Source organism: Botryllus schlosseri, chromosome 5 (genome assembly GCF_051294905.1).
Source record: "Botryllus schlosseri isolate E-star chromosome 5, Bs_hap1, whole genome shotgun sequence".
In the NCBI taxonomy this organism is placed as follows: domain Eukaryota; kingdom Metazoa; phylum Chordata; class Ascidiacea; order Stolidobranchia; family Styelidae; genus Botryllus; species Botryllus schlosseri.
Window position 1 is genome coordinate 10,778,364 of NC_137240.1, and position 111,954 is coordinate 10,890,317.

Sequence of the window (111,954 nt, forward strand, 5' to 3'; positions counted from 1 at the left end):
ATTGTGAGTTGACGACTCCTCATTTGGCATGATATAGCAGAGATTCATGACTTAAATGATCAATGTATTGAAAGAAAAAGTGCCTTATTTGATGCGGCATGTGAGCCAAACATATCGAGCAGTGGATGAAAACATATCTAAGCTATGACCCGATAAATGTCAATAACAAGCTAACAGTTTCAACTACTCCGCGGCAGAGTATGTGGTGTCGCATCAGGTCATTATACAAGTCGACTAATATCCCAAAATAGAACTGAGAATGGGGCGACTGAAATATTTAAATCACGAAACCAAAGTCATCCGGGTGCGGTGTGAACAGTCGTAGATAGATATACTAATACTATACAGTAGGCTACTGTACCTTTTACGATGCACATCCCATTCATCAGTCCTGGGAATCTCCAACGAAAGTCTCTACTTTCTTCAATCACAAGTCACAAGCTTCGCACCGTCAGCCTTTGCATGCCCAAAGCTCAATATTAATGGCCGACCAGTCAGCCACTCGGCTCGACACGCAAACGACTTTGAAATAAGTGATATTCATCCGCTCACATATGCCACCAATATTATTTACTGTCCACGTTATAATGGTCAATCCAGGTTGGTTTTTCATACAGAAACATCTATCAACACCTATAGTCCCTTTCTTATGCGTCTAATTTCGTTTATATTGATATTTATTGCTCCACGTGTGGTTCCCTACTTACTTACCTAACCGGACGCTATTTGTGATGTCACAGTTGATTGTTGGTTGTTTACTACGAATCTCAGAAAAACCCGCAACGCGCAATCTAAGGTAACCTAGTATAGGTCGCCGTGTCCGCCATTAAGAAATGGTCAACTAAGCCTGCTGTGCTGATATTTCTAGTTTCAGGAATAAGATTATATATCCTTAACTGATTTTTGTAACTCATTAGCCTTATCTGTTACAAAAAATCTAACCGCCGAGACCGACCGTGTAGCCATAGCCTTATAATATAATGTCTATGGTGTAACTACACTGTCAGCTGCTTCTTGCACCCAACTATATGCACTATACCGAAATTGGTGCTAGGGTCAACCAGTTCCGTGTGACCTAATCCTGTCTCGCGAACGAAGTTCAATCAGGTCAAGTCGCAACGAGAATGATATCACAGTGACATGCACTTCCACGTATCCACTGGTTGCTGGGGCTTGGAAGCTAATCAATTTTGCCAATAGCTTGGTAAAATGCCGTAGCGAGTAAGTGTCAGTAACCTTGCGAAGAAATTCTGGTAACTTGACTTGACAGCTAAATTAATGTAATATTACATATCAAAATGTAAAATGACAAGCTACTCGCTGCTATTGGCTGCGACCGGTAATTCGTTGTAAAATTTACAGAAATTTATTTGTAAATCTACCAGATTTTTTTGTGTGTAGAGTATAAGCGAGTAGCGAATCAAGTAGCGACAGATGATTTTTTTGGGTGTTGTAATCACACGCTCCTTGCTAGTACGAGTTGATTTATCGACGATAATTATAGTTTCGATACTATTTTTCACTGTGGAAGATTGTAAACCTCGATTGTTCGTATCACAGCACACGAAATATTAAGAACAATGCCACGCACGTTTGGAAATGACACAGATATGCGAAGTCCTAATCAACCCAGCATGCAGCATTGTCACAAAGTGCAATGAAATAGGTATGGTCAAAAATTGCAAATAATCTTTAATATGATGTAGGACTGGCATTATATTGTTTGCGGGCGCATGAAGGGTATTTCAATTTCCTGCAGTATCCAGGTTGTAACGTCATAGTGAATGATACTCGAACACTCGATCATATTCACATGCTATCATCTCTACTTAATAAGTAGGAAAGTGGAAAATGAGTCACTTTTTCTTATTACCATCACTCTTATGTATTTACAGATGCAATGTATTTGTATTGACAATGTTATAGTCATAGAATGCGAAGTCCATGTTCTAGCTGGTAGTACAATCGGTAGTATATAATAGGGATGGTGTGAACGTGAGGTTAACGTTCGCGTTCTGTGTGTGAACCTCGGAAATTTAGAGGTTCACGTTCACAAACGAACCTTGGTAGGTTCTGCGCTGTGAACCTTTTTCATATGTTACAATTTTCACGTCATTATAACATCTTCGGTTGAAATTTATTGCATCTCAACTGCGAGCCACTCTATATGCATGGCGCTGGCAGCATGAAAAAATCAACACTATACGAGCATGCCCCTTGACAATCTCAAAAATGTTACTGGCTTTGTTACAAAAGTTTGCTCGAATTATCCAGATTTCCGTTTGTAAATATTTAGTGTCTCTCTGCTGTGAGCTTGACCCGCAATCACTCAACATGAAGAGCGAAATACACGCTACATGTAGCTGTAGTTAGTCAGCGAATGATGCTTATTCAACCAATCAATGAAATTGATATCGTTGTCTCACGTAAAAAAATCTAGCCAGCATACGGTGTCCATCTCGATTTCGTATTTTTATTGTATCATAAAAACCAAATCCGTGCGATTGGGGTGTTGGCTAATGCTGTAAAACTTGTTAATGGAATAATATCGGTACTCGATAGCAAGTATATAGAAACCCGTTTTACACTCTGCTCAATATCAACGTAGCAACACTCCGACGCCGAATATATCGTCCTTTCTGGCCTAGACCGATTGAGCGATTATTATATCATTTGATTGCCCCAGTTGATACATTTGGCGATCGACGTTTAAAAAGTGAGCATGTAAAGCAACATTTGTGGCATTATGTGGCCCGAGTCGTCGCTAGGCATCGTGTACATTGATTTATCACTTCACTGAAATGTAGGGTTGAAATTAGCAATATGATGTCACATGACGTCATTAGGTTCGCATTCGGGTTCACAGAGAACCTTTCAAAAAGGTTCGCGTTCACACGAACCTGAACCTTTCAGAGGTTCACACCATCCCTAGACTATATAATATATCCCGATCGGAAAAGTATCTAATACAGACTCGACATAGCCGACGACAAACCTTGATGACTTTTATTCGATGTACCACGTTTGTTAACCGTGTCAGGTGGGGCATTAATCGCTTTCTTAATGTTGTCAAAACTTAGGTGTAATGTGTATGATACCGCGCCCGCTGGCCGTCCTGTACTGTTTCCAAAATACATACGTTGCTGACCCTTTCATCGCTGACCTGGGTTCGGAAATAACTTTTCACAGACATATCCAGTATGGACGAGGGTTATAACAAGGCGTATTCGGTGTTCAGAATCACCGTATCGGCTTTCTAATGGGTGTTTAATTTCTCGTATCCGGTTTCAAATCACAATTGACATGCGTCGATTAGCGGATCGAGCTAGGATGTCAAAACGGAATTATTATCTCTTTGACCTGCGACAGGAATTCGCCTTTCGAGTGTTCTTTCAATTGTCGAGGAAGTAGGATGTCGAGAATTTTTTGTAACATTTCTTCAATGCAGTATTAGCCCTCTGCTGATGATATATGAGTTAATTTAGCATGGTCAGCGCTAGTTGCTGTTGTTTTTCTTTGTACTGGAGCATAGCGAATAAAACCTAAATTACAGCAAGGTACAACAATAGGAAGCTAGGAATATCGCAGTATTCATTAATTTGCGCGTTTTTTTCATATACGCGTCACATAATATTCATAATCGTATAGCCAATAAATGAATTATTTCATACAATATAAATACCGAGGATAGCGACACGAATTTCTGTTTAGAATGAAAATCCTGATCAAACATCAGAGATTGGATACGTACAGATCATTTAATATAATTTTTAGATTGGATTTACGATCTCATTTTAACAAATGATGCAAATATATTGATAGGAATCATGCTAATTATCTCAACAATTGTTTCATAGTAACAATTGCGCGATATGATAAGATACATAATAGTTCGGAGATGAAATCTCTTTTGGGTCAATATGTCCTCCTGTTTGACGATATTGGTTTGTGTCTTGACAAAATATTAATGTTTGGTTATACTTGGAACATGTGACCGTTGAATTGATTTCCACAAAAGGCTGTTTCCAGAAATGATCCAAAAATTTAACTCAAGTTTACGACTCTTGACAATATATAGACACTTGTTCAGTACATAGCGCTACATTTTCGGTGTACGTTTACTGTTATTTATCATTCAACGATTGTACCAGACTAAATATATATATTGAAAAGTACATACTATAAATTCACGGCGCGAAAGTGTTCCGAGTGATGTATGGCGGTCTTTGAATAGCCGATGACAGGCGAAGTTACAAGATCTAAACATATCTGGCTCAATTTTAATAAACTCAGAGCAACCGTTCCCGTTTATTGTCTTACGGGTTTGAGGTGAGGGAGTTGCTTTTACTAACTTTCATTACGCGCATAGCTTACCTTACCTAAGTTGCACATTGGCAAACTGAATGAGAATCGCAGGCTTCGTAATAGTCAGCTGTAAGTGGCAGGCATGGAAGTGAGTTGGGGACTCAGTTATTCCTGAAATAGTCGCGAAATTTAGCAGGTCTCTGCTAAAGAGAAGGATTTTGGATTTTTTTGCCATCGGATAACGTCTTATTAAATAATTGCGCTTCTCCCATTGTAGTATCAAACAGTATCATACCTATTTATGTTTGGAGTGAGGAGGAAGTTGAACCCAATACGCAAAATTGTTAACCTGTACTATAATATAGGCTGTTAACTGACCATTACCATTTCCATTTGACATTTTACGATGGATTGATATTGCAAGACGCATATATCTTCCATCGATAGCTAACGGAAATTTATATCGTGGTTGAAGTGATAAATTGTCTGTGAATGAAGGAATAACCGTAGATTTGATAGTGTTGACAGAGCGATGTAGCCTATCGCAATATTGTATCAGGACAACAGGCGGTATCGCGGCGTTTAGTAAACTAAGGCCCAACATCGAGAAGCAGATGGGTTACAGTTTCCGATGAAAAATTCAACTTGGTAAATTGCCTGGAGCAGATTTTACGACATAATATTAAAGCATGCTGTAGTCTAGGACACCCAAACGTGATTGATATTCTGAACAAATGTAGTATCCATCCAGAACCTTTAGCCCCTTGGCCAAATGCGAGAGTGATTATATGACAGTGTTATACACAGACGTTTAACTGAGTTCAGATAGTTCCATACAAACGATACTTCAATAAATTTATGCCTGCTGGTCTGTAATGATATCATAGCGACAGTGAAAGACAGTGCGATGGCAGTTGAGCACATGCCAAAGCTGTTTTGTCTGGAATGTCCGTGCTGATAGGATTAATAATATCGCAAACGCAAATGAAAATAGAATATTGCTACTGTAGGCTTACTGCAGCAGGTAATGGATTGGTATTGATAACGTGGTCATTTCTAGTGCGATTGAGAGGTTCAGAATGCATTGCGAAGTGGAATATTGACGAATTGAAAACTGACTTGCAAATTATTATCCGAGTGCCTTGTTATTTCACATTCTTATACGTCGAGTCAGGTAAAGTCATTTTGCAGCAGTGACTCGAGTCAAGCCAAGTGATTAAAACAGCTTGAATCTTGTCAGGTCATGACATGAGTCGACCCAACACTGTCTCGTGCATCGGTGAGCAATTGGGCATTTAAAATCAACTCCATATTAGATAGGTCGTAGTTGTGTTTATAGGCTACATTAATAGCATTTAGGTTACATGCGTGAATTACTATAGTGAATAATGACGGAACAATTCGAAATATATAACAGATAACAGAACCGCTATTTTATAGATCGATAACCGATTTTGAAAGTGGGTTAAGCATTTCACAATTACTCGCGAAGATATGCAACATGACTTTTCGTTATCTTATCAGTCAACATATTCCACAATCGCAATCTATAGATTCGACAATGGTAACATGCGAAAATTGACTTATTTGTTCTATCCAACATTATTCGGATATTGGCCAGCTATCCTGATATTTGAGACGCATCAACGTCTCCAGTCCGATAATATTTCTCATGGCCATAAATCGTAGTACACACACGTACTCATGAAGGCATATGTGTTATAGACCGACTCTTCAAACCATGGTCAAATACCTGTTTTATTGACTCATATTTTCTCAATGATGATTGCAAAACAAACAAAAACACAGAGAAGACTTGACAACATACAATGAAATTACCATCATAGCTAAATGGGTTTATCATGAATACCCCTCGTGAGTAAATCATTTGCCGATTATAATCGTCTTCAGATTTTCGATTCCATCTCTTCCGTAGCCATTGGAAATGGCAAAACAAATATCCTCGAGAAGTAACGATCTGGGTGCATATAAGTGGTTTGTTCGGAGTGGAACAGTAAATAAATACCCTGCGAAGGAATTCAGGTCCAAGACTTAGGATTAAAACTGGACTGTAGTAGGTAGATGGACAGCAGAGGGCGGTTATCATTAGAAAACTCATATTATAGCAATTGAAGCAGTTTGATGGGTTGTAGTTATTCACATATTGCTGCAGAAATTTCTGGTTAATTCTAGATCTTATATTGATAATATATCTAGATGTACACAAAACATCGAATTCGAGCATAATTTAAAAACAAATCGGATTAATATCAGTTATTATCAAATGCAAACCCGTTCTTCTTCGTCACTATTACCGCCGTAATTCATATCGGGGCATAGAGTGAATACACGAACGGTGATATGAATACAGTACAGTAAAACACAACACTGTGATGCAATAATGCCCTGAATAGAAAATGCAAAATATACGCTGCAACAGACAGGCAATCGCACCCGCTACGCCGGGATGTCTGGAGTGGGGGCTTATGATAAAATTCCGCGTCCACATCGCTGCATGCTTTCGTCAACTTGAATTCAACTTGACTTTCATGCTATTTCCACAAGTTAAGTGCCGGCAGAGTAAAGCCGTAGATCGAAGTAAGAATATATAGCCGGGACACTCTGCGTTTCAACTGATATGACAGTCGGATGACATAAAAGAGTTCCTGTGTAGCGTCGCTGATAACGAACGCCATGAACTCATTACCATCATACAAAGACAAGAGGTGAGAACGAAGCTCCGACAAAGCCACTTATGCGATTGATTAAGGCGTGCATTGGATTGCAATATAATAGCAATTCCTTTTCGGATATTCATTTGATGTAACAGATATTTATATTATTTTACAAATTGAGTGCCTATTTTAGGATAATATGCGGAATAAATACCGTACCCGATAGTTCCCCGGGGACTACGCGTAGGCCCCGAGTTACCATTTTAACAGAGATTTAAGTCTTCCAGTATGCGACAGAGGTGCCGACGTTTTATTTGGCGTGTATGATATGATATCACAAATGATTCCTAGCTAGAGGATGCGATACAGCTATCTGGCACATTTCTTGAATTTATTAGCCTGACATAAACCAATGTTTTCTCTCGCAGTCACAGCTACAAAAGGTCGGAGAGGAATAGACGCGACAAAAAGAATCATTTGCCATCTTTATCGGACAAAGTAAGCTCTGTTCGATTTTATCTGAACTGTCGCGCGCGCACAGTATGTTGATGTCGCTCGTGAGTCTAATCATTTCAACTGGCCCTCCTTCCCGCACATATTTAATGTACTAGATTGAATCTCAAGTCGCCATGACAACACATCATGACCCCGGCTATTTGCCCGGTTGGCATGATTATTTCACTCACAATCCGAAAACTACTCTTTATTTCGCAATGGTCGAAGTGTAGAAATGCCAATAGTTTTCTGTTAAAGCCTGTTGAGTAGTAGTTTATGTAATGTGAAAACATGCCCACTTGAGTAAGAAAGTAGTGCAAGTAGAAAAACAGACCTGAGACCGAAAAGTAGAGTTACTAGAGTAACTAACCACCAGTATATCCACCACATTATACACATAATATACGTAGACGGGTAATTATACTGTTGCCCCATCCCATGATGTGACCGTATGATTCCGGCTCCATATTCGCGCGAGAATCGCTGCGTGCGTCTGGACGTAGTATATTTTTGTCCTGGATGTTTTTGCGGCATATACACCGACTTATGATGTACATACACACGATCTGTGCAAATGCATACCATGAGTGCATGATGTGCATGTGCAATGTGCATATGCCGCTTGACAAGGTGGGGGAAGAGATAACCCTTGTAAGGCATTCTGTCTTGCACCACCTCTCCATGCTATCCCGGTAATGCTGTGCGCCAAGCGGGGAAGCTATTTATACTAGTTTTACTAATCAATTATTTGGTCTGAGCCGGTCGGGGGTTGAACCCACGACCTACCGATCAAAAAGCCGGACTGGGGATCTGTTATGCTGGTATTTTGTTTTGTAATTTACGTACTATGTTCAATGTTCATTGCTCATTGATTAGATGCAGTCGTTGCGGCTATTTAGATGTCTGTCTCTGTAATAACAGCCACAGCAACCAGCTGTATCCGCCAAAGTGCTGTTAGATTAAACGTTGGAGATTATGAATTAGATAATTTTATGATGGTTTGTTCAGCTTAGCGCTTTGTATACCATTCAGCTGAACAAGTACTTTTTTGTCTTGGCTCGATCAAGTCTTCCAGGAATGGATTTCAAGACGCTGCAGGGGTTAGTCTGGCCTACAGACATGGCTCATTATAACGCTCACTCGAAACTCTCGTTAATGCGAGAAGTAGGGGATTTAGTACATGATAAATCCCCACACGACGAGACAGCATGTGTAATGTACTGTGCAAACATTGAAAACATGATCTACTTATGCCATAATAAAACGAAGTCTTACATTAGCCATTCCATCATTAGCACGGAGGCCTTTGCGAGGTTAAAAGTTAGGAATTAGCTACCGACACGTGCTAAATAGTTATCTGACTATCGGCACCCCTGTTTCCAGAAATTGAAACAGTGTATCTTTCACATCGACCGAATATGTATCTGTGAAGGTCATTGATGAAGGTAAAGATATTTTTGGCATGCAAATACTAGAAAAAACATTACTTGGTTCGTGCCTAGTTCCTATAGAGTCGGTCGCAAGAAACCTTATTTTCACCGACGCATAGTAGTGTCAGAATGCGATGCAGCAGAAAGTCGTCATGCAAATGGAGCAGAAGTGCAAAGGCGGAAATATGTCCTATACTTGCAAGCTTGTCCCAACATGACCCCGGAATTCTGTTAAGCTGTTCAAATTTGCGCAACTTCGCAACTACAAGGCTCGGCGTACGTATAAAAATTTACGACGATAATTCCAACAGAGGCGTGGATTGACGAAATTGTCAGCAAAGGCGTTTGCGGGGCGAAAAAAGATCGCTGTAAATAGACAGCAAACTTACAAACAATAGGCGTATGCGGGAGTTGGATTCGAAACTCTTTCTTCGTTTATGGGCAAGGCTTAGAAAGGTTTTCACCAAGAGATCGTCTGATAAGTACATTGTGAATTTACGGTTCTTCCAGAAATTAACACGAACATACACGGAATTGTTATACTCCCTATACGATCAGTCGTAACAGGAACGCATTATTAGCGGGAGTAGCTTTTTATCAGGTGGCAGCAATCTGTAAATCCGTGATAGATATGAAGTTATATAGCCTTAAATGTCTAGTGTTACGTTTTAGCTTGACTTCAGTTTAGCTGGAATATGTTTCATATGATTTGAAGCAAACCTCTGCCGTACTATTACTTACCGCGACTGTCTGTTGACGACGATAGACTCTATCTATTTGTTACGGATAGCAGCTTTGGTAGAGTGTGACCACTGTCATCGGTCATGACGTCAAGCGCCGTAACTCGCAAGATTAGGCCCAAGCCTGGTACAGCCGACTTTCCGAAAGCCAGGACTACTGCGACACGCAAAGTTTTGAGATGCGCTTCCGGGCAAATATCATTCGACTGCAAGTCCGTACAGCTGCGTCCTTGGACCGACAAAATTTCGAAACAAAGTCGGATGCTGGACGACAGGTTCAGACGCATTCACGAAACTAATTCAGCCATGTCCTACGTCCCAACATCGTATATATGCGCCAAAGTAGTGCTAGTCGGATCTCATTTGAGAAAAAAAGCACGTTTCGCCAACGCCGATATTGAACCTGACTGTACTGGAAGATGCTGTATTCCGTTAGCCATTAAATCTCCCTGCATGTCGTCGTTTAAAAGATCTGGGACGTCAATAGAATGCAGTCCATCGAAAAAACAAGTCAAATTTTCCCCCAGAGTCACGGTGTTCGGCGAGGAAGAGGTAAGGCCGAATCACGAGTTTATTGCCTGCGCCGTTTCGTCCATTTCCTAGGTTGCAGGTAGCATGATTGTCGTGCCTTGGGTTTGCTCAATAAAATTTCAATACGGCAAAACCGGAGTACATAGGATAATGGTGGAAATATGTTAGGCATTGTAGATGCCTAGATATAGGGCAGATAAGTTTATAGATAGGATAGACGTATAGATCTATAGGCCCGAGTGAAAAATTTGAAAGCATTCCGCGCCATTTGAAGTTAACGGCGAATAAATACTTAGCTTATGCGACACTGCGATATTCATGCATCGCTCTGCACGCCACGTTATATTTTCGCAGCGCAGAAATGTACTGTTCGACATGGTGCATTATACACATGGACTGTACTCGGGAAATCTTATTAACTTAGTAAACTCGAAAGTTTCTTACATGGAGAAATCATCAGAAAAGCCACCCCAAGCCATGCGTCTGTCACTACCTGCTAAGGTGGAGTGAAAAATGAAAAATTTTGAATTTCAAAAAAGGGTCTTGATATGTGGTGCCAAATAGCAAATAAATAAATTCTATCATAATTTTGGGTTCGTAACACCCTCTAGTGGTCGTGCAATTTCACCGAACGACCCAAAAATGGCTAATTTCACCATATCCTGATAACCGCTCACACTAGAATGTTAGTTTTGGGCTTAAAAGATGCAGAAGCAACATTACCCTACTGCCTACCACGGCTGGACATATTGATACGAGTATAGTAGGAGACGATTTTTTTGATTACTGAAATTATCCGCTCCTTTCCACTGAGAGCTATACTGCAATCGATAATTATAATTTCTATATTATTCCTACCGCGAAATTCTTGAAACTTCGATTATTCGTATCACAGCATACAAAGCATGTAGCACAAGGTTACGTACATTAGTGAAATTAACATTTCTGCGCGAATTCGTCAGCGAGCCACAATATAATCACTAGTGCAATGAAATGAATATGGTCGAAAAAATACGTAATAGCTGGTGGAGAACTGGCATCATTTTCTTTGTGGTCGCATAATTGAACTTTCCACATCATCCGTAGGTGGTATCACAATGAGTGACTTTGCCCGGCCCTACTGGCTATAATTGTACTCATATGGGATTTAAACAGCGTATTGTCGAGGCAGTTATGACGTCAATCGATTCCTAGACTATAGAGGTCACGCGTAGTGCCGACAGGTAGAAAGTAGTCTATACTAAATAGGCTAATAATAAGTAAGTAATAACAAGCTGAACCACTACGCATATTCGCCGGTACGTCACTGTGAGGGAGTAGATAATAACGCCAATTCCCATTCTGCAACCATGCATAATTATACGCGTGGTGCTTTGCAAGGTTTCCATATCATGTCTTTCAGGGTCGACTAATGGCGATTGTCATAGATCAGCGGTTCTCAACCGGGGGTCCGCGAAGCCTCAAAATATTTTCTAACCTAATTTGCATTTTTTTAATTCGGCAAATCACGAGGCTGTTTGACTTCATTACTAATAAAACCCCAGAGCTCACATCAACAGAATGGCCGTGTCAGATGAAATGCCCTACTGTGCAGACGACTCATTTTAATTGCTTCATAGCCACTAGCTCACTGATACAAACATTTTGCTGTTTTGTTGGTGATTGTGGGAAAGAAAAGTTGGATGAGTAAGGTCAATCACGGTGACGCCGAAATGTTCACAAAAATCGATTTTCTTCTGTGTAACATAACCATTTTCCATAATAACTTCAGGATAAGCTGCTGGATAAAAATAACCAGGCTTGAAGTTCTATGTTCATAAGAAAATTTGTTTGTCAATTTTGGTGCCATATTTGTTGCGATCATACCCAAATGTGTCGTCGGAACCGTTCCGCGTAATTATTACATTCGCCATCTATATTTGTGGAAATGGATTCTCGGCACTCGTTCATGCCAAATCGAAGGCGCGGATTTTCAAGACACCCCCACTTATTTCAAGAAATGCAGTTGCAGAATTCGCTTTGAAATAATAGAAATCAACCAAATTTCTACATGAATATATATAGTATGATCTTATTTTCAAGAAAAATCATTTTGTCGGTGCTTTACTAATGCTACAGTTATCTTTTGCACAAGACAGATGACGATTGCGCGATAATTGAGCTAAATTTGAACTAAAACTTTGTGGGGGTCCGCGGGGGTCGGTGACGATCCGAAAGGGGTCCGCGAAGACAAAAAGGTTGAGAACCACTGTCTTAGATATTCGCTGATAGCGCAGTTACATAGTGTGGCAATGTTGCACACGCGGCCATCGCGCACGGATGACTGACGAAACACCCACGTAACCTAAACAATATCGTTATTTTCTGTTTTCTGAGTCGTATTTTTCAGCTCGGGAATTACAGGCGATATCAGAAACTGCAGTATTCCTATAATTTGATTAGATTGTGCCTCGTTTCCAGCGCATGGCGGTCAGAGACTACTCTCTGTCAATGCTATCGAGAATGCCTTTCAATTTTGTCACAACGCTTACATACAAATAATTAATTCATGACTTTCCTCCACAGGGCCATAGAGATCCGGGTGGATTCTCAAAATCACACCATTTCCCGAGTTCAGACACAATTCTGCCCCCAACAAAGACATACCACCATCATCACGTAAGTCAACAATGCTGTACGTGTACATTAGGGCTCTTCAAAAATGACTTTTTTTGTCAAATCGTACTGGCTACTTGATAAAATTGTTAGGTTACCTAATTTAAGGCTACACACAAAATTTGGTTCAATTCCAGCTAGTAACCGCTTTGCTACAGGAGTAGAAAGTTTCTATTTTTTATATAAAAATAAATAATGAAAAATTTGAAAATTTTCTGTTCACCCCATGAAAGTGTTAGGCTGTCTATAGAAACGATGCTCACCAAATTTGGTTCAATTCCAACCAGTGGAAGCGGGGTTATTGCCGTCGAAAATTTGGAATTTGAATAAAATAGTATTTACGGTGACCGATTCTTTGTTTATTTATTATAGTTGTGCTCACCGTAAATACTATTTTATTCAAATCCAAATTTTTCGACGGCAATAACTCCGCTTCCACTGGTTGGAATTGAACCAAATTTGGTGAGCATCGTTTCTATAGACAGCCTAACACTTTCATGGGGTGAACAGAAAATTTTCAAATTTTTATTCATTTTTATATAATAAATAGCAACTTTCTTCTCCTGTAGCAAAGCGGTTACTGGCTGGAATTGAACAAAATTTTATGTGTAGGCTTAAATTAGGTAACCTAACAATTTTATTCAGTAGCCAGTACGATTTGAGAAAAAAAGTCATTTTTGAAGAGCCCTACTGTACATTGTGTACAAATTCAAGTAGACGTTTCAACTTTCTGAACCATCGTGCTTTACCTGCATTCGCAGAATTATGTTGGAAGTTCTAAGCCGGTGAAGCAACAAGGCCTCGGAATTCATCACAGTGACGTAAGCTAGTGATGGTGACAGCAACTAGACACCCCAGACTGAAAAGGTTTTTGTACACTTGCAGAGCGGTTTCACTCACCTACCGCATCTCAGCGACCACTCGAACCATGTACAGAATCAACATCTGTCAGGGGGACACAGTCAAAAGAATAACATGATGTCATTCCGATCCATGAACACTGGCGGACAGCATCAATACTCCAGCCACACTTCTTACCTGTCGTCAAGCAAACCTAATCATTCCGGAGCGTTTCTGGACTCCAGCACTAGAAATAATACTTTCGTCGGTATGGGAAACTTGGAACTGTATCTCTTTTTGGCTAAAATTTTAACGAGCTCTCTTTTACAATTTTGTTAGGACACTATAATTTGTTCAACAAAATGGGAAGGCAAAAAAATAAGAATGGCGGCGGTGACTTGACGTCATCGCGAGAAAGTCACGTTGGACGGACGTTCGAAGGATTTAAACTTCCAATGACCCCGGAAAGTATGTTATCTTATTTTTATCCGTTCTCGACGATAGTCTGGTTTCTGATCGTGCATTTGCAATGAATTCCGTCTGGCTTAACCGAGAAGTTAATCTGGAGTTGCATTAACGTACATCTAGTTAGCTTTTCGTACAATTCAATTCAGTTTCAGACATAATGAGGTTTCGCGTTATCCTAAAAGCCAGAAAATTTCGAGAAACACGTACTGTTCATTGGATATTCGGTATATCCCATCATGTAGATTCGTTCGCATTATGAACAAACGAAGACTGTAGGTTTTCCGTCGCACTATCTCCGCATAATGAAGGAATATTAAACCACGACACCATGCCATTGTTCTGTAATTATCTCTATGCCATCGCAAATGCATGTGATTTATAGTCGAGTGTTAATTCAACACGACTACGCAATCAAATACGCCTTTCAGGTTGTCTAAAAGGTTTTGGCTCGCGACTGACGACGTATGAGCAGAACGAGATACTTGACTATCCCAGTGTCTGGTTTCTGGGTTTGGATGGGAAAAAGATTCACGCAGTCCAAGGCGCAAGTCAAAATGCAGGATACGACGACGAAAACGGTTCATATGTGAAGGTGCGAAATCTTACGCGAACGAGATTGCCGTTTTGTTGAAACTTCAGTGTGCTCATTGGTCCTGCCTTTCCCTATAGCTATTAATTTGTATTTGCTCACGTAGCCAAACAAGCTAAATCCGGCGCTGTTTCCAGCCAGGAAAGTTGCGTGTAATTGACATTTGGTGAGCTCTCGCACGAGTAAGCGTCACTGGAAAAGCCACTGTTGGAGTAATGTCCTATTACGAGTAAAAAAAGTCTTCAACTCTTCAATCCTGACGTAAATGGGTTCGCTTATCTCAATAATTAGTGCCAAAAGTTGTCTAAACCTTGGAAGTCAAAGCCTAAGCGTTGATTTACGGAGGCCTACCGTGCTTTCAAATCGGTAGCCTATACGGCTGTGCCTTCATATTGCTTGAAAATCACTTGGAAATTATAAATTAGACCCATTCCCACGTCCTCAACTTTACGTGGAAAGGATCTGAATCCAATTAATATCCTATTTATCTAATCGATATCTAGATCGCCACACTTGTTCGGATCGCCCGCGATGTCGAGATTGGCAGGAGTGATTTGCTCTTTAACCGCTACCGAATTTATGATTTCTAATATTGGAAAGCATAATGAAAGTACTATTTAAGAGTGAGAAAACGGATTTGAAGACGTAAATTTGATTTTTAGCGGTCCAATATACATGAGCGAATCCAATAATTCCGAAAACATCTCTTGCCATAACGAAATCATTAGGCTAATTATGGACTGTTGAGTGTCCACTGTCCAGCTACCATAGGCCTACTCGAGATTTAGGCATTGCAATACCGATTCGTTAGGAAGCGGAATGTTTCATACAGTGTCACATATCCCTTTTCCAGGTGTTACACGACCACTTGATGTACCGGTATGAAGTACTGGAAGTGATCGGCAAAGGCTCATTCGGACAAGTAGTGAAGGCGCTGGATCATAAAACCAATACTCTCGTGGCCGTGAAGATTATTAGAAATAAGAAAAGGTGGGTCCTGCAAATCCGGAAGTTGTTTGTCATGCGATAAAACATTTCCTTGAAGAATAATGACTCGAACAACAGTCCAATATTCCGTATATTGTCTTAGTGTAATGATTCCTATAGCTGCTACTTGTACGTGTACGTACACTGTACATTACAAACATGATCAGACGTATCAACGAAAATCTCGCAAACTCATGTAGAAAGTGTCCATGATAAACTTTCTTTAACGCATTAAACGACACAGAATGTGAAACACATGTCAGCAAAACGGGTAAACAACCTAAACACTGATATACTTGTGTTTTTATCGATTAACAAACAAAGGCACTGCGAGTAGAATTCGACAAGCTGCAAAGCTTCTCTGTACAAGTGTTGTGTATATAGGGTTGCAATTAAAACAAAGGTTCTGAAACTGAGGGGCGCGGCCCACTTGGGAGGGGGGGACGTGAAAGCATCTGAAGGGGGCTCGAAGCTACGGTCAACTGAAAAAGTTTACCTCCGATTCATGCTTACTGCTCTGTGTATCTGTATAGTCCTCATTTCATATTTGAGAATTCCATCATCAACACTCATAGCCTTCCATGCCATCAAACTATCCGTTGGGATTGCCAGCATCCTGGTCGCATTTTGTGATATGACGAGAAGGGGGCGTGAAATTTTCCACTGTCATAAAGGGGGGGGGGGGCGTGTCGAAAAAAAGTTTGATAACCACTGATTTAAAACAAATGGTTGTTTAAAACACTTTGTTTAAAACATGTTGTATAATTATGTAATAATTGCGTAAATAATTTCCAAAAAACACGTTGCATGTGCCGACGCACGATTACCACCCCATATAGCCGACATATACGATATGGGATGGTTGGAACCCTCAAAATCGTCGGGTCAACAGTTATAGTACGTAGATATTTCGTCAAAGGAGCTATATTTACCCTGTATTTTCAATTGTCAATGTCAATTCACTATGACGTCACAATTGCATATTCGTGAAGGCATGGCTTAAAAACAAACAAATAATAAAAAAAAATTAAAAAAGGGCCTTGTTTTAGACACGTTTGTTTTAAATAGATTTTTGTTTTAAATGCAACCCTACATGTATATATGTATCATATGTAGCCTACGTACAAGTACAGTCGTACAATTGTACATGTACGTACAATTGTACATGCCACCGGCGTGCCCTTTTCATATACGTGGCGATGCAATTTCGTAACAGAATGCAACAAAGCATAAATTGGATTTATCATGTAATTGACAATTAATTTATATAAATTGTCACACATTCAGCCACTTGCTAGAATTCTGACGTGCTACAACCACCTGACTCGGAGTATGATGTACAAATTATACTGATGCCTTAGTATGCCCTGTACCCATTGCTAAGTAGTAAGTACCAACATTTGTCGGCAGGCTCCGCCGCACGTTTTAGGTAGATCATTCGATTTCAATCCGGCTGTATAGTGTGTCTGTATATATGCCGAATGCCGATCTGTTAACATTCAACAGTTCATTATACATATGCATACATACTACATGCAGTTTAGCTTTAATCTTTGGACAACATACAGAATGACTACCGTCTTCGACGTTCGAACGTTATGTACTAATTACGCGTATCGGTGAAGGTCATGGCAGGTGGCATCTAATACGGAACTTAAGAATTACTCAGGGTGTCTACTGTCTGTGTCTGTACGGTGTGCACTGTACAAGTATATGATCAGCGTGTATGTAGTGCCTCTACTTCGGTAAGAGGCAAAGAAGTTTGTTCGATTTCAACACGATATTCGCGAGATTCAGAACATTACAAAATGTTACGACAAAGGCGGACGCCGCAGACTCAAACCAACTCATGGGCCGTTCACTGTGTAATTCCGTGATATTTCAATGAAAATCCTATTTGCTTACTAGAACATGACTGAGTAAATATTACATTTCCGACTAGATGTCGTCCAAACACAGTCCGTAATCCACTGATGATCAAATATCTCGTTTCATTACCGTATACCGTCAGAGTATCGGCGTAGAGGGCGGATTATTTCTTCATATAAGTTTCTAATTGGACGTGGGACACAGGAATAAATTGAGATAAACGGTAGACATTCTATTGGGAACAGTCATCGATGAAAGACAAACGTATATTTGGTCCGGCAGTTGACCTTTGGAGAAACGCTGATCTCTGATTGTCGGCGCATTTATCAGTATCCCGTCGAACTCAATGTGACCGCGACGCTGCGATTTGTACCGGCAGGCCGAGAACAAGCCGAGACTCGCTCGCCACGGTACCGCGTCATCGTGTTTTGTTCGCGGAAACAAAGGACGCCTCCTGCTCGCGTCTCTGCGTGGGTCGTGTTTAATTTTGCGCGCAACACAGCGCGATTAATGTTACTTGCCTGAGGAGCTGATCCCGCCGATCGCCCGCAATATATATAGACTTTGCAGCCCTCTTGAACTGTGACGTCACATCGTAAGTTGTAACTAGGGATTCTAGGCGTGGCAGCCGCTGCATAATGTTGTTCGATTGGATTCAATATGAATATAACATTGAATTGTATATCGAAGTTCTGCACCCCCAATAGTCTCTTCAAATAATAGGGTTTATATTAGATTACATTTCGCAATGGATTGAGTCGATTGTTATTGACTTTCTGGATTAGTCTGCCAACACTCGAACATCTTTCTACAACGAATCTGTTACATCGCGGAATAGCTTCATTTCCATTTTATATCACGTCATTCGATTACTGAGACCAACAATGACCAATTTTTCCCAGAGTCAATTTCGCAATATACTGTGGCTCGATCCGTGGTGGCGGTGGTTTAGCTTGATACCGGTTTTCAAGTAACAATAACACTGTTTCCGCAGTTGTCACCGCTTTATTATTGGTAGCGAATTGTCTCCGTTCTATACTTCTGATGTCAAATTCAATACTTGATTCGTTGTGTTTACCGCGTTAAGTGAACTCGAAGCTAACTTCACCTTTGCGCTGGTAACCAGTGCATTGATGTATCCAGCTCATGGTGAAGATGAGTTCGATATTCCTGGTTTATGTCAACATGTAATTGGTATACAACATACTTCATGGGAGAGATGGATGTTAACTTCAAGTTTCTTTGCTTGGTATACTAATAAAAGACGTGCTGGGGTATGAGTATACCACTGGAAATGTCACAATCAGACAGCGATCATACTTTATGTAGGCAGAATGCAGATATCGTTTCTGGTTTTGAATAAGCTAGATACGATAACCCTTGTATCTTTCATTAATTCAAAACTTGACAAACATTTACGTTTACAAACAGGTTTCACCACCAGGCCATGGTCGAAGTAAAGATTTTAGACGCTTTACGACGAAAAGACCACGACGGTTCGCTGAACGTCATCCACATGCTGGAGTATTTCAATTTTCGCAACCATCTATGCATCACATTTGAATTGCTTAGGTAAGGGGGAAATTGCTGAGGAGGACACAACGTTTTACTGCTGTTCCGCACTTTTGAATCAAAGCGATACAGACTAAACGCTACATCGACAAATCTTCTGGTACGAAGCGAATATGAACGACATAATGTTAATAACATAGTGTGATGGTTTTTATATTTGATAATATGTTTGACTTTTAGGAGTTCTGCAGTGGTGGCTTTTGGGGTGGGCGAGGTGGGCGGTCGCCCGGGGCCCCCTGGTCGAAGGACCCCCCCTCTTTGGTGTTAGCGCTTTTTTAAGGGTTGTAGCGAATAGACGTGGAAATCCTTGTACCAATCAAGAAGATGATTCCGTTCAGATGTGTCAATCATGAAATCTTCGCATTTGTTATTCAAGTCCCATATCACGACAATCGTGAAGTCTCTGCATGCCTGTTAAGTCGGTAGGCGAAAGTGGGTTTGGGGGGCGGAGCCCCCCAGAAGCTGCGATTGCATACTTATATGGGGCCCCTCCGGAAGTCTCGCCCAGCCCCCCCCCCCAATCGTAGGGCCACCACTGGAGTTCTGTCTATGCAGTAGTAGCACCACGAAGTTAATTCACTATATAATTATCTTGTGCCTGTGGGGTGTGACCACGATGGGTGAAATGTGCCCACCGCCCTTCATGCGAATTGCAGACCACGAACTCCTAGCGATAGCCTGTCCTGATGACGATTGCGTTACATCGATTCCTAGGTACGAACCATCAGCGCTTAGTTTTTTAGCAGATGCTTCACCAATTGGAAATGTTAGTTGTTGCACACAGATATCGGGTGACATTGCAGAGATGATGTTTTAGCATGGTCTCCTCCAAGCAAGGTGTTTATTGTGATCTGACAATCAGTTCCTATAATTTTCATACTTATTTTACCGCTAATGCTCTTTATCATATTCCAGTATGAATCTTTATGAGCTGATCAAAAAGAACAACTTCCAGGGATTCAGCCTGACGATCATTAGACGATTTGCGCAGTCTTTACTGAAGTGCTTGATAGTGTTACACAAGGAAAGAATCATCCACTGTGACTTGAAGCCGGTAATTGCGCGTTCTTTTCGTGATAAACACTTCACCCGGGCTCGTAACATCCTTCCATTTTGCAGGAAAATATCCTTATCCGACAAAAGGGACAAAGCCATATAAAAGTTATCGATTTTGGATCAAGCTGTTACGAGCATCAGCGAGGTAGAATCCTTCTCAGATACGACAGTTGTTTTGGAATCGAGTCTTGCGTCCCAAGTCAACATGAATTGAAATCATGGCTCAATCTTGGGATACTTCCGTACGTGTCGGAACGCAGTCGCGTAGATTCGCACCATCAACGAATTGAAGCTTTGCATCACTATAGATAACTAACCTACGGATAGATACGCCATAACACTCGTCGTGACGCTTGCTTGACCGGAGGGAATTACTGCTCAGCAATCTGAACGCAACATAATTGCTAATCCTATAGCTGACGACCCGTGCCCTTAAATTCAATAAAGTTGATCTTATTTGAAAGCTATTGTCGCACTGATTCCGAAAATATACATTAAAATCTAATCAGGGCAATGGAACCCCCTTGAAATACACCTCAAAGTCTCAAAATCGGCATTGTTCTGAACAATCACAACCACGCAAGGGCCATCGTTATGGTCATTGTGCTGCGTCGCCTCGATTGTTCAGAACAATGCTGATTTTCAGACTTTGAGGTGTATTTCAAGGGGGTTCCATTGCTCTGATTATATTATATTGTATAATTTCGGAATCAGTGCGACAGTAGCTTTCAAATAAGATCAACTTTATTGAATTTAAGCGCGCTGGTCGTCAGCTATGGGATTAGCAATTACGTTGCGTTCAGATTGCTGAGCAGTAATTTCCTCCGGGCAAGGAAGCGTAACGACGGGTGTTGCGTATCTATTCGTAGGTTAGTTATCCATAGCATCACGCTCTATTGTCCTCGAAGCCCATTCTAAACACACACTCCCGGTGGATTATCTGCAGCAACAACTTTTTCTGTTACTTGCAGTATACACATATATACAAAGTCGGTTCTATCGTTCGCCCGAAGTCATTCTGGGACACCAGTACAGTATGGCAATTGACATGTGGAGCTTTGGGTGCATACTTGCCGAGTTATTTTCCGGGTACCCGTTGTTTCCCGGCGAAAACGAAGTCGAACAACTCGCGTGCATTATGGAAGTGAGTCTTTTTCCTGTGTCAAAATAAGATTTCACAGTAAGTTTATGGCTTAATTAACTTTGGGAAATATGCAGGTTATCGGACTGCCTCCCACGGATTTCGTTGATACTGCACACAGACGAAGACTCTTCTTTGGTGAGTATCACAAGCATTTTGGATGCATATACGTTATACATATACACTATACAGGCATCAGAATTATATTATGCCAATAAACACTTGGTATATTCCATATTGTTTCATCAAAATACACCAATATCTGGCAAGTATGTCTCAGGTATAGAGTTGCATTTAAAACAAACGGTGCTTTAAAATGTAGTTTCTAAAAAAAATAAACGATTTTTATTCAAACGTTGTATAATAATTGCATAATTGTGTAAATACTTTCGAAAAACATGTAGCATGTAGCCTACGGACGATTTGCACTCAATATAATCGACGTATAGGTATACGATATGGAGCGGCTGGAACCCACGAAATCGTCGTTGTTTGGAGAGTTATAGCTGGTAGATATAGAATATTGGTAGTGAATCGGTGTTCTGACGATGAATACCGCCGAACGTAAAAGTGATGCATCACGATGTAGTCCTGACTAAATAAATTTTTGGTCTGTTTATGACAATGGCCGGAAGCCCTTTTCGCCGAAGGGGCCTTATTTACCATATATTTTCGATTGTCAATATCAATCCACCGTGACGTCACAATTAAAGGTTCGTGGCGTCATGGCTGAACAACAAAGATATATTTTAAACAATGGCCATTGGCCATGTTTTAAACACGTTTTAAATGCAAACGTATCTCGGGCAATATCAAATTAAAACAACATTAGATCAATGACACTTTAGCATCTAATATCGGACGCTGAGTGGCTTTTGCTTGTATAGCTATAACTTGCAGACGGCACGGTCGTAAAGTCAATTTTCGTTCAGATTCAAAAGGCAATCCTAGATGCATTACAAATAGCAAAGGCCGCAAACGCAAGCCAAGCACGAAAGACCTCAGTACCGCAGTGCGGTGTAGCGATCCTGTTTTCTTGGATTTTCTGCGCCGCTGTCTCGAGTGAGTACATCGTAAAGGAGTAGGCCCCTGGTTGCCATTGACCGAATTGGGTATATTGTAACTACGTACACGCGCGATACTAGTTGTGGTCTAGAAATGTTGAATTTAGAGAGGATGATGATAAAATATTATGGTATGTTTTCGATCACCGCTAAACACAGTTTGTGTGTGTGGATCTGTTATTCGAACGCATGCAGCAGGTTCCAGACATTTTCAATCTCACTCCCTTCTACGATCAAAAACATGATTCTAATACTCAGATGGGATCCAAACATGCGCATGCAGCCAGCGGACGCGATGAACCACGAATGGATCGCGGAAGGCCGACAGAAGACGCGGGGACACGCCAAGTCTTCTACCCGGCGAGAAGGCAACGCGGCGTCACACCATCAGCAAAGCGCCGCGACAAACGTTTCCAAACCGGTGGAGGACGGGAGAACTGCCAACAATTCGCGGAAGAAAGCGACCGCGAAGAACCGACCAGGTGACGCATACGGAGTATTATGGTACATTATGGTTATATAGATAGCAGAGATGAGCATGGATTAGGATTAGGTTTTGAAAAAATAGGATTTGTGAAATTTTGTCGGATTTGGATGGGATTTGGATTAGACATTTTTTTCAGAACGGATTAGGATTTGGATTGAATTTACCTATTTTCTGGGAGATTGAAATGTCGTGTGGCGAATGGCGACAAACTTTATTTAGATCAGTTATTAATGTACTTATGGCTACTAAGTTATCTTGAATCAAGTGAATCGTTGGTTGTGAAAGAAAAAATTCGAATCCCTCCATTGCATAAATTAGAAATTTTTCTGAATTTCCAGTTGGAATCGGATTAGAATTGGACATGGACTTGAATATGAAAAAGTTATGGATTAGGATTAGGATTTGGATTTTAAGGTTCGGATTTGGATTGGATTAGGACATAGAAATTTCAAATCCGCTCATCTCTGATAGATAGTAACTTTCTGGAGGAGATATACCAAATATTTAGGGTGGTGCTGGAAAGATGTCACTCAGTGACAGTGGTTTTCAACCCGGGGTCGCGGTCCACGTATTCTTACCTATTTTTATTTATATTTTAGTAATCAGCTTACCAATATATCCCGTAATCACACCTGACTGTAGGTGCTGACCTCTTTTTGTAATCAACTTACCAACTTTAGACGTTAGTCGCGGAACATTTTAAAATCTGAAATTGGGTCGCTATACCGTAAATAGGTTGAAAACCACTTCGAATTCAAACTCAAGTTTGAAAAAAACTGTGTAGCTCTAATTCTAATTCTTATCTAATTCGAAAAAGCTGAAATTTTGTTATTTGCTTAACTCTGCATACTGGGTTAAAAGTACCTTTATTGCATTATTCAGAAAAATCCGCCGTGGGCTCCGACGAGCAAGTCACCCACGCGCAAGACGCCCAAAAAGACCAGTCGAAAACCAAGCAGTCGAGTTTGACGGTCAGCGACCACGCCAAACAGGCCGAGGTACGCAAGTCGGCCGCCAATCACGCGAGCGGCAGCGACGAAACACAGTTGGACGGCGGCGACGTGGCGTCCGGTAACAGCACCGGCGATCAAACGGCCGGCGCGACGGAGAGACTGCAGCCGATCGGCGCGTCTGATACGAGTATGATTATCGAAGACCAGGAAATGGGTGAGTCAAATAAGTAGCCAATCCCTCAGCAGTCCGAGTGGTGGTATTGCACTGGTCATCTGTCACCTTAAACGTGAATAATCCGTATCCCTCCTCTATGGTAAATCCATTTTCAACCTAAATCACGTGAAATGAGAGGCGGGCAAAGCACTCACCGCTGGTACTGAAGTGGAAGTGGAGTAACCTCGTAAATTTTTGCTAAATTACAAGTATAAGTATCAACTTCCATGTAAGTAGAAAGTGAGTGTTTGGGACCTGATTTTAACTAAAAACTGTAAATTGTTAAGTAAAATTAGAAGTAGTCTATAAGTTTACAACAAACGACAAAGCTGATATTGAAAAGAATTATTGCTTAATTGTGCACATTCGATGAAATTTGGGATAACCCAAAAAGCAAAATATGATACAGAATTGCAGATCAGTCCAGAAAAGGTAGATTTTAATGCAGGAAGCATAGTTTCTCTGCATGCTCACCGAGCTATACTCGTCCTGCAAGGGTAAATCTGCCATATATCGCCCTTTGCGTCGTCGATTTCTTGAGATTGAGAACATGGAGCATTGAATTTCCGAAATTTTTGAATTCTTTTTAAATATTAAATATCGGCCTCGATATCGGTCATGTCGATAATCGGTCGACCTGTAACATACACCGACTTATAATACACATACACACGATCTGTGCATGTGCCATTGTGCATGTGCATACCATGAGTGCATGATGTGCATATGCCGCTGGACAAAGAAGGTGCAGATATAGCCCTGTAAGGCTTTCTAAGCCTTGCACCACACCTCCATGCTATCCCGGTGATGCTGAGCGCCAAGCGGGGAAGTCATGGATACCAGTGTTACTAATCACTTCGCTTAGCGGTAACAAAACAAGGTATTGATTTGGGGCCGAAGCCTTCTTGGTCCGCATAAACCCAATCAAAGCGGCGATAAAACTCATCTAGCGTCTCTTTCTCTCCAGTCGAAAAGAAGTTGCAAAACCTGAAGGTACAACAAGCCATAACGCCGCGCGCGAACAAGCGGGCGCAGGAAAAGAGCGCCAAGAAGTCCGCGCGAGCCGCGCTACTGCCAGCCGCGACGCAGCCCGTAGCGCCTACTGCGGGCGACGATAAGGCGACTAAAGTGTACGAGAACACCACCAAGCTGCCGCCGCTAGTGTTGTAACGGACACCGCCACCCGGGAACGCAAGGATGGCCAGCCTGCCTGATTTTGTCACGGTCACCGGGCGTGTTGAACCCATTCGATCGCCTGTTGATAATAAATAATATTTATGATCGTTTTTTATTTATACATTTCTTTGCTAATACACCGACGGCAATGCTCTCGAATGTCGCCCGAGCTGTCGAAGAATTGACATAAACGTCCGATAGCAGACTTGGATACCTTGATAATCAGGCGAATTAGACGAAATTCCGGTGATCTAACTGTAGCCTAATTTGTGAAATGTTTTATGATGTAATTTTAATTGATGGTATTCTTGAAAATTATACGGGAGAATTGTACTTGCACAGTGCGAAGCGCGCCAATCTTGGTGTGCAAACATTTGTAATTGGTGTGCTCACGAGGATGAGCTCTGATTTAAAATGAAATGAACGTGGTTTTTCTTGAAATTCCTTCCAAATCAGGCTTTTAATTTAATCTCCGGATTTTTGTGAATTCTCTAATTACAATTCTAATCAAACTGGGGTAAAACTGTTTAGCTATAATTTAACTCTATCTAATTTGGAAAAGCTGAAATTGTCTCTACTTGAGCTATAGTTCCAGTTGTATCGCGAATTCACGTTCTTTTCCGAATTCCCTTGCTCTTTCACGATTACAGCCAGATTTTTTATATTATTATATCGCGGTCCTTCTCGTAACGACTCCCTGTCCGTCACTCGGAAGCATCGTGGGGAATTATTGAAGCCACGATGTCCATCGATGGTGAATGCGGAGTCGTATTTACCCCTCACCTGACGGACATCACTCTGTGCGTTAAGATGAATCCTTCTTAACTATATCAATGAAAAATGTGCCATCTCAATTTTTTTACAATGCCATATATATTGATGTTGCCATAAGCTCTTACAATACCGCCCGCGTAATGATGCATTTCGCCAATCAGAATTATGGCCGTAGGCCTGATGATCATGATTCGTTTGACGCCCCCGCATTTAGTATTTTGTTCTCTTTCTTTGCTCTGCGATTTATTTTTGCTAGATGAAGACAATTTTTATTTTCATTATACAACGGCATTTTCTTTGGGACATCTTCGTGATGACGGTGGTTTCCGGGGACGTAGGTTACCTCGAACCACAAGGGTAACGCCGGGGTCTAGGGTAGTGAGGAGACACACACGTCTCTTTCGGTATCAAAATTGATGGAGAAACGCATTCTTATTTGGCGTACCGCTTCGGTAGTTTAGTTTAGAGTGTTCCCGTGCGCAGAAGAGTTACATTACTGGGGACTGCTGCGATCAAATCAAACCTTATTGAGACGAGAAAAAGCTGCAGTCACATTCTGCCATTCCGTGATTTCATACGTTGATGCGGAGATCGACATCGGACGATAAACATCTTGACAGGAGATGAATATTTATTCTGCAATGAACTATCTAGTTTTTCATATCCTTTTCTCATGTCTGACAGAATCTATATGGTCCAACCTTAGTGGTATTGGTTTATCCCTATAGCTAATACTTGGTTGGCTATACAATATGCATTGCATAGAATTAGATACTTCCTGGCAGTTTTACGTTGGCTCGGCTTGTAGAAGGCCGTCTTCAATAGTCCAGTTGAAGAAATGCGTAATTAGATCACCATAACAAATTGCCCCGAATACGTGGAACAGTAGAAAATTACAGATTGGCAAGACGGGTTTTCGATCATCACCGTAAAGGCTATACTCGCCACGATTCCCACCTCATATTCCTCAGATAGACGGCGACTATCGGCGAGAAGCCCGCTTGTCGGTCGTGAAGCGACCGGGGGAAGGTCCGAGACAAATGCCGCCGTTGCGTCCGAAATGGGCGCTCGCTTAACGTGAGGGCGGCGCACCAGAAATACACCCCTCACCGGGTTGGGAGCGCCGCCGGCAGGCTTAAAATTAGTTCAATAAGCGGGGCTCATCGTAGATGGGTAACTCGATTCGGACTACTCTCTCGCCTTCGTTTTTCATAAACATTTTCCTCCAAACATTTGACCGGGACCGCGGAGGTGACGGTCAATAGCAATCTTGTACATACATGTGACTACTAAAACAGTGTGGGCTAGAGTCCTCTCCATTTGCGTTGCTTTTATTCGTAATTTATTCTGTTTTAGATATCCATATCATAGCCAAAGTTGCACGGGAGCCTGGATGTGCAACTGAATTGCTACTCAAAAGGTTTGATGTTTTAAACATATAAGATATGAGGAAACTAGAAATTGCCAAGTTTATGTATCAGTTCCATTGCGGTCATGTCCCTCAAATTTCAACGACTACTTCACCTCGGAGTCAGAAGGGCACAAGTACGGCACACGCGCGTCAACGAAGAAGAACTAGGCTACTATATGATCAGGACGGAATACAAGAAAACGCATTGCGCTATCACAGTGGTTCCCAACCTTTTTACATCCACGTACCATTTCGAGGTTTTATCCAGTGCTCGTGTACCACCTACACTACATAAGATAAGCGCGCCGAAGGCGGTCAAAAATGTTTCCGCGGTGTTGAGCTGCCTATTTGAAGGCGCAGTATATGATTTCTGCAGTGGATCCATTTGGAATTGTTGTAGTCAAATGTAATAAAACATAATTTGGTTAGGTCAGAATCCCAATGCTTTACGACTAGATATCTTCTCCGTATGTCGTCGTTGGTGGGATTGCCAATACCCACGACGACGACGGCTTCAAAAAACCCAAAATCACTTACATCCAACTCTCTTCGGTCGAAAAAAACAGAATCTACCCGCGTACCCCCTGGGAGACCTTCGCGACCGAAAATACTTGAAAAATTCTCCGTGATAGTCCTATGATTACACTACGCGAGTTTGTCTACAATGGCATGCTGGCAAAATCTTTCCTCACATGAAGAAAACTTCGACATGCGTGAGTTGTGGGGTCTGTGACAAATGATTTACGTTTCTGGGGGTGTAAAGTAAATTTGGATCGACATATGCATTTTTCTATATCCCCTTCCAGACTAACAAACCCGCCATAATTTTTGATGTGAAGTATAGGGCTTGCGGTATATAACTGCATATATTTTTGAATCAATACCATCCTCGAGGGGACTATTTTCAATTCAAATACAATATTTATAGGGTGGGGGACCTAAAGTACCATAGCTAAATCAAACAAAATAGATGGACCAACTATAATCACTTAAGAACAGAAACACGCCTACATATTAGAGATCGACCGATTATCGAAATGGCCGATTATCGAGGCCGATATTTAGAGCTTTCCCGATTATCGATATCGGCCTATGAAGGCCGATATTGCAGCCGATATTTTATATTAAAAAAAAAATTCAAAACTACCGGAAATTCAATGCTCCGTCTTCTCAATCTCAAGAAATCGACGAAGTAAAGGGTGATATATGACAGATTTACCCTTGCACGACGAATTTAACTGGGTGAGCATGCAGAGAAACTATGCTTTCTGCATTACAATCTACCTTTTCTGTACTGACCTGCAATTCTGTATCATGTTTTGTTTTTTGGGTTATCCCAATTTTCAACGAATGTGCACAATTAAGCAATAATTCTTTTCAATATCAGCTTTGTCGTTTGTTGTTCAGCTTTCTGTGGCATGAACAAGTGCCATCTTGCCTAATATATAATATTTTTGGTGAAATTGTTCTCTGCTCCTTCCATAATAATATCGGCCTATGATATCGGTTATCGGCCTGTGAGTGTGCCGATATATCGGTATCGGCCTGTAAAAATCAATATCGGTCGACCTCTACTACATATATATAGGCTGTAAATCATAGTTACCTGTGGTGTTTTATCGCTAGTACGAGGTATTTGAAAGTCAAAATGTCGATTTTCGGTTAATATGTATGCGGCAATAATTTTGTAAGTTTGGGCGTAAACCAAAACGTGATTTTATGCAAACATTTGAGTTGATATAATATATTTTATTCTTGAAGGTGGCGACGAAGCACTTTTCATTGGCTTGCTGTAGCTTAGATTATAGTTCACAACAAAACAATTGGCACATTTGAGTTTTTGAGCGTAGGGGGAGATGTGGTACCGATGGATCACTGGGACCGAAAATACTTGAAAAATCTCCATGATAATTCCATGATTACACTCTGTGAATTTGTCTACAATTACATGCTGAGAGAATCTTTCCTCACATGCAAAAACATTCGACCTGCGTGAGTTATGGGGTCTGTGACAAATGATTTACGTTTTAGGGGGTGTAAAGTAAATTTGGATCGACAATTGCATTTTTCTATATCACCTTTCAGACTAACAAACCCGCTATACTTTTTAATGTGAAGTATCAGGGTATATAACGGCACATATTTTTTGAATCAATACCATCCTCGAGTGGACTATTTTCAAGTCAATTACAATATTTATGGGGTGGGGGACCTATGGTACCATAGCCAAATCAAGCAAAATAGATAGACCAACTAATCACTTAACAACAGAATCTCGCCTACATATATATAGAGTGTAAATCATAGTTATCTGTGGTGTTTTATCGCTATTACGGGGTATTGGAAAGTCAAGATGTTGATTTGCGGGTAATATATGTATGTGGCATTAATTTTGTAAGTTTAGGCGTAAATCAAAACATGATTTTATGCCAACATTTGAGTTGATATAATCTATTTTATTCATGAAGGTCGCGACGAAACATTCTTCATTGGATTGCTGCAGCTTAGCTTATAGGACACAACAAAACAAGTTAACAAATTTGAGTTTTTAAGCGTAGGCCTATATGTCTCATAGGTCCCATGGTCGTGTGCCTTTGTAGCCATCGGGTGGGGACCGATGACACGTTCGAGCAACAAACTTTAAGCGTTTATAAATATTTTTTGAAAAGGCGGATATTCATGCAAATGTCCGCGATAGGTAGAGCTTGTATCGAAGTGTTGAGACAGCAAAAGATCTGCTATTCTCGGCTGAAGATTTGAGGGCCAGAGATCATTTTGCAATTTTTGATCCATCGGTACCACATCTCCCCTACGTCTCGTAGGTCCCATAGTCGTGTGCCTTTGGACCCACCAGGTGGGGACCGATGATACGTTCGTGCAACAAATTTGAAACGTTTATAAATATTTTTTGAAAAGGCGGATATTCATGTAAATGTCCGCGATAGGTAGAGCTTGTATCGAAGTGATGAGACAGCAGAAGATCTGCTATTCTGGGCTGAAGATTTGAGGGCCAGACATCGTTTTGTAATTTTTGATCCATCGGTAGGGGAGACCGCGGGGACAAGTAACACTTTTTGTATTTTCTAATATCACGTGTATTTCTCGTGGAAATTTCATTTACAAAGTTTTATATAAAGAAGCCAACAACTCGATGTTTGATATAAAAACTAAAATGGAACTCAACAATCAATAATGGAAATTTTGGGTCGCGAATATCGCCGCTCAAATGTCACAATTGCCCCGTACCCAGGGGTTTGGTACTAAGCAAATCGTTCACACTGCTGAGACAATCGACAATGGGAAGTTGGAGACACTTCTCGCCAAAGTATTTCCCGTAGCTTCACATATTGCGTTAAATTTCGTTTTCTCATTCAACAGAGTAGTTTTGTCTTGCCTTGAAAATTCCACGCATGACGAAGTTTGGATAAAAGAAAAATTCCAAACACCGGTTTTTCGTCATTCTGAACAAACGTAAGTTTCTTACAACTTGACAATCTCTCACTATCTCCAGAAGATGCATGATGATAATACCGCTAAAATATACTACTAAATCCGTACAACCATGCTCATAAAAATCCTGCGCGAGTCACTTTCCACCGCACACATCCCGGGTTCTACCCAAGTCTTCTCATATCATGAAACAAGATATCCTCCTCTCCTCTTCGGCCGAAACAAGCACACGTTGTCGACTGCACGAATGATAGAGGCAGTGTATTTTCTATCGTGTTGTATACAAGTTGACATAGTCGGTGTTCCTAAAATTGGCGGCATTTTCAAGATATGGGGAATTTCTACTGTGCCTATGCCAGACGAAATGACTATCATTATTCGAAAATATCGCCTTTAACATGCCACGACGCGCGAACGGCAGCGAGTAAATGACAATATCCCGAAGAAAAAACCTCAAGACTTCATATTTACAGTTGACTGCGTCTCCTTGGACATTGAATAGGAGTTCTAGATATATCCTGTCCTTAGCACATACGGTAAGGACGAGGAGCCAATCTAGATATTTTAGGAGCCGATAGAAACGCAATATAGTGTACCGTTTGTCCATCAAACAGGCCGACACTAATACGGAATAGGGCCGAACAAGTGTCTCGAAATAGGGCACGCCAATGCAGTGTCGGCCAAATTCATTACACGCAATACACGCAGGGGGTCCATCGAATGTTAATGTGAAGCTTCCATTTTATTCCTATTCATCATCGCTAACTTGCGCGCTACAGTGGTGTACGGAAAAGTAAGAAATAGAAAAGTTAAATCTGTGATAGCAACACGAAATATACAATTCATATTTGAATAAAGAATCAATTGTGCCACTGTAGAATTGTAAGAACGATGTCCCGCGCCAAAATACATAAAACATCATCTACTCGACACGGCATATGTATTGCATCCAACACCAGAGCGAACGTGTCCCGTACGCTGCAATATACGACTCTTAAATTCAATGGTTACAGAAGAAGCAAAAATATATTGAGAGTGAATGTATCGTAAAAGTTGTAGTCGATCAGAGTCGTGTTGAATTCGACTTTCATCATAATTATCTTGTCAATGTTTCCGGTGCTGATTTGTCACCAATCAAATGTCACTAAGATGAGGTTGAACATGATCGAGAGATTGTAAGTTCAGGCGAGCTACATAAAGAATGTTCACAGTACATTTTATGGTCAGACGTTCAAGTTATGGACAGTTGGACATTGCATGATGTAAAAACACACCGACAGAAGCAGCAGTGATAGTGGCTGCCCCACAGGATCGAGAATCCACTTCCTTTTATTGAGACCTTCAGCCCAATTGTGTACATTGGCATGTTTAGTATATGGAGACCCGCAATTTTCAGGATGCAATTTGAAATTTGAAACATAAACTGCGCTACTCTTGAGATGCAATTCGAGTTTCGAAACATACATTGTGCTACAGAGTATTGCAATATTTTAAGGTTATTTGTGTTCGAGGATACCAGCACGGCATAATATGACAGAATATAACAATTCAACCCCTGCGATTCATACTAGGCAACGTTTTATATAGTATTACAAATAGCAATCATATGAAAACCGTGATATACGTATGACACAAAAAAGACGACCTCCTTACAAAACAAAGAGCGCAAAACGATGTCAAGGCGGAGAACGAAGGAAAAAACAAGTTGGCACGAAAATAAATTGAGGCCGACCCGATTTCGCCGTGCCGGTCGGAACGGCAGTCGCAAAAATCCACGCTTCCAGTCGCCTCCTATGTAACAGGTCCGTAGCGAATCAGTTGAACAGCGGGAGATTGTAAAATCTGAAGCCGCGTTTTCCTTTTACCGCGCAATAAACGGCGATTAGATGGTACACTGGAAAGAAAGGGGATAATAGTCATGACACCGTAACTGGTTCTCTCAAGGTTTGATACAAAAATTTGAGCGTCTTTTTCAAGTTGAAACTACTTACAGCACAAATAAAACTAATTCCTTTTTACAATGCAAATTTTAAAATGTATAAAGTAGTCTTGAGATGAGTTTGCGTCGTTTGTATAGGTAAGAGAATCACAAGAACAGTGTGAAATGGCGCCTGTATCACGACAGCTGAAGCATGCGACCCCTCCACCAAATCCACATTTTGAAACTACTTGAGTACTTTTTCGACCATTCATTCTCTACTGGATGCAGTTTTGATATGTCTTAGATATCGCTAAGATTCTACTTGTTAATTGGGTGGAAAATTACAGCTCTACTTCTTGAGCACCTCTGAATATAATTTTAATAGGCTGCAAGACGCCGTGTAAAGTAAAATTTCAATTCAAGTTACTAAAACATGTCTCATTTGATACCACACTATTCAGATTTACTATCATTGAAACAACAAGGTAAAAAGTGGAACCTGAAGAACTATCACTGATACTGAACAGAATTCAGATCTCAGCTATGTGATGCCACGCAACAGATTTCGGTTATAGGACAGTTTATGTGCCTTCTTGTGCTTTTGGCTTTGAAGCTTTAACCATACCAGCCAGTATAGTATGTCCTTGAGTCACTACAAGCTACCTATTAATGAAATGTATAAAAAGGAAATTAGTCATACATCAAGTATCACAGCCTCACTGACAGCGGCGTGTATTGATACCGAACAGGACAGTGAGAGACAATGCGAAAAAGCTCCCGGATGTTGAAGGAAAAGAAATTTTACAGCCGACACAACGTCCCAGTTAAACGTAGTGCTGTGACAATGCATTGGAAAATATTTCCAAACAGATGATGCAGTCAAGGTTTGTCACAAAAAGCAGCTGTGAAAAGCCAAACGCCTATCAAGCAGCTTCCTTCCAGGAAACAAGCTGAGTTGGCAGATCATTACGAAAACAACGCACATGAGTGTAGCGTGCTCTCAGTCATAGCACGACCATATGGTTGCTTCAAAGGAAAAGGCTATTTTACACAGTAAAGCTAGTTAGTTTTCACCAAACCATGTCCGTTGCGATAAAATATTGGGAAAACAATGTAAAGGAACTCTTAGCATTTAGAGTGAAGGTGGTATTATATTAGCATTGCTATAGCGTTCTCAGGAGGAATTTGCATTAAGATGAGCACCAATTGTAGCTGTGATTCATCAAAACATTCGCACGGTTTGTCTGCAACAAGTATGCATACGTAACTAGGAAATGCTTAGACAGTGAGACATTACGACATTTACTATTGCTGCTTCTTTTAAAATAAATAACGATTACGTAATGCAGATTACTATATGTCTTACTGAACCATACATACGTTAAGTCTTTTAGCAGATCACCAGGACATCAGCATATAGATTTTAGGAAAGTTATTTTCATACCTTTAGTTAACATTACTCAATACTCATACATGTCACTAGCACAGTACAGAACAAAAATCAGTGTGGTAGGTAATTCTTCTTCTGAAATTAAGACAATGATTAGTAATACTCATAATTTTAGGTTACTCTGGCTCAAACATAAATTTGAATTACAACTACCTCTAGACATGATTACAGTTCAACCAAAACTGCACTCGACTTCAAGTCTCAAGTCAACCAAAAAGGTAGTTCTGAAGTAACTGAGTAACTCGGCATGCAAAAATTGGGTGACATTTGGTGTTATGGATATAGGCTACTATTTCTCATTGACAACAAAAAAAGGTGAAATTTCACTAAAGGTAACATACCAACAGGAAAAACACTATCCAATGTGTAACTGTGACAACCATAGAATTATTTGAGCCTTGGTTTGGCAGCTATAGCATTAGCAGGTTACAATTCACTAGTATTTTATAGATATTGAACTGTTTCCTTGTAACAAACACTTAACAATAGCGGTAGTCATTTCAAATTTGTTTCTCCTTGTAAGGCATTGCTGCACACAATTGTACACAGGAAGACATCAACGATCGAGCCTGAATAGGTCTGGGTAGAATTCTTAGTATTTGAATCTATAGCTGGCAATATATTAGCATTAGGCAGCATAGCGAATAAGGTTGTATTCATCCAGACAGTATAGGACAAGTGGATGTATATAATATTGCGAGATAATACAATGGAGATTATTCATACCAGGACCACCTGAATATGAATGGATTTTGCGTTTGGAGCTTCATGCTTGGAGTCATAACAACTGGCTGTGTGAATAATTTTTGCATTACTTGTGCAGACCAAAAAAGTAACCGTCCTTTATATTCTTTGTGTATCGCAGAATTTCATTTGTATAACACGATGCCTGTGAGTGATCCGTTGTTGAAAAGTTTGAAATACTTAATTGAAGAGTTTTATTCAATTGATGAAGTTGTGACGGATGGAAGTCCTTATTTGGCGTCATTCTGTCAGACCGTCGAACATGCGATAACAAAAGGAATAAAACTAGGTAAGTATCAACAGTAAAGTGTGTTACTTTCGTTTTAACACCTGATGCAGCAGCGTCGCTTTGACAGTCCATGTTAGAAATAAAGTTACAAAGTTTTCAATCGAGATAATGTCATTGTCAATGTATTTCTAAAACACCATAGCAAATAGAACAAATCAGTAGGGAGCATCCAGCCTGATTGGTAAGTGATCCATGGGCAATTGGGCATGCATACCCAACCGATACGTCAGTTGAGTAGAATAACGGGGCAAATTTTCATGCACGGTAGTGAAACTGTATACTATCAGCAAGTACTTGTCCGTAAAGTAAACTCAAGCAAAATACACAATGACCAATCCTTCATGCAGAAAAAAATTCCGTTCTTATTGATCACTTTGTTGTAGTCAAGCTAAGTCAGGAAGTGAAGACAGTTACGCACGATTCTAATAGAATATTGTCCGGTTGGAACAAACGTCTCCGATTCACCGCTGGGATTGAATTCTTATAGCAGAGCATGGCTGCCACTAACACCGTGTAAGGCATCAATCCGCATGAACTGATATAGACACGAGAACACTTGTTCGTTGACTCGCATAGATTCTAGCTGGGTTGAAGCTGACTTGTACCATGGCGTCAGCGTGGGTATTCGTTGAGTAACATCAGCGTTCAGTTCGGATCACAACAAAGAGATGAACTAGCCCCACCAAAAATATGTTGACCAATTTTGTATCACCAACATCTTTTTTCGCCAACTTTTAGATGACATTTGAGATCCATAAACTTAAATACCTAGGTTAATGTCATTGAATAATTCTCTGAGCGTTTCACTACAATAATGGGAGCTTTTAGATATTGCTTTATTTCATCTGTGGACCACATACCCTACGATGGTGAATTCAGCAGCAGTAGGTGCATTTACATGTAAAAGAAAATTATAATTTGCAATAGTACATTTGATACTAGCCACCTGTCGCCGATCAAAATACATTACTGCCGTCAACAAAACGGTTCATTGTTATATTATATTTCATCACCGGAAAATAATACGATACTCGTGAATTACATTATCACATTATTCAAATTAGATTTGCGAATATCTCGAGCTTTGATGGTGCACAGTGCACACTTCCCAGCGCATTTTTACTAATAACTCGCTGGCTTTTAAGGATCTTGGGACCATTTCAAGTCGGATGGACAAAGTATAAGACGGAAACAATTTTGGACAATTCTCGAATATTTTCACGCCAGCCAAACGTTACCACTCGCTATTTCAACCGCTGTACGCGCTGCGCAGAATAATAAGAGGTAGACAATCCATTTAGGTACATAACTAAAGGCAAGGTTACCCGAGGGGCCACTTCGGGCAATGTAATGTACCCAACTCTACGATGACAGCATGACAAATCTGTGTTGATAGTTGAAAATCAGTATCACATCTCGCACTCAGGGGTGTGCATTGCACTGTGCAACTTAGACTTACCCTCATAGAATAAAATCGTGAATCTCTTAAAGTGCTCATTTTGAATGGTGTGTGGCAGGCGACATGGTTTTCCAAATCACCTTATAGTATGGTACGTTTAAGTCAAGCTAAATTGTCCAAAAAAGGGACAAAATGCTATCATTACTAAGATATGGTTATGCTGACCTTGCACGAATATTTTTTTAGCCAAAATTATTCAAGGACCTCAATACAATTTCTCGTAGTCTTAAATCGAATTTAATCGATCAATCTCGCTACCTCCATTACCAATTTTTAATGAAGTGATCGGCCCCGCAACAGCTAGAAAGCTTAAGTGCTGCTAGCGGGTGCACTGCATTATTTCTATCTGACCGTCCACACGTTATTGAAGATACAAAACTCCCAATCGAAAGCTGCCGTATTGTGATGGCATTATATGAGCAATGAATATTATGCGAATTTTCAGTCGGTGGGTATAATTGACATCTTTCCACAGCCTGAAACACAATGATGGGCGTCTGCGGTATTTCATTCGTCAATGTCTGATAAGAAGGACGTTACACGTGGTGGTCGAATTCCTCAGAACCCGCAAAGAGGAGCTTGAAAGCAGCTGGTACGACTCGAACGAAGGAAATCAGGAGCAACACAATGCAGCCACAATAATAACACATGAAGTTCTAGCCGAGCAATTAAGGTGAGTGGGCCTGCTGGTAGGCTATATAAAGTACTTCATGACCACATGGTAAGTTAAGTAAGTATAGTTCTTGCATTGTCCGAAAGTCGAGAAATGACATAAAGCGCTGTAGGCCAAAATTGTAGAATCTCAAAAAGACGAGATATTCACGATATTGAACTGTGTTTTTTAGGTCCCTATTGCTGACCGTGTCTACCTCCATCACGTTTGAAATCAACTTGGAAAACTTTTACTTCCTCGACCACACGTGGAATATCCCGGATATGAGAACGGTGGAATTCGTGCCGACGCAATATCTCGGAATAGGGATGCTGTATATTGACGGTAAGTCGAGACCACGGCAGTGTACAATTTCCGAAGCGAACTAAATTACCGCTCGACACAAATTATTGCATCATATATCGTTATCAACTACCCCTAATGCCGTCATTACTGCAATCGCCCATTTTAACACTGGGCGGGAGTGATTAAATCAAGTGGTTTCCAACCTTTTATGGTCACTAGGGCTCTTCAAAAATGACTTTTTTTCTCAAATCGCACTGGCTACTTGATAAAATTGTTAGGTTACTTAATTTAAGCCTACACACAAAATTTGGTTCAATTCCAGCCAGTAACCGCGTTGCTACAGGAGAAGAAAGTTTCTATTTATTATATAAAAATAAACAATAAAAAATTTGAAAATTTTCTGTTCACCCCATGAAGGTGTTCGGTTGTCTATAGAAACGAACCTCGCCGAATTTGGTTCAATTTCAACCAGTGGAAGCGGAGTTATTGCCGTCGAAAAATTTTGATTTGAATAAAATAGTATTTACAGTGAGCACAACTATAATAAATAAACCAAGATTCGGTCACCGTAAATACTATTTTATTCAAATCAAAATTTTTCGACGGCAATAACCCCGCTTCCACTGGTTGGAATTGAACCAAATTTGGTGAGCATCGTTTCTATAGACAGCCTAACACTTTCATGGGGTGAACAGAAAATTTTCAAATTTTTTTTATTTATTTTTAAATAATAAATAGAAACTTTCTTCTCCTGTAGCAAAGCGGTTACTGGCTGGAATTGAACCAAATTTTGTGTGTAGGCTTAAATTAGGTAACCTAACAATTTTATCAAGTAGCCAGAACGATTTGAGAAAAAAAGTCATTTTTGAAAGGCCCTAATGGTCACGTACCAATTCCCAATTTACAAATGTCAGGTCAGCACCATGGTCACAAGTCAATATCACTCTTACAGTTTTGATTTGAGTCAAGTCGAGTCATTTTCAAGTCACCACCGAGTCAAGTCCGAGTTCAAGTCAGCAAGCAGAGGATCGAGTCCGAGTCATGGTATAATGACTCGAGTCCGAGTCCACGTCATTGTGTTGACTGCTCAGTTTCCAATCAAATTCTTGTGAAACCCCCTTTTTATAACTCTGTTTGGTGATATCGAATGGTTCGCATTTCTTATAGAATAATTTTCCTCACTTTTGGCAGTTTCTGATCGCATTTTCCAGTACCAGTACCAACAGACAAAATCCCAACAGTATGGCTACGTTACTATTCTTCGAAATTACAATGAAATGTCAGAGTCTCAAGTCATGCGCAATGACTCGAGTTCAAGTTGAGTCAATACACAGATTGACTCGAGTCATCAGAAAATCATGACTCGAGGTGAATCATGACTTGAGTCATTACAACCCTGGTCGGCACCCCCCCTCCCCCAGACCTACTTACGGCCTATTTTAGAAGCCGATTTCAGACTCGCAGGTAGAAAATTACTGGTATAGACAAAATGTTTTAGCGTTACTCCCTAAAAAGCAATATACTTACTGCTACAACATTAACTTGATTGTACGACAGCTAGGACCACACATTCAGGGCCAGTAGTATGATCAAACTTTTGTGAAATCCTTGTGTACAAATTTGATTTCAGGATACGGAATCATCACAAAACTACGAGCTGGAAGCGTAGCCGCAGACCAAAAAGATCTCGGAATAGGCGACCTTCTCGTGACGATGAACGAATACATGCTGTTCCCGGCAAAGAAATCCGGTGACAACGAAATCGTGTCGATATGGAAGAAATGCCGCAAGAAAGACAATCCGTGCAGGTTGACCGTGATAAAACCACGGTGCCCCGCAACGAGAGGAATATTTCCGCCGTTGAGAAGGGTGCTGTCCGAATATCAAGACGTAATGGACGAGTATTACAACACGCAAAAGGAGAGAATCGAAGAGAAACTGCGTGAGGCGGAGGAACGTAAAGCTACGTCTCTCGCGCCAGAAGCCAACAAAGCAGGAACGATGTCAGTGGCGGAGAGCAATTCGGGATGTGGCCGCCATTCGGTGACATACATCGGCAAGGTGTTTGTGGGAGAACAGGGCGGAATGGGCGAAATCGAACATGTAATCAAATCAGCTTTGGTGGAGCATTCCGCAAAAGCACCCGTAGAAGTAATATTGGAAATAACTGAAATCGGAGTGTTGATCAAAACTAAAGAGCCAACAGAGAGTAAACCGCTAAGGGCAGGAAAGAAAGATAACGTCCAAAGCCTGCTGGGAGCGTCGTTCGACTTACTAGCCGACGATGACATTGACAAAGTAACGCTTCCAGTGTACAGCGAAGAGGACGCCTCCGACATTGTTTTCAATCACAAATTCGCAGACATATCCAGCTGCGGAAAGATCGTACGAGACGAAAAGCACTTTTGCTACATCGCCGGCGACACTTTCTGCACGATATCGAAGCAGTTCCACGGCTACGTGTTTACCGCGAGGTCGCTGGGTCAGGCGAAACTGATTTTGAATAGCATTTATCAGGGCTTCAAGAGGACAACGTTTTTCATGTGAGCGTGCAGAGCACAGTGTTTTATCATGCCGCAAATTTGAATTCTATTAATACAAAACTCGCGAGAAAACTTTTCTACTGCCGACAACTGTGCGATATTATCATGGCGGAAGTACGTTAATGAATTCTATTTCAAGAACAATCCATACATTAGATGTTTGCAAACAGAAAATTTAATGCACTTTCCAGTTTATTTTTATGGTCACGGACCACGGCAATGAATTTTGTACTTAATTCACCTTGCTTTTAAAGGATATGGTATTTCACATGTAGGGTGTAACGCTAGTTCACAGTCGGGTGCCTGCATATATCTTTACGATGCAAGAAGCAAAGTCAGTTTCAGTTTCACACAGGATACCTCAGGCCATCGTTTAAAAATCCAAGCACAATTCAAGGTATGGCCTTTACGATATAATGTCACGTGATGTGATGTCACCCAATATCTTAAACAAAAGATTACGCTAAGAATGGAAATCCATCCAGTATCATCCCACAGCTGCGACTGGGTAACTTACGCGTTCTCAATAAAACGCATATGTTGAGGTGGAAAAATTGAGAACCACAGCATGAAACATTATTACTCCAAATCTATCTCTATAGAAGGCAGTATAAGGTCCAATGTCTCGCAAAACAGCGTTTAAGAAGCACTTATAGAAGACATCGGGCATCAAGATATGAATTCAAAAATGTACTCACCCCCAGGAATAAAACAGACTGCACCAACAACGAAGAAAATGTAAATAGCGCTCACTGAAAACAAAAGTGTTTCATCTCATAACTCTTTTAAAGGAACTGGCCTATACATGGACTTGGTAAAAGTAACCTAAGACTCTTTTTCTCAAATTGTAAAATTTGGATTTGAATAGAAAAGTAGTTACGGTGGGCAGAAATATAATAAATAATTAAAGAATTGACCACCGTAAATACTATTTTGTTTAATTATAAATTTTTCGACAGCAATAACTCTGCTTCCACTGGTTAGAATTGAGTCAAATTCGGGGAACATCGTTTCTATATACAACCCAACACTTTGATGGGGTGAACAGAAAATTTTGAACATTTTTTTATTAATTTTTATAAGAAGTGGAAACTTTCTTCTCCTGCAGCAATCCGGCCACTAGTTGGAATTAAACCAAATTTGGTGTGTAGGCTTAAATTAGGTAACCTAACAATTTTGTCAAGTAGCCAGTACAAATTGAGAAAAAAAGTCATTTTTGAACACCCCTAATGAACAGTTTTAAAATTGTCAGACTGGATATGACGAAGGAAAGCATATTGCGTCGCTTCAGGAATTCAAAGGGAGGTCGGGCTCCTATAAAGTCGTGATAGGTAAGTAACACGCAATGACCACCAACGTATATAAATTTTAGATGTCTGGCGAATTAAAGAAGGTAGGATGCATGTTGACGGCCTGTTGGAAAAGTAGCAATCATGCCTAGAGATGATGCGTATATTTTTACTCATGGATGTAATATTGGGATTCAGCAGTTAGGAAATCTGGGAGAACTTCGATTTTTAGAAAGAAAAAGTCTGAAATACCGTACCGTATTCATAAAACACCCCAGGCAGTTTTACAAAACCCTGGTGTAACCCAGGGGTTTCCAACATTTTTATTACGCTGTCGCCCCCCTTTGAAAACTTTCAAAATTCAATAACCCACCTTTTTTCCAACTTTTTTTTCAAAACTCAACCCTCTAACCCGTAGGGGCTACGGGCCCATAGGTTGGGAATATCAGTGAATATTGAAATTAAAATATCAGTCAACAAACAAGACAAAACGGACCTGTTTCAAGTGTGGGGAAGGGGTAATAAACTTTCAATTCGAAAAATGTCTGTCAGATTTTTAGAAAAATCACTTTCACCATTTCATTTGTTGTAGGATATGTGCAATTGTGCATGTAATGATGGCGACACATCACATATGATCATTATGAACTGCTCATTACCAAGGGCTATCAGTTTAAATTCGACTTACATTCAACTTTAGTAGCTTCTAAGATGATACCGGTAATACAAAGGCCTGCAGAAAACAAATACAAAATGTTATTCACCATACATAACTTACCATGAAGCACGAGTGTGGCGAGATTATCAACACCATTACAAAACCCAATGGAGAGTCATGTGGTGGCCCGGACAACCAGTACACTGCTATAGACCAGTGACTTTCAAAGAGCGGGGTACTTTTCATACAGCAAGGATTGCCCAGCGACAAGAATCAGAGCACTGATATTCTGGGTGCTCAGAAAATTACTCTACCGATTCAATCCCACAAAAACACGTCATTCATATAGACTACAATGGAAGCTTTGGTGTGACAGAATGGAAATACAATATAGTAGCCTACCAAGTTTTGTCAAAAGTGATTCGAACTTTATCTGCGCTACTAATAAATCTATAAATTGCCACCTATGAAACAGTGTAGGCTACTATTTTCATCACAATAGATTGTCATGACGAAGCCACAAAAAAGGCATTCAATGCACTATGACAGTATTTCGATCAAAGTTTACAACACAACCAGGTGATCGTACATATTTTAGTATATTGAATGTAATATCACAAAATTTAAAAGAGATTGTGGAAAAGAGATTATATTTCATATACTTGGATATTGGATTGTTATCCATGTGTCCCAAAGTAAGTCACTTCCAGCATAATAAATTTGTACGAAGAACTGGAGGTATGAAACCAGAATTACACCCTTCACTGACCAGCTACATGCTACTGGGTATTGATGTGTCAACAACAGGAGTCTGTGTTTCCCAATCATTATACGGGCAACATTTCAAACTAGGAAGAAAGATCACTCCACATAATCCAGTTAACCTAAATCACGACACCTGATAAGCAACATTGTGATAACACAGAGAGAAGTGTTCACAAAAATTGAATATCACAACCGACCACAAAGAAGATAAGTTTGAGAGGCTTCTTGTCAATAATAGCCCTGAATAATAGAGTGAAATGGATACAGAAAACATATTTGCCTGTCTTAGCTTCAGATTGGGTGATATTCTGTCTCAGATGATGAAATTACGATAGATAGATACCATTGATATTTACAAGTATTACCAACTAATGAATTACAGCAATTTAAAACATAATCTCCCAAATTCAAAGGTACCTATAATTATAATGGTAGAATTCATGCTATTTATCAAGGCCACAAAAAGTCCAATATACATACTAGCATGCATATTAAAGATGAAAGATTTTACACGAAAACATGAGGTATATCTTACCTAATCCGATGAAAAATAATATAAAAGACATAACAACAACTTTCCAGTGCTCTCGAACTTTCGGATGTTGGTACCATCTAGAATGCATTTCAAGATTTCAGATGTTAACCACAAAAAGTGAAGTTCCACGTGGATAGGCAATGCAATAGGCCTACTGAATGAACATAAAATTTGTCGGTCATAGTTGAGGAACCCCAATTACTAGAAATTATCAAATATAACAAAAAATTACCTCAACATAGATGGGGCTGAAGATGCGTTACTTGTATCTAAAGACCAATTGCTCCCAGAGTCCTTCATTCTAGAAAACAATACAATAGACATCGTTTATGAACAATGAAATAGAGTAATATCACATTAATATGGTGTGACACTGTGACAGCCATAGTACCACTGCTAGTGTCGCAGACCAGAGATTGCAGATTCAATTCCAGCTGGCTGCCCCCAAAACTGACAAGCATCAACACGTATCGATGCCAAGCCAAAGTGAAATAGACAGGGTTACGGCAGGAACGGCAGTCCATATAAAACTTCAGTCAAATCATGATGTGGATCAGACATGTAGGCCTAGTGATTACTACATCAATGTATTCACTTAGAATTGAGATTACTTTGGTTATTAGAAATAAGCTGTGAATATGTATAGTTAATGATAGTCGAGTGCTGATTGGAGGCATAATAGACCATTTTTACGATTTGTCATGAGTGAATTTCTATGTATAGACTTTGTTCATTATTCAAAATCTTGAATGAGCAATTAGTAACAAGCAATGCACGTGATGGACATGCTATTATGTCATTGCACATACCATCTCGCAGTCTACACTACTGAACACTAGACAACCCCCGTGACATGAAACAGAAAAGCAATTAAGTTTCTATTAATAGCTTCCATTATCAGTGTGCATGAAATTTCTAAACGTTAACCACAACAGACATATGTTACGCTAGATGAGCGAAAATACCATGGGTCAGGCTCTATGGGCCTGAAGTATCACTATATATTACATACATGATCATTTCTGTAACACTAAAAGATCACAAGACAAATGCGTCTACTAAACACCTTCGCAAAGGAAACGCAATCGTTTTTCCAGTCCTGACGAGAGCACAAAAATTTCAATCATAGATGGATCCTGACGTTAAATAGGATCACACCAATCTGCACATTTAGGCTACACTTCTCCAATGAGTTAATCACTCAGTCAAAAGTGTGAAGTAGTTGTTAGATCAAACAGGGCCGTCAGATATTTTTAGATGTTAAAAATCATGGATCAAGTGTGTGAGTGCTAACATGTAATCGTGTCAAATCAACTTTTCCACTCAAAATGAACAGTCAGCAATACCATATTTTTTTAAATTAAATAATAATAATCCTACGAAATTTGATGTAAGCCTAGTGTTAAGATAAACTTTTGCAAATTATTGTTGGCTTATTCACCAAACAACAATGTCATAACATGTGATTCAACTCACTGTATTCTGACGTTACCAACGTGATTTTCTTCATTGTCTTCGTTCTGTGAATAAGTAGAGCACGGTATGGGAGCAATCCATTAGGAATGAAAAATATAACTTCTGACGTCAGAAAATTTCAGAAATAGGGGGAACGTATAAATTAGAAGTCTATAGCCTACATTATTACTCACCACCAGGCCTACCGTAACACGGGGTGACTTTGTACCACTTTTCACGCTCAATGCTAAATTATTTTATGATATGTCATGATGTTCTGCCTTTTGCTATTCTGTTATATGCGGATGGGCTACAGCTATGGAGTAAGCATGAAAAAAAATATTGTTTTCTAGTTTTTGATCATTTTTTCAAAATTTTTCTGTGGTGGTCAAAGTTAGGCCTACCCATCGATGGGGTGACTTCAGCCGAGCACCATTTTTTGCAATACTACGACAGAGGAGTCATACATGCCAATCAGACAAGCTGAGATGTTGAATTTGGTCCCCTATGGTCTTTTAAAAACAAAATATCAATCCAGTAGTGACACACTGCTACACTATGAAGCTGGTTGGTTAGAAGGTGGAAATATTCCTGGGTATCATCGGTTGTCCCATCTGCAAGTAATTATTGTACACAACCTTTGTGTTAATGACTCAATGCTTATCAGAAATTCCTTGACCCAGTTTGATATGAACAGTTTTGATTGAATTTTTCAACTGTCATAGTAGTCATGTCATGTAATCGATTAGGTTTTGTGACAATATTTGTAAGAAATCACTCGTTAGCAATAGAAAGCCCAAAATTTGTTCACGCTACGCAGTGGTCAGCTTATTTCATCCCCAAATCTAGTGATGAAGCAGGCTAGCATTATGGTGACTTCAGATGCTTCACAGGTTGTAGCCGATCTTATGAGCAGTCTAAACAGCCCGTGGCATCAAGTTTTATTTTATATTTCCTTGGCTTTCTTCCTTACTTTTGATGATACTGATACTACGACTAATCTAAAAATACTCATGTTAGCTGACTGTAAATAGATGGTCAAAGTCACCCCAGAAATTTTTCAAAAATGAAAAAATTTATCAGCCGAAGTATTTTGTGTATTTTGAAAAAATGAACTATAATTTCGAACAGGAAAACCAATAAATGCTGTCACGTGCACAGCCTTTGTCGGCAAATGAAAGGAAACCGCCTCAAATGCTTTCTTTGTATGAACACCCAACAAAAGTTACAGCATATAAAATTTGGGATGGAATTTTTTACCTCACCTGTCACTATACAAAGGTGTTCCAGTCAGTTAAAATGTTGCCATTAAAGCATTCTTTTGATGCAGACCATCATAAACAACAGCTCAAAATATTCGTATAGTGATATCTTGCTCGATGTCGGCAATAGAAACGAATATTGGTTTTTGGTCAAAGTCACCAGACAGTTTCAAAGTCACCCCGTGTTACATTAACTACAAAAAAAAATACCGTAACAATTTTCCTTGATTTTGTGATGAAAATCAGGGGACATAGTGCTTGAACATCACTATTTGGATAGTTTTATGCATATTTCAGAACATAGTTTGGATTTCGATATGAAATGAACCCGGAGCTCAGCCCCTTGCAAAACAGGAAACAACATAAAACAAAGCGGAAAGATAAACCAACGCTTACCCAAACGATGATGTCATCTTTTTGTGGCATTTTACCCCATTAGTTTAAAAGGCACGGACAAAAAGCAACCGGACAAAAGGCAAGAACCGCATTCTCCATTCAGGGGACAGTAATATTTAATATACAATTAAATAGTATATTCATATTGAAATGAACCCGAATATTTTCGGCTGACACTCGTCAGGGGTAATCATCAGCAACTAGTAGAGTGACGATTACCCCTGACGAGTGTCAGCCGAAAATATTCGGGTTCATTTCAATATGAATATACTATTTAATTGTATATTGAAGTTCTGTACCTCCAAGAAGCTCTTCAAGTAATATTTAACAACATTGGTGATGCAAACAGTAATAAAGGTCAATGGATCTACATGTATTGACATTTGGTATACGAGCTATTCATTATTTATAAAAAGTTTTGATAAATTGAAGGCTTGCACTGGTAGCGGTTTTTATTTATTGACCCAGCAAAAGCAAAAGTAGAGTTCACCGATATGATCGGTCTGCAGGAAACAGCTATCAAGAGATCACTTATCTTCTATTATCAGTGGAGCGAATCTCTTTGCTTATTTGTTATATATGTTAAATGTATTATCCTCAGATATCAAGTCATCAAAGACTATTGCACAGCTATGAAATTGCCTACAACATATCCAACTGATAAATACTCTAATACCTGTCGCTCAGTACTTGGGGGTAAGAACAACAGTACAGCCCAGTAACATACATAAAGCATTGTTTGCAAATAGAGATTTTACACCTGGAATTGTGGTGCTGAACTGTATGAAAACTATCAGGCCATGGCACAGTGTCTTAGTAACACAAAATATGATTTTTCGAAAGACATATTTTCAAAATTAAATTCAGAATGCGATATTGATATATATAACATCATTTTGACATTTAAGAATGTTTATTACGGCATATGGATATTATATGCTCATATTATGCTTAACACTGAGCAGTCTATGAATAAGTTCACCATACTAGGCTATGACAATCATCCCATGGTTTGCAAATCAAAATTGTATTTCACTCTCATGACAAAGACTCGCTGACCTAAATTATTTACTTGGAAAACAAATATCCCCAATAGCTCACTGAAGCATGGAACTATGACTCACTATGGAGACTATGGTGATTCACTAGTGTTATGGAATTTGTTCATAGTTTTTCTGAACTGCACTTAGAATTATTAAGAAAGTTGACAAATACATGACTTTACTACCAGTTGAATCGATGGTCTTAATTAGCCTCACTATCAAGGCATCATAATATGATTTTTAGATGCGATTGACAGTATTTGCTTCTTCAAATACAGCAAAGAATCAGCAATTTTGATTCACACCATACAGATTCAAAAACAAAGTTCTATCAACACATCTTGAGTAGTTTCACTGTATGTATGCATGACATGTATATACCGCTAACTTGAATAAACTTTTTCAGAGATAGCGTAGTGGTGAGCGTCGGCGCCATCCAAGCAGGCTGCCTGGGTTCGATTCTTGCTGTTTGAGGATATTCTGGGCTCCTCGTCCCCCCCGAGTCGCTGTCGATGAAGACTGTGACATCGGGGACTAGGTCGAGGTGGATACCCCCTATCTATTCTGTATATCACATTGTACAATGTACATTGTGTGTGTGTCTTAGGCAGAAAGAAATATAATCTGACGAATGATTGATTGATTAATTCCAAAAATTGTTCATGCTTACAAAACCAGCACCGACGGCTACTAGAATTGACCCGCACTTCAGTCCATCAGTTGAAAAATAAATACTTTTTCGGTCAACAAATTTTAAAAGGTCCCTCCATATGTCTACACGAGTCTTGTAGAAAGGAAAGGACGTAGTTTATTTTTGTCCTTGATGTTTTTTGCGGCATATACACCGACTCATGATACACATACACACGATCTGCGCATATGCATACCATGAGTGCATGATGGGCATATGCCGCTGGACAAGGAAGTGCAGATATAGCCTTTACGGGTTTCCAAGCCATGCACCACCCCTTCATGCTATCCCAGTAATGCATGAGCGCCAAGCAGGGATGTCATGGATACCAGTGTTACTAATCAGATCTTTGGTCTGACCCGACCGGGGATCGAACCCACGACCCACCGATCAAGAAGCCGGACGCTTCACCATTACGCTATCTTACTCACTTTGAACTTTGAGTAGCTCTCTGACTTTTTATGTTGCGTCAGAGACGCAGCAATGTCTGTAGGCAGTGTGAGTTTATCCACCAGTTTGCTTCCTCTCAGAGGTGTGCTTTCTCCATTGGTCGGACCGACTGGGGTTATTGGTACCGTATCTGTAAAATCATGTTATTAAATGCGGTAATTGAAACTATTACAAGTTAGAAATCGCGTCCACAGATTGTTCAATCGAGCCAAGTCTCTCGGAAACGGTCTCCAATATAATAATGACAACTATTTATCTTGTTACAGTTGTGGATCAGAAGGCCTGTTGATAGTTTTAAAGATACAGTAATTTAAAAATTAGGAAAATGCTAGAAGGGTAAATTGGCAATGACGACAGGTCTAGTTTAGAACTTCAGAAATATCACTGAATAATTGCGAAGTCACAAGTCCAGTAGCCTAGACCACTAAGCCTAACTACCCTGTCAATATCAATTGAGTTTATTTTGTTAACATAACAAATACAGAAATAATGAAACAAGGAATGACGAAAAACTGGCAAATGGGATGAAGTGAAGGGATGAAAAATAATCAAGTCTACTGCAGCCCATTCATAAGAGAAAAACAAGTTATGGTTGCATTATTGTGTACATATAATCTAATCTATTGATAAACCATATAAGTTGAGATAAATAAAACTAAGAATACATGACACCAATGAGCAGTATTTCATAAGTTCACAATAGAGAATTAGCAAAAAAAAATATACAATACACGGATGATTTATATTTTATAATATACCGCCATACCGGTATTATATAAATAGAATAATAGGATGAAGAGACAAGTCTACTACTTCTATCCATCCCAGAACTGGGTCAAGCTTTGATGTTCATGGCCGCAAGACAGATTCTGTAATTTTGACATTTTGATCACTTGAAAGCAAGAGATATATGATTTAATTGATTTAAGGCAGAGATCATAAAGGTAGCTTATACACAAGATTGCTAATCGTCTGATTAAAAACTGGTCATCATGGCAACCTACGTCGCTGGATTAAAAATTTCACCTGATGACTAGAGATAATCCTCGCGCGAAGTCCAGCTTATTGAAATTTATGTACCAGGATTACCACTTTTAATCAGATGATTATCTTCCGGATAAGCTTACTTTATGATCTCTATAACGTAATATATCTTGGTAATTATCTTGGCGAATATAATTATCACATAGGTTAAATCTGATATATTAGCTTGAAATGATATTTAGGAAGACCCCAATAGGGCAACGTGGCGTGATATGCTACAAGTCGTTCACTGAAGGTTCGTCAAAAGTGAAATAAACACAGCAAATAGTAGGCCTACAAGTAACCTTCTGGAGTCATCAGATTACACAAGTTTAACATCACAAAGACATTCGCTCTGTGTGAAAATCTCCACCCTGAGATTCGAAGTCAAGAGTAGCACCAAAATTCAATTGAAACCACAATGGAGAGAAATAATCAAGTATATAAGCTTGAATAGGGAGTCAGAGTATTGAGTGAAAGTCAAAATTTCTATTTTAGAGCTTAGTAGGGGGAGCACAAGTCAAAATTCTGTGTGGTTTAGGAGCAAATTTTTGGTTATTTCAATATGACGGTTTTAGAGTCAAGAGTCATAGTGAGAATTCTCTTTGTTACTCATCTACGAAATCGGTGTCCTGCACACGCACACTTCCTTATTTTTCATTTATTTCATATTCAATCACTTTAACTTGGAGAATCATCGCTGCTCATCTGTTATATTAGCCTAGGTAAAACGTACCGAGATTCCAGTAGAGATTGTTAGGAAGTTGGTAGGTTAAGTTAACTTGAACAATGAGCGATTCCCTAGTCATGGTCCAGTAGTCCAATTACAATTTGCTTCAAGATATTAGTGGGGATGGGGCAGTTGGATCGGATAAGAGGGCGTGAGTGATACCATTTGGTAAAATATGTGGTTGACTTAAGGACACACACAATATAAGCTTTAGGTCTAGCTCTAGCCTAGCTGTCTTCGTTCAGACTAAGAGCCGTTATGGAATCTCGGTTCATTTTGAAATAAATCCTGCGTATATTATACGCATATAATAATTGAGTAATTAAACAGAAAATTCCGTGTGACGTTGCCACCGCCCTGATTGTAATCGCTGACCTTTTTGCCTGATATATCAGGTGAGCAGCGATGATTTTCCAAGTTTAAGTAATTTAATAAAAAATAATTAAAAAATAAAACAGTGTGAGCACAAGACACCGATTCCATACAGGGCCACCAATTCCACTCTGGACTCAAGAGCACCATGACCTAAATGTTGGGAGTATCCATCGGAAAATGAGAGCATCAAAGATTTCAATTAATCAATTATTAATTTTTAATCAATTATTATTTAATAAATTAAATTTCGCGTGAAAGTGCTGCTTTCGCGATTGTCCTGATGTCGGTGTCGTTCCAATTAAGGACATTGTGCGCTCATAAGCCACGAGACAACAGTCTTACTCTCTCTTCTTAGTGAGCGGAATTCAATATCATTCGAAATCATGCAGTATAACTGAAGAACACTCACCAGTGCCATTTTCGGAGCTTCCTTCACTTTTAGGGACAGATGACATGATTAATCCTCACTCACGAAACGAAGCTTTTTTTCGTGGCTTCTTCTTACTGACCAGACTTTATCGGAAGAAAATGCAGGCTTACGGTTTTGGAAACGATAACGAAAAGACTCGCACAGTAGCCTGCGTCATGCGATAGCAAAACAACGAACGATGAAAGATTCCTGATATCCAGTGCAGCTGAAAACATTAACGACCAAAGTTGTTATTTATGCCAAGATTATTATAATATGGCTCATGTGATTTTTGTTCCTGCTGGATAGCGAAAATCGAATGTAATTCAAATGTTTACATTCGATGTTTTGAGTATACCTCAACCAGATTTGATTGAATTATAGTGGAACTAATACATATGCGTGGCAATTTCTAGTTTCCGCATATCTGAATGTTTAGGACACCGATTTTTTTACAGTGATCACCGGGGATATCCCAATAACCCGTCTAAAAACCGTTACTTTAACCCTTAAACGTGAAATGCACGAAATATATTATCATATCTTCACTATATTTCCTTACATCGACGACATCACAAAAGCATAGTCTGTCATGCTGCAAACGACTATGCCTAAAAGATACACTGATATATCCGACATTGCAGACATCACTAAATTACATCCACCCGTAAAAATACGGTAACTTAAATTTTTGTTTTGATCTTCGTTGTCGTCTGTCGTCTGGTTTCTCAGTTTGTACTGCGTGTTTTGAGTTGTCTGGTGTCTCATATTGGCAGTGGGCATTGCGAGCAGCTCTGTTGTTATCCAGAGCAGTCTCTTGAAAGAGTCGGCGTTGCGTACGCACATGTGAGAACTGATCTCACGGATAGGGCTAGTGAGCTAGTGTGATGTGTGACCATGGCCAGCGAGACAGAGAGAGAGTCTTTATTTTCATCCAACCAAAATACATAACACACGGCAGTGGTGGTGGTACAGAAAATATGCATGCACAGTATTCGGTATTAGATAGGAATAATCGGTGAGACAGTGAAGGTCATCTAGTCTGATCACACCAGTACCAAACCTATTTGGAATCTCGGTTCATTTTTTGAAATAAATCCTGCGTGATGAGAGCTTTTCTATAAAGAATAATTAAGCAAATGAACAGAAAATCCTGCGTGACGTTGCCACCAATTCCATTCCGGGTACCAAACAGTTACACTTGACTCTGAACAGTCTTACTGCAAGGTTTGTAATCAATAGACGTAATCTTAATTTAACTGGGAATGTGTGTGTCACTATTAAAACAGGGTGGAGTCTCTGCCGCCGCCCCTTGGCTAGTTTAGTACCCCAGTATGCGCAACGGTTCCCTGTATCACGCCGTATGTGGTGTTAGTATGGTGTGTACAACTGTACATGGCCACTTAGCTTTACTAATATCCATATAATTCATCTTACTCTTACACATCACACATGAAATGTATATGTGTACCATACTGACCCTATCTATAATTCAACTCAAGGGAATGAATATGTTTCTGCTTTGGTAGTTTGGTCGTCACTCATCACACATACCTCCTTTGCTTACCCTATAGTGGAAATTGTTTGATTGATCTGAACATTTTATTCTGCCCAACATTATACAGTTTTACTAGTATATAATATACTGGTGGATCATATAGATGGCTTCACAATGGGTAGAGTCACTCAGATCTGCTCGAAAAACTGCTTTACTGCAGGATGGCAGAAGGAAAGTCCATTTTACGTTTTCTGATGGTGAAGAACTCATTGAAGAATACGATGTGAAATCAGACGAACTTTTAATTCGCAAATGGCGTCGGAAATCTCAACTCGGCGGCCAGAGACCATGGGAGATGGAAATTGGTGAAGACCACACCTCATCCGTGGTGCAGACCGGCTCCGACTTCTCTGAATCTGCTGCTAATCCTTTCCTATATCGCAAAGACACAAGCAAAGCATTTCAATGGAGAGTCCGAAACCTGCCTTATCTGTTAGAAACGTACAGCGTGAAGGTAGAGGGTGACGATGCCATTGTGGTACGGACTACAAACAAGAAGTATTTCAAACGCATTGAAATACCCGACATGAAAAGAGAAAACTTGAAGCTGGCGCAATCCGATCTAACCTATGCACACGCGAATAACACACTCATCATACAGTACAAAAAACCTGCGAAAATTCTGAAAATTCATGATACAATAGTCCAAGAAATGAAGCAGTTGAAAATATCCAAAGACGGTGATGCGGACTGCCGGCCATCATGAGATAATGAGAACTTTTGAATTGAATATTCAAAATTTGGTCCTAGAGATATCTCGCTATTAGCGTGTAGAGTAGACCTGAATACCACAGAAGTGATGAAACTGTGAACGGTGATGATTCAAATTTGAAATACAGCTGTTATTTTCTTAATGACAATCGGTGTTTAGGAGGAATGTATAGTGAACTCTGAAAACTGGAAGACCTCATAAACTAAGCTTGGCATTTCTTTATACATAATCTACCAAGAGGTCAGTTGGCTCGGAACAGACGTAGACAATTAGACTAATTGACCTGTTCTTTGAGCTTTCTCTCCTCCATGAACAGTAGGGGTGTTTAAAAATGACTTTTTTCTCAAATTCTACTGGCTACTTGATAAAATTGTTAGGTTACCTGATTGAAGCCTGGTTGGTTCAATTCCAACCAGTGGCCGCATTGCTACAGCAGAAGAAACTTTTCTATTTATGATATAAAAAAAAAATTGTCTGTTTACCCCAATTGTTCGGTTGTCTATAGAAACGATGTTCGCCAAATTTGGCTCAATTCCAACCAGCGGAAGCAGAGATATTGATGTCGAAAAATTTGGATTTGAATAAAACAGTATTTACGGTGGGCACAACTATAATTAATAAATAGAGAATTGGTCACCGTAAATACTATTTTATTCAAATCCAAAAGTTTTCGACGGCAATAACTCTGCTTCTTGTGGTTGGAATTAAGCAAAATTTGGTGAGAATCGTTTCGATAGACCACCTGACAACTTCATGGGGTGAACAGAAAATTTTTTAATTCATTTTTATATAATAAATAGAAAACTTTCTTCTCCTGTATTTTGAATTGAACCAAATTTGGTGTGCAGGCTTCAAACAGGCAACCGAACAATTTTATCAAGTAGCCAGTAGAATTTGAGAAAAAAAGTCATTTTTGAACACCCCTAATGAATAGTCACTAGAGCAAAATTTTGATATTCTAATCTAATTTGTAACGCTCCTTCTCTAATTTCTAGTTTTGCTGAAAATGTTACATAATCTGTAGTATGAAACGAGCTACGTTTGTCATTTTTATCAGAACCAACCCTGATTTGATAAGAACTGAACAGAGGTGGTCAAAGTAGTCAAGAAAGCTACTCAAGTACGAGTAGAAGTAGTCCTTTTAAAAGAGGCCTAAAACTACTCGAAGTAGAAGTAGAATTGACTGACTTTAAATACACTCAAGTAAGTAAGAAGTTCTGAAAACGATCGTAATTCGTTCGCATGGACTGTTGTCCAACTATGACTAGGAAGAGAGACTTTTACGCCCTTCCTGAACCCTTGGTGATTGTGAAATAAGACTAGTGGTACCAAGGAACCAAGTGATAAATAACAGTTGTTATTGAAACAATATTTCATAATGTAAACAAACATGAACAGTGAATATGGAGGAAGTATCACAGTAGAACTACATTTCAAAATATACAACTGACTTGTGTGAGCGGCTAATCAGCAAAGAATTACTACACACTATAAGCAAAAATCCAGTACTATATGATGATTATACCGAATCGTTTTGTAATATAGCAACGACGGTTCCGATTTTGAGCATACAAAAATCATGTAAAATTGTGCAACAGTATCAAAACATGAACTATAGCTACCTACAAAAAGTGAAAACGTACCCAGGCCACAAACATTGAGCCATCAAGTACAAACTTGAAAAATGACACGTGCCTGGTAATAAGCTTACGCATAGCCCTTCATCGTGAGAGACACAAATAAAGAAATTGCCCATTCACATCTTGGTCCATCTGTTCTTTTCCTGTCTCCTGTACGCTTCCAATTCCCTGTCCTTTTGAGCCCTTGCTTCGTCTAAAAGGGGCTCCGCGAATTGTTCCTCTTTCGCGGGATCCGGTGCTTTTGTGAGGTTCTTTTTGTCATCTCCCTCTTGTGGAAAGTGCCCGCAAAACGCCGCCCGCCACATGTCCATAGGATCCCTAGCATTGGAGAGTTAATTAGTGGACACAAGCAACGTACAACTGTGTGACACAGCGATTTGGGTTAATTTCACTATAATTGTTCCAAAGACCGGAGTCACGCCACGGAACTGACAGTGCTCGGAATGTGAGTCACAAGTCATATTGAGTCATTGTACATTTTGACTCGAGTCAGGTCGAATTTTCAAAGTACGGAGCATTTTTCAACATAATTGAAGTACAGATTTATTCTCTATTTCTTCTGGATCGAATAATGAATATTCAGTTAATTATGCATGCAAAAGGGTGTTGTATCGCTCGGACAAACTGGACATAACTAAATTTCCGACAAACTTCGGCGGCACACCCAACATTTAGGCCATTACTAGAGCTGGTCACAATGATTCTAATCCAGTGAATTTTTCAAAGCAGGCCTACAGAAATTATCCACTCCTTGCCACTAACAGGGCTGTGGAGTCGGTAAATTTTACCACCGACTCCGGCTCCGACTCCGACTCCACACATTTTCAATATACCGACTCCGACTCCTGAGTCTTTAAATGTTCCGACTCCGACTCCTGGGTCTTTAAACGTACCGACTCCCGACTCCGACTCCAGCATTATTACCAATTTACTTCGAAAATTATATGCCACATTGTCGGTTGAATGACTATCATACAACCATTAAACATATGCAAACATATGATTAACGGTGGCACGCTAAATTGTTTCATTGTGGAACAGCTCGAATTATCCACTATGCAATTAACATGAAAGAACGATTTGCTAAATATCCTTCCTTTTTCAAGTTTTTATAACATGGACTCTCTAATATCCTGAAATGTATGAATCATTCAAATATGGCAGATATCCAATCCTGTATCATAAAAATGTAGATAAAAAATCCAAGTGTAGCTCTTGTGTACGAGTCAGCAACTAATAAAGAGATTGAACTTGCTAATTTTGTCATTGCACACTATACTGATTACAAGCACACACACTCTTACTACTAATAGACATTGGTCATAAATGGAATTTAGTTAAGTAGCCAAAGACCATATCATATGTCTAGTCTACATGTACTTAATCAAGTATTCAAGGATTGGGACTTGCAGTTTTCCTTAATCATTTGTTCGACCCAAACAGCTAAGCTACACTACAAATATTTTTAATTTTGTAAGTGGGAAGCATCGTTTGGTCATATTTACATCATTTTTAAAATTTTACAAAACCAGCCGATGCATTTGCTCTGTCACAGTATCACGGTATAATTCCAAAAATTGGATCAATTTTGACTGCATCGCGAAAACACATATTGCGATTTTCTTCCCCTGTGCAACTGAGTTATAATTTGCAAGTAATGTCTAATTTTATCCATATCAGGGGTGGGCAACTTTTTCGGCCAAATGGACACATGAGATTTACGATGCTGATAACCTTTTTTTAGTCGTCCGATAGGAGCGAACCGAAATAGGTAACATTGCAAACAAGACTTATATTAATACGCTCTAAAATTGACAACAATATGTCATGCAAATGTGCAGTGCAATCAGGCCCTGGTCGTGCGAAGCGCGAATTTTTTTTGCAAGATAATGAATTATATCAATAAATATGTTGCAAACATACATTGGGGGTCGCATCTGTATACCACTGGGCTCATTTGGCAAGGACTGGATTATTCGACGTTTAGACATAGCAAAATCGACGGTATCAGTGAACATGCCTCTATCATTTTGTGCAAATGTTTTGTCAACGATCTCGCTGCGAGTGCACAAGCATAGCCGCATGTTGGACGACACGTTATCTCCTAATTGCGAATATAGTTGGACTCAATTCTGTGAATAATATGTATTTATAATTTTCAGAAGGGGGCTCAAATACTGAATGCAAGAAATCTAGTGACAATGAATCATGCGAAGTACCGAGAAAAATTTCAAGTCAAATAAATCTGCTATGAAATATTCTACTTTATGGTCATATACGAAGATCTGGGATAAATGTGGCTGGCCCCTGGATACGTCAATGCGTCAGAACTGTTGTTTTAGTCATCATCAAATTTCGCGGTCATGCTAATCAAATTTTGGTTGGCCTTGCAATTGTACCTGATGTCATAAACAATTTCGAGAATTACCTCGCAGGCCACACCTAACCTTCTCGTGTGCCAAATTTGGCCTGCGTGCCACTGGCTGGTCGCACCTGATCTTTATGGTTATTAATAACAGTGATTGGTGGTACATGAAAATTCTATTGAAAATTCTTTGAAAGCAAATGTTTTCATGATAGAGAAGTCGGAGTCGGAGTCGAAGTCAGGGTCATTCTCACAAACTCCGACTCCGACTCCAGTCAGTATTTTCCCACCGACTCCGACTCCAGCTATTATAGTTTTCACGACTCCGACTCCATCAAGCGAAAATTACCCAGACTCCGACTCCGACTCCACAGCCCTGGCCACTAAGAGTTGATTCATCAATGACAGTTCCAGTTCCAGTACTATTATCCACCGTGACAGCATTAAAACCTCCATTGGTTGCGAAACAACATACAAACATTTAGCATTTCGCATTAGTGGAAATAACGTATCTGTAAAGTCATGATCAACGCACAGCGTTGTCACAAAGTGCACTGCAATATGAATTGTCAAAAAGATACGAATTTATCATTAATGCGATGGACAACTGGCATTATAGTTTTTGTGCTAGCATCAAAAAAACGTATTTGTGCTTTCCACGTCAAACTGACGTGATGTGATAATTAGTGATACTCAAATCGAAGAGTCCATTCAAAATCGCATCACTCAACTATTCGATTTTTCCCAGCCGTAGACATTACATTACAGACACTTATTCAATGTAAATGTTTGGTCTGCCACAATCCCACTGAAAGTAAAACACAACAAAAACTAGATCTAAATCACACAAGTGGCTTGTTAAGGTGAATAGGCCAACGAGGTAACTGCTCGGTGCAATTAGATGGCTATTGCATTTTGGATTATATGTGGGTATTTATTGTCAATAGACACAATGACTGGTGACTGCCTATAGTTAGAATTAGGAAATATCTCAAATCTAATTAAGGGCTGGGCAAAATTGAGTACCTGAGTGATTCGATTCTGAATCACGTAAAATACTTCGAGTCGAGTATCACTCATTATGACATAACAGCATGTAATATGTCAAAGATCAAATGAGTGTCTTTTATGCCAGCACAAAGAATATAATGCCTGTTATCCGTCATATTAAAGATAGTTGGGTATTTTTTCTACCATACGGGTTTCATTGCCCTTTGTGACAATGTTGTGGGATGATCATGACTTCGGAAATGTGTTATTTTCAGTAACGTTCGTAGCTTTGTACTATGTCTCGTATGCTGTGATAAGGCAAGGTTTCAAGGCTTCCACAGGCAAAAATAGCATCGAAACTACAATTCTCGTTGATAAACAACTGTCAGTGGCGAGGAGTGTATAATTTCAGTACCCGAAAAAATCGACTTCTACTACTCGACTCGAATCATTAAAATTATTACTCTATCCAGCCCTAATCAAATGTAGGCCTACTATTATGCTTGGCGTGACACGTAATGTTGATTAGTCAACCAGCATGTGCAGTGTGCGCTCATGTAACGATCACGCTAAAACATTGAAATCATTGCTTCTCCCAGCTCTCCAGTAGAACACCTTGCAGGCCATTTCGACGCTTACAGATTATGTAATTTGTCAATATAGGCAGTAATAGCAGCTAGATAAACTTGTACTTTCACACCAAAACTCATGATCCAATACCTTGATGATAATCTGCCAATATCAGAACTTGCCACCACTGGGTTGCCAATGCCCTCATATGTGTCCATTCCCGGTGGAATATAGAGCGGTTTCTGTGCATCAATTGTAGGCTTTGTACTGTAATAAGGTAGAATACCCGTATAAATGCTCGAACCCTTACCAAACCCACAAATTTTCAACTCGATTTGTCACAGAGACATCGAACTACGGATAATTGACATCTTTATAAATTACAATTAAATTCTGTACAAAATTACCTCAAGTCTGTACCAAAAGTGACATGATTCATCACATGCTTGAGAACGCGAACTGTCGATTCATTATTCTTGCTCAGATACATCAGCATCGCCCCATGCGCGTGCGCCAGAAACCGCATGGTTTTCGTAATGACCTGTCAATAGTTATAGCAAATGATGAATGGCCACGAGTCAGGCTCGCCAAACTCAATTGTCATCAAGTCAAGCCCGAGTCCAAGTCACATTTTAAAAGAGATCAGGTCCAAGTCCAAAGCGTGGTCAACATTTTGAGCAGGAATGGTTGTCAATGATTTCAGCGCTTGATGAATTTTGCGATATAAATGTAATACGTGTTATTAATAATAAACCATTGTATCAATAATGGAGAAATAAATTCGAAAATGAATTGATGTAATCAGGTAAGAGTTTAGAGTTATGGATTAGGGGTAAGGTTAGGGTTCGGATCAGGGGTCAGGCTAGGGGTAGGCGAGGATTATGATGAGGGTACGCCAAGTGCTGAATTCACTAGTAACCACACGAATAGATAATGTGACTTGTAGGCATTTGGCAGAGAAACGCCTCATCTGAAAATAGTTGTGCAATGTGCAGGGCTGTTAAAAAAATCCTTTTTCTTCAGATTTCACCCGCTACTGTATATGATAAAATTGTTAGGTTGGTGAAAACAACGCTGCACGCCAACTTTGGCTCAATTCCAACCAGTATAAGCGATTTTCTTGCAGTAGAAAGTTTTGAATTTATCATTAAAAAATAAAAATAAATTTTTCTGTCAACCCCATCAAATTGTTAGGCTGTCAGTAGAGATGATGCACACCAAATTTGACTCAATTCCGACCACTAGAAGCGAAGTTATTGCAGTAGAAAAATTTCCAATTCCATGATTTTATAATAAATAATTACAGAGTTACCCACCGTAAATACTATTTTATTCAAATCCAAATTTTACTACTGCAATAACTTTGCTTCTAGTGGTTGGAATTGAGCGAAATTTGGTGTGCATCATCTCTACTGACAGCCTAACCATTTTATGGGATTGACAGAAAAATTTTGAAATTTAATTTTTTAATGATAAATTCAAAACTTTCTACTGCAAGAAAATCGCTTCTAGTGATTGGAATTGAGTCAAAGTTGGTGCGCAGCGTTGTTTTCACCAACCTAACAATTTTATCACATAGCGAGTGAAATCTGAAGAAAAGGGTTGGTGTGTTGGTCATGATGGTAGTGTCATGTTAATTGATGAACCAAATGACATGACAAACTGATATATGTGAATATGATGAAAACTCATAGCCTATGATTGACATCTAGCCTACATTACGTAACTCAATGACAGAGTGTCTTTTAAATCCCTGTTGATATTGATATGATATTGATGACTGTTTCCTACTCGTTGAGGCTAGACTCTTGATAATTTGATGCATTCAGGTGGATTGATTGTAAACTGAAGGCAAAATGACTTGATAACACAGACCTTTCTTTGCTCCGATTCAAGATTTTGGAATGTGTCATACTTGCTTCCGATTAGGATCAACGGGACAGGGAAAGGTTTGATTGTGCGTGAATCCTGAAAAGATGATAGCAAAATATAAATGTGTGCCACAATGAAAGTCAATAATACTGAAATATCAAACAAAGCACAAGAAACTAAGATTCGGTGTTAATGCAAGTCTCACAACCATTACGAAGCCTTTTCGGTATCTTGTCTAGCACTACATGATATTCTCATGAGCCCTGCCCATGTTCAAAGCACATGAATAGAATTACTGATCAAGAAATTCATCGAAATCCATTAAAATTAATACCGGATGATCTTTCCCTCCAAGTCTCATCCAAGCTTTCTCTTCAAGTTGGTGCTGAAAATTTGATTGCTTCCTACATTCTTCACGTATCACAATGTTCAGACGTGTCTTTGCAGCTTCAATCAATGTTTCAGCAGTGTACCAAAGTGTCGCAGGTTTGGATAGGTCCAATACCTAATAAAACACTAATTATTGTGACCAAAGCATGTGACCAATGATGTTGCACATAGCACATTAAGAGATCATAAAGAGATTCATTGTTCTGATGATTGAAGATTGGGAGAATAACACAATGAAACGCGATGAGATTAATGTTGTAGTATTTTCCAAATTGCTCAAAGTCATAGTGTTCCGCTTCGCAAGGTTTGTTTGCAGTGTTCTCATTTCCCTTTGTCTCTTTATCAAGCCCACTCTCGTCTTGAATGACATTTATGCTAAGAGCTAGACACACAGTTGACTATATAGTGCACTGACACAAAGTATCTTTGATGGCTGAGATTAGAAAAGTTATAGTTTTTGATTGCAGTGGTCCGCTGGGAATACAAATATTACAAAAGGCAGCAAGCCATGGTAAGATATGAAAGATTGTGTGTAGTTAAAGTGTCTTAAAAGTGCATTTAGATTGGATATACAAAAGCTTCAAGATTCCTACCCTGACTATGTGAAATGTCTAATGTATGCATAACTATGTCAAAACCTGCAATATACCAAGGTTTATGCATAAATAAAAGCTATACTATGTATTATGCATTATAGATACTTAGCAATCTTCCTAATGAAACAAATGTAATTATTCACAGGGTTGGCGGTAACAGCATTTACAAACTGCCCTGATACTATTCCAAAGATCATTTCGGAACAATTACATGTTGTAAAAGGAGATGTACTGGACGAAGAAAATGTGGAAGAAGCATTAATGGGACACGATGCTGTCTTTTGCGCAATTGAATCCTACAATATGTTCTGTAAGTTTCTTTTTGCAAATAATTGTCTTTGAAGAATACTTTTTCAAAATACAATTCACCACATAATCATGTTACATCACTGTAATCATCCAATATGTCACTCTCATTTTTATCATTCAGGGCGGTAAATGTAGATGCCAGTGGCAGACTTCATCATATAGAACTGTAGCCATTTGGTTTGTGCCTTTGTCAAGAATATCCTCAAACAGGACAGCACTAATTTAATGAGGATGTAATAAGAAAATGTGGGTGTCAATGCGAGCTATATATAAATAGGCATGATGTCTACTAATCAGTAAATCAAAAAATTTCGCAGATAGGCCCGATTGAACCTGGGTTGCATTTATCTTTCGTCTTTGTGACTTACATTTTTTTCACAACAGCACAAAAGCATGTAATATCACAAGGATGTCAAAATATTGTTGACGGTATGAAGAAGCACAATATTAGGAAACTAGCACTTGCCGGCAATGGTAACGCAGATCACTGTAGCATTTCAAGCATGACTCACGACAGGATAATGTTTCAACAGCATGCGCTATGTGTGGAGGAACTGGACTCTTTGACAGAATCCGAAAAAGCTATGGGAAAAACGCTGAGTATGTTCGAATGATGGACATTTTGAAAAGGGAAAGAGCATCAATTGACTGGGTGGTCATGATGGTGCCGAAACTTGAAATTAGTGATCGAGTGAATTCTGAATACAAGGTGAGGTCATAATTATAAGTAGGAATCCTACTGTACGATAAATATATTATTTTTCCTAAAGTCATTTAATTTGTGATAGATGCAGTTGTCTATAATAATTTATTCCCACCGCAAAAGCATTTTGCATACCCTGTATGGCTATTTTTTCAAGTTTCAAAACAGAATCAAGGTGTTAAGCATGTTCACGCAGGTATTGTCACATTGCTAAGTTAGTGTTTTACTCTACAGAAGTTAACAATACGAGAGTTACCACATACCAATGCAAGACTATACCATAAACCGACCTTAGAACTGAATATTATTTATTGTATGCGGTCTACTGTTTTTTATCTGATAATTCATTATTCTTGTAAGAGGTGGACAAAATAGTCAACGTTGCTACTCATGTAGAAATATTCAACTACAAGTAGAAGTAGCAATTCCCAAGATATGTCTAAATTACCCCAAGTGGAAGTAAAAGCTATAAAAGTTATATATAGTTGAGGGGACGCATACTTTTAGCCGCAAATCGCAGGTGGTTCCTTTCACAAATGCAAGATGTACCTCCGAGACTAACACAAAATGACTAATGGCAATACAAATAGGTAGAATCATCAAAAGTATATTCAGTTACTGTAATACAAAGGCTATTTCACGCGATTCTTAAGACAATTTCACTCATAAAAGCGTGCAAACTCATTGCCAAACTACGTTATGTTTTTCATGGTTAAAGTAGCGAGTTTGGTCAATAATCTGTTAGGTAGAAGGGGAAGTAAGTTGTGTAAGTATGAAAAACCTACTTGAGTACGGTACTTCGAAAAGTAGCACTTCGTTACTGACCTCTGACCATGTGTGGTTAATTGTCTTTTGTTGAATTGTGATAGCGAAAATGAACAACCACTTTTATGCAGAGTAACCTAGAAAAGTCCAGCTAATTTGAACATATCAATTGTTTTAGGTTGGGAAAAACAACGTCCCTGGTGTCTGGTCTGTTACTACAGCAGAAACAGCCGACTTCATGGTGAAAGTTTTCATGGATCAACCATCAACAGAGCATTTCAGGCATAATTCAATGGGAATATCATCCAGACCCAAAACAAACTTTTCGAGTGTTGCTACTTACATGAAAATCACAGCTGGACTGATGACTGTGGTTGTTGCTATATTGGCATATCATAGGCAGCTTCCCTCAATACTTCAGCGATACATCGATGAAATAACTAATTTGGATTGATTAATTTGTAGATCAAGAGATTAACATGTACGTGAAAAGTACATGCACTTATTCACTTTTTCATAGTGCCATCGTGTGCTTTTATCAACTTGACGCTGTTACTTGTATTGTTCACAAAGTTTCACCAAACATTCAATTTTCATGTATATTTTATCCTTTCTTGAGGTCATTTCTACTCAAGTAACTGTATGACTACTTTTACCATCTTCGTGTAATGCATTCCGATTAAGAATGTTAAATTATCACCTTGATTGAATATAGGATATCCAACAAAGAAATGTAAACTTACAAGAATGATTATTGATTACTAGTTTGTCAAGTTTTCAATTCTAGCTCACAACCAGGTAGTATTTTCCTGCACTTAGACAATATCTGCCAAATCGCACTTTGCCATGAACACATTTTGCATGATTCTGTATTTTACTTTTTGTGTTGAATTGTTGATACATCATTAGAAACACATAGTACCTGCTTAGCCAACTCATAAATTTTATGTGTTACAGTATTGTTTCTTGTATAACCGTTAAATACTGTTCAATATAAGATTATTTGCATAGAAAATATCAATTGGGAACGAATAGGACCACAGTACCAGTACCGGTAAGTAATTGCATTGTACCAAATATTTATTCACCAATAATAACATGAAAGACAAGGCAAAAGAATGGTAGAAAACTGCCCAAGGAGAACCATTAATAAGAGTCCTGGCCAGTCAAAGCCGGGGGTGGGCCAATTCACAGCAACTAGCATCGCCTAATGTTGACGCACTTTGTTAACACAACCACTAACGGCACAAGAGGGTGTCAGCTTGAGTCTCGGTAGTAGCACGTTTCAAAGGGTCAGAGGTTTGTTCTAATTCCTCCACTGCGTCACTGTCCATATGTCATAATAAAAAGAAAGATATGACCAAAGACCAATACAATGGAAGAGAATGACAGAGTAAGGGAGCCTAAAAGATCCAGAGGTGGTCATGAACTATGTCACTGTTGCCTAGGGCTCTTCAAAAATGACTTTTTTCTCAAATCGTACTGGCTACTTGATAAAATTGTTAGGTTACCTAATTTAAGCCTACACACAAAATTTGGTTCAATTCCAAACAGTAGCCGCACTGCTACACGAGAAGAAAGTTTCTATTTAATATATGAAAGTAAATAGCAAAAAATTTGAAAATTTTCTGTTCACACCATGAAAGTGTTAGGTTGTGTATACATACGTTGTTCACCAAATTTGGTTCAATTCCAACCAGTGGAAGCGGAGTTATGGTCGTTGAAAAATTTGGATTATGAAAAAAATAGTATTTACCGTGACCAATTCTTTAATCATTTATTATAGTTGTGCCCACCGTAAATACCATTTTTTTCAAATCCAAATTTCTCGACGGCAATAACTTCGCTTCCACTGGTTGGAATTGAACCAAATTTAGTGAACAACGTTTGTATACACAACCTAACACTTTCATGGGGTGAACAGAAAATTTTCAAATTTTTTGCTATTTACTTTTATATAATAAATAGAAACTTTCTTCTCCTGTAGCAATGCGGCTACTGGTTGGAATTGAACCAAATTTGGTGTGTAGCCTTAAATTAGGTAACCTAACAATTTTATCAAGTAGCCAGTACGATTTGAGAAAAGAAGTCATTTTGAAGAGCCCGACTGTTGCCGGGTGTTAATGGTAATTAATATCGGCAGACCCATGTGTTGTTGTATTGATGGATGCGAAATTTTCGTTTCGATATCCTTCTATCTGTTCATTGCAATGCATTGTGTAATGCAGGGGTGGGCAAACTACGGCCCGCAACACCATTTTATGCGGCCCGCGACCGTCTAAAGAAACTTAATAAAACGCGTACTAAAAATCGAATTAATGCAGGAACTTGATTAAACCTTTTCGTGGTATATCTCGCCATGATTTAAGGCAGTGGTTCTCAAACTGGAGGCGGGAAAGCATCTGAAGGGGGGCGTGAAGCTGGGCTCGACTGAAAAATTATTTCGCGCTCCGCGCGATTTGCATGTCATTCTTCATTACATGCTCTGTATTTATGTATGCATTTCATATTTTAAAATCTCTCATCCACAGTAGTAATATTCCATGCTATCAAATACCTGTTAGGTTTGCTAGCATCCTGGTTGCGTCTAGCGATATTACGATAAGGGGTACGCAAAATCTTTCACCATCATAAGGGGGGGGGGGGGGCGTGTCTTAAGAAGTTTGATAATGACTGTTCTAAGGTAAATACTGCCTATATTATATAGTATCTTTAATTTCTGGCGCGAGAGCCCGATCTCAAGGCCCACGCAGTTTGAAAGGTTTCAACTGCTAAACATTACAGAAATCCTAAACGAGATTGGCATAATTCAGATTGGATTGGCCACTCCAGTTTTACTTATTCAGTGATGTGCTTATAAAAAACGATTCGCGCGTGTCTTAGGCAGATTCGTTCTCTGTATGCGTAGAATTGGGTATTTATATTTTATCTACACATAGTAGAAGCGTGCTTGAAGCTTACATGGTTATGATGCTGTCAGCATAGTGTGTCCTGGAACTGGACCAAAAGTGGAATTAGTAAATCTATGCGCAGATCGATGCTCACAGATTTAAATTTCAATCCGGTTCTAAGAATCGGGACAACCGACTTTCATCTCTATAGTTTTGACAAATTGGTTATTAATTGCTCGACCGGCCTATGAAATCTCGCCACTGTTTCAGACGCGTATCGAACAATGTTTGGTTTGTTTTAATAAGCATATTTATTATCTCCATGACATCACTATATAATCAAATACCAATAATACGTTTTGGTTTATAATCCCAATTTTATATAGTGCGGCCCGCGAACGGATTCAGATGTTGAATGCGGCCCGCGGGCTCAAAAGTTTGCCCACCCCTGGTGTAATGTGATATTGTACATAGAGAGCCTTGAGCTGATAAAAATGATATTTCCTCTGCTTTTTACAGATACGCTAATAGTGAAGACAATTTTGGTGGAAATAAGTTTGATAACTGACAGTAATGCATTGTCTCGCATCAAATAATGATATAAAATTACACGGCCCAAGACGTAGAATAGGTTACACAACACTCCGTTGGAAGATTATAGTTGTCACTGGAATCAACCTGCAGCCGTTTGGCAGCTTCGGAGTTGTGATGTCACAATGACAGATATCAATGACTACATCATTTCGTAGCAATCGATTTATAGGTGTGGTTTAACCTTTACTCTCTAATGCTTGCTATCGTGTTTTTGAAAAGCAAAGTTGATAAGCATCACTGCACCGGAGACAATGGGAAGTGTGGAAAAGGTTTTACTATTTGGCTCCACGGGGCGCATAGGTGCTGGTTTACTCAGGCGCTTGGTGAAAGGTTAGTATTTCAATAGAAAATAATAATATGATATGGATCTACATCTGTGATTAGATTCCGGTAAACTCTCTATAGACCTCTCAAAATGGTTACGAATAATAGATTTGTGTGTCTGTGTATGATGTATAAATCATTTGCAACATAATATCAGACACAAAAGTAGGTTTGCTTCAAAACTAAAGTGATGTAAATTATCCAGATTGTAGAATTTCCATTGTACTTGCTTGTGGCAATTACTCAAGCTTCCTTACCAATGAGAATTAACGAATGCAACTTCTCCAATACCTCAAGTCATTGCATTTAGAGTTCCAAGTATCCGTGTTTGTAAGAACACCTTCAAAAGTGCCAGAAAGCATGAAGGATAAGGTGAAAATAATACAAGGAGATGTTTTCAACGAAGAACAAGTTGAGCAAGCAATGGAAGGTCATGATGCAGCAGTATTCGCAATTGGACAACACCGAGTATTAGGTAGAAATATCTAACATAATAAAACACAAACCGCCATTCTCAGTAACCTTGGAATTTAAAACCTGACAACTGATTTATTGTGTTTAGGTGGAGGCTCAATTGCAACTGACGCAACAAAATTAGTTTTAGCTGCCATGAAAAAGCAGAATGTATCGAAGTTGATAGTAATCAACATACGTGAGTGTTTGAAAGCCAACGGTATTGTAAGGCATAGGCTTACCCGGAATATTCTCCAACTAGCCCATGCATATCAACGAGGGACTTTCAACCACACTATGTTGAAATCTATAACCTCAATCGGTGACCATGGTAGACAGATGGAGGTTCTCAAAGCAGAGAAGGATATAGCCTGGGTGGCCCTTGCCACACCGTGGGTTAAATATGTGGACACGGTCAATCCTACATATATGGTATGTAGAATAAATGCATTGTTCCCTATTGCTAATGTCATTCAGACATAAGAAGACAATATTACCTATGAAATCATAACTAGCCTGAATTCAGGGCCCGGATATAGCTGTTTACCACCGTAATGCATACCATCCCATTCACCGGAAATTCTCCTGAAACCACAACTAACCAATAATACTCACAGGTAGAATTGGGCAAGGATCCTGGGGTTAACGCCGTCACCTCAGGAGAGTTGGCTGATTTTATGGTGAAGATCTTGAAGAATGAAGATGAATATAAAAAATATAATCAAGGCCTTGTCGGAATTTCATCCAAACCAAAGACGGGATGGTTTTCGTGATTTCATTGCAAGCATGTCACAGCCAAATTTTTGTGACCCAGTTCTTAAACTAATAATCCAACAAAATGAAACAGCTGATAAGTTTCCAAGATATTCAGCAAAAGATGCAGACTACCACCGATCTAAAATTTCAAAGGACTATAATGCTATGTTGAATGTTAATGTTATTATTACTACCTACCACACTGGGATTAATAAACTATAATAAATGTGGTGAGTGATTGTTTCAACAGGTCTGCCAAATGATATACAGCGGAGGAAATCAGTCCAAGAGCAATTTCTCAAGAGTTTGTATTCTGGTTCTGATATAGCTACTTCAAACTGATCAACAATGTCATTGACATCTGATGAATTAAGTCGATTACTATTCAAATATATCCAGTTCAGACCTGTGATATTTTGACTTTTATTACAGTACATACAGTACATAAGAATGACAGGTCATCATCCGAGAATGCATCAGAAGATGTATTAAATGCTTCGTGCCGTGTCCGTTCGGTTCGTGGCGAATATTGATAAATAGTGATAAAATTGTTTAACGCTCAGCTATTACAGGGAGTCATGCGAACGTTCATGTGAACTGCTAGCAACAATCTCGGAATTACGGAGAAATCGATTTGCAAGTGTCACCGACTATGTCACCGGTGCAAAACCCTAATTCCGTTTGATAATTGCGAAAACTAAAAGTGATGTTATTTCCGACACCATCATTACTTATGGGAATGTATCAAATGCCGAGGCTGGCTTCGGTATCAAATCATCCTTGTACAAACTTTAGTGCGATAGCTCTCAGCCGTCAGCAGACTTAATAATCGGGCGTTTCCGCCGTTTCGGGTACGAAAGTCTGACGCCAATACATTCGACAGTGCCCGGAGACATCATCGGTTGTTGTAGCTGTTTAGATATCCATGGTGTTTCGTACACATTCGTCATTTTACACCAGGCCGACATTCGTTATTGTGATTACATTGCGAATTTACCGACTTGTAGCACGGCCCGCTTCTAGGCTTTTTCAAGACACCGCCTACGCGGACCACGTGGCGAGGACGTCATCGACGTGACGCACCTAATCTTCGAGAGATATAGGTATAAAATTACACAACATGAAATTGCCATTGGAATATACACTATACTCGTTGGGGGCGTTGTGAAGATGCCATTGCCAAGCGCCGGCAGGAGCAGGCAATCGGTAACGAAACTACGCTAATTCTGTTGGCGCTACGATAGATATTCGAAAATCGAGGGACATTTAATTCAATTACGAACATTGTGACTCCTCCGTCATGAAATCATTAATCCGTCGTTACGATTATTCCGTCATAAATAATTAAGCGACATCAGCGCCGCAAGGATCACGTGGATTACCTGAACACCTAGAAAACAGCAACGGCACGGGGGCGCTAGAGGCGTGCTGAATTGTTGTGAGAGTTCGCGAAAGTTCGCTCTGCTGCAAACCGCAGCAAATGAAACGCCTGTGCTAATAACGAATCAGGTGTAAATCATACCAAAAGACGCCGGCTGTGGGTTAATAATTAGTGCCGTATATTAAAGGGCTCGTGTATGAGATCCGTTAAACAAGCATAGTACCAGTCCGCTAAAATTGTGAATGATAACTGACAATGAATGACTAGTAGACCACAGTGTCCCATTCGTTGTTGTTGATTCTTATCATTCCAGTAACAAGCTGAGACGATTAGACGTAGAATATATGGAAACCGGAAGTTATTGACATAGAATATAGGAGTTTAGCCAAGTTAGCTAAACAGGCAATTATGGAAGTAACAACGGCTGTAATATTTCATCTGATACCCAGATAACATATAGCAGGACCTGATAACCTGCTGCCATGTCTGACATTAAAATCATTGTATTTGGAGCAACTGGAAACACGGGGTCCACAATCATAGAAAGAGGAGTGAAAGAAGGTAACATTTTCCTCACTGTGATCAAACCGTGTCCTCAGCAATTATATAATCAAGCCAGGATTCATCATAAGCGCATTTGTGAGGAGTCCGTCAAAGTTGTCATCGAACCTTCGGAATGATGTCAAAATAATTAAAGGAGACGTCTTGAAACGCGAGGAGGTAGAAGACGCGATTGAAGGCCATGATTTTGTTTTATCAGCACTGGGCACAGGCTGGTCAACAGGTCAGTGCATACTGTATATCAGTGGACAGTGGTCTTCATTTAAACACTCAACTCTCCAAGATACTATTTGTCGATACTTTGAAACTGACTAATAACCTGATCCACGATGTTAATTTCTAGTTCTGGCAAGCAAACTGATTCTGGGTAGATGGTGTTATGAACCCGTATCATTTTAAGGTCCAACCACGTTAATGTCAGAGGGCATGAGTAATATCGTATCAGGCATGAAGAAACATGGCGTAAAAAAACTAGCCTTTGTCGGCGTAGGTGAGTAAGAGTATTTTCTACTCTCATATCGACAAAAATATTTATATCCGCCATCTTGGTTGCAGACAGTTTGATACCTGGCAAGTGGAATCCCTATATCTTAAGACATCTCATAGAAGACCATCGAAGGCAAGTGGAGCTTTTGGAGAAGGAAAAGGACTTCATCGATTGGGTAGCGCTGATGCCGCCGTCTTTGTGGAAAAGCAGTTCTGTCAGCCCTTCGTACCAGGTTTGACTTGGAAGTTTATTGGTTGTGTATGTTTATGGGTGAGAGTGGACCGACAACTAACTGATGGCATCAGTGTGATATACATGTCAGGAATAATTGGGCCTCCCAACAAAATTTATCATAACCGCGCCATGTTATCCCTCATTTGGTTTAAAGAATTGATGTTCCTATTAACGGTAGCATCTGTTTAGATTTGCCAGAAAAATGTGTGTTATAAGAGAACGTAGAACTGTCGTCCAATCTAACTGATGCTATGGCTATTAAAATCAGAGGCTAAACAACCTCAGTGATGACTCGGCCCCTCTTACAAACTTCAAATATTTCCAAACAAACAGTAGTCAAGTAAGGCAGGCCAGCAGGTTCTCCCATGTATCAGAATATGGTGTCATGCAGATTCCAGCACATCATTGCTCGACACCTCAGTCATGATCAATTTGCTCATTACCAAATAGGGCACAACAATTTGAGTACTCTCGCTAACCTTAATCGGGTATTGACGGCAATGATTCTTGAAACATTGATTCACAGTAGCAGAGCAAACATAACATGCAGGATGCAGCACAGTTGTGCTTAATGAAATTCAGAATATTTAGATAATTAGGATCTGGTACGTTTTTTTTTTTTGCTGTGCAAAGAACATAAGTATTCAATCATTATTCATATCAAGTACTTAGTAGCAGGGTCACCATAACATGCAGCACGGTTGTGCTTTATGAAATGCAGCATATTCAAAAGAACATGGCCTAAGTATTCAATTATTATTCATATCAAGCTCTTGCGTAAAAGTACTGATTGATATTTGCATTCTCGACTCCACGTTTACTACCTGAGAGGCTCGATTTTGCGCAGCACAACCACTAACATTGCTTCGACGCATTCAGGTGCAAAAGGGAGTCCAAGACGGGTGTATGTTCGTGACAACAGGTGAACTAGCCGACTTCATGTTCAAATGCGTAAGAGATGACAACACTTGCCAAGAGTACAAACACATGCTGGTTGGAATTTCGTCACGACCCGCCATCGTAACACCAGTCAGACTTGCAGTTGGATTGATTATTGTAGGAGCGGCAACGGCATATTTTATGGGTTATCTATCGTGACTTGAATGAACAAGTCCACGGATTGCCCGTCTCCGGAGATGAAGTAAAAATCATGGTTGCCATTTCCTTTTTTACAATCACATAACCGGACAATATCTATTCGCGACATTCTCAATCTCATTAGACTGGATAATATATAGCCTATAAACCTTACATAAAATATTTGATCAATAAAACAACACTTGTTATACCGCTGGTTAACCGGACAATATCTATTCGCGACATTCTCAATCTCATTAGACTGGATAATATATAGCCTATAAACCTTACATAAAATATTTGATCAATAAAACAACACTTGTTATACCGCTGGTTAAGGACTGCTAGGCATTGGCAGAGGTTGTTAGTGTCGGTATATAATATCGCAATATTGTTGTGAAGTGGATACTACTCAATTCCTGTATCATTGAACCTCATAAATATACACGTAGAACCTGCATGTGTTCAGTGCGTGTAGACTACTGCGTTCAATTTAAACTGTCAATCCCAATAAACTATATGTTTAATGTGACTTGATAGATTATATCTATAATTGTGGATTGTAAAAACTTGACCACTTTGGAAATTCTTACACATTGTAGGTTGTTCGTTAATGCTGACAGAGTGTGCTCGCATGCCTGAATTATATATCTCTATATGCGTAATTGTGTATATTGCATAAAGAATCCAACAGTTATACTTTTAAACAGCTGGATTGATTTCACACAGTACAGAAAGACAATATTTGCATCCTTATCTTACAGTAGAGAATAATTGAACTTACGATGACCACTGACATATGATTTATAGTGTCTGAATTCAGGGGCACATCCAGCAACTTTGAGAGGAAAGTCCCTCCTCCCAGTTCCCATATATGTCCGATACTGGTTTCTTGCTATAAAGTGAATATAAAACAGATGTAAGAGTGCATTCGGGGCTTAAATCTCAAACGGAGATGCAGTCAAACAATAATTTTGAGGAAAATGGCATAAAATCATGTGATAAAGCAATAAGCATAATTTGGCTATATTATGACGATATCCAGATAGCGATATTTGAGGTGAGCCCTACTGGCATGCATATACTTTAATTCAAATAAGTGTGAACAGGATATACAATTTGAATTGCGACTGTTGTGGGCTGTGGTGGTATGTCGTGTATAGTGGCAAACGCGGGGAGGTTGGGGTCCAAAATCAAAACCCCCATCCTTTCCAAATAGCAACTCTATGTCCAACATATAAAAGCACATTTGCCACTAAGCAATAGCTATCATGCCGTTGTGTTGTGATCGAGCAACACAATGACACTTTCCAAGGATAAACCTCACCTTTCTGAACTGGTATCTGAAAGGGAACGCTAAAGTCACACTGATTTGCGATAATTATTCATTTAAATGTTTTAATTTCGTATCAAATCATGTTTTAACATTTGTTTTTCTTCCAGCATTCTGTTAATGCGCACATTTCAACAAAGCAATGTAGTTTACGAATTCAATTGTCACTGTGATTACGTGGGAAGAACGTCAAAGCGCTTGCAGGAACGCATAAATTAGCATGTCCCTAGATTCATTAGAACACGCTCTGCGAAAAGCTCACCCTTAACTCATCCGCTCACGATTGATGCGGAACAATCAAAGGCCATAAATTCTGCAATTGGCAAACACCTGTTGGATAATCCCGCCTGTGCGAAAAATTATCGAGACGACAGATTTCGCATACTCGGAAAGGATCGCTCAACACTTTCATTTGTGTGCCTTGGAGTCGACTTTTATCAAAATACACCAGCCAAGGCTGTGTCAACAAAAAGAGTTCTTGTATCATCTAAAAATAGTACATTAAACACTCTCGTATTCGACATTCCGTGCTGGTGACGTCATATTTTGTGCAGAGGTGGTCAGTAACGAAGTACTTCTACTTTTTCAAAGTACTCAAGTAGTTTTCTGGTACTTACTCAAGTAGATCTGATTTTCGCTACTTCTACTGCATAATATTTTGTGATCTACTTACTTACTTTTTGCTATTTTCAGTTTGTAAAGTAGAAGTAGTTCAATCTTCCAAGCAGGAAGATAGCCTGAGGAATTTCGGGGCTGTTTTCACGGAGTATCAACATTTAACTTTCACAAAAGTAAAGTAATGCCCAGAATTTTCGTCGCGCTTTGCGCGTAGTGGATATACGGCGTGACCAGTATGATTTCATGAAAGTATCGATAAATATAATTTAGGTGGCGGCTTGGCGTGGTTCCGTTCACACAGGGATATCTAGAACTAGATATCTAGATAGTAGATATCCCTAGTTTACATCACATTGTCGCTTTTCGCCCATATGAAATAATTCATCGCAGTATATATGGCTCATCATAACGTTTGAAACTGATGTTTCGCAATCTAGCATTTACTTGTCATATCGTAATCTAGCATGTCCATGGCGCGTCCTAACCTGGAAAAGTGGACTCTGACATTTTTTTTAGTTTTAGAACTGTTTTAGCATACCACCTTTGAAACTTTCTGGACTAAAGGCACGAAAAACGTGTTCCACTTTTAGAACTAGTATTTATGTTCCATTTTTAATTCCCAGTAGGCCTATCATATACTTTGAGTTCTAATTAATACAAGTTCTCTAGTCTGGATAACATACATGTTGAAGTATAAAAGCAAGTGTAGTAATGCCTTTAATTTACGGAAATAAAGCTACACAATATAGCATTTTTACGGTCCACCATATTTTTTATTAACGTTTACTAATCGCGCAAAGTGCTTACATCGTATCCTATACAACTTCTTCGTATTGCTCTTCGACTAAACCACGGGCCTTATAATATGGCGGGTGGCGCCATACCATGCTTTCTAAAACGTGCTGTTCGAGAAAACAGGATAAGTATTGCATTTCCATATCAATCCTAACATTTTCATCCCATGATGTGGACGAATGCTTATGATATCGAAAATTGGTTACCTGCTGGTATGCAGCAATATGAATCAAGCTCGTCACCTTTCACATAGCTCAATTTGCACCTTTATACAATCCACGTGAACAAATCAGGATCGTTTTCACAACTACCTACTTACTTGAGTACTTTTAAAGTCAGTCAATTCTACTTCTACTTCAAGTAGTTTTAGGTTGCTTATGGAAGAAGTACTTCTACTCATACTTGAGTAGATTTTTCCGTCTCTACTTCTACTTGAGTAGCTTTCTTGACTACTTTGACCACCTCTGATTTTGTGTTACAATTGTTGATATACGTTGTTCTTTTGAATTCTCTACTAGTTGCTGACGATTACCCCTGAAGCCGAAAATATTCGGGTTCATTTCAATATGAATATACTATTCAATTGTACCTTTCATATTGTGCACCGGTAATATATAGTAATGTGTTAGATGAGGTTTTTATGACTCGGTAAAATTTGGGGTTCTTGAAGGCTTGCAGATTTGGGTAAGTGTCAGTTTATGAAAAATCTCATAATTTCAAAACACCACATGACTGTGATACAATGAAAGGATAGGTTAGCAAAGTAAAGTATAGGAACCATCCGGTTAAATACCATAATTACTGAATGCCAACGGTATGCAAGTAAGGGAAGTCACCATTTGCGATTTCTTGACATAAGTATATTCCAACGCCACAGTGGATTTGATTTGCTCGTCTCGGTTCTGGAAACGTAATATAGCCGTCGATTTCCCCTGCAAAAGAATGCCGAACAAACATAAGATGCGCATCATGACACTATCAAGAGGGCAGGAAACTTGAAATAGGTCGCCGGGGAAACGAATAGCGAATATGAGAAAATCAATTACCGAGGACTTCCCTCCTAGAAACAGCGCATATCTGTTATTTGTGCCACACTTGTATGTTTCGGATTCCTTCTTAATGCTGATTTCCTCAACAGCCGCTTCCCATATTGTGCTGGAAAAAGCATGATTGAAGTACATGGCAAAACAACACACCCCTTTATTTTTCCCAATACTATTTCGCATGATAGAGTGTGGTAGAATGCGAAAGGTATTACGGCGGAGTGGAGACACAGGATGACATAATAGTCGCTAACCTCATTTTTATCACCAGCAGAACGATCGATTCCACCAACACTTGATCAATACCTTGCGCAGGTGCAGATTAAAGAATCAGACAAATAGCTTGGAATCTGCAATCATATTTAATCGTATCAAAATCATGATTTCAAATAACTCTTGATATTGTCAATACTGTGCAAATTATTGGACACAAAATCTGCTTAGGACTTGCACATAATTTAATAAAGCATGAAATAAATCAAGTACTACGCAGAAATACCATAATACAGCTTGCCTATGCTTCAACACGAGTTATTACTGGACAAACGTTTTCCTTTCAGTAATAGACAAAACAAAAAAGATAACATTGTTTGCAAAGTTACAATATGTAGCATCTAGGTCCAAGACACAAGGCTAATAATTTAAAACGCAATACCTGTCAATTTATGATACAGTGTTGTTTGTAATGACTTATGAAATCATCACCCTCAATTGAACAGCACAGGCACACATTTTCATACCAAATCGTAATCTTACAACGGCAAGTTCATGAAACAAGCAAATAATCTGCATAGTATACCATAATCATTTACCAACAATATTTGGCAGAATTCACGACTTGGAAAGATGGGAAAAGTAGCCTACCGGTACGTCGTAATGCTCATCTCTACACTCTAACACATTGAAAGAACGATCTGTAGTATTTATACCACATTTCATCAGTTCAACAGAGAAATTCATTGATCACACATGCACTTGAAAACAAAGCAGAAAAATGCACTGTTACGGGCTTATGGCAACATAGCCCATCTAGCAATCAATGATAAACACACTATATTACCGGTTGGAAAAAGGAGTAGTTAGTGTCACGCGACAGGCGGCTTGAAAATCGCATGCCGTCGGCAACTCATCTTTAGGTCGTGCAGTTGTTCCTAATCAACTAGAATTGCAACACCAAAATTTCAAGTTTACCTATAGCTGAATATGATCAGGATTCAGGACATCTAGCAGTAATTGAACCAATGAGACAAACATTGGGAAAGATTCAAGATGACAGTGACGGAACTAGTAGTCAGTGATAACAATCAAACACTGCATTCGAATATGGCGCAAAATCAGCTCTATGCTATGCAGACTAATACCACAGTAAGCAATGAATACAGGTAAAGTAGATGTACAAATTAATTTTAGCGAGATAAAGGTTAACAAGTATATTTCCATAAAACTGAATAAGGCAATGATTAACTACAGTCGATTCATCTCACATGAATTACTTGAGCTTACAGCTCTGGTAGGATTGAAAATAGCTGATCAAAACAACATCCACGCGATCACAGCATACGGAATAAGACAAAACAAATGCCCTATCAAGGTTTGAAAAGTGAAACATTTCATCTCCTTCATGCCCAACTTTCCGGTTGGGAAATTTCCCGTCGAGTAAAAATCTTTTAACAGTTTCTCCTTATCAATAAATTTATCATACAACCACTGATCGGAAACTTCATAACCATCGCCACCTGCTTTGCTGCGCAGTATTTCTGATGCATGATGCACTTTGAAGTGTACATATATACTTTTCGGTCCGCCAATTCCCGTAATCCAGGATAAAAATGTTGCTGGCTCACCATTCGGGTAACCTATTGTGACATCAATAATCCATTTTATGCTCTTATCACCTGAGCTCCCAAGTCCATTTACTGATTCAACGCCGTGAAACAGAGTGTGGTCTTCATGATTACAGGACTTTGGATTTGCAATTCCAACTTCTTCAAGAATAGTTTTCATAGCACCAACACGAGGCAATGCCACATGTTCTAGAATTGGTAGATTCATTTTTCTACAATACCTTTGACTTCCTTCCCGGCGCTTATACAGAAAGCCACCCTCTGGAAAAAGAACCATCCATTTCCTGTCTAGTTGCTTGTACACATTACATAAATGCTGCTTAAATTCAATTCCCTGTCGAGCTTTTATTTCCTCCTCTGTACCACTCAATAAGAAAGAATACTTTCTTATGTCTGATCCTTGTAGTATGAAGCAATCTCCGTGGCATTTTGCGATCCAACCGAAACTAGTAAATTGTAGTATCCAATCCATAATCCACATTATATCTCTCAAAGAATGTTTTATTCCACGCAGAGTATACATCATTAGAGGTACGTCTCCCGTCGATTGATGATTGGAGATCACGATACTTTCATCGTTTACTAACGATGATATGTCATCACCAGACATATAGATTTTATGCCCTGATAACTGGGCCCAAAATCCGACCATGGAGACCAACTTCTCGAATAACCAACCCTCGATTAACCAAAATTTACGAGGTGACACTAGTCTCAAGGGTTGAAATAGAACAAAACAAGAAAAATAGACTGGAACTGCATAGAAGTTGTTGCATATACAAAACAAAATGCGACAATAGCCCAGCAACTTCTTGCGAAATCCCATATTCAGCAATAGAAGGAAGACCGACTACGGTTTGCACTTGGAGAATCCTCACATCCAAGTAAAATCTCAACCGCTACAAAAACGCTGTTTACATGCCGATGGCCATTGATGTATAATAGAAATATCCGGCGCTCCGGCATAACCGAAATCTGTCAGATATGAACTAGGATCAGTGGTGTCGAAATGTTGGCGTCACGATCGCTAATAACAAGTTAAGCATGACTTTTCTATACGATAGGTGAATTTCATTCTTATAACTGAAACAATCCGATTGAAAATAGGAGTTTCCCAAGTATCTCATCTGAATGTCCACTTTGTCAAGTAAGTGACGATTGGAGTGGACATCATTTTAGCAAATGGGTTGATATCCAGTAGACGACACGAGAGCGAATGTGCTACCTCCATACTTATGCTCTCGCAAGCAGCCAACCAACGAGTAAAACAAAAATATGAATCTTCAATGTAAGACCTCAGGTAAGAAGAAAGCCGTCTTGTAGAAAGTGTGCCGTTGTGATGTTACGAGTAGGATGAATTGTAGTGTAGATATTTCTTAATTTTAATTGATTATGTTACATATCTCTGGACTTACAAGTGTATGATTTTTAGCCACTGAGCTGTAAACCAAAGTCAGCGATGTTCGCAACAGATCAGTAATTTCATATCACGCTCGAGTGCTTGTGTTCTCTGTTATTATCATTTATTTACAATTTATTTACTTACTATTTACTATACTCAACTCGTCCTGGCGAAATTTCGGCGAAATCTCTGTGATCACGTGAAACACTATTACTGCGAACTCGGAATATTAACCCTCAACTCGCCGCTGGGCAATATTCCACTATTCAATAATAGAAATGTTAGGTTATTCTAAACAAATATAATATCTCTAATACCTATACATCTTCTATTCACAGTAAGACCGGCTAACGAGAATCAACTTGACACATTAGTGCCATTTTCACTGTCGCAATATTCCGCTTTTCGGACATATCGCCGCGATTCCAAATGGGTGACAGATTCCAAAGTATGCTCAATTCCAAGATGAATTCAAGAATGTTTCGCCAATATATTTCACACAATCAACGTATTATCGGAAAGGTCTTCCACAGTACTTTAAGAAAAATCGACATTCAGAGTGATTATCGGCCTTGTTTGTTTTCAATACGACTACCAACCTTAGATAATATTGCGCTATCAGACATATAAACCCGCCATTCCAAATGTGCGACAGATTCCAAAGTATGCCCAATTCAAAGCTGAATTCAAGGGTCTTTCGCCAATATATTTCACACAATCAACGTATTGCCGGAAAGGTCTTTCAAAGTACGTTAAGAAAAATCTAAATTAGGAGTGATTATCGGCCTTGTTTGTTTTTAATACCACTAACAACCTCAGGCAAAATTGGGTATCGGACATATGCCCGCCATTCCAAATGTGCGACATATTCCAAAGTATGCCCAATTCAAAGCTGAATTCAAGGGTCTTTCGCCAATATATTTCATACAATCAGCGTATTATCGGAAAGGTATTTCACAGTACTAAATCTAAATTAGGAGTGATTATCGGCCTTGTTTGTTTTTAATACCACTAACAACCTCAGGCAAAATTGGGTATCGGACATATGCCCGCCATTCCAGATGTGCGACATATTCCAAAGTATGCCCAATTCAAAGCTGAATTCAGGGGTCTTTCGCCAATATATTTCATACAATCAGCGTATTATCGGAAAGGTATTTCACAGTACTTTAAGAAAAATCTAAATTAGGAGTGATTATCGGCCTTGTTTGTTTTTAATACCACTGCCAACCACAGGTAAAATTGGGTATCGGACAAATGCCCGCCATTCCAATTATGCGACAGATTCCAAAGCATACAAATTCCAAGGTAAATTCAAGAGTGTTTCGCCAATATATTTCACACAATCAACGTATTGCCGGAAAGGTCTTTCAAAGTATTTTAAGAAAAATCTAAATTAGGAGTGATTATCGGCCTTGTTTGTTTTTAATACCACTAACAATCTCAGGCAAAATTGGGTATCGGACATATGCCCGCCATTCCAAATGTGCGACATATTCCAAAGTATGCCCAATTCAAAGCTGAATTCAAGGGTCTTTCGCCAATATATTTCATACAATCAGCGTATTATCGGAAAGGTATTTCACAGTACTAAATCTAAATTAGGAGTGATTATCGGCCTTGTTTGTTTTTAATACCACTAACAACCTCAGGCAAAATTGGGTATCGGACATATGCCCGCCATTCCAAATGTGCGACATATTTCAAAGTATGCCCAATTCAAAGCTGAATTCAGGGGTCTTTCGCCAATATATTTCATACAATCAGCGTATTATCGGAAAGGTATTTCACAGTACTTTAAGAAAAATCTAAATTAGGAGTGATTATCGGCCTTGTTTGTTTTTAATACCACTGCCAACCACAGGTAAAATTGGGTATCGGACAAATGCCCGCCATTCCAATTGTGCGACAGATTCCAAAGCATACAAATTCCAAGGTAAATTCAAGAGTGTTTCGCCAATATATTTCACACAATCAACGTATTGCCGGAAAGGTCTTTCAAAGTATTTTAAGAAAAATCTAAATTAGGAGTGATTATCGGCCTTGTTTGTTTTTAATACCACTAACAACCTCAGGTAAAATTGGGTATCGGACATATGCCCGCCATTCCAAATGTGCGACATATTCCAAAGTATGCCCAATTCAAAGCTGAATTCAAGGGTCTTTCGCCAATATATTTCACACAATCAACGTATTGCCGGAAAGGTCTTTCAAAGTACGTTAAGAAAAATCAAAATTAGAAGTGATTATCGGCCTTGTTTGTTTTTAATACCACTAACAACCTCAGGCAAAATTGGGTATCGGACATATGCCCGCCATTCCAAATGTGCGACATATTCCAAAGTATGCCCAATTCAAAGCTGAATTCAGGGGTCTTTCGCCAATATATTTCATACAATCAGCGTATTATCGGCGTTGTACAGGTATACTCTCATGTCATACGACTGGTGTCGGGGCCTATGGACGACAGTGTGCAAATTCATCCGGAAATCACAAATATACTCATTCCATTGACAAACTTGAAGACGGTTGCACTTGACGGGCTAATGAATGCTGTTCGAGCTGTATGCGACGGAAATCATTTGGAATTTGGTAGTCAGCACGATTGTTGTGACTTCATTTGGATGTCACATTTGCCGAAAGTATTGAAAGAGCTGGGATTGAAGCACGAATTGAAGTATGAAAAGATCACACAATGTGAGACATGCAATATAAATCAAACAGAAACGTATACCATCAAAAAATGTTCGACGTGGATTGCGGAGTGAAAACGATAGCTGATGCATTTGAAATTTTGAAACGAACATGTGGAAAATGTGGTTCCATGATGGATATTAATGTCAAATTCAATGAGACTCCAAGGATAGTGACCGTGCGCCTTAACCGTTTGAACGATGAAGCTGAAAAGTTGGAAAATGTCGTTATTCCCAGTAGAAATCTGGACATCCAAGAATCTAACCAAATCCTGATTGGATATGCCCTCAAGGCGGTGATCGCACACAGCGGAACCTTCCAAAACGGGCATTATACTGCATATTTAATGAGCCCAAAGAGATCGGTGCAGCTATGCGACGACGAACATGTGAGATTTGTGGATTCGAAAAAAGCCTTCGATGTCATGTCTAGATCGGGATACATCTTTCTTTATGTTAAAAAACATCCAAAACGAAGGCCTCTGCAATCGTCACCCCAGACCGAATATTTTATGAAAGTACTGCCATCGATTATTGCGGATGCCAATGATGAAGTCAAGGAAATGGGCGATGCGATATGCCAAAATTTTGTAAAAATTGCTAATCTGACATTACAGGAGGCGAAGAGTGAAGTTCGGTATCAGTATCATGCTTTATTTCTCGAAAGAAAATACAGCCAATTACAAAAAATGATCTTACCTGTAACGACGGATTCTGGAAGAGAACATTGGAACGACGAACTTGAAGTGATATTAAATTATATCAGAAGTAAGACTTGTATCACGCATGAAAGATGGATAAGAAGTTTGACCACAGGTGACGAATACAAATCCACCCGACACTTTTCGCGACCAGTTCTGAACAATGCTTTCGTGCATAAAGAAAGTGAGCTCGTAACGCAATTGGGGCCAACCTATAATTGCAGTAAATATTTCAAATGGGTTGTTTTTCCTGAAGTTGCTTTGATGTATCTATCGATTATCGAGAAGAGAACATATGAACAAGTTCTGGAAAATATGAATCGATTGACCGAAGAACTCAATCGGCAGTGGTAATATTACAATATTGGCTTCATGAAATGTATCCTTATCTTGAACGGATCATTCGGGCATCGACGTAGCCGTCAGCGGCACAGCGGCATTCCCGGAAATGAAATTGCGGATGAATTATTGCGTCCGTCCGTTTTCGACCGAATATCGTCATTTGGAATATCGCGTCGACATGATAATATTTTTTTTTTCCTTTTTCCAGGTCATTAACTACTAATAGGGCATTTGTTTAAAATTGGGTGTATTGATTCTCCTACATTTGACTTCCGTTTTCTACCTGACACCAGGGTTGTAATGACTCGAGTCATGACTCGACTCGAGTCAGACTCGAGTCACGATTTTCAGATGACTCGACTCGACTCGAGTCATTTTCTCAAAATACGGAAATGACTCGACTCGACTCGAGTCAATCTGTGTATTGACTCGACTTGGACTCGAGTCATTGCGCATGACTCGAAGCAAGTCATTGACTCGAGATACAGACGGCCAAGACCGACATTTCATTGTAATTTCGAAGCCAACACATTATTGGGATTTGGTTTGTTGGTACTGATGCTTGAAAATGCGACCAGAAACTGCTAAAAGTGGGGAAAATTGATATATTATAAATGCGAACCATTCAATATCACCAAAAAGAGTTTAAAAAGTGGGTTTAGGAAGACTTTAACTGGAAACTGAGCAGTCAACACAATGACTTGGACTTGGACTCGAGTCATAATACCATGACTCGGACTCGATCCTCTGTTCGCTGACTTAGACTCGGACTTGACTCGGTGGGAATTGAAAATGACTCGACTTGACTCGAGTCAAAAATATAAAAGTGAGATTGACTTGTGACTCGGAGCCTTGTGACTTGGTTACAACTCTGCCTGACACAATCGACTATTTTCTTTTATCATGTTGTAAATACGCGCATCATATATTGCTGTGATTAATGTGAACTTTTGATATGTATTTCTACTGATTTAACGTTTACTCACGAGGTGCACCAGACCGTTACCGGCGATAAGCGCTACTTCATTTTTTACTATCTATAATAATAATAACAATATTGGTTTGCCATGTATTGATTTTTTGTACCTAAGCTATCACGTAACGGCAGTGAGCTGCTAACATTCTACAAAGATGTATTGTGCAAGTATTTAATATATTTCAACATATATTGGGGTTACTTGGATTTTTGTTGGAAGATAAACAAGTTGTTGAAGTTGTATCCGTGTTTCGAAATAGTGGTCTAAGTATCGTAGAATTGAAAACGTTGTTCGTTAGTTCGGTCGGTCCTCCGCGACGGTCCGAGGACATATGAGCATGCGACATTACAGCATGCGACACTTCGGCATGCGACAATTTGGCATGCGACACATGAGCATGTGGGTTAAATTACGGGTTAGGGGTAGGTTAGGGTTGGATTTATGGTTGGGTTAGGGTTAGGCTTTAGGTTAGGTTAGGCTAGGTTAGGTTAGGTTAGGCTATGTTTCGAGTTAGGGTAAGTTTTTGGGTTATACAGTCACATGCTGAAGTGACGCATGCTGATGTGTTCCATGCTGAACTGTCGTTTTCCATTGTGTCGCATGCTCATATGTCGGGCAACCCTCCGCGACATACCGAATAGCTGAGTAATAGGATTGACCAAACAATGTTTAGACTGCATATCAGTATTTGAAGTATTCAACATTAGGCAGGGGCGTATCGTTCGTTGACCACGGAATTATGAAAGCTACCGTTCTGTGGTGTCCACGTCTTGCGATCAGTTTTTACACTTGCAAATGTCGGCTCAACTCACAAAACAGAGTATTATAGCGAAACAGTTTAGTGTTCATGCTCAGTTCATACATCAAGCGAAGTCTCATGATGTCAGCGGGGATTAATTCACTTACATAAGATCTTAGCGTATAATACAGCACGACGACTACAATTCCACTTGATAAATGGATCATCAACAAACCCGCAACATGCACTGCATAAAACCACTGTACAGAACAAACAAGGGCGATAATCATCTCTGAATTTAGATTTTTCATAAAGTACTTTGAAAGACCTTTCCGATAATACCTTGGTTGTGTGAAATATATCGGCGAAACACTCTTGAATTCAGCTTGGAATTTGTATGCTTTGGAATCTGTCGCACATTTGGAATGGCGGGCATATGTCCGATACGCAATTTTACCTGAGGTTGCTGGTAGTGGTATTAAAAACAAACAAGGCCGATAATCACTCCTAATTTAGATTTTTCTTAAAGTACTGTGAAAGACCTTTCCGATAATACGCTGATTGTATGAAATATATTGGCGAAAGACCCTTGAATTCAGCTTTGAATTGGGCATACTTTGGAATATGTCGCACATTTGGAATGGCGGGCATATGTTCGATACCCAATTTTGCCTGAGGTTGTTAGTGGTATTAAAAACAAACAAGGCCGATAATCACTCCTAATTTAGATTTTTCTTAACGTACTTTGAAAGACCTTTCCGGCAATACGTTGATTGTGTGAAATATATTGGCGAAAGACCCTTGAATTCAGCTTTGAATTTGTATGCTTTGGAATCTGTCACACATTTGGAATGGCGGGCATATGTCCGATACGCAATTTTACCTGAGGTTGGTAGTGGTATTAAAAACAAACAAGACCGATAATCACTCCGAATTTAGATTTTTCTTAACGTACTTTGAAAGACCTTTCCGATAATACCCTGATTGTGTGAAATATATCGGCGAAACACTCTTGAATTCAGCTTGGAATTTGTATGCTTTGGAATCTGTCGCACATTTGGAATGGCGGGCATATGTCCGATACGCAATTTTACCTGAGGTTGGTAGTGGTATTAAAAAACAAACAAGGCCGATAATCACTCTGAATTTAGATTTTTCTTAACGTACTTTGAAAGACCTTCCCGACAATACGTTGATTGTGTGAAATATATTGGCGAAACACTCTTGAATTCAGCTTTGAATTGGGCATACGTTGGAATCTGTCGCACATTTGGAATGGCGGGTATATGTCTCATAGCGCAATATATTATCTAAGGTTGTTAGTCGTATTGAAAACAAACAAGACCGATAATCACTCCGAATTTAGATTTTTCTAAAAGTACTTTAAAAGACATTTCCGATAATACCCTGATTGTGTGAAATGTATTGGCGAAACACCCCTGAATTCAGCTTTGAATTGGGCATACTTTGGAATCCGTCGCACATTTGGAATGGCGGGTATATGCCTGATAGCGCAATATTATCTAAGGTTGGTAGTCGTATTGAAAACAAAAAGGCCAATAATCACTCTGAATGTAGATTTTTCTTTTAAAGTACTATGAAAGACCTTTCCGATAATACGTTGATTGTGTGAAATATATTGGCGAAACATTCTTGAATTAATCTTGGAACTGAGCATACTTTGGAATCTGTCGCCCATTTGGAATCGCGGCGATATGTCCGAAAAGCGGAATATTGCGACAGTGAAAATGGCACTAATGTGTCAAGTTGATTCTCGTTAGCCGGTCTTACTGTGAATAGAAGATGTATAGGTATTAGAGATATTATATTTGTTTAGAATAACCTAACATTTCTATTATTGAATAGTGGAATATTGCCCAGCGGCGAGTTGAGGGTTAATATTCCGAGTTCGCAGTAATAGTGTTTCACGTGATCACAGAGATTTCGCCGAAATTTCGCCAGGACGAGTTGAGTATTTACTATGTGTTGTATCGAATTTGTGCTTGCAACCGTAAGCAATAACATGGAAGCTGTATGGTAGTTATAAATTGCTATGGTATAGCTATAGGATTTTAGGACAATCTCTATAGTATAACTTAAACACCATTGAATATCCAGCTAGTTGCCACTGAAATTGCCTAGGTTGTGAAATTGTATTCTGTACGGTATCTCACCAGTACGGTATCTGCAGTGTAAATTAAAGTACGGTATGAAGAAAGAACTGCGATATATATTGAAAGTCGCTGCGTTGTCACGGACTGTCGTGTTTGGATTGCAGGTGCGTGGGCATTACTGAATCAGATTATGAATAGAGGGTAATTCAGTGTCTATACATGATGAATCAGGCTATTTTCAACCTTCTGCCGGACCATGAAGCTGATGCTTTTAACCCAGAGAGTTCTCACGATATCGGAATCCTTGATCGTATCGTTCGTAACTCACTTGATGGCTTCGATAAATGGGATGCGAAGTACTTCATATTCATTGCAGAAAATGGGTATGTACAATTGTACATTTATTTTGCTGGATGACGTAGACTGCTGTACCTGTACCACTATATTTCTGCTCCAGGGTTGAGATGACTCGAGTCAACTTTTTCGTATGACTTGCATTGACTTGACTCGAGTCACTTCGCAAAAATGACTTGACTTGACTTGACGCTTCAGAAATGTGGATTGACTCGTGACTCGAAGCAAAATTTACGAGTCAATTTCAAGTCATCAATAAGTAAATGGTGTCGACTAAATCACTGTACCATGTGCATGTTCGGATTATTCGCGATACGGCGCTGACACTTGTGAGAGCAAGCAGTCATACCGTTATTGTACGTTTTGCTGGTCCTCCATTGTTACATCACAAATAAATTGGCCGCAAATGAAATGAGCGCGACTTAAGTAGTAGTAGTAGATTAATAGCAACGTATCTCTGTTTCTTAGTCGACTCAGCGCTTACATTGACCAGTGCTCACCTTTACAACCCTCCTGTATGATTTAAATCGAATGAATATAGTTTTTGCGTTTATATTCTCACGGATCTGTAGATGGGTATAGTGTATCGTACCATATCAATTTGTTGAAACTTGTCGAAGCTTCGTTTTCGATCCTTTATTTTGGCTGATAATAACAGACTGTGGCATGCAACTAGTTAATAACGTATTTTATTAGCATTTCTACGTGTGCGTGTGTGATTTATCGCCTTTTTGCTTGCATATTTAACTTCATATTCGTTATTTGATTTAAGCTAAATGGCCAATAAATCTGTGTTTTACGCAGCTGGCAAATTGTTATGACTTTGAATCATCACTCATACTTCCAACATTCAATTTGACTTGAATTGTGACTTGACTTAACTTGACTCGACTTGACTCGAGTCACCTCCAAAAATCGAGTGACCTGACTCAAGTCACCTTCGAAAAGCGATTGACTTGACTTGTGTCAAAATCTGCAACGACTCGAGATGACTCGTGACTCGAAGGTAGTGACTTGATCCCAACACTGTTCTGGTCTGAAAAGTAGCCAACTCATGTAATGTAAGTATTTTCATAAAGTAGACTTGCCCGGCGTTTCACATGCTTTTGTCAGTTATTGAGATGTGGCTACTTTCAAAATTGCAAGATGTATCTCTGCCACTGATTCGAAATCGCTAATGATATATTCAGTAGTAACTGTGATAGCTATTTCACATGGTTTTTGTGACGTTTTCACACATATGTCCATTGTTCATCAGAATTGGAAAAATGACATTTTTTAGCCAATCCATCAATACTAACAATAAAATTATAAAATTTCCCGTACGGTATTAATGAGTGCTAGTTTATAATGCGTTTAGTTAAACTAATTACTGTGAGAAGTAATTAGTTTAATTAAATACTACTCAAAGTAGAAGTGGAGTACTCTAAAAACTTAAGTTAGTGATACAAGTACTGAAAGCCTAGGCTACTTGAGTAGCTTTTATAGAAAAAGTATACCTGTAATTGCTTCGTTACTGATCATCTCTGAGTGGAAGTAATTTTAAAATACATCCACTGAAATAAACAATGCAAGTCGGCAAAAGCTACTTTAGTACTCTGCAAAGGTATCAGTACTGTACTAAGTTGTCAACGATCAGAATACTAAACATTTCTGAGTATATTCATTAGTTACCTGACAGGGTTCATACCTGTCCAGTGTCCACTGTTCTTCACCCTATTCGACTTCTATGATCAATCAGAAATAAATCTTTTAAATTTTTAGATATAAAGAAGAGCAGATGTACGCATTTTTTCCATTGTTTCCTTTGACGGTTCGATCAATTGCTACAATGCTTGAGATACTGCCAGTTTCGTTGTCGTATCATTCATGTCTTCTGCTATCCGGAATAATACTGAATTCCATCTGTTTTGTGGGTAAGTTCTGATTTGTCAAGAAATTTACGAGATCATCTGCCATGCCAACGTGCCCTTCACAAGTGAATTGACAAAAATCATCAATGGTGGCCATGGCTACTGTGATCTGCAATGAATTTTTCCATCTTAGAAATTTGATCTCAAGTTGTAGACCCTCATACAACTGATTTTTTAGATGTCTTGTATGCCATGACCTTTTGAATTTATGTCGTTTTGTAGAGTTGGTTCTAGTAGTTCGGTTTGATTTTTAGCAGGGTTGTAACCAAGTCACTAGGCTCCGAGTCACAAGTCAATCTCACTTTTATATTTTTGACTCGAGTCAAGTCGAGTCATTTTCAATTCCCACCGAGTCAAGTCCGAGTCCAAGTCAGCGAACGGAGGATCGAGTCCGAGTCATGGTATTATGACTCGAGTCCGTGTCCAAGTCATTGTGTTGACTGCTCAGTTTCCAGTTAAAGTCTTCCTAAACCCACTTTTTTAACTCTGTTTGGTGATATTGAATGGTGCGCATTTATAATATGTCAATTTTCCTAACTTTTAGCAGTTTCTGGTCGCATTTTCGAACACCAGTACCAACAAACGAAATCCCAATAGTGTGTTGGCTTCGAAATTACAATGAAATGTCGGTCTTGGCCGTCTGAATCTCTAGTCAATGACTTGCTTCGAGTCATGCGCAATGACTCGAGTCCAAGTCGAGTCAATACACAGATTGACTCGAGTCGAGTCATTTTCGTATTTTGAGAAAATGACTCGAGTCGAGTCATCTGAAAATCGTGACTCGAGTCGAGTCATTACAACCCTGATTTTTAGCAGTAATAATTTCCAGCCACTAGGTAACATAGCTTGTGTGCTGAAAGATTGTGCCTTTGAAGACTTGGACAACTAGAAAATTTTCAGCTTTTCCAAATTGGATTAGAATTAGAATTAGAGCTACACAATTTCTCCAAATTAGATGAGAATTAGAATTAGAGCTTCACAGCTTTTTCCGAATTAGATTAGAATTAGAATTAGAGCTTCACAGCTTTTTCCAAATTAGAATAAAATTAGAATTACTAAATTCGGAAAAACTTGGAAATTGAATGAAATTGTGAATGAGAAATAAATATTGCTAAAAGTTCAGTTCATATCCAATCACAGTGGAGTCTCACAACCACGACAATGAACAACGTGTGTATAGCAAGCTTTGCTCGTTTTGCACTATACTAGGGGTCATCAACACGCGGCCCGCGAGGTCATATTTTGCAGCCGGCGATCTGATCTGTGAATTTGGAAGAACGCAAATAATGATCAATGCATATTACAACATTCATTATCATGGCACAAATAACATGATTAGGCGATAAGCGTCACAATTGTTCAATAAAACAAACGAACAAGCTACTATGCCATCATGGCTATTATGCGTCGCACTGGAACTACTATTTCTGTACGGTGTAAGTAATGTGATGGCGGCTTGGCACTGGATTTCCCCGTGCGAGAGGGATATTCTTGTTAATTCGCTGCAAAATGCTGCGGTCAAATAGATATTTGATGGAAAACAAAAAAGTAGATTAGAATCAAAATTAGATCAGAAGAACAATTCACAAATTAGATTAGAATTAGATTTCGCTCTTAACTTAGATAATTCTAGTTGTCCTAGTATGCTAGGCCTACTACTTAAGGTCGAACTAATAAAGCATAGTATAGAAGTCGCTGACCATCTTGCAACATTAGCAGCAACTTGGTATAACCTAAGCCAAAATCATATCATTCATTTTGTTGCCATCGCGTAAACATGGTCTTGGCTGTACCATGTATCATTTGTAAAATCGTAATCGCTATTCACTGTTACTACGGTTTCCTCAGTAAACTACATTAATACATAACGTATTTCAGGGTCGGTTGCAGCATTGTATCACCTAACTCTGCAAGTTTACAAAGATGAGAGATTTGCAGTATTATCTGCAGTAGCGCACTGTTTTAATCCAGCTAGCATATTTTTTTCTACAAATTACACCGAATCTCTTTATGCATTTTGTGGTAAGTGGAAACTTATGGTAGGAGTATCAACATTGGCTTTACAGGTGATTTTATATTTAGTATTCCAAGCCTTGGTTTTCTTAGAAGAGAGATCGCTCACGAAATCGACGCTTCTATTCATGTTTGCGTCTGCAACCAGATCAAATGGCATAGTGAATGCCGGATTTCCAATTTACAATCTCGTCATTCAGTTTGTGATCCAAAATATTGTTCACGGACATTTAGATGTGATGCAATGCAAAATTCAAAGTATCATTCAATATTCTCAACAGATGTGTAAAGCTGTTGTTATGACGCTTGCAATAATTCTACCATTCACTGTAGTCAATATTATTGGTTATCTGCAATTTTGTGGCGATGTTCATGATATGTCAGCCGGCGACTCAGACTGGTGTCACGGCAAGGTTCCTATATTATACAGCCGTATTCAGAGTGCTCATTGGGGTGTGGGTTTCCTCAAGTACTATAAGTTCCGTAAAATCCCTAATATCATTCTAGCATTGCCATGCATAATTTTAACCATGTACGGTGTCCGTGAGTATTTATTCTCAATTTTCTCACAAAGCAATAGTAAAAAGCTGCAGTTGGCTTCCAAAGATATATTTGTTTATGTTGTTCATGTATTATTTCTTTGCTTATTCGGGATTTTATTCATGCACGTTGAAGTAATCACAAGGTTTATATTTTCTAGTTCTCCTTTCCCTTGTTGGGTAGCGGCTTCAATTTTAATGACTGATTTTAAAAAATCAGCTGTAGCTTATCCTTGTTCATTTAGCACGGCTCGTGCAGTATGGGGAATATTACAACCACGCTCTAAGCTTTTGTGCATATATTTCGCCACATATGTTTCAATCGGTACTTTGTTGCACGTAAATTTTCTACCTTGGACATAAAAGTCTGTTATCATGCTGTTAGGTAATAAACGCACATGATTGATCACAGTTTATATAGCCTATTGATCCGATTTACTTCATTGATACAGGATGTAGCCCATTTTCAACACAAATGGAAACAGAATGTCATGGCAGTTTATTGACAATATTCAGTTGTGTATTTAAATTCAACGCAAAACGGCAAGAATCAAATTACAAAACAAAGGATAAAATACATATCTTAGATACAATTTATATGTTCGCAAAAATATACACAACATCTGGCATCTAGTGTTGCTTATTTGTTGTTGAAATATACTATAAAATTTGGTAGGTATTGCAACACTAATCGACTTTGATATTAGCACAGTGAATCACTTTGATCTCACAAATAATGTAGGTCTGGGCCGTCTGGCTGATGTAGAGTACATTTGGTATGAATATACATGGGAGTTAACAATGATGCCTTTGGTTGACAGACTGCGTCTGGTCGCCGGTCGATCTTAGTCAGTAAATCCAAACAATTCAACACATGCGCATACAAATTTTTCCTCTGGTACAAGGGGATCATTCGCAAACGTATCACATCTAGCTGTGGTGCAGTTCAAGAATGTATTATCCAAAAACAGCCCGTAACCATTTCCTCCACCGACAACAATCCCATTGTCATCAGCATACATGAACAGTTCTGTACTTTGCTTTGACGGCTTACTGCCTTCGATGGATTGATTTTGGCGGACCTTCATTGAACTTTTCGAATCTGTGGCATTCAACGAGGACGGCGATGGAGAAGAATCTTGAAACACAGGACTGCTCACGATAGGGGGTAGCACAAAGTTCTCCCTGCTCTCTCGATTACTGCTAGCCACCGATGTTGTACCCGAATCAAGTCGGATGTGGGGTAATGTAATTCCATGACCTGTCCTAGTTCCAGCAGGAGAATACCACTTCATGTCTGATACTTGGGAGCTGCAAACGCTGTTGGCTCCATCATCGTTATTGACACTCATTCCTCTCGCAAAACCATGTTTCTCTTCAGATTCAACCCATGGATAATATCTTTCTTCGGGCGATAACTTGAACAGAAAGGTTTCTCCAGTGCCAAAAAATGACTTATCTGACCTTTCCGACCAATCAGAAGATAAATAAGCTCCAATTATATAATTGCTTGTGGTCTTTATGACGAGCAGGCTCGGTGCACGGTCATCAGAAGCTCTGAACAAAGCATCAATGCTATATCCAGATTTTTCTGTGGAAAAAATCATGGTCGGACGAAGCGCAGAGATTCTTGAAGGTAACCAGCAGTATAGCTTTGAGAATAGATTCTCGTCGAGATTACTCGAAGTAACATTTCGGACAAGATAAATGTATCTCCAAGGAGTTTTTCCATCTTGGTTGGCATGCTTCAATGCATTCGGAACATAGCGTCCAGACACGAGACGTTTTTGATATAACTTTCGGATTTCTTTGGTAGGAGGCAGCTTGATTCCATATGCCTTACGACACAACAAAGACACACTGACTTTACTTTTGATCTCACTAACGAACTCGTGGATAGCATTCAGGATATCATTCGAACTGGAAGAACCCATTCGCTTGTAAAACTTCAATACAGCAATCGCCATTCGGAACAATGCCTTATATCCATCAACAAGGTACATGTCAAAGAGATTAACTAAATACGGAAAAGGTAACGCGTGGAACAGCACACCAAGCCAATGATTATAAATATCGCTTGGATTGGTAGATAACCCCAATAGAGCCTTGTGTGAAGTGGCAGCAAATTTTTTGACAAAATCCTTCAAAATATCAGTCGAGATTGCACCTTCGGCCTCGCTCAGGTCAATGTAGTGGATTGATCTAACGTTACTAAAAATTAAATGACAAGCGTGTGCAAACACTTGGCTTGGCGAGTCGTCATAGTGTAAAAGAAGCGATATTATTGGCGGTAATATGGGGCAATATACAACATGCGGGAATTGATGGTTGATGCATAATAGAATTCGCCTCAATTCAAATTGCCCTACTTCATTTAGAAGGTAGGTCGGTATGTCACTCTCACTTGAGACAAAACTTGGCAAAGGGATATCAGAAGAATTTTCCACTTTGGGAAATGATTCTACGATGAAGTCCTGGTACATATGTTCAGAAAACATACTGGAGTTGTGAGATATCCTCTTTGCCAGGCTCTTGTACAGAACGCTTCTGATGTCGTGCGTAGGTGGAAACAGTCGTTCACGAAGAAATGACTTGATACTCTTCTTACCATGTCCAAGAGGTAGTACTCCGACATTCGTGACAGTAGTCGGCGAGGCCCGTCGATATAACCATTCTTTGGAAATCTTTTTGGTATCAACAAAGTGTGAGAACGGTGTACTAGAGTCTCCCGCAGCCACTATTCTCTCCATAGCATCAGCCTTATGAAACCGGTTGTGAAATGATATTTCACAGGATATCACGTCAATATCAAAGACTGGAAACTATTAAGAGATTGCGTAGACATGCGTATACAAACTCGGCAATTCGATTCAGGCTTTCAGCTGCAAACTCCAAAGCTAATAGAGTCCTGCTCCTTCGCCGCTGAACTAAATCGAAAAGTGGCTTTGTTATTGATTGAGCTACGATGACAGCGGTCCTGTCAAATATTACGTGAGCAAAGGGAGCAAAGACGACGGTAAAAGACCATAGCAATTTACGACGGTGTAAATTGCTATGGTAAGACCGTGTTGGCAGTGTTGCCACCCGAGGTTCGTGAAAAAACACTAAATCGACAAAAGATACACTAGTTTTAAAATTAATGTCAAATCTATTAGGGGATATCTAGAACTAGAGTCCCTGAATCTATGGCATAACCATATATCATAAAATATGAGGGGGGTAGCGTAGTGTTAAGCGCCGGCGCCATCCAAGCCGGCGATCCCAGTTCGATTACCGCCGTCGTAGGTTGTTATTCTGGGCTCCTTGTCCCCCCGTGCTTGCTGTTCTTGCGGCGACAAAAAAGTCGAGAAAATAGGACCCGGTAAAAAAAGAAAAAGAGCATGAAATAGCTTCTAAAATAAGAAAAATAACCGACGAAGAAAGAATAACATCGAAGAAGACTGTGACATCGGGCACTAGGTCGAGGTGGGTGCCAGTTCAAGAGACCCCAACCGGTTGGTCGTTCGGTATCCCCCTCTGTCCATTACATCGCAATGTGTGTCTTGTACGTAGCGTTGTACATTATGTGTGTGTGTGTGTCAGAGTTGTATCAATTGTAATTTGTAATTGAGATGAATGTAATTATTACATTTTTTCATGTAATTGTAATAGTAATTGTAATTGAAGCATTTCTATTTTGTGTTGTAATTTGATCAAAATTTTGCTCAATTACATTTTCATGGAAACCTGACAATCACAACATAATTAATAACATTTAATCAATCATTAATTTGTCGCATCAGTGAAAATCAGGTACGAACCAGGATGACGACGAGGGGTAGGGTTACCATATTTTTGTAAAGCAAATTCCGGACACTCTTTAGCGCCCACTAGCGGATTTTAAAATGAGGTGTAACTCATTGACCGTGAATATGACGTCACACTAGAAAAGCATTGCCAATCGACTGTATACACTATACAGGAATGGAGTGGAACATAGGTCATGAATTGGGCCATATTTAATGTGAGCTCTGGTGATTGCTACTTGCTAGGGTCTGCAATAGATTCCTCCGCGGGCGGGATGAAATCATCTGGCGGGCCGTGTCTGGCCTGTCAGGATTGTGTTTGACAGCCCTGCCATACTGATAGGTTGGTGGGCTATCTGTATATATGTTTTAATCAGGTTCGAAACAACCTTTTTTTCTCCCCCCTTCCGCCCAAAAAGGCACTGATCTTGGGCCCACCATAGGGTAGTCGATGTAACTTGTTGGGCACTTACTATATGCATTTGGCTGTTAACTTTTATGTATGAATTCTGTCAATAATATTGATTCTTCCATATATTAGGCTACTAAAAATGCACCAGCAGGTTGCACGTCCGGTGATTTCCAACCTTTATGGTCGCGACCTCTTTTCCCACTTGAAAATGTTTCGTGGGAAAGGTCAAAACTTGATGAGCTGATTACCAAAAAAAAATTCAGCTTACCCAAACTTACTCACGGCCTATAGGAAGCTGATTACGTCCAACATAGTCGCGATCCCCAGAAAAAGGCGAACGACCCCAAGATTTGGAACCACTGTCTGTGATTGAAGCATCCAATCGGCCTTAACCAACTCTAGGAATATTCCGTTAGCTTATAATTGCCGATTACAATCAGACTTATTTCAGTAAATGATGGTTATTTATATTACTTTTGATTGCATTTTTTGGAGAGGTTGGTGCCTGGTGTCCATACTAATACCAATATACGTTGCGTTAACTCGCGCGCGGCGCGAAGAACAATTTTGAATAGCATAAATCTACTTGAAAATAATATTGTTTATGTTGATTTACGAAAAACTTTTGAGCTTGCTTCAAGCCTTCAAAATTCCGGACATTTAGGCATATTTTTGAAATTCCTCCCGGACGCAGATTTTTCTGTGAAATTCCGGACATGTCCGGGAAATTCCGGACGTATGGCAACCCTACCTTAAGGCCTTAGGCTTTGTTTTCACGGGGAGCGTGCATTCTCACGGCGAGCGAATGTCGTTGTTTATTTCTTTGCTTCACGCCTCGCTGGAGATTTCCGTTGACTCGCTCGTTCTCGCTCACTTTTTCTCGTTCCCGCACGGTTGTGGCGCGTTTCGAGAACGTATCGCAACGAGAAATTTGCGAGCGTTGCTAGACAAGCAGACCTCTAGACCGCTATGGAAGTGGAATATAGTTGCGAACATTGCTGGAATGAATACCAGGACAAAGTATTGGTGCTAGTAGCTGCGTATGTTTATTGTAAACATAAAAAAAGACAGAAGAGGAGATTCTGGGTTGGTGAAGATCTCCGAACCAGGGAGCAAAAAGGTATATCTAAATTGTTGACCTTACCGGTACTTTTTCGTTGTTGCATCGGCAATGATTGTCAACTGAAATCATTCCGATATGGAATTCTATTATGGGCGATGCAATGATGCTGGTCAATATTGCTAAATGATCTGCTACAAACAAATAATATTAGAAAAATATGTAAAATATTGCCCACAACCTATAAATGTGCATGAATTTGTATAATATACCGCCTACCGGTAATATATAAATTAGCGTTGGTGGCCAATTTCCTGTGAAATCTTACACAAAAAACGTGTTGACCAGTGTATCTTTCTATTGCGTAGTAACAACATATTTTGAATTAATACCTTGATATACATATTCTCTTTTGATTTACAGGTGAATATCATATATTAGTGCCGGACTTGAGATTACACCGACCGGAAAAGTACCGGACATATTTTAGAATGCCAGCTGAAACATTCTATAAACTCCTTGATCATGTCAAAGAATCTATAACCAAGATTACAACAAACATGAGGAAGCCTATCAGTGCCGAAGAGCGCCTGGGAGTAACCCTGCAGTAAGTATATTAATTATTGATGTGATCATTGAAATTCTATTTTGGGAATGGATGGAAGATTCTCTTTAAATTGTCGTGAGGGTGGGAAAAACGAATCACTAATTTTGAACCAGAGTAACTTGACAAGAGGCCAAGATTTTTGTTATTATGACAGAGTGGTTTCTTGTAAGCTTGCAGATTAGCTTAAGAGATACTGAGGTTCGTTAGTAGGCTACTGTCCTAAATTGAATGATTTTTCATCATGTATGAATCGAATCAACGGGATGACCTCATTGTTGTTGTTGCGCTTTTCATTGCTAACTTCCAATGACAGTTCTTTCTGGGAACCGACCTGTATGAGACTGATTTGTATTGGCTGTGATTCGATTTTGCTCATCCCTTTCCATTACTTGTTGCATATCATGGCCGTGTGAACGCGATTTTTTGCCGTGCTTTGAAATGTCAAGTCCTCAAATTTGAATTATATTTCACAGCTTTCTGGCTCACGGAGGATCCTATACAAATCTTGCAACAAGGTATAGAATGAGCAAGACAGTTTTGTCAAAAATTGTTCCTGAAACCTGCAAAGCCATTTGGGATGCTCTGCAGCCAATTGTGATGCCATCGCCAACAAAAGAATCATGGGCAAAGATTGCCAAGGAATTTGAAAGAAAATGTCAATTTCCCAGCTGCCTAGGAGCAGTAGATGGAAAACACATCCAAATCCGTGCACCAAAAAATTCAGGCTCCATGTATTTCAATTACAAAAAAACTTACAGTGTCGTACTTCTTGGCGTAGCCGATGCAAACTGTAAATTTGTTGTGGTAGATGTTGGTGGGTTCGGAAAGTGTCCTGATTCTCGGATCTTACAATCATCTACATTTGGCAAAATGCTTTTTAATGAAGAGTTGGACTTGCCTTCAGATAAAGTTCTAGCTGGTCAGACTGAATCTGTTCCACCAGTGTTTATTGGGGACGAGGCGTTCCCTTTAAAGCGGAATCTACTCCATCCTTATTCCAGCTCTAATCTGGATGATAAGAAAAGGATTTTCAATTACAGACTTTCTCATGCGCGTCGAGTCGTTGAAATGGCGTTTGGCATATTGGTTGCTCGATTTAAAGTACTGTATGGACGCATTGATGCAGCACCTGAACATGTCGACACTATCGTCAAAGCAAGCACAGTCCTTCATAATTTTTTATGCGATGAGAAAATTGGTTTGCCTGAACCTACAGACAATGAAGAATCAGCAAACCTCGCTACAGACTTAACTAGGCTCCGGATAGTGGGGAGACCATACAGTTCTGAAGCTGCAAGAGTTCGCGCTGCCTATGCTGATTACTTCGTGGGTAGTGAAGGATCTGTGCCTTGGCAGTCAGATCATGTCTTTAGAACTTGATGGGACTTCTGATATAGGAGAGCAACACGTGTTTTGTGTTATGTTGCTGTTCAGTCTTACAGTTGTTTTTTACTATAATTTATTGTTGCCTTGCATGTTCCTGACATTTACGAATACACTGGTTTCTAAGTTTCACAAGATTTATTCAGAGTTAATTGAGACAGACGTGTCTAGTCGTTCGCTTCAATATCCCCCTCCATTAGCTCTGCCATGAGCTTCCATACTTGAACTTTAAATTTCATCTGCCTTTGAGGGCTCAAAGGGGATAGAGGGCTGGCCAAGCCCCGTAAAAAGACCATCACAGCACTATTCTGCTCACATTGTTGCGGACGATCTGGAAAATGAAACATTTGATTTGATGAGCACTTACCGATGTGGTAAAAGTAGTTAATGTTGCTATTCAAGTAGAAATTGAAGTAGTCCGGTAGGATATATAAGTAATGAAAATATGTGACAAATAGCACTACTTGAGTACTCTGAAAAGATAGAAGTAGCCTACCCACTGATGAATAGAGCACGCATGAGTTGGAAGACTCACTTAGACTGTTTATTGCTCCCAAAATTTGTGTCAAATCTTGGTCATCAGTTGTCTTGCGCTTCTTGGTTGACGGCTCAGGAGCAGCGAGTGGTGGTTCAGCTGTACCCTCTAGCAGAAACTCGTCATTCTGATCAGGACACAGTGCCGATAAATCCAGTGTTGTATATTCTGGGTTAGGTATAGGGTAGCAAATATGACGCGTCAAATTGATTTTTATTGAGCTTGAAAACTACGAACCTGGGAAGCCATCGGATAGAATTGAACATCCCGCATCTGAATGTTCATTGTCGGATATTGCACTAAAATTATTTCGAGAGTTGTATTAGAAACAAATGCTGCAATCTTACTCCGACTGTACCTTGAATTCAGCACTACGGCACTTCGCTTACTGCTGAAATTCGAAGTAGTTCTGACAAAAAAAAATGAAATGATATCGATGGATATTATTGACATTTTTGCAAAGTCACTTTCTATTCGTCGTATGCGGACGCAGGAACTCGAGCCGCGGCATCATCTCCCACTCAGCGCAGCAGTTTCTTCCCGATCCAGACCGGTTGCTCTTCTTTTCTTTGTCCAACTCTCTCCGATATTTATCCCGTACTGCCCGCCATCTTTTCTTGCAATCTTCCACTGAAAGAAGCAAAACTTTGTATGCATACGGCGGTAACGTAGTGCGATAAAAGAAGCACTCACCAGTAGTTTTTAATGAATCGGCTATGTTTCTCCATGCATTATCCTTGCGAACTGTGTCCCTATACGCACTGATGCCCATGTTGTACAGACACTCATATGCCCTAATTTCCACAATTAATTGCTCTTCCTCCATCTTCCTTCAGGTCGCAGCTTCGTAGCAATACAACTTTCTCGCGCGCTTTTCTCGACTACTCTGCACCATTGTCTCGAACCGCGTGGTGGCGCCAGTGCTAGCGATCACTGTCACGGCATCAGTGAAAACGCAAGGCTCGTTCTCGCTACGGCTCGGCCGTCTCACTCGCTCCCCGTGAAATCAAGGCCTTAGTGAACAGTCACCACATGTAAAAATTAGCCTATATCTACATCGGTGTTCTATGCGTGCTGCGTTATAACTAGATAATTCAGTCACGCTGTTTCCCATACTTCAGTAGCAACAGAAAACTTTGTGAAGTACAATATAGGCTAAACCAGTGGTTCTCAAACTGGGGGCGTGCCCCCTCCCCCTTGGGCGGCGTGAAAGCATCTGAACGGGGCGCGACGCTCTGGTTAACTGAAATCTTTTCCGCGCTTGGCCCGATTCACCTCCGTTTTATGGTTATTGCTCGGTGTATAGTCTGAATTTCGTATTGGAGAATTCTCTCATCAACAGTCATAACCTTCCATACCATCAAACTATATGTAAGGATTGCTAACTTTATGGTTTCATTGTGTGCTATGACGATAAGGGGGGTACGAAATATTCACTGTCATAAAGGGGGGGGGGGGGGGTGTCTAAAAAAGTTAGAGAACCAGTGAGCTAAACTAAATCTTAATATTTCAAAAATGGATGAACAGCAAATAAACTCTTCTGAAACCTGTGCTGAACCATTTCCTACACCACGGTCAAAGTTTTTTTTAAATCTCTGACCAGTACCGAGGCTTGTTGCATCAATAGCAAAAAAATTCAAGTTTCCAACCAAGGCCTCATCAAACTTGATCACGCATTTGTAGAGATGTTATCCCAATCTTACCTCCAATCTTGGCCAAATTTACTTTGGCCAGAAACTTTTTGCACCCTTATGTTCATCAAATGCAATCTAACAGTTTACGAGCAAGTGAAAATGTAAATGCGAACCAAAATATTGTAATTTTTAGTTATCAGGATGTTCTTTCCTTTTGCATTTATTTTAATTTTACGCACCTTATCGGTATCATCCGTATCGCTGACGCCTTATCAATTAGATTTCATTATCCTGAGTCAGCTCCGAGTAGCCTAATCGTTTGATTACATTTCATTGACTGTCCTGTAGCCTATTCCCTGTTAGTCGCTCAAACCTTTGGTTCTTAACAGTCGCTTGAAACCTTTTCTGTGCTTGTAGTTTTCAGTACTCATGATTAGGAATAGTTCGAATACGTTCGAGTTTTTTTTAATTAAAGGGTATTCTACAGATCAGGAATGAAACATGAATAGCTTGAGATTGTTGCTAATTACGTCGCTACGGTTGTCAAAGAACACCTCTTTACTGAATCAATTACCTGTTTAAAAGTAATTGTAATTGTAATTATAATTGTAATTATTACATATTTAACAGTAATTGTAATTGTAATTTGATATTTTTAGCATTTTGTAATTGTAATTGTAATGTAATTTAAACATGCAAGGAAGTAATTGTAATTGTAATTGTAATTGAATTAAAATATTGTAATTGATCCAACTCTGGTGTGTGTGTGTGTGTGTGTGTGTGTGTGTGTGTGTGTGTGTGTGTGTGTGTGTGTGTGTGCGTGTCTCTGTGTGTGTCTTGGACATATGAAAATGGATTGATTGATTGATTGATTGAGGGGTATTCACAGTGGCAGCTTTTGGGGTGGCCGAGGTAGGCGGCCACCTAGGGCCCCCTGATCGATTTACACGATTTCGTAAACCTCTCCTTGGTTTACGCCAGTGGTTCCCAACCGGGGAGAATTCCCCCCTTGGTGGAATTTTGAAATTTTAAGGAGGGAATCTGGCTATGGCGTTGTATCGGAGGATACACTTGGTTCACAATGTGTGGTGAGATAGCGCAGTGGTATAATCTACAGCTGCAACACCAATGTATTGTGGGTTCGAGTCCGACTCCAGAATTCCTACCTAAGCGTTAGGGGTTTATCTAGGCTCCTCCTTGCCCTCTCGTCCGTGTACGAGGTGTCTTATAAAAGCCTAGCAGTGGGCCGTGCTATAAGTCGGCAGCTACGGAATAACAGAATGAAGGAAATTGGCCTGGTGTAAATGACCATAGTAGGGGAGACCGGGGACAATTGTAACACTTTTCGTATTTTCCAACATTACGCGTTTTTCTCGTGGAAATTTCACTTCCAAAGTTTTATATAAAGAAGCCAACAACTCGATAGTTGATATGAAAACTAAATTTGAACTCAATCAACAATCAATCATGGAAATTTTGGGTCGCAAAAATCGCTGCTCAAATGTTACAATCACCCCGTACCCATGCAGGGGCAATTGTACCACCCTTGCGGGGCAATTGTAACAGTGTTATTTATAACTAAACATAAACTAAATGAACAACGAAAACGGAAGCACAAATTGTAATATTGCATGAAACTAAAGGAAGAGACGTTTGAACGCTTCCAGGCTACGCCCCATCGCATTTATGGCATCTGAATGCAATATCACCCTTCGTGTCTTGTTCAAGCTTAAAGTGTACAAGAGACACATTCATTCTATCATCTCCCTACACATATTCGGCCTCTTCTACCAAGGTTCTGTTGTTCAGTGGGCATAATGGGTTGGTCATTCGGTCACCTGCGCGGGTGCGAAACCGACCTGGCTAACATATCTTGGTTGAATGGGCCGATGATATTAATCATATTATAATAAACCGAGGACGCAACATTGTGTGGCGTCAAAGCTATAATGACATTTATCTGTGCTGTAGAAAATTAACATAAATTGTTCACATCAAATATCAAAATGTAAGTGGGCCATGATCATAGTCAGAGGACGAGAATTAAGCCATGACTATTGAAGTTCGACACACCAAAAGTCGATCAACATGATAAAGGGTGGTTGAATCACGAAAATAACCGAACCGTCAGATTCACATCAACACTATTGTATGGCCGTTTCGCCAGATGATCATGTTAGAATTGGTATCGCAAGGCAGTATCTGTTCTGTTGAACTTCTGGCTGTTGCAAGATTATTCTGCAGTAGATGAATGGTAATACCAACATATGAACAAAGACATTCAGAATTGATAACATATTGTAACGGGGCAAAAGTAACAGAGTGTTACGATAACCCCTGACACTCTCGACCATGATTAGCGTCTCAGTATGGTACCTTCCCGGCGATGCAAGTCCTATTCTTTCTGTCTCCATGGTAGACTAAAGGGCAATTCCCTGCACAGACAACCGATGTTCCCACCATTACCTCTCCAAATCTCCTGAAATTTGGTACACGCACAGATGACCTAATTCCAAACAGGATGAACTATATTTTATGAAAATTGGACTTGGGGGTCAAAAGTTACGTCACTTTGAAAATTGACAATTTTCTGCTCATTTCGGGTCTGCACTTTCAGGTTTTATCAATGCAATATTCAAGAAGGTGTAGCCAGATGTTAGACGACAGTTGGATTTATCTGAAGCTTATCTGATCGTCTATATTTCCAAGTAAAATTTAATGCCCTGTAGGTTAGGGCCAAAGGTTAAATTGAGGGGGAATTTGGTCAATGGTCTAAAATCAGTCAGGCGTTACACGATTTAGACTGCGGATTGCTCAAAAACATATTAAAATATTTTGGAAAAGAGGATCTTAAATGAAAGTTTGCTTCAAGGAGTCTTCGTTCATAGCTGTTTGATTTTGGCTATTAGACTGTAAAGTGATGAAATTGCAGTTTCAAGAGCACACTTCATTTGCACATGGAAATGCAGTAGTAGTAGGGTGCGTTCGGACATCGAGTCTGGGGTGTGTGTGGACATCATGTCTGGGATGTGTTCCGACATCATGTCTTGGGTGTGTTCGGACTGTGTTGCCATTGAAACGTAGTGTCTGGTGTGAGTTCGGATTGTTTTGCCCCTCGGACATCGTGTCTGGGGTGGGTTCAGACAGTTTTGCAACTCGGACATCGGGCCGAGGGTGTGTTCGGAATGTGTTGCCATTCGGAATCGTGTCTAGGGCGTGTTCGGACATCATGTCAGGGGTGTGTTGCTACTCGGGCATCGTGTCTGGGGGGCTCGGACATCATGCCTAGAGTGTGTTAGGATTGTGTTGTCAATTGGACATCGTGTCTGGATATTTTTGTGTTGCGCCAGATATGCCACGTCCGACGCATGTCTATGTCTATTAAGTGCGCAGATATCCGGTTCGGACCATGCCTGGGGGTATTTAGCACACAGGTATCAGCTTCGGAGCATGTCCGGATAAAAATAGTGCGCAGATATCAGGTCTGAGGTGTTCGGATTGTTTTGCAACTCGGACATCGTGTCTTGGGGGTGTTCAGATATTATGTCTTGGGTGTGTTCGGACTGTTTCGCAACGCGGACATCGTATCTGGGGGGAATTCGGATTGTGCTGTCACTCGGACATCGTGTCTGGAAGGTGTTCGGACATCATGCCTGTGGTGTGTCCGGACTGTGTTGTTACTCAGACATCGTGTCTGGGATATGTTTGTGATGCGCCAAACATGCCTCAGACCTGATATCTGCCACTATTTTAATCTGGACAGTGGACATGCGTCGTAGCTCTTACCTGCGCACCAAATACCCCCAGGCATATTCCGAATCTGATATCTGCGGGCTTAAGGGACACATACATGCGTCAGACGTGATACCCGCGTCCTAAACGACATTTGACCAATATATGACCTCTATATTTGCGGTTTTTGCTGATATCTGCGATTGCTGGGTATATCTACAGCAGTGATAGCTGAGTATATCCACATCCACAGCAGTGATATCAGTGATAGCTGAGTATATCCACAGTAGTGATAGCTGTGGATGTACTCAGCTATCACTACTGTAAATTTGGATATACTCAGCTACCACTAGGCTACTGTGGATATACCTCTCTATCGCAGATATCAGCAAAAACGCGTCGTTTAGGACGCGGGCATCACGTCTGACGCATGTCTGTGTCCACATATCCGTTTCGGACAATGCCTGAAGGTATTTAGTGCGCAGGCATCAGCTCCGGAGCACGTCTGGATAAAAATAGTGCGCAGATATCAGGTCTGAGGCATGTCTGGCGTAGCACAAACATATCCCAGACACCATGTCCGATTGACAGCACAATCCTAACACACTCCAGGCATGATGTCCGAACCCCCCCCCCCCCCCCCCGCCCAGACACGATGCCCGAGTGGCAACACAGTCCTAACACACCCCTGACATGATGTCCGAACACGCCCTAGACACGATGTCCGAATGGCAACACATTCCGAACACACCCTCGGCCCGATGTCCGAGTTGCAAAACTGTCCGAACCCACCCCAGACACGATGTCCGAGGGGCAAAACAGTCCGAACTCACCCCAGACACTTCGTTTCAATGGCAACACAGTCCGAACACACCCAAGACATGATGTCGGAACACATCCCAGACATGATGTCCACACACACCCCAGACTCGATGTCCGAACGCACCCTACTACTACTGCATTTCCATGTGCAAATGAAGTGTGCTCTTGAAACTGCAATTTCATCACTTTACAGTCTAAAAACCAAAATCAAACAGCTATGAACGAAGTCTCCTTGAAGCAAACTTTCATTTAAGATCCTATTTTGCAATCCGCAGTCTAAATCGTGTAACGCCTGACTGATTTTAGACCATTGACCAAATTCCCCCTCAATTTAACCTTGGCCCTAACCTACAGGGCATTAAATTTTACTTGGAAATATAGACGATCAGACAAGCTTCAGATAAATCCAAGTGCCGTATCTCAACTGTCGTCTAACATCTAGCTTAGGCTTACCATATTTTGGAAATCAAAAAAGAGGACACTTTTTCAGAAATTTGCAACTTGCAAAACCGGACAAAAACCGGTTAATTTCTCCCACTTTGTGATCGGTTGACTAAAAAAAAGGTCATCTTTTCCGCCCAGAGCTCAAAATAACGTTTTTTACTCCACATTGCCAGGTGGATGACTAAAAAAAAAAAGGGGCATCTTTTCGCTCAGAGCTAAAATCACCGTTTTTCACTCCGAAATGCCCGTCGGAGAGAGAGAGAGAGAGTTATGATATTCTTTCTCGCCTGCACCATCGAGATGCTTTGGCGACGGAGTTGCGATACGGCCCCATGAGGTCATCTAGTCTGCGCCCCCGTTTTTTTTCTCCTCCATGCTATCCGTGATTGCTGAGCGCCTAGCAGGATAGCTGCGGATACCATTTTTCGAGTCTTTGGTATGACCCGGCCGGGAATCGAACCCACGACCTACCGCTCGAGAAGCCGGACGCATAACCATTACACTATCTCGCTCGGAGCTTCACTTCTGTGCTAATATGCGGCATATCACTCGCAATTTGCTCTAAATCTGCTCTAAATCTCAAAAAAGAGGACAAAATCTCAAAAGCGAGGACAAAAGGGCGTCCTCCGAGGACACTTTCAAAAAAGAGGACAAATCCTCTTAAAAGCGGACGTATGGTAAGCCTAATCTAGCTACACCTTCTTGAATATTGCATTGATAAAACCTGGAAGTGCAGACCCGAAATGAGCAGAAAATTGTCAATTTTTAAAGTGACGTAACTTTTGACCCCCAAGTCCAATTTTCATAAAATAAAGTTCATCCTGTTTGGAATTAGCTCATCTGTGCGTGTACCAAATTTCAGGAAATTTGGAGAGGTAGTGGTGGGAACATCGGTTGTCTGTGCAGGGAATTGCCCTATAGTAACATTGTTCCAGCTACACATATTACGTTGTAACTACTTGAGGTAGCCTACTATTTGTCTAGACAAATTATTCCAGACTAGAAAAACTTTACTCAAGGGTCAAAAATTTCGTTTTTTGCAAATTATTCCGGGGTTTCGCATCGTAGCTCAACGTAACTCCAGGTATAATAGGAGAGATAACTACTGCATGCGCACTTAAAATATCAAGCTGATTTCTCCATCCTACTAGCGGTGAGGTCGATTGTTACATTTGCCCCTAGTTACCAGAGATGAGCACGGATTAGGATTAGGTTTTGAAAAAACCGGATTTGTGAAATTTTTTCGGATTTGGATTGGATTTGGATTAGATATTTTTTCAGAACGGATTAGGATTTGGATTGGATTCACCTATTTTCTGGGAGATTGAAATGTCGTGTGGCGAATGGCGACAAACTTTATTCAGTTCAGTTATTAATGTAATTATGGTTACTAAGTTATCTTGAATCGAGTGAATCGTTGGTTGTGAAAGAAAATTTTCGAATCCCTCCATTGCATAAATTAGTATTTTTTCTGAATTTCCAGTTGGAATCGGATTGGGATTGGACATGGACTTGAATATGAAAAAGTTATGGATTAGGATTTGGATTTGGATTTGAAGGTTCGGATTTGGATTGGATTAGGACATAGAAATTTCAAATCCGCTCATCTCTGCTAGTTACATTTGTCCCCGGTCTCCCCTAGTCAACACACACCATGAACACCTCAAAATAAAAACAAACTGGGTTCACAAGGTTTTTAGATTTTTGTGGTATAACTGTTGAGTAGAGACTAGTTCTTTACAATTGCATGCTTCTTTGGCGGATTTTAAGCTGGGTGTATGTTTAAATGCCTTCCGTAGATATTACACCCCCTGATGAGGCTCGCGGACGATTTCGTTGGGCCCGCGACTGCCTCGTGACCAAATTGCTATTAAGCAGGAAAAAGTCCAGCCAAATTCAGCATAAGGCCGCTGGTGAAATTCTTTACCTTTTTAATCCAACATATGAGCTAACGTGAAAAACATATCAGACATAAAACATATCAAAATTCATCGATTCGACTCAAGGCCATAGCAAGCGGACTTGGTGATTTATTTTTCGTCATCGAATACCCGACCGATAAAAAACAGAGGTCAAATTTAGCTGTAATTTACCAAAGTGTAGTGCGGTCCGCGCATTCGACAGTTCGGGCATATCTGAATATGTTTGGCCAGTAATTGCTCAGTCAACAATTGGCTGTGCGTGAAAAAGCACATTTTTTAGTCACAGGCAAATTTTTCATAGGGGGGAATTTTAGCTCAAATATCGGCCAAGGGGGCCACGAGACGAAAAAGGTTGGGAACCACTGGTTTACGCGCTTTTTCGATATCAAAATTACGCTCAACTTTGTGTGCCTAATAAAAATGTGGTCCCGTTAATTGAGTCCAGTCATCAAATATCTGCATCAGTTAAAATTGCCCTTATTACTTCGTTTTTATATACCCCTTCATTTTGCGATTAGCTCAAGGAGCCCCCTCTTGGATTTGTCAAGTCAAATATTGCGCCCCCAAAGACATACACCCTTGGCAACACCAGGAATATCTAAGTAAAAGTGTATCTCAGGCAGTGGCGGCTCGTCCTATAGGGCAACTGGGGCATTGCCCCACCTAAAATTCTGTTCAATAACAATTTAACCATTTATAGACGCACAGCAATCAGTATATACCGAGATCACAGCGAAACCCGCATTATTCTTGTGCTTTCGCTAACAAATGCCCATACATAGCGAAGTCTCTGCGAAAATCGAATTCTCTTCTGTGTTTTCGCTTTGTGAATGCCTAGCCGGGGCTTGCCCCGGTAGCGCTCATAACAAGCTTTCACTATCTATTCTCTCAAAGCCGCGCACAATAAAGAAACGGTGATTTACTCTCTCTTATTCGTAAAATGGCCGAGCAAGTGGGGCAACTATGCCTGTCGCCCTTAAGGTGTGATGTAACAATCGTATCTATATCTGAACTCGGTTACCATGATATGCGTTGAGTCGACCTTTGCTGGTATATGTCGATTTTGACGGTGTTTCGCACCATGATAATTCTTGAAACTTGGTATGATATGTCGTGAAGGTAGTATTTAGCACTGCTCCAAGTTTCAGGCTTGCTACTTAAAGATAAGGGTAGTAATTTCGTTTCCGAATTTCAGTGTGTGCTGATCTATCATGTACATTGTACAGCAAACAGATTTTACTCAAAAGCCGGCATTGGTCTCCATTGATTTTGACGTTCCATACCGAGATCGGTCATGACATTTGGCACAGTAAGTCTTAATGTTAGTATCGACCGCTGTAACAAGTTTTAAGTTTGTCACTGAACTATGTGGGTGGTAATTTCGTTTCCAAAGTCGAGTGAGAGCTGACTCTTCATTTATCGCTAACAGATTTACGCAAAAGCCGTTATTGGTCTCTATTGATTTTAACGATGTTCCATACCTAGATCTGTCATGAGCTTTTGCACGGTATGTCTTGATTTTAGTATCGAACGCGGTGCCAAGTCTTAAAGTTGACGCTCAATGATTGAGGCAGTTATTTCGTTTTCGAGGTCGAGTATGGTAGAGATACGCGCTGATCTGATACTTAGCCTACCCACATCATTGCGGATCTCACGCAAAAGCCGGTGTCTGTCTGTGCTAATCTAGTCTGCGTTCCATAACGAGATCGGTGATGATATTTCCAATGGTATATCTCGATGATCGCATGAAACAGCTAACTAAGTTTCTCGGTTTGCATTCAAATATTCACATAATTTTATGTTCGCCAATGTGCATTTCACTGTGAAATTGTGGCCTTCAAACCATTTGCTTACAATCCCCTGTCAAATGCGATAGCTATTTCATTTTCGATGTCGGCTAACAGCTGATCATTCGATCAGCCTATTCCTCGATCTATTTTACTCAAAGTTAGGTGTTCGTCTGTTTGTATTGATTTTGACAGTGTACCATGCCGGAATGGGTTATGAGATTGCGAATGCTACTTCTCGATGATTTCATGTAACAGTATGCTAAGTTTACGGCTTTCATTCATGTATTTATTGATTAATATATTTTCCAACGGCTATTTCGCAGCAGACTTATAGACAGTAAGCCGTATGTGTTGCGTCACAATCTCCAGTTTCAAGGCCAAAATGTACTATGTTGTTCCGAGACCGAAGTTCCGAGGCTGCTGTCCTTAGTTCTTCAAAGACCATTCAAATTGATGTTCTGGCTTCAATATGACAGGCCCAATCTATGAGATAACAATTGCGTATGTGTCCGAAGTCGTTGACCTTTGCAGTTAGGCTTACGCAATCTCTCGAGTTCTAGTCATTGGAATTAGTCTGGTCAAGTCAAGTGCGAACATGAATCGTATTGAATCTTTGCTCCGTACGTAGGCTAGTTTACGCAGTTGCCTTTAGAGCGAAAATTAAAGGTCTAGAAATTGTCCAGTCCATTGATCCAATCGTACGCCGGGTACCTCCGTTTTGGTTGCCTATCACCTGTTCGTAACTCGTAACCACCAGCTCAGTGGTCGTAACACACCAGGATCGTGTACGAAACACTTTCGGACGGCCTATCGATTTGTGTAATCTCTAACTCTACCATGAAATCATAACGCATGCTACTAAGGATGACCTGATAATTGATTCGTGGCATAGGGACGATTCTTAGTTCACGTACATTATGTAAAATAATCCTTTGATTAAGAAAAAATGAATAAAACATTTGTTACCACACTTCAAGTCACGGCTCACCGGCAAACCTCTCGCGGCACCTACGTTAAAATCACTGTTGTCGGGAAATTCATGTGACCATCATATTAAAGTTACTTTTTAACGTTGGAAAACACCATTGTGACGTCATGTTGATAAAAGTCGCTCGCAGCCCTTGCCCCACCGCCCGATATTGTCACGAGCCGCCACTGATCTCAGGGTTACACAGAATGTGCATACACCTTTGGAAATCATTCGTGAATGGGGCCCAGGCAATTTGGGCTGGGTATCATGTTTGCCTCTGTCAACTGTTCGCTTTTTGGGACATAAAAACCGGTCTCAGGCGAGGAAAAAACAATGGTCAATTGGTCAGGTTGCCGTTTGGTCTGGTTTATCTCAGTCGTTATCTCAGCATAAACTTCACCCGTATTAGGACATGGCGATTAGATCATAACAAACTGCTAGTCGGGGCCTGGTAAAAACTTCAAATTGGACTCCCGAACATGATATTTCTCCAGTCCAGAATATGCATCGCCATTGTATATTTATATAAGGCGTCGAAAATCCCGGATTTATTCTCAGGATACTCACTCTGCCAGTGATAGAAATGAGCGCAACACAGCAAGGCAATTTACCAATGGGGTTTGTTCTGGTAAATGAGCAAATGGAGACGGATATAATCAGAGATATATAGAACTTCTATATATCTCTGGATAAATTAGCATATTATGCGTTAAAGTAGACGTGAATTCGTTGGTTCTCTATCAGCTATTTATGAGCTATCGTCGATGTGCTCATCATAAAAACTGAATGCTTGAATTGGTGATGTATCAGACTGGCAAGACAGATCTTTGATTTTAAGTTCTAACTTAGTGAAGTTATCTGTAGCATCGGTAGATAAGGTCAG

At 39.8% G+C, this 111,954-nt stretch overlaps 11 protein-coding genes and 1 long non-coding RNA gene across 22 annotated transcripts in view; 6 read left to right on the plus strand and 6 right to left on the minus strand.

Annotated features, from left to right (window-relative positions):
* LOC145438990 (uncharacterized) overlaps positions 1–882 on the minus strand; it is a 1,198-nt gene extending 316 nt beyond the window's left edge. The window contains exon 1 of the long non-coding RNA XR_013915067.1: positions 362–882. This is a non-coding gene — a long non-coding RNA (uncharacterized LOC145438990). The remainder of the gene's footprint in view (positions 1–361) is intronic.
* Positions 883–6,734: 5,852 nt separating this feature from the next.
* On the plus strand, positions 6,735–26,324 carry LOC145438997 (dual specificity tyrosine-phosphorylation-regulated kinase 4-like). 6 transcript variants are annotated; one of them, XM_080316413.1, is made up of 17 exons: positions 6,736–7,031; positions 7,409–7,478; positions 12,742–12,834; positions 13,593–13,652; positions 13,717–13,939; positions 14,011–14,139; positions 14,568–14,731; positions 15,582–15,718; positions 19,016–19,156; positions 20,072–20,210; positions 20,276–20,357; positions 21,184–21,356; positions 21,431–21,491; positions 22,286–22,415; positions 22,676–22,899; positions 23,787–24,071; positions 25,039–26,324. In XM_080316413.1, exons 1-17 carry the CDS (start codon positions 7,000–7,002, stop codon positions 25,239–25,241), a joined length of 2,346 nt encoding a protein of 781 aa, XP_080172539.1. In that variant the 5' UTR covers positions 6,736–6,999; the 3' UTR covers positions 25,242–26,324. The 6 variants fall into 6 exon arrangements, with proteins under 6 accessions (XP_080172540.1, XP_080172539.1, XP_080172542.1 ...); XM_080316414.1 differs by lacking the exon at positions 13,593–13,652 and having other exon boundaries at positions 6,735–7,031; XM_080316415.1 differs by lacking the exons at positions 6,736–7,031; positions 7,409–7,478 and adding an exon at positions 8,765–8,920.
* A 4,796-nt stretch (positions 26,325–31,120) lies between these two features.
* Positions 31,121–51,578, minus strand: LOC145439001 (transmembrane protein 134-like). Of its 2 annotated transcripts, XM_080316419.1 has the most exons (8): positions 51,328–51,576; positions 48,772–48,920; positions 44,970–45,013; positions 43,726–43,794; positions 43,494–43,570; positions 42,224–42,268; positions 40,945–40,998; positions 31,121–32,776 (listed from the first exon to the last, which is right to left on the minus strand). In XM_080316419.1, the coding sequence occupies exons 1-8, from the start codon at positions 51,371–51,373 to the stop codon at positions 32,697–32,699; spliced, it is 564 nt and encodes a 187-aa protein (XP_080172545.1). In that variant the 5' UTR covers positions 51,374–51,576; the 3' UTR covers positions 31,121–32,696. The 2 variants fall into 2 exon arrangements, with proteins under 2 accessions (XP_080172545.1, XP_080172546.1); XM_080316420.1 differs by lacking the exon at positions 40,945–40,998 and having other exon boundaries at positions 51,328–51,578.
* LOC145438999 (uncharacterized) lies at positions 35,115–40,486 on the plus strand. The gene is made up of 5 exons (XM_080316417.1): positions 35,115–35,286; positions 36,432–36,570; positions 37,221–37,418; positions 37,591–37,742; positions 39,334–40,486. Exons 1-5 carry the CDS (start codon positions 35,139–35,141, stop codon positions 40,248–40,250), a joined length of 1,554 nt encoding a protein of 517 aa, XP_080172543.1. The 5' UTR covers positions 35,115–35,138; the 3' UTR covers positions 40,251–40,486.
* Positions 51,579–52,880: 1,302 nt separating the features above from the next.
* LOC145439000 (protein DPCD-like) lies at positions 52,881–53,739 on the plus strand. The gene has a single exon (XM_080316418.1). The coding sequence runs from the start codon at positions 52,989–52,991 to the stop codon at positions 53,589–53,591; it is 603 nt and encodes a 200-aa protein (XP_080172544.1). The 5' UTR covers positions 52,881–52,988; the 3' UTR covers positions 53,592–53,739.
* A 1,374-nt stretch (positions 53,740–55,113) lies between these two features.
* Positions 55,114–76,732, minus strand: LOC145438992 (cytoplasmic dynein 2 light intermediate chain 1-like). The gene is made up of 9 exons (XM_080316402.1): positions 76,599–76,732; positions 76,348–76,456; positions 76,138–76,233; positions 73,340–73,450; positions 61,369–61,539; positions 61,038–61,130; positions 59,570–59,703; positions 59,313–59,429; positions 55,114–55,555 (listed from the first exon to the last, which is right to left on the minus strand). The coding sequence occupies exons 1-9, from the start codon at positions 76,601–76,603 to the stop codon at positions 55,354–55,356; spliced, it is 1,038 nt and encodes a 345-aa protein (XP_080172528.1). The 5' UTR covers positions 76,604–76,732; the 3' UTR covers positions 55,114–55,353.
* LOC145439937 (uncharacterized) lies at positions 61,720–72,613 on the plus strand. The gene is made up of 10 exons (XM_080317603.1): positions 61,720–61,935; positions 62,166–62,330; positions 62,714–62,803; positions 62,863–63,038; positions 63,976–64,242; positions 70,670–70,757; positions 70,816–70,980; positions 71,158–71,247; positions 71,313–71,476; positions 72,358–72,613. Exons 1-10 carry the CDS (start codon positions 61,854–61,856, stop codon positions 72,574–72,576), a joined length of 1,506 nt encoding a protein of 501 aa, XP_080173729.1. The 5' UTR covers positions 61,720–61,853; the 3' UTR covers positions 72,577–72,613.
* On the plus strand, positions 64,711–69,049 carry LOC145438993 (flavin reductase (NADPH)-like). 2 transcript variants are annotated; one of them, XM_080316403.1, is made up of 6 exons: positions 64,711–64,851; positions 67,502–67,612; positions 67,917–68,081; positions 68,169–68,258; positions 68,322–68,491; positions 68,677–69,049. In XM_080316403.1, exons 2-6 carry the CDS (start codon positions 67,534–67,536, stop codon positions 68,830–68,832), a joined length of 660 nt encoding a protein of 219 aa, XP_080172529.1. In that variant the 5' UTR covers positions 64,711–64,851; positions 67,502–67,533; the 3' UTR covers positions 68,833–69,049. The 2 variants fall into 2 exon arrangements, with proteins under 2 accessions (XP_080172529.1, XP_080172530.1); XM_080316404.1 differs by having other exon boundaries at positions 64,754–64,851; positions 67,507–67,612.
* A 995-nt stretch (positions 76,733–77,727) lies between the features above and the next one.
* Positions 77,728–79,098, minus strand: LOC145438991 (acyl-CoA:lysophosphatidylglycerol acyltransferase 1-like). Its single transcript, XM_080316401.1, has one exon. The coding sequence runs from the start codon at positions 79,012–79,014 to the stop codon at positions 77,875–77,877; it is 1,140 nt and encodes a 379-aa protein (XP_080172527.1). The 5' UTR covers positions 79,015–79,098; the 3' UTR covers positions 77,728–77,874.
* Positions 79,099–87,028: 7,930 nt separating this feature from the next.
* Positions 87,029–92,391, plus strand: LOC145438996 (GPI alpha-1,6-mannosyltransferase 2-like). 4 transcript variants are annotated; one of them, XM_080316408.1, is made up of 5 exons: positions 87,029–87,320; positions 87,388–87,539; positions 89,275–89,426; positions 91,302–91,445; positions 91,530–92,391. In XM_080316408.1, exons 1-5 carry the CDS (start codon positions 87,252–87,254, stop codon positions 92,336–92,338), a joined length of 1,326 nt encoding a protein of 441 aa, XP_080172534.1. In that variant the 5' UTR covers positions 87,029–87,251; the 3' UTR covers positions 92,339–92,391. The 4 variants fall into 4 exon arrangements, with proteins under 4 accessions (XP_080172534.1, XP_080172536.1, XP_080172533.1 ...); XM_080316407.1 differs by having other exon boundaries at positions 87,033–87,320; positions 91,506–92,391; XM_080316410.1 differs by lacking the exon at positions 89,275–89,426 and having other exon boundaries at positions 87,030–87,320; positions 91,506–92,391.
* Positions 92,392–92,457: 66 nt separating this feature from the next.
* Positions 92,458–94,969, minus strand: LOC145438995 (TBC1 domain family member 24-like). The gene has a single exon (XM_080316406.1). The coding sequence runs from the start codon at positions 94,723–94,725 to the stop codon at positions 92,821–92,823; it is 1,905 nt and encodes a 634-aa protein (XP_080172532.1). The 5' UTR covers positions 94,726–94,969; the 3' UTR covers positions 92,458–92,820.
* Positions 94,970–99,389: 4,420 nt separating this feature from the next.
* Positions 99,390–100,804, minus strand: LOC145439938 (uncharacterized). The gene is made up of 6 exons (XM_080317604.1): positions 100,451–100,804; positions 100,225–100,387; positions 100,116–100,166; positions 99,995–100,056; positions 99,695–99,925; positions 99,390–99,553 (listed from the first exon to the last, which is right to left on the minus strand). The coding sequence occupies exons 1-6, from the start codon at positions 100,581–100,583 to the stop codon at positions 99,390–99,392; spliced, it is 804 nt and encodes a 267-aa protein (XP_080173730.1). The 5' UTR covers positions 100,584–100,804.
* Positions 100,805–111,954: the final 11,150 nt, after the last annotated feature.

Excerpts from the sequence above, each read along its gene's own strand:
- LOC145438997 (XM_080316411.1), top strand. The coding sequence starts at position 9,730 with ATGACGTCAAGCGCCGTAACTCGCAAGATTAGGCCCAAGCCTGGTACA. Across the intron at positions 14,140-14,567 it reads ACTTCCAATGACCCCGGAAA|GTTGTCTAAAAGGTTTTGGC; the intron begins GTATGTTATCTT and ends TACGCCTTTCAG. Across the intron at positions 21,357-21,430 it reads AACTCGCGTGCATTATGGAA|GTTATCGGACTGCCTCCCAC; the intron begins GTGAGTCTTTTT and ends GGAAATATGCAG.
- LOC145438999 (XM_080316417.1), top strand. The coding sequence starts at position 35,139 with ATGCCTGTGAGTGATCCGTTGTTGAAAAGTTTGAAATACTTAATTGAA. Across the intron at positions 36,571-37,220 it reads GCTGCGCAGAATAATAAGAG|CCTGAAACACAATGATGGGC; the intron begins GTAGACAATCCA and ends ATCTTTCCACAG. Across the intron at positions 37,743-39,333 it reads AGGGATGCTGTATATTGACG|GATACGGAATCATCACAAAA; the intron begins GTAAGTCGAGAC and ends ATTTGATTTCAG.
- LOC145439001 (XM_080316419.1), bottom strand. The coding sequence starts at position 51,373 with ATGTCATCTGTCCCTAAAAGTGAAGGAAGCTCCGAAAATGGCACTG. Across the intron at positions 43,795-44,969 it reads GTTGGTAACGTCAGAATACA|AATGAAGGACTCTGGGAGCA; the intron begins GTGAGTTGAATC and ends ATTGTTTTCTAG. Across the intron at positions 42,269-43,493 it reads ATTATTTTTCATCGGATTAG|GCCTTTGTATTACCGGTATC; the intron begins GTAAGATATACC and ends TGTTTTCTGCAG.
- LOC145439000 (XM_080316418.1), top strand. The coding sequence starts at position 52,989 with ATGGCTTCACAATGGGTAGAGTCACTCAGATCTGCTCGAAAAACTGCT.
- LOC145439937 (XM_080317603.1), top strand. The coding sequence starts at position 61,854 with ATGGCTGAGATTAGAAAAGTTATAGTTTTTGATTGCAGTGGTCCGCTG. Across the intron at positions 71,248-71,312 it reads ACTAGCCTTTGTCGGCGTAG|ACAGTTTGATACCTGGCAAG; the intron begins GTGAGTAAGAGT and ends TCTTGGTTGCAG. Across the intron at positions 71,477-72,357 it reads CTGTCAGCCCTTCGTACCAG|GTGCAAAAGGGAGTCCAAGA; the intron begins GTTTGACTTGGA and ends CGACGCATTCAG.
- LOC145438993 (XM_080316403.1), top strand. The coding sequence starts at position 67,534 with ATGGGAAGTGTGGAAAAGGTTTTACTATTTGGCTCCACGGGGCGCATA. Across the intron at positions 68,082-68,168 it reads TGGACAACACCGAGTATTAG|GTGGAGGCTCAATTGCAACT; the intron begins GTAGAAATATCT and ends TATTGTGTTTAG. Across the intron at positions 68,492-68,676 it reads CGGTCAATCCTACATATATG|GTAGAATTGGGCAAGGATCC; the intron begins GTATGTAGAATA and ends TAATACTCACAG.
- LOC145438992 (XM_080316402.1), bottom strand. Across the intron at positions 73,451-76,137 it reads ATGTCAAGAAATCGCAAATG|CAAGAAACCAGTATCGGACA; the intron begins GTGACTTCCCTT and ends TTCACTTTATAG. Across the intron at positions 59,704-61,037 it reads TTGAATCGGAGCAAAGAAAG|GTCATTACGAAAACCATGCG; the intron begins GTCTGTGTTATC and ends AACTATTGACAG.
- LOC145438991 (XM_080316401.1), bottom strand. The coding sequence starts at position 79,014 with ATGGGATTTCGCAAGAAGTTGCTGGGCTATTGTCGCATTTTGTTTTGT.
- LOC145438996 (XM_080316407.1), top strand. The coding sequence starts at position 87,252 with ATGAAGAAAGAACTGCGATATATATTGAAAGTCGCTGCGTTGTCACGG. Across the intron at positions 87,540-89,274 it reads ATATTCATTGCAGAAAATGG|ATATAAAGAAGAGCAGATGT; the intron begins GTATGTACAATT and ends TTAAATTTTTAG. Across the intron at positions 91,446-91,505 it reads ATCTCTTTATGCATTTTGTG|TATTCCAAGCCTTGGTTTTC; the intron begins GTAAGTGGAAAC and ends TTTTATATTTAG.
- LOC145438995 (XM_080316406.1), bottom strand. The coding sequence starts at position 94,725 with ATGGAGAGAATAGTGGCTGCGGGAGACTCTAGTACACCGTTCTCACAC.
- LOC145439938 (XM_080317604.1), bottom strand. The coding sequence starts at position 100,583 with ATGGAGGAAGAGCAATTAATTGTGGAAATTAGGGCATATGAGTGTCTG. Across the intron at positions 100,388-100,450 it reads CGATTCATTAAAAACTACTG|TGGAAGATTGCAAGAAAAGA; the intron begins GTGAGTGCTTCT and ends TGCTTCTTTCAG. Across the intron at positions 100,167-100,224 it reads CCGCATACGACGAATAGAAA|AACTACTTCGAATTTCAGCA; the intron begins GTGACTTTGCAA and ends TTTTTTTGTCAG.